Source organism: Danaus plexippus, chromosome 14 (assembly GCF_018135715.1).
Source record: "Danaus plexippus chromosome 14, MEX_DaPlex, whole genome shotgun sequence".
In the NCBI taxonomy this organism is placed as follows: Eukaryota; Metazoa; Arthropoda; class Insecta; order Lepidoptera; family Nymphalidae; genus Danaus; species Danaus plexippus.
The window spans coordinates 7,307,421-7,451,599 of record NC_083546.1 but is presented as its reverse complement, the minus strand read 5'-3'; the positions used below and the strand labels follow the sequence as shown (position 1 = coordinate 7,451,599).

Below are 144,179 nucleotides of genomic sequence, written 5' to 3'. Positions count from 1 at the left end.
GAATATAAATGGTGTAATGGTATGTAACAAATAATACAATTATTCGTATGAAGTGATTTTGAACTCAGGTACTTCAATGTCCGCTTCGCGTTCCATTCACTATGAATCAAGAAGAACAAACATCTAACACGTGACCTCACTACTAACTTCGACTCTAAGCTATTTTCATGTTGCGAAAGATATAGGTATGCTTTCTTATAACTAGTTTAAACTGTTATAAAGTGAAAAAAAATTTCTTATTATTTTTTTAATACAGCATAAACATACAGCCAAATTTATAACTAAGTGTAACTAAAATTATATATCAAATATAACATTTACGTGTAATATTTTATAATCTGTAATAATTATGCCTACAAAGTCATCGATACCACATAGCTTTTTCTTAAACTATGTCTTTATTCGCATTGGAAACGTCTAATACTTTGCCAATGTCAACGTTTTTATTTAATGGACGAATAATCTTGAGTTCTGAAGAAAACACGAAGAAGTTTTTAAATGGAATAATGGCCTTTATATAATAAAAATTATTATACCACTTAGTTTTTTTTTTTATAATACGGCCTTCATCCGTGCAAAGACGTGCACAGTATTCTGCCAGTGCCGTGTAGAATGGAGGAGACATCACTTAGTTTTATTAAGAGTCTATTGCGTGATATTGACATTGTATTAAATGTCATAAGTAATATATAGTTAGATTGACACTGGCAGAATAGACTGTGCACGTCTTTCCACGGACGAAGGTCGTATTTAAAAGAACCAAACTATTTTTTAGATTTTTGTCTCATTTTATTTTCTCATGTATAGTCATTATTTTTAAAGTAAGTTTGTTTGTTATTTCAAATAAAAAACGGAAAATGTTATTTACACATTTAAATAAAAAAGAGCTAAATCAATAAAAATAATCATTAAATTTTTTTTTATATGTCTGTCTGTAATATGTCTGTCGACGCGAAGTACAGCTGGTGTTCCTGAACGCATCAGACTAAGGACACTGACAGATCAGATACGAGCCGTCCTTAGTGTGGGTGTAGTAGAATACTCGGGCGTAGATCATTCATGGTGAGTCAGTGTGGCGTGTCAAAGAGGTGAATGGAGGGTTCCACACGGATGGCCAGCAATGACAAACCCTCGATTGAAATGTTTATTCAAACACATCAGCATGTGAGGATTATTTTTATACATAAAATGTTTACTCACAAAAGGTTTTCATTAATCTTTTATATTATTTACATACCTGGCGCGGTCTATATATCAATAAAAAAACTATTGATTTTTTTGCATCAATATAAAGATCAAAGATGTTTAAAGAAACCCTGTCGTATTAATTTATCAGAAACACACTGCTGTTGAAAAGTAAAAAGCAACAATGTTCTTAAAGTTTCCGCTCAGTAAGCGAACACTCCAGTCGGAAGACACTCGCTTGAATATCTCATTTCCTGAATTCTTACTTTCACTGCTAACTTTCAGATTGATAAAAGGTTGTAGAAATTATTTCTAAACTTGATTTATTTTAAGTTACTAACTTTTACAGGTTAATTTTTTTCTAAGCATAATTTTTATTACATCTGTATGTCCTGAGTATAATTCAAGGGTAAGACGCTGGCGATGAAGCCAGGGGGTGAATGGTTTACATCAAACGCTATTGTTTCTAACCCTGACGCCAAAACAGCGGTCTCGTTGCAGTATTATATCGGCGCCTCTGACCTCTGTGTATGTATCTGTCAGGTGCGTGCACAGAGATTTGAGGTAGGGTAAACAGAATACCTTTCTTTAAGTTCAGTCTCAACTGGTCACACACCTTCCCTTTGTGATTATTTTATTTGAATCATCAAACAACAAACGACAACGACAAATTCAAAATTGAAACGACAATTGAAATTGTACTCGTAATTAATTTCGTTAAACACTCATCACCAGTTATTATTTTCCATAATACACTATTTACTAATTAGCTACTTAAAACTTATTCACTTGCGCTTAGAAAGACAAATAACAATATTCAATAATAACAAAATGGCGAAAAAAATATATGAACAGTTTACCTACCAATTAGAGAGAGAGAGAAGCAGTGCTTCTCGAATACAACACATGCATAGATTTTGCACACACACATGCAAACATTTTCTGCATACAACACGAGATTTGTAGATCGTGCTTGAGATTCTTTATATGGAAAATAAGCACCGAGTAGTTGTGCCCACCGCCGCTCTGGCTGCATAGCGGCGCTAGCAGCTAGCATTGGCCGATCGAAAATGTTTCGTTTTCTGTTTATAGATGGCACTTTTAACAAATCGTGAATCAAATGTCATTTTAAATGTAAACATTTGTATTTCGTAATGTATGATTAAAAGTATTTAAATAAGAATTAAACAATATAGGTTTAGTTGTTATATGGGTAGGGTATGCAGTGCTTATTTGCATCTATGATGTGCACGCCACTGCTACGTGTCTGTGGCATGAAAGCTCTCAAACGGATCGACCGATTTCTATGCGTTTTTTTTCATTTGAAAACCAGATTAATTGCAGTGGTTCTTAGCTATGTTTGGTCAATATCGATCCGGCAGTGAGAGTATCAGCTCTTATTCATAATTATGAAATGCACTTTTGTCCTATGATCATTCAATTAAGTTATTATATAACGTAACACGGAAATAAATGAGTAGGGATTTTGTTTATTTTAATAAAGCGTGCTTTTAACATTTTTCTATAATTCGAATTAATGTATTTATTACGTATTCCGTACTACTTCAATACGTACATTGTAATTTACGTAGTCTCATACAAATTTAAATGTAAGTTTAAATGTAACAATATGTCGATTCACTATTATGGTTAATTAAGAATTAATAACTCTTTCTTTTCATAGCTTTAGCTATTTTCTCAAAATGCCTGTGATCCAAAAAAAATCACTTCAATCATTATTATTCTTCATTTGTAAAGTATGGAAAGTACTAACATACCTTGGTATATATATTTGCATATTGAATCATCTATAGTTCACAAATACTTTTCATGACGATTTTTTGATTAAAAATATAAAACTTTAAAAAGTAAATGGAAAAGTAATGCACTAGTTATAGCTCGGTTAAAAATAATAATTAGAAAAATTATAACGTTGTCTACTATGAACTAAAATATTTCTTTTGAGTGTTGTAGGCACTCGTTTAAAAATATATTCTTATTAAGTACGTCAGTGTGTTAGAATTTTTTAGTTTCATTTCTAAATAATGTATTTTTAACCCCCGACGCAAAAGCGACGGAGTGTTATAAATCTGACGGGTCTGTGTGTGTATGTGTCTGTCTGAGGCAACGTAGCTCCCAAACGGATGAACGTTTTTGTTTGTTTGAAAGGTATATCCGTCGAGAGTGTTCTTAGCTATGTTTGGTGGAAATCGGTTCAGGTCTTCAAGGTCATCAGGTCGTTTGTTAGGTGTGATAGGAATGTTACACGCACAGTTTGCTCGCAAGCATATGTGGGATCTGACATTTGAAACACTAACCTTTTGTCATAATAATTGCGTCCTTTTTTGGGTCGGGGGTTTTATAAAAAAAAAAAAATATTTAATTATAAATCACCGTTCCATAACAAATGGCAGATCAAAAATTTAAACTTTTTAGTAGGACGAAAGATATTTAATTCTTTAATTTATTTTACTATTCAGTTTAACAATGTAACCTACGGTTATTATATTAAAAAGCCATCTTGTAAATTATTGTTCCTATGTAAAATGTTATTTAAATGTTATTTATATGTTATTTAAATGTTATTTACACATTTTAATAAAAAACACAAGGAAACAGATTACTGTTAGGATATTTATAACGTTTGTAAAAACACAAGTAATAGCAACCTTAAATTAAAAAAATTATGGACTTTTAAAAACCACCCATAGATTATACTGACAAGCGTGAATCACTAATTAGACCAATGATAGGAGCAATCCAAAAAATGTCTTATATGATTTTGTGAACGAGCTGATACTCTTACATGACTACAAATATTAACATAACAAAGACAAGAACCACCGTAAGGAAACTGGTTCTCAAATGAAAAACCGTATTGAAATCGCTCGATTCTTTAAGAGCTACGATGCTACAGAGACAGACACACACACAGACAGCGACGTCAATTTTGTAACACTCCTCCTTTTGCGTTTCGATAAAATAAAAATCGAGACAATTTAGTTTACTTTTTGTTATAATCTACGTAAATTAACCGCAAACGTTTGCTCTCCACATTACGCACGGTTATATGAACGAAATAGACATTCAAAACAACTATAACTTCATCAGTTCAGAACGCAAATAGAGTTAAGGTAAACTAACCGCAAACATTATGACTTTTAATATTGTACGTACCAACAAACGCTATCACATGGAACTGCTCTCGGCCACAGTTTGGAATAGACTAAATAAAACGCAGATGGTGTTGATTATGCGTAAATGTTGATATTAAGGAGAAAGAGAAATAAAAATAGGGACATATAATGTTGAAATAAAGTGCTTCTTTACTACTATAACAAAATATTATTTTTTTTTAATTAAAAAAAAAACCCTAAAAAGTATGTACCTACCACAAAATATCGTTTGATCTAAGAGATGAATGATTTACGCTGTTTATGTATCCCTTTTTTATACTCCACATTTCTATGAAATAATGCGTATTTTATATAAAATCTGATATTTATGTAGGTATCTTATATCATATCTTGTCCTTATGGAAGTCAAATGAAAAGGACCTAAGTATTAAGAACACTATATAAGTGGCTGATAAGGAAACCGTTTGACTTTGTAAGATTATTAAGATTTGAAAACTCTCTATTAACTATATACGGAGTAACTACAAAAAATTTAAATTGACTAGATTGCCAAATTTTTTTACTACAATTACAATTAAGATATATATGTCTATGAGCATTGTAAGTGGGTAAATATCAAAACTATTATCCAACATTCGAGTTTTTCTAGAAAAAAATAAACAAATGTCTATTTTTAGTCAATATATTTTATGTAAAAACGTAGTATTCTTAAAATGTCGTTACATAAATGAATGCTCTCAATGGTAATTGTAACTATATTTATCAAGTATAGCTGTATTTGTGAAGTAGCACACAGACAACTTTTATTTCAAGGTGGTTTGTAACTAGTATGTGAATAATGTTTACGTTTTCATTTCAGTAACACATGGGAAGTAGACAAAGGAATTTATTACTAAGCCGTTGCCATTATAGACAGTACGGCCAATTCCCTAGAGTCTAGACCATTGAATGTTTTTTGCATGTTCTTGTACCAGCAAAATGGCACAGATATAATAAAATTTTTAGAAACACCAGATATTGAAGTAAAACACATACATAATATTTTTAATTTTTAATTGTTTAACTGTTATGATATTTCAAAATAGGTTACATGTAATGTCTTCATAATTAATAATCCTCATTTTCTGGTATATTTAGAAAACAGTGAGCCAACACCTTTAGTTTAATAAATAATTCCTGTTACACCAGGTAAATGCTGTTTATAGATGAGCTGTCATCGTTAACTGACAACTTCACTCTTCTTCATTTAGATGCAGTGCCTGGCTGGTAGGTGCGACAGATTGGGACGGAATATTCGTCTTTATGCCACTGTTATTACCTTGACCAAACCCAGCATAAGACAAAGTACCGTTCTGAGGAAGACCAAATGGGGATGTCCCATTCTGAGAAAGACCAAATATACTTGAACCCTTCTTATTCTGTCCTGATTGAGCTTGAGAGGAAGAACAGCCAAATAATGAGCCCTGACTTGAGCCAACCGACTGTGTACCACCAAAAGTTTGACTGTTAATATTTGATTGTAGATTATGAAAAGGTTGAAATCTATTTGTACAGAAGTATCTAAACTCTGGAATAGTATTTAGGCATTTCGATTGATTCATTGAATATCTCTTGAAAAATGAAATCTCTTCCGTAACAATGATGTGTGCTTGTTCCAATGTACTTGGTTGTTTCAATCTCACCATGTTAACTAAATATTCTGGAAGACTGTACAATAGTACCGTTATCGCCATCTTGTTATACTGGTCTACTTTCTTACATTTTTCTGCCTCATCAATATTGTTATCGACCTTCGAAATAAGGATTCTGTGTAAAGCTTGTAAGCGTTTGTAAAACGACGAAAAGTTCTCTGAAGGATTGATTTTAAGGGATTGAAACTCTAATTCAATACTTTCTTCGCTTCTGGTGTCACTATAGTTTTCTATCAATAGATCCTTTAGTTTGTTCCAGGAATTCACGTCACCTCTTTCGCTCAGCAGGCTCGCAGCCCTGTCTACAAGTCTGCTCGTAATCGTGTGAAGTAAATATAGGTTTTGTTCATCATTACCCTTATACATATCTATGACATATTCACATTTCCTTAGGAATAAATTCAGTTGAGTTTTGTCGCCATTATAAAGTGGAATTACTCTCAATACTTCGATGGGAACAAGCTCTAGGGCATCTTTAGGTTTAGTCATGTTTAGAAATTCTGTAATACGAAAAAAAATTACTTGATTATAAAAATATTATACTACCTCTTTTAGTATAAGCTGATCTTTAATGGCATCAATTGTTAGGCTTCTTAGTATTTAATTTACAATATTTTCCTAAGTTTTTATGCGTATTGCTCGAAGATAACTTACAGTGCTGTATAACTATAGCTTGTGACGAAATCTTGCGCAATAATAAAAATACATAAACAAGAGATGATTTTGACAACTTTGAAGTCATCAAAATGTGACATTGGTGGCAGACTTATGAGAGTAGATAATACAAAATAGTGTAGAAACATTATTTTGTATTAACATTTTTTTTTTCCTTACAAATTTCGACAGATTCTTTCAAATTTTTAAATATATTTAATGAAGGGGATGAGCAATAAAAATTTATCTAAGGGAAATTCTTTGAAGTACTATAGGTCATAAATAGTACTTAAAGGACTGAACTTCTTTAACTTTAAATGATAATATATATAAATAATAATAAATGTATATCTTAAAAATAAAACACTTTAATATGTTGCATACTTATACATAGATTGCAATATTTATGTATAAGATAACAAAGACGAAACTGATTCCTTTGTTCTCCTATTTTAAATCCTGAAGTTCTTGATATCCTAAATTCTTATATAATATTGTGTTAATTAAGCAGTGGCGTTATAAAATATTTAAATAACCATTGCAGTATTCGGAATTCTGTGCAATTGTATTTGTTTACGACTTTGCTGAAATATAAGAAAGATTCTTAAGTTCTTCAACAAAGAAAAACGGATTGCTTTGTTACATATTCTCAAATACACATTTTATGAGTGAAACTCATGAGTAGGTACTTTGTATATTCAAATTATAATCTTATCGGTACATGTTAATTATTATTTATTTGATAAAAAAGAACAATAAAACGATAATCGCATACTAAGACCGCATTATCAAAAAACAGTTTCGAGAAATACATAGGAAGTGAGACCAATAACTAAAACTAAAAGGTAAATGAATTTTAGAAATTTTTCATTGTTATTTTTCTTGGCGCAATTAGAAGTCACAAAGGTATTGTCTAATATGTTTTTAAAAGTTCTTTTGCTTGTCTTAAATGTTATACTACGTTTTGTACTGCGTTTTAACTTAATTTGAAAGTTTTAAAAGTATAAATATACAATTTCCTATAATATAGTTATGTGTGATCATCATCTCTTAAAAATATTTTGAAATCTGCACTATCAATTGTTTCTTCCAGGCATGCCTTCCAACGGTTCATGCGGCCCCTATTGCGGCAGCTACTGTACATCGCAATGCACCCAACGTAACTGTCCACGGCCTCCACAGATAAATCATCATCCTCCTCATCACCCACCAAACCATCCACCCCATTACCCACCCCATCAACCACCTCACTACCCGCCCCATTACCCGCCACATCACCCTCCGCATCACCCTCCGCATCACCCTCCGCATCACCCACCCCATCACCCGCCCCATCACCCGCCCCATCACCCACCACATCAACCGCCACAATACCCGCCACACTATCCCCCACCGCCTTACCCACCCGGTCCAGTACACCGACCACTGTAAATAAAGCTGAATATGACAACATTAACATCCTTCACAGCGTCAACACAGATGTCTTGAAATAAAATTGTGATGAAAACAATTATTCTATTCAATAACCAGAGTGACTGTTACTAGAGAAGGAAGTTCAAGAAGACTTAAACAAAGTGAATGGTGCTAATTTGAGTAAATATGCATTCCGATATATTTAAGTTTGCTATCTCCTTTGGAGCGTCTCATCGGCTTTCATCTATTGATGTAATTATTTTATTAAACATATGTTAAGAAATAATTGTTTATTTATTTTATGTATGATTAGGTAAAAAAATAAAAAAAAATTGTAAACACCGGTTAATTGTGTGAATGACAAACTCATCGTAGCTCTGACTCATGCGTCGGACCCACCAAATCACTGATGAATGAAAAAATGAAGAACACATTTAATCAGAAGCTTTTAACCAGTTAAAATCAATTTATTATAAGGAACTGATTATCTAATAGATTCTGATCACATACGGTTAACTATTAACCTTTCGTAAAAAACTTCTGGAACAAAATTCTGCACACTAGAAACATAGCTATGTCGCTTGGTGATCATTTGTGGATTACAATAAAAATGGTACTATTTTATTGTAAATATTTTTAAGAAACTAAATTTTTCGGTTTTTTGACAAAATATTTAAGGAAAAATTTATTTTGACCTCAACAAAAAAATATATAAATAAAAACATAAAAGGGTATTCAAGATAATTCAACCCTATTTCTTTCTGAAAACCCACTTACTTTCTACAATATAATCTACAAGTAATTTATGTCCTGATGTTAGACTACCTTTCCTTTTTATTTTTTACGCCAAAAAGATGGAATTCGAGCGGACGGTTGACCTGATTTGAAGCGTCAATAATCGCCCAAAGACATATGCAATATAAAGAATATTCTTATATTACGCATGGCCTCTTATCTAGTATTTCTACTAATCTCATCTCATAAACGGTACTCTTAAAAAAAACATATTTGAGTCCTCAACGGAACTGTTTAAGAGAGGTCATTCCACAACCTGTTCTCGTGAAAAAAGGCCCGCCATGCAATTTAATTTTACTAACAAAACTTTGGCTAATGTAGTTGGTCTTCTATACTAAGCCAAAATTTATAATTTATTGCACTATGCCGACTAATTATACGATAACCACCTCACTGTCTGTCCATAAATTATGTAATACATAAGTAAGTCACCAGCGCTTTGTACATGACGAAAAAAGCCTTCGATACTTAATAAGCTGGTATTCCACTAGGCAACCAGAACCATCGATATATTTGAGAGAAGGGAGGGAGGTGATCGCACAGTCCCTTAGTCAGAAGTGAGAGCGAGGTCATTCTTTCTGGGGATATTGTCGACATTTGCTACCCACCAATAGACCACAATTCTTTTATTTAAATAATGTACAGGATTATTTATATTTAGATAATAAAGTACTTAATTAATAAAGCGGTGCTATAAATTTAGGATAAAAAACGTATCAGTGGTAAAATCCTTAAGTAATGTTTCGTAAGTATCTTTGTAACGTGCAGAAGTTTAGATTAATTTGCAATGTGACCAATAAAAATAATATGTTCCATCAATAATGTCTGTAAAGTTTTGATTAATTTGTTGATACAAATACTCGCATTTAAAGGAAAAACATTTCTAAATTCTTTTAAAGCTACGTAAGACAAATTTGACATTTATAATTTAAACAAGACAATTACCTAAAAAAATAATTATTAATTTCAAAAAAATATATAAAGTTCAAAATATAATTAGTTAAACAAATTTTAATTTTCAAAATTACGGAAGGACTTATTGGGACGATCCCGCTTTATGTTCTAATTCCTTTGCCCTTTATGTGTCTATTAGGCGTTGTTTGAAGTCTGTTGTTGTCTGAAGTTCTCAGAACGATAAAATATAAAAAACTTAATGATCTCTGCTGTAAAATATGTCGAGGACATAAAAAACCGCCGTTGCTTGCAACATTTTATAACACAGTTAAACTTTGGCATTTTTTAATTTAAGAACTTTGAAAATGTATTTTAATTTGTAATATGTACTTTATTTGGCATAATATGAATTGCTTTAAAAAAAAATTGATGTTTATTTAAAAACATATAAGAAGAATTAAGTAAATATTAACTACAGTCTATAACAATTTTTAAAATGAAGATCAAAATTAGGAATATTTAAGTGTCGATTAACAGTGTTAAAATTACAATAAACCAATTAACTTCAAAGACATTCATTGTCATATGTTGTTGTGTGGAGGTAATTGTCATCACGGTATCTGTAAGTAAGGTAAGTTACAGAATTTAGTATAAAAATACTTTCTTATTATACAAGTAACATTTCAAATTAAACATCATTTTACAAAGTTGATAAAAACAAGGTTTTAAAACATTGTAGTCATAATAATTCTTCCTTGAATCGATTTGTAATTCTGTTTTCCTTTCAAACAAGGAAATTCCATTTTCCAAACACAAAACTGAGAAAAGTCGCTACGGAACCTAAATAGCAACCTTGTAAGGAAACGAAGCGAGATAAGTAAATAATGTCTTCTTTGAGAAATATTTAAAAACAAATCGTCGATGAAAATCTTTAACAATTACGTAAATGGGTTGAGGCTTTTAGAACGTTTGTGATAGCTTCTTTGAAATGGAACTTTTGCTAATATTTATCTATATTTTGAATTGAATTTTATAAAACATTGTTCAAGTAATATGAATCATTTTTATTTCTAGCGTTCACATAAAACCTTATCGGTTGTGCTACACGTCACTCAGTTCTTTGTATTTGATATGATAAGGTGATTTAGATTATTCAGTAATCAATAAAACATACCTCGAAATATTGCTTGTGACAGTGTTGCTTTTATATTCATTGATTCAGTTATTATTGTTTAAATCAAAGATCTGTCATTTTTTATATTACATTTATATCTTTGATTTCTATACACCAAAGAAAATTTTATATTTATTTGTCATTTGAGAAAACGTCCCAATAAAACCTTCTTTGATTACGGATTCACATTAGGTTATTCTGGTTAAGTATGTAGTACTAAGTATTATCGTTATAATTTAGTATTCCATTTGAAGAATATTGCATTACAGTTACAAAATCAGTTGTTAAAGTCTTAGTTATAAGTTTAAGTTTATTAAGGTGATAGAACGTAGATGTGGTCAAGTCACTGCAGCTCGTGCGTGAGCTGGCTCGACCGGGGAAGTACCACCCTCTCACAGTAGATTAGCGGAAAGTAGTCTCTAATAGCTGGGTTTCGTCTGATGAGTGAGAGAGCCGGTGGCCTTTCCCTTTTCCCGCCCTTTTCTCTTGCTCTTCTACAATCAAAGTCGGCAACGCATCTACATCCGTTATGTTGCAGATGTCCATGGGCAACGGTGACTACCTTCCATCAAGTAGCTGTCTGCTCGCTTACCCCTTTTACAAAAATGTCTTTTCTTAATTGTCTCTTGTGCGGCTTATATAACAAAATACCACGTATTCATAGTAGGCACAAAGGTTTGTAATGTCAGAATATTCTGTCGTTCGTTTGTGCGAGCGGTTTCCAAAATTGTTCCTAACTTTGGTCTCTCCTGTCGACTAATGGGAATATGTTATCACTAATCACCTTTGTTTATACGTTCCAGCAGGTTTATATTCTCCTGTATAAATTGTGAATAAATTGTCAAAGACTTACTTAAGACGTATTTGTAATTTAATAAATAAAAATTAGGTTTCATCTTCCAATATAATAGTAGCTGCCTCCTCGTAGATGACTTTGTACATTTTTTTTTATGGATCAAGAACCGTATTTATTAAAAAGGAAGAGGTTTAAAACATAGTCTCTGGAACAATAAACTGCAAATGCAATTTCATATTCAAACAAAATTATTTCATACAAGTAATCTAAAAAAATATTCTTCATCATAGATATATTTGGTAACGGCAACAACACTATTTCCTTTCCCTACTTGGTATATAAATCTGTACTTTTCCATTTTCAGTGATGTCACCCCCACAGACTCTTCCATGTGGTCCGTATTGTGGCAACGGATATTGTCTGCCACACTGCTACTACAGAAATATGCCCCCGGTACCGCCTCACCTACAGTATTGGAAGCCACCACCGTATAGCCAACCTGACCCATATCCACATCCTGAAGCACCTCAATATCCGCCACAATACCCACCACATTACCCACCACATTACCCACCACATTACCCACCACATTACCCACCACAATACCCACCGCATTACCCACCCAACTACCCACCACAATATCCACCAAATAACCAACCCTATTTACGATAAACATCATAATTAATAAGAAAGTTATTCAGATATGAAATCATTGTATTATACATTCGATGTTAAATATTTATAATATAATATAAAAAATAAAATATATTTTTAACACATTTTATTTTAATGAAATTCATGCACAATTCCATAAAATAGGAAAAGAAATGAATGAGATGTAAATCTAGCATAATTTGTTGTTATAACAGCTATCAAAAGTTAACGGTTAAATTAACCAATAGTGGTAATTGTATTCACGTTGACGGTGATATATTCGGAAAGCAAACAGCGTTCTTATTAACAAAGTTTTTCTCTATAACAAGATTACGTACGCCAGATGTGTTTGATGATATTTGGTACAAGAGTCATAAGGGAAGCGACCGCTTTTATCTAAAATATAAAGACGAACTTAAAACTATCTCTGTTGCGATATTAACCTTTTTATTTAAATTTCATCGATACACTATTTGTTTAATAATTTTGAATTAAATAAGCAAGTGACAATAAGCCGGTTTTATAGGTGTAGCCTTAAATGAAGTCTCGGTCGCTGGACAAAACATATAGACCAAATAATTAAACGTTCGAATCTATTAAAATAGCCATCAAGCTGAAAAACAGGACGATTGTTGAAGTGGGTAGAAAAAAAAAGAATTTTTCTCAAATTTCACCAAAAAAGTAATTTTATCATAAAAATACTTGAGACAAAAATTTTAGATCCATAAAATTATCTACTAAAAAGGTCTTCTCCTTGGTCCTATGTCCCCTAGATGGGGCAGAGGGTGTCCACAGTCCGCCGCCATCTCGTTCGGTCTTGAGCTTCGCCTTTCACGTCGCTTCAAGTCTTGCCAATGTTTTTGACCTCTACAATGATCGTCCGCAGCCAGGTCTGCTCAGGGCGACCACGTTTTCGCTTTCCTTCAGGGGTCCAGTAAAAAAAAGGTATCAGTACTTTTTTATACGAACCACCGTTTTTGAAATATAATGATTCAAAAAAAATTAAAATTTGCAATCATAGTGTGCACATTTTTTTAACTGTTATGATCCTGTTTAATGGAACACTATTGTATAATAATGTGTTTACAAGAAAAGAAATAGTTTTGCAAAGTATATATTTTAGTGTGAAACCATCAATCGAGCGCCAGGACATAAATAGTAAACAGATCAGATCGTGAGTTACGGTTATAGCCGGGTCCGGCTCGGCTCTGACCCGGGACTGATCTCCAATATCCGGGTTATCGGAACTCACGGTTTTTGGTCTGCGAGCTAAAAAAACTCAAAAATTATTAAACACAGTTTCATCTCACATTTATTGAAATAAAATACCTCAACACTTTTACTGACTCTATAACTATGAATATATTTAGTAAGTTACATGTTATTGTTCTATACAGAAATATATACATAAATTTTCCTTTGCTTGGCCGCGAATATTTTAATATAATTTTAAATTTTCACAGAATTAATTTCATGAACCCGTCTAGAATGTTTCATGGTTTTTGAGTAATACATACATCAAGTCTCTGCAATCTACTGACGATAACATGCATTACACTGTATAAACGTGGCCAAGGTCTACTCCGAGCAGTCATGTGCCGATACAACTGGAGCCACATATCACGCACAGCGGCTCGTAAATCGAGCAACCTTGACTGTTCACCGTCACGGAATACTTTCCTAAAAGCATACGAGGACTTCGCATTTATGAACGGATTTTATTTCAGCTGAGATTATTTATAACGACATCGCAGTGTCTCGCTTAAACAACTTCCAAGTCGTGAACTACAGGACCGTTCCCTTAGCATGGTAACCGTTCGCTTCACGATCCTCATAGATGGATCTCAGACACGCGGTGTCAGCCAGGAGACGTCTCCTCACACACTGATCCCAGTTAGAGATCACGCGAGTAACTCTCATACTAATGTCAATATATATTGGATAAGAAATATATAATACATTTAAAGAGCTAGAAGTGTCAGGGGTCGGCTTCAGTACACTTCTATGTATCGTGTGTTGGCTCGCGGCCAATGTTAGATGGTCTTAGAGGAATTGTGTCTCATTTATTATTTATTTATGTGAATAAAAGCGCATACTCTGAACAGAACATAAATCATATTCAGAACATTGATACAATTACCATTCTTTAGCTCAAAGAGAATGTATGTGAGGAATATTTATACGATATGTTCATTTCTTATTTAAGGACACAACGAGGTTGCTTTCAAGTTCATTGACCGTATTTGGGTTTAATAACAATGTACCCAATGAGAATACTGGACAGACTATGTATATTAAGAAGTATTATTCCACACTGGTTGTGGATGTGTCTTCGCCCGGGCTTAACGGTTTTTAATTTGCTACTAATTGTAAGTATTTATGTAATATACAGAGAACTAACATTCAGTCATCTTGAACACCGATCTTGATGGAATCTTTAACATGTCTAACAAAGAGTCTAACTAGTGTACATATTCAAGACGTCCAAAGTTGTATCATTAAAACGCAAGATGTCATCAAAGGTGTCCAAGGATCTCTGGCGAGCTCAACTGAGACACGTTTTAAACATTTAATAAGTACTCGCTGTTTTGGTTGCACTTAAAACATTCAAATATCACTTGCCTCGAGCGGAACTTAGCAATATAATAATATATTGAATATAGTTCAATATTAATATTATAAATCTTAAGATTTAGTTTAACAAATACATCTTAGGAGTCAAATAGATTGAAAAACATTTTGAGACCTTCCTTTGTGTTGGTAAACATTTAAAGTTTTGCATAAAACCAACATCCGAAATTTAATTGGATTTGACAAATATTAGTTATTCAATTTACAATATAAAATCAGACAGATATATTATATGCATATTAAAAACCATTTACCTATACTTTTATTCTAAGAAATAAAATTGAAGTATATGTTTGAAACATTTACTAAAAGCACATATCAGTATGTATGTATGTACGTACATCAAAATTGGATTTTTTTTTAATTTTTTCACTGTCTCTCCGTTTTGTTCGCGCTAATCTCTGTAACGGGTTGAACGATATAGATTTTACGCGGGTTTCTTCAAAATAAAATCAGATTTTTTTTTTAAATAAGATACAAGCAGGAAAACAAATGAATATATTAATATACATCTACCCAAGTAGAATATGAAAAGGCTTTTTTATATATTTATAATTTAAATTTGTAATCGATTTCATAAATTTTACAAATACTTACAATTTTTTTTATTAGGGTTGATTCTCACGATTTACCCCGACGGCAGCGGTTCCTACACACCAGATACTATTTTTTATACCTACCCCCGAGTATTTGTTTAAACTGAAGTATTAAATTCGTTCATATAGGTATTACCTAAAATTTTAAGTTGGATTTTGTTGTTTTTTTTTTATAAAAGTCCATAGAGGTTTAACCAGCTCTTTAAAAATGAGGTTATCCACTAACAAAACCAAACCAATAAAATATTAAAAATACAATATAAAATCTGTACAAATAAATAAAATTATTTTTTGTTTGTTGAGCCTATTTTGAATCAACTTTACTGTCAGATAGTTAATGAGAGGGATAAGGCGTAGCATAAGCTTCTTAATTTCGAAAATTTCATTATTATTCTCAATATAAATAACAGAAAACAGCTAGGTATCTCGCGCGGACGTAGTCGCAGACACAGTCGAGAACAAAAATAAATCATATTAAAATTAATTTAAAGAATTTGCCTTTTAATATAATTAATTTTCTTCAAAGGACTGAGCACTTACACCGAGATGAAATAATTTAAAAGATAGTAATGATTTAAAAGCTCAAAATTTTTTGAAGTCAGGGTAAGGAGTTCATAGAAATAGTTCGCTCTTAAATTACTCAAATTAAATCATGCATACGTATAAATCTCATCACTGAGTAATGTACATGACCACGTTTTCCATACCATCCACTTGTCTTTTTCCTCCCAAAGTGAATTATTTTATATACTTCCGCTAGAGCGATTAGTATACTCATTGGAAGGGCATTAAAGGGAAACTCACCACTGAACGGTCCAGATCAACTTTTGTAAGGAACAAAAACGATAGAATGTTCAAAAGACCAGAAAACTAAGGGAGAGTGTTTACGTCAGCTCACCCAGAAATACCATCTCTGTCAACAGATTGTCGTTGCGATCTTATTCAAGTTTTCAAGCCAATCGAAGGCCACTCCTGCAATATTACTACAGCCAAGATAATTTCCTAGTGGATCCTTATCCAATACTCTGACTGCTACCTAAAAAACCTCTGCCGGCAACTACTTTACCGCCTCTTAACTATCAATACTGCGCTTAAAAAGTGCTGATCCGTTTGGTTTATTTCTTCAAAAAATTGTGTAATGTCCTCTCATATCTGCAGAGTTTCGTCTCCATTATTCTACTAGTAATTTTTCATTGCTTTGGGCCTTTTTATTTCTATACATACTGCCATGACCTAAGATCTCAAGGGGTCGTAGATGAACCTAGATATGTATATCTATTGAAATCCTTCCTTCACATAAGTTGTATACAATTTACAAGTTATAATATAGTTTTAGGTAGAAACAATTTATCAAGGAACAACCTATAATATTAGGCTCTCAATATAGATGCTCCCGGAGCAAATACGATCAACAAAATAAAGAAAATTAACAGAGGTGTTATTTGTTTGAAAATATTTCACGAGTAGTTTAAAAAATGTCGTCAAAAACGAAGATAATAAAATACAAAGACGCGTGTAATTCCGATGCAAATATATTTGAAATATGAGAGGCCAAATGAAATAGTAAATTACAGTAAATACGTCCGAGGGATATTCGCTCCCGAGACCAGGCTCTCCAGTGGGTTGTATAAAATTTTTATATTATAGGTGAAGTAAATATTATATTCAATATTCAACAAAAGATTCGTTATCTATGGCAGTGAAAATCGTTCATTTATGTGACAGTGTTAATTTAGTTGTATGTGCATTATACAATAGAATATGCTATGTAGTTAAACAACAAAATTAAAAATTAAGACTAAAGAAATGAGGAAACGTAGATTTATCGTGAAAAAAAAATAATATACGTGTTACGTGACATAATATGAATTGCATAGGTATGGTCCCGAAGTATTTTGCCCTCGATCGCTTTGTAGGCAAACATAGTGTTAGCCTTGAGGGCGATTGAGGACAAAATGAATTTTTTTTTCAATGAATGCCGTGTTATTTTTTTTTTTTTTTGGAAAATTATACAAATACAATTAACCAAATAAACAATATTTTTTTTGCATGGATAAGCAAAAATTTTATACCAAAATAGTAACTTGCACAAGCAAGTAAAGAATTTACCATCAGCTCTCTTCTTGGTATTCGACAAACATCTCGTTGATTCGCAATATATATATATATATATATATATATATATATATATATATATATATATAAACATGTACATATATATGCGGTCAATTATATTTATTTGTCAAGACAAATCAAAGTAGCACCAGACTTATATATTTTTTTTATTGAAATAAAAAGTACCATGTACACCCACTTAAAAATAATTAAGTAATTTCTTACTAAGTCAACTAAAACTAAGGTTATCGGATGTTACGACTAGTTTTTTTATTATTTTAAACCACATTACGATATCAAAATCTTATATGTCATTATAATTTTTCATTAATTTATTTTAAAAACTTTCATTTATTTATTTATTTAATCGATACACCACAGTATTTGAAATATAGCACTTAAAGCAAGAATACGATAAAATGACAGATACAATTTCAAACATTAATAGGTATATACAGCATTAAAAATCATAATAACTTTCCTCCATCTTCTGTATATGATGCTATTATGAGTCCAATTATCCGTTCTTCATATTTAATACGGACACTACAAATATTTACAGTGCATAAAAGTGGTTTTATTAATATATAAGAAATTTAAATTATTTTATAAATTCATAAAAACAAAATCTCTTTGAAACTTAAAATCATCGACCGACTTCAAAAAAGGAGGAGGCTATCAAATCGTCTGTATTTTTCTTTATGTTCGTTACTTAATAATTTTTGAATTAAATTCTCCATGCTCTTCTTTATTCATAAATAACATTATCTTTTCAAAAGGAAAAAAAAAGATACATAAATTTCTTGACAAAAACATTTTATCAAAGATAGTCAATTGGCATGCTAACTCATTAGTGGCGAAGGAATTCATTGAGCCCACACACTCGTACAAGCAGACAATATTAATATTGTAAAACATAAAATGGACTGTATTTGGCTGGAAATACCGTTCATTTTCCTTCAACCGAACCTAATTAAGGATTGGATTGATTGAACTTTGATTTTGCATTAGACCCTCGTACCACGGTTTAGTACTTAATTAAACTGTCAAATGTTGAAGGGACGCTAACTTCAATAATATTTAAACTTAGTAGTTATTTTACAGAAATAGTGTTGAGTGCAAAAGGTTATCATATTTAGCCAGACTAATGTCCTTATGTTAATGAGTTATAATGAATATTTGATGTTTCCACTCGCGATGATATAGCTGTATAATTTGGACGTTTTAATCTACTCGTGATCATTAGCCCATCGGAGCCCACTGCTGAGCAAAGGCCTCTTCTCACATGATTAGAGCATTAATCACCACGCTCGCTCAAGGCGGATTGGGGGTTTCAGACTTAATTCGGACAGACTTATAGTTTGAAATTATAATACCAGGTTTCCTCACGATGTTTTCCTTCACCGTCCGTCAGTGGTGTCTAAATACTCTTGCCAGAATTCGAACCCGCGCCCTCATGCACGAGAGGCGGGCCTTGTACTCCAAACCACCACGACTTGTTAATAATCTTCCCAACGTATCAATAATGACAATATCTTAATGAAACTGAAATCCGCTTGTGAAGACATAGGAACAGCATATAAATGCAGATATGCCTTTGTATTTGAATTTAATAAGGATGGCAAATAAACATGAACAACATTCTCGATGAAACTTATCAAAGATCGAAATTAAATTTGATAACATTAGGTGCTTGCTTGAGAACACTCTTCGGACATTATCAGTACGCATGTTTCATATTATTTTAACCGTAAAATATATATTTATTTTATTGTTTGTTCTTGATTACAAAGAAAACATATTTTTCTAGCTTTATTTTTTTATATATATGAGGTTTTCTTAGATTAAATAAATGTGAGATAACTTATAATAACGCGAGGCTACGACATTGACAGTTGACAACATTGGTAAATAGATGTGTTGTGTTTTACTAGGGAGGTGCTATTTTAAGATTGATATTTGGATTTATATTTCTTTATTCATTTCAACGTTTTCTTTACGAAACGAAAGGTGACGCTGTTTGTAAACGTTAAGTCAGGTTCCTAGTGGTGGCTCACTCTATCAAGGGTGAACTGTTTCTTTGTGTTTTGGATTGTGTTGAGGTGTGTTTTTGGTTGTTTGAGGTGTGATAAGATGAGTGATAGGGAGGATGATGGTGGGGGGTTTGCCCGGGGGGGAAAGCCGGGCATTTTAATGGATGAGTGTTTTGGAGTTGAAGACCCGATGTCGTCGCGCCCAGAATCGGAGTTGGGTGCCAAGCGCCTCTTGTCGGAGGTGTCTGGCTCCGACACCGAAACGGGGGGTGGCGTAGTTCGAGGGTTGGATATGGTGGGAAAGCGGGGCCGCGGTGGCGGCCTTGCTAGAGCCCGGAAATACCTGCGCCAGCGGGAAGAGGAGGAGTCGGAGTCCGCCTTCGACTCCTGCCTTGAAAAGAGTTTGAGAAAGGAGAGGGTCGGGGGAAAGAAGGCAAAGGGGAAGGAAAAGGAGGTCCCTTTAGATTTGGGATCGATGGGGGCAGAGGCGATGATGATCGAGGCGGAGAAGAGCCTCGATCTTATCAAGGGTCTGGTAGGGAAGAGTACCAACCTGAAAGGGGGGTACTCTTCCAAAATCATGAAGGCCTCCGCCTTCGTAAGGGATGTCCTCGACGTGCTGGTGGCGCGCACTGAGGCAGAAGAGACCCGCCGTCTCAGAGCTGACATTGGTCGGCTCCAGAGGGAGAATGCGGGCCTCAAAGAAGAAGTGCGCGCACACCGGCAACAGTTCGAGGAGATGCGCCGGGAAAGGGTGGCGGCGGTACAGGCGGCTACTGACGGCCAAAGCAGCCGGGACAAGTTCCAGGAGATGGAGGCCAACATCGCCAGGTTGGTGGGCAACCTGGTGGATGGACGGCTGGCTGCATTGGAGTCCCGGCTCAAGCGGGAAGAGGTCATCCGTCCTCCCCTGGCGGGTGACAACTCGGCCGTCGCCGTGGCCGCCAGAGTGGCGATCCGCCGTGCGGCGGTGCAAAGGGAGGCCGGTAAGACGGCCTCGTCACTGGCGCCTTCGGCGCCGGTTATCTCAGAGGCGGATTTCCCTTCCCTCCCTGCGCCTTCCAAAGGGAAGGCCAATAGGGAAAAGGGAGGGAAGGAGGTTGTCTGGACCTCATTCGGTCCATCCACATCAAGTGGTAGGGCCGACCCGGTTGCTGAGGGAAATGGGGCCAAGGCGGGATGGACGGAGGTGGTTCGCCGCAAGGCCCCTAAGAAGAAGGAAGTGGTGCCGGTGCCAAAGACATCGGCGCCACAGCAAAAGAAGAAGGCGGGCCCTAAGGAGGGCCCTAAAAAAGTGACGCTCCCGCGCTCACAGGCCGTAATGCTAAAGTTACGGCCTGAAGCAGCGGCCAAGGGAGCGTCGTATCTTTCAGTCCTCCTGAGGGCCGAAAAGGAGGTAGACACCAAGGAGCTGGGCATAGGGCCCCTGAGGATCCGTTCAACGGCAACAGGGGCCCGCATCATTGAGGTGCCCGGCTCCACCAGTGCGGACAAAGCCGACGCTTTGGCCGCAAAGCTGAGGTCCGCACTGGCGGAGGAGGTGGTGGTGTCGAGGCCCGTGAAGTTCACGGACGTGAGGGTCACGGGCCTCAACGATGCGACGACGGTGGACCGGCTGATAGCCGCAGTCGCGCGAGATGGGGGCTGCACCGAGGCCCAGGTCAGGGTGCGCAGTGTGCGACCTGGGCTTCGCGGCACAGGCTCTGCCCTGCTGGAGGTGCCGGCTATGGCGGCCAAAAAGCTGCTGCAGCTGGGCGGTATCTCGGTAGGGTGGAGCCAGGTGCGGCTTTCCTACATGGAGGCACGACCCAAGCACTGCTTCAAGTGCTTGGGAATGGGGCACGTCGCAGCCGCGTGCCCCAGTCCTAAAGACCGCAGCGGTTTGTGCTACCGTTGCGGCGAGGAGGGCCACAAGTCCGCCCAGTGCTCCGCGTCACCGCGCTGCGCTGTGTGCGCGGACGCGAGCAAGCCGGCGGACCATGTGATGGGGGGTCATTCGTGCCGCCCCCCGTCCACCCGTGGGAAACTTCCGGCCCAGCCACAAAGGGCGGGGGTTTCGAGGCAGGCGTCGGGAGCTGAGATGTCCGAATAATGGCCGGACATCTCAGTTTCCTGCAGGCCAACGGGAACCACTGCGCCGGGGCTCAGGACCTCTTCCTGCAGTCCATGGTGGAGTGGGCCGTTGACGTGGCGGTCATAGCAGAGCCGTACTATGTCCCTGCCCAACCTCATTGGGCGGGAGACACGGGCGGCTCCGTGGCGATCGTCACGCGGCCGGGCGCCGTGCCCCCCCTCACAGTCAAGGCGAGGGGCCACGGGTATGTGGCGGCGGTTCGGGGGGAGATTGCCATAGTCGGGGTATATTTCTCTCCGAACCGCGACCTGCCGGCCTTTGAGAGATTTCTCGACTCTCTCGGGCCGGTGGTAGGGCAGTTAGCGCCTCTCCAGGTGGTTGTGATGGGGGACCTCAACGCCAAGTCCACGGCGTGGGGAAACCCCCTCACAACACCCAGAGGAAGGGAGCTAGAGGAATGGGCGCTAACTGCCGGACTGTCCCTACTGAACACGGGGACAGTTCAGACGTGCGTGCGACGGTCGGGAGGTTCAGTGGTGGACGTCTAGTTCGCCACTTCGACCATCGCACGCAGAGTGGAGGGGTGGAGGGTTGAGGCAGGAGTGGAGACGCTTTCGGACCACCGCTACATACGGTTCGAAGTGTCTGCCACTCCTGCCGGTCGCCGGAGTCCAGCGTCGAGTTCCTCGTCGTCCCGGGAGAGAAGTCGGTTTCCGCGTTGGGCCCTATCAAGGCTCAACCGGGAACTGGCTGAGGAAGCGGCCGTTGTCGGCCGCTGGAGTCTCCCGGGGAGTGCGGAGTTGGGGGTGGACGAGGGGGCTAGTCGCTTTGGGGACGTACTCCATAACGTCTGCAGAGCGGCGATGCCCCCCGTTAGACGTCCACCCCCACGGGGTGCGGTATACTGGTGGTCGGACCACATTTCCGACCTCCGGGTCGCCTGCAACGGAGCCAGGAGGGCATACACCCGCAGCAGGCGACGCCGACCCCAGGACGAGGAGCGTGATGGCCGGCTGTACAGGGTCTACGTGGCGAAAAAGTTGATCCTGCAGCAGGCCATCTGCCGAGCCAAGGAGACAGCCTGGCTGGAGCTGGTGGAGGGGCTCGATCGAGACCCCTGGGGCCGACCGTACAAGCGGGCGCGGAACAAAATCTGCGCCCAGTCGGCCCCCATCACGGAGGTGCTCCAGCCGGCTGTTCTGAGAGGGATCGTCGGGGAACTCTTCCCCGACGCCCCGGCGGGATTCACTCCTCCCAGAATGGCTCGGCAGACGCTGGAAGAGGGCGACCGCGTTCCGCCCACCGTCACGGAGTCTGAAATGGAGGCGATTTTGGCTCGCCTCCAGAGTAAGAAGAGCGCACCGGGTCCGGACGGGGTGCACGGGAGGGTTCTGGCTCTCTCCCTGGTGCACCTCGGAGGAGCCCTGAGGGAGCTGTTCGACCTCTGTCTGAGGTCCGAGCAGTTCCCGAGGGCCTGGAAGGAAGGCCGGCTATGCCTACTTCCGAAAGGCAGCCGGCCTCCGGACTCGGCTTCTGCGGTGCGACCGGTGGTTGTGCTGAACGAGGCGGGGAAGGCTTTTGAGAAGATTATAGCCACCCGTCTCGTTCGGCACCTGGAGGAAGGCTCGGGACCGGGACTTTCAGAGTCCCAGTTCGGGTTCCGAGCCCACCGGTCGACCGTTGATGCCCTCAAACGCCTGAGGGCAGTGACGGAAGAGGCGGAACGCAGAGGAGAGGTAGTGTTGGCGGTGTCGCTGGACATCGCCAACGCCTTCAACAGCCTCCCACACAGCGTGATACAGGCGGCACTCGTATACTTCGGAGTGCCCCTGTATCTGAGGAGGCTGTTAGGCAGCTACCTCTCCCAGAGGAGGGTGGCAGTCGAGAACCGGAGGGGGTCCATAGAGTGGTGGACAGTCGACAACGGCGTTCCACAGGGTTCGGTATTGGGACCTGTCCTATGGAACGTCGGGTATGACTGGGTCCTGCGGAGCCGCCTCCTCCCCGGGATGGGTGTCATATGCTACGCTGATGACACCCTCGTGTTATCCCGGGGACGGAGCTATAAGGAGGCGGCGCGGCTGGCCGAGGTCGGAACTGAGCTCGTGGTCAGCCGCATAGAGAGGTTGGGGCTTCGGGTCAGAATCGACAAGACCGAAGCCCTCCTCTTCCGCGGGACTGGGCGGAAAGGACCCCCGCCGGGTGCCACCCTCCTCATAGGAGGAGGGAGGGTCAGGGTGAGCCCTACCATGAAATATCTGGGGCTCACCCTTGACGGAGGGTGGACCTTCGTGCCCCATTTCAGAGAGTTGGGGCCGAAGGTCAGGAGGACGGCAGGTGCGCTGGGGAAATTCCTCCCGAACCTCGGAGGTCCCAGCGCAGCTTGCAGGCGGCTATACTCTGGGGTCTGTCGGAGTATAGCCACGTACGGTGCTCCCGTTTGGGCTGATCGCCCGATGAGCCGCGGGGTCAAGGCCCTTCTGCGCTCGGCGCAAAGGGCGCCCGCGGTGAGGGTGGTTAGGGGGTACCGTACGGTCTCCTGGGCCGCAGCGACGGCTCTTGCCGGTGATCCGCCTTGGGATCTTGTGGCGTCGGTTCTCGCCGAGGTGTTCTCCTACGTCTCGGGTAGGAGGGCTCTCGGAGAGAACCCTTCGACAGAGGAGATCCGGGCGGTTCGCCGGCAGGGGGAGTCGCGCCTTATGCGGGAGTGGGGGGAGGACCTGGCGGGCCAGCCGTACGGTAAACGTACAACGGCTGCGCTCCGGCCGGTCCTAGAGCGTTGGATGAGGCGGAAACGCAAGTCCCTCACTTTCCGTCTGACGCAGGTTTTCACCGGGCACGGCTGCTTCGGTGACTACTTGTGTCGGGTGGCCAGGAGAGAGCCGGAAGGAGGCTGCCATGAGTGCGGCGCTGCGGTGGACTCAGCCCAGCACACCCTCGAGGTGTGCCCGAGATGGGCTGCGCAGCGCCAAGACCTTGTGGCGGCACTCGGCGGAGTGGGCTTGTCGCTTTCGAGTGTCGCGGAGAAGATGCTCGAGAGTGACAGGTCCTGGATGGCGGTGTCCTCCTTCTGTGAGACGGTCATGTCCACGAAGGAGGCATCTGAGCGGGAACGGGAGGTTGCGGCTGATGCACCCTCCCTCCGCAGACGACGAGGGGGGGCGCGCCGGAGGCGATATTCGCAACGCCTCCAATAGCGCCCCTCCACTACGGGCTGGGGTCGGGCTGGTAACCCGGCTCCTGTGAAAGCCCGGCGTCGTCGGGGCGATCCTAATTGCCGGGATCGCCTCCTTTCTCCGAGGGAGTAAGTCCGGTCTTTGCCAGGACCGGCCAGTCGCTGGTGTGCCCTGTCGCTGACAGATCCGGGGTGCACCAACATAGCGGCCGATGGCTTTCGCAGTGGTTTTAGTGAGTAGGGACCTGCCCAGGTCGAGTCTCACACATCCTCTCCGGCCCCACCAAGGCCGGTGAGACGGCTCGTAAAAAGAGTTTCCCTGCGTCATCAAAAAAAAAAAAAAAAAAAAAGGTGCTATTTTAAGATTGACTGATGTCAGTAAACTCATAGCCTCTGAAGCTATTAATTTGTTGTATTCAATTGTTCTTTTTTAATCATATCTTTTGCCTTCTTCTTTACATGATGACCCCTCATGTCGTAGGATATAAGTAATCAAACATAAAATTACTCTAATATAAAAATAGTCACACTAATTTCTACGAGCATTTTGTAAACATCATGTTGTAGACTATTTTTGCTATAGAATAGTAACAATTAATACAATTCTGATCTCAAAGTTCGTGAACGGGTTGAGTTGTTAAGGGAATGTCGAATGAAGATACGAAGAGGTATTGATGGCTTGCGGCGGTTTCAATTGCGGGGGAATCCCCGATCATTAGGACTGAAACCGACGATTTTTAACACATTAAAGGAACTTTGAAGTTAATTTTGATGAATATATGGTATTTATATGACCAGGCCACAAATAGGTGAGATTTTTTCAAATAAATAGAGTCTTTTACTGCCTGGTTAGATTGGTCAGATTTAAGAATTTCAAATGGTCGGGTTTATAAAGTTACTAGTTGAGCGGTGACTCCTAATACTATACAATGTTGTAAAAAAACTTATCAAGTCATTTGATGACAAACCGATGTTGAACTGTTGGGAGTTTTAATTATTATTTCTTAGATTATTTCAATTTAGTGTTACATTTCCAATGATTCTCGTGATGTTTTATTCTGAACTAGAATCCTCCAGTATTTTAATATATTAAAGGAATACTTTTTTTTATAAAAATTACGAATATAATAATTTATAATTAATCATTAAGTTTTGTTTAAATTTTTCATAGTTGGAACAATTTATCAACTCAAATCTATTGACATGTCGTTATTGTACAGTGACAGAGGATCTTCCTCACAGCATCTTCACACGCTCGCTCACTCCCATCACGACAGACAATTGTAAATATACGAATATAACCGTTATTACGTTTGCTGAAGGATTACTATCGTGTCACATTATATAATACAAAACAAACACAATCATAGTTTATATTTTATGAGTCAAAGAATATGGTCTACAATCCTTTAACAGTTCCTTGTTAAGGATGGGTTTGTACGTCAGACCCTCGCACCAGATCCACTACATACTTAATTAAACTGTCAATTGTTCGAGCGACGTTAATTTCAATATTTCAATTGGGTTAATCATTTAAGGTAGGAACTATGATACGATAAACAAATTGAACATGTACTAAAGATTTATCGATGCTCAGTTAAGTAGACAGATAATGAGTATATCATTAAAATTACTTCTGATTTACAGACTACGGTACTTTACAAGCAGATATTACTAAACAAACAACGATATCCTGATCTTTCAATAACAATACTTGTCTCTTATAAGAAACACACTCATCTTAGTAGCAGCAACCCGTAGTCCCGTTAGAAACCTAATGTCACGTAGAAAGTCAAAAACCATTGGCAAACTAAATAAAAAAACTTACAATTTAGCCTTATTTAAAAAAATGTACTGCTGTTATCAGTTTACAGTAAATAACAAAAATGTCGTTAATATAAAAATGAATATTAATTTATAACACAGTACGGTTGTAATTACCGCGAATAAAAAGCTATTATTTCACGTCGTATCCTGATTATCGTATTTACGATGAAAGTTTTTTTTCAACTGACAAATAATTTTAACTTCACTTAATTTTAGAGTATTATATGAGCCATTGGGAGTATTATCTATTACAGAACCCCCAAAAACGTTAATGATTATACTGGCTATAACTACGTATATATGTTACGGTGCTTATATTTAAAGATAACATATTTTTTTATCGAATCAATATGATGTTTCTAGGAGGAATTTGCCAGAGGACGAATATGTATTCGAGTGTAAAATGAGGGTAACAAGTCACCCATAACCCGACCGATAGCCTGGTGAATACAACTAAGAAACAACTCATACGATCGGAAATTAGTTAATATATCAGGATTCATTCCTCGAAATAAATCTGACACAATACTTTTGGATAAAAATTAATATTCAAATAAATGTGTATTGAAAAATTATCTTCACATCCGTAGAATTCAAAGCTTTTCGTCGTCATTTTATTACAAAATTCTTTGAAAACTATTTATCAGATACCATATAAAATGTCTGAAGCAAAGCTCGTGTCTTTGGAATGTATGTACATTGGAATTCACTTTTATTTCTTTGATTTGATCTCAAACATATCGTCTATTGGTTATTTGCATCATAATAACTCTCGGTCTGATCTTCATTTGGACTGTCCTTAACTTTTTTATTTAACTATATTTTTCAAGGACTTCTTTACATTCATGCCACTCATTTTTCGTGACTAAAGACCCAAGATTCGTTTGGATCTGACATAGATCGCTCATTAAGTTTTTCATGTAATTATGTATGCTTAAAAAACTACAGTTATATTTAGGTATATCGAGTATTACGGAATCCGCTTACATGTTAAGAAATTCACTTACAAAATGAATATTAGTTATATATGCGTCTGTTTTGTCTGCCAGATTGTGAAATACAAATATTATATATAAAAAAGTAGTAGGTACTTTGTTCTAAATAAATCCTAATTATAACCAAAGTGTACGTTAATATTTTAAGGCTCTCATTCTTTTTTGTGTTCTCTGAATTTCCATTAAAATAATTTTTTACTTGTAGTCAGTTACAACTAACAGGTTAGAGCTCGATTCGCATCTATGTGGAAAAGTAATTTTAGAAAGAAAATAACATAGAAAACTTTATACGAGTATATAAGTTCAGCTTCAAAACTATTGCTGTATCATTAGTATAAAAAAACTTGCTGTTTTCAATATACGGATACCAGATATGACGATGTTGCTGATAGTAATGACAAGGCAGTTTGAATATAACTATGCATTTTCAGGTATACCACATTTTCATATAACTTACGAACCGTAGAGTTTAGACAAAAAATATTATGATTCTAACTCTGTCATTATGTTAAAATGAAACAGAATTAAATAAATAGATGTCTTTGTTGAACGTACCAGTGATAGCTAGCTATATAGATGGATAGCTTCAGCTCGTCGTGCTCGAAACCACCAAGGACATACATGGTCATTCGCACTGGTTATCCGTGAGGTGGATAAAGACCAACACATTTCAAGTCTCAAGACAGGGAGATGTTATATCTCTGAATCTGTTTAGTGTTTACGAATACAGACATCTTCAAGACGCTCGCTTGGAACGACATTAACAACAATTGCCTATACATTACACACTATCGAATGGCTGTGGACATTTCAGCTTTATAGAAACTTACCGCCAAGCTTTAAAGTCTTCCTGAACGGCCTGAGCTTTTCCTTAAGACATATCTCTGGATCAAACTTGATAACACCAAAGTTTTGGTTAGTAGTCGTATGTCCGAGGCCAGTGGTCGTTAAAAAAGCTCTTACAGGCAAACTTCTATAATAGCCAAAACACCTTGGAAAATATTCATCTTTGAAAAGGAAGCCATAAAAAGAATAAATTTAGGCTGGGGAGCTTTCGAAAAGCCATCGAGCTTTAAAACCCTATAATCTCTCAAGCCTACAACTTATAACCAACGTGTTCCACCAGTAGTACAACACATTAGACCCATTTTGATAAAAAATATACACATATAACAATTATCTTTCGGAAAACAGAATCTTAATAGTTCGTCATAAAAACACCGCATAAAAGATACCCGCATGACCGTCATTTACGAAAACTTTGTTGAATATTAAATAAAACATCTGCTGTGATATAAAAATTTAATTCAAACCACTGAAGAGTTTTCTCTGCGACGATAATATCCCCTGGAACGTATTTATTGAAATTTATTATTCCACATTTCGGTCTCTCATATTTCAACTATGGGATATTGTGCTTCGGAATTACTGGTAATGGTGTATGCTATTGTCATTGTTCTTTAAGATATTCATTGTTTTGTATGTAAAATACGTTCTAGTAAATGAATAAGTATCTACTTTATAATGTCCGATATTAATGTAAGTTTATTAAAATGTTCTTATGTATATAATTTTTGTTAGATTAAATTATAATTTGGCTACAATAAACATAATGCTACATATTGGAAGAGGCACTTGACATCCTTATTGATGTCGTTACTATAAGACCTCAATATAATTTGTCTAGGTTACGTCGTCACACTTACTTACTCGCAACAGTTTGACATTCAATAAAATTATCACATAACATCTGTAAACGAACTGGCCGGGTGAACCAGAAGCTCCTTGATACCACACAAGCTATGGAATGGCATTTCTATGCTAACATCGGGGCAATCATGTAACTTAGGTATAGGTTATAAGTTTTAATATGTAATTCTTATTATAACATATATATAAGTAAGTTTCTAAGTTTGCCCCAACCTCTAACGGCTGTCAAACGCTGTATATAACTATAACTATATAACTATAACTAGCTCTATATAACTTGTATTGAGTGAGTTAAATTCACATAGGAAGTGCAATGTTTTGATATCAATAATTTATAAGTTTTAATAGAAAACATCAAAATATTCCGATGAGAAAATATATTTTGTTCGAAACCGAATGCAGTCGTGTCAAATCCTATATAATTATTCATAGTTTTCGTGAGTACTTTGAATAAAGTTTGTAGTAAACATGCGTTAAAAGTAAGGAGGTTGTATATTATCTGATAAAATCAAACATTAAAACCAAATTTTGATGGCATTAAATTATATCTACGAAAAGGTTCTATAATTATTTTAAGTGTCTCTAAGCTTTCAAACCTTGCGTAATATATGAAAAGCACAGTAGTTAGGGATAAAAGGTTATTGTAGTGACAAATTAATGCAAAATCAAATATATCCTTAACTACTACTGCCACTTGTCCCTTGTGCGCGTTCAGTAAGTAGCTCTCCCCGTCTTTTTTATCTTATTACAAATCTTTATATAGATAAGTGCCTAAACGTTGAATTGTTTTAGCGTAATAGCGCTGTGGACAAAGTTTCTTGCTTTACTTATGTAAGACAGTAAATTTATTAAGAAATTGGGGTGAGATAAAACTGTTTTATTTTCAAAGACGCTACAATTATTTTTCATCGTTCGGAAAATAATACGAGTTTTAGGATCGTGCAAACACTATTAATTTGTATGGCAAAGAAATGTGTAGGATACAAATATGTACAGGATTTCTCTTATAATAGACATTATTTTCGGGAATCCACTAAGATATTTTTCTCTAGATTTTGTAAGAGTGTTTCTGGGAAGTGCATTGGGAGCCGCTTGAGTTAAGTGCTTAACCCGGACTTATGGCGCGATTCCAAAAGAATTAATTTGAAATATGTATTGAACAGCTCCTTGAGGATATTGAGAAAGACTCTATTAGTTATGAAAAGGAAAAGTAAAAGTTGAATTTGTTCCACTTAAATATTAAAAGTGTTCCAAAACGAGCTAGCAGTATGAAGTACAGCATAAATAGCAGTTTTATTTGTTTATCTCTTGTCTTCTTTTACTGAAAAATTTCCCAAAAAATTAAAGGTTTTTAATTTTCACAAAATCGATCTAAATATTTACAACCAAAAATGGCCTCTACCACTATTTGTCGTGGCGATAACTTGGAGTTCAAATAGCTCCAAAACGCAGGAACCCATCCCATACCTAAGAGATATAAATACATATGTGGGACCCGGACAGCCACAGTCTTTAGGAAAATTACGAAACTGGTTTTACATGTTTATTTTAAATACAATTTACAATTTTAATTCAACCTTAGACTACGTGATTGTTCCGACTTTCACATACAGAGCCATCACATTGCTTGTGTCCTATCAGAAATCTTCTGGTCCACACGACCAGATCGTCTATAAGGTCAATAACACTCGTCATCTGATATCTCATTAATACAACGATGTTTCCCTGATGTTGTCTTTAATATAAAAAAAAAGTCAAAGAAAAAAATACAATACAAATATAATTTGTTTATACTTTATAGTCGTTTGTTGAAATATTTTATGAACAAATAGTATAAAAAAAAATATTCAACAAAATTTCGTATTTTATCGTGCGACGTAACAGGTTTAGCAAATTTTTTATAACGTATCTAGTGTAGTTTAAAATTTAGCGTCTCTATTAAAATTTTTATCGAGTTATTAAATATAACTAACTATATTAGAGCAAATATATAAAATGAAAAACATATATAATTCTTCTATAAGTATATCAATTTCATCACAACAGACAACAAAACTGTTGATTAATGAGTGCCATTGATGATAAGCGACAGAAAGGGAAGCGTAAGAGGAACTGAATATAGAATTGTAAGGACGACGAATTACGCAGGCACACATATTATCTGTCGAACTATTCGAGGTCGCACGCTTAATGTAATTCTGATATAATATTATGCATCTGCATTAATTCACATCAGTAGTACTTACTATCAATATTCTTTTGCTTTCAAATAACGTGATTATTTCTCGTTCCTTACATAAACACCCAAAATAATTAACCTCATCTCTTTTGCAAGCTAAGAGCGTCTTAAATAATCTATGCCCTTCGTAAATATAAAGTATCCGTAAGTTAAATAAGATAAAACAATAAAGTTTTGTATTATATCAGACTGAGCGTGTCTTAATTAGTAAGTAATTTCACAGTGAAAGAAAATAGTAAGCAGGTCCAATGGTTTTATCTTAAGAGCACAAAAGCTATAGAAGTTTCTCGCGCGATCTCTGATGAGTTCTGCTAAAACTCATTTTAAATATTCAATAACTGCTAACCATCTTGATAACGGTTTAAACATTTAATCATCACTTCCCTCTCAGAGAACTTAGTTTAAGATGCAGTAATAAGTAATATTAACATAATATAATACATGCTTAGCGTTTCGTTATATTGTATCGTCGAGTTCTGTTTATAAATGAACTTTTAACGTTTGCAAGATAAAATAATGATCAACACGTCTTCTTTGTAAATAGCCATTTCCTTAAATCTTAAAAATATTCTCCCATTGTTTTGAGTCTTCACAAAAACTTGAATAGACTAATACTGAGATGGTGCATTCATCACTTCTTCCTTGACGACTTCCTTACCACCTTCCAACGGATGGATTGGAGTGATTCACTGTGTGGGTGCCGGGTCCATCGCGTTGCAGGGAGAGGAGCTTCAACAGTGCTTGGGACTTGCGACTCAGGTGTTAGTTTAAGGGGTCCCTATCTAACGCGCGTTAAACTCGCGCTCTCCTCCACCGTCCAAGTTCCTCACTCTACATAAACAAATTTGAAAAGAACCTACGAGGGCTGCCTTCAGAGTACTTTCTATGAATTAATTGAAATTATTTCTGGACAGGCCCAAGCCTTTTAGTAGGATGTAGAGAGATTTAGCTGTTATACCTTTCGCTCCCACTTCTACCTCGTACAAATTTACGACAAACTTATTATAATTGTTGACCTTGATGGCATGATCTTTGGGGATGTTGTTTTCCCAAGGAACCGTAAGCTCTGAAACCGTAACACAATGCGCTTTATAATTCGCTCATATATATACATAGAAATATGTCTGACCTGAACGCTAAAGCACAATAATCCTTTGGGATTGTATATTGTTTCTCGTACGTTTCCATCATTATAGTCCAACCCAGAACTCGATCGTGGCGACACGAGTATTGATCGCTATCCAGGAGTACCCTGCCTCCTACAAGCAAATGCTAAGCAGTTCCAACTGTCTTCCCGCAGACATAGCAAGTTTTTTCGGTAACCTTACAACCTCTTACTAAATTACTCTGATCTGGGAAAGTCATTTAGAACGCATTGAGATAAAATTTTAACAGCGCCGGCTACCAATCATGAATTAAGTCGGGCCATTTTAGTGTTAATGGGGTTCAAAAATCTCTTATGTCTAACCACTCGTTTCGCATCTCTAAACTCATATCGTACCTAATTAATAATAATTATAAATAATAAATGAATTATTTGAAAGTTTTTTGGATATTGATAATTTTGCAAATCTTGTACAATATCGTCGCGTAAAACCGTCTTTATAACCTGATGGTCCCAGATTTAAGTCGAAACATAAATAATAATTTAAACTACGAATAAGATTTGCTTGTCAAAAAAAAGTCTATTATGTAAAGAGTAAAAATGTTCTGGTTGTAAAAAATCTATTTTCTATTGCACAAATAAATTTTGCAGGAATTATAAGAATTACTACATCACAAAAGCATTAAAGAATATTTACGTTAGACCGTTTTGGTATAAAAATATGAAAAAAATATATATTAATCAAAATCAAAACACACAACGCCATAATGAGATCTAACACTTTCGCGAGTGTTCATTTAAATGAAACTAATATTTTAACCGAAAATCGAACGAAACGTCGGGAGTATGAAGTTTTATAATAATAAAATACAAATATTATAATCCTTAAAATATTAGTTTCATTCACACAATGCCACTTTAACCGCAGGACATATTTTCGATCCACTGAACTGTCACGAACAGAAAAATAACATAATAAAGCGTCTATACAACCTTATATAGGAAACTAGTTACATCGAAGGAGTTTTTAAACACGAAATTAAAACGCAACTGCCTGTTAACACAAATTAAATAACATTATACAAAATGCTTTCACAATAAACAGTCAAGAATAATTTGCTTTTCCAAATGACTATAAACAATTATATGCACTGTATATACCTATATACATTTAAATGAAACTAATATTTTTCGGATATACTACGCGGATTTTATTATTTTAAAAAACTACATAATCCCGACGTTTCGGTTACTTTTCAGCAACCGTGATCACGGGCGGACGAGATGTGAATAAAACTCGCGAAAATCTTAGATCTCATTATACCTATATATATGTATATATATATTAGAGCCTTTGAAAATCAGTCATGTAATTTTAATATTGAATTGCGATTTATAACAGACTTATAATATATTTGCCCAATATGCATTATTTAGCCGTTTTATAAAGTTTCTAACATTATACGGCCATTATTGTGTTTAACAACTTAACTTTCATAATAATATAAAAATAATAACTATAAAATTAAAACCATTATTAAAAATGTATCCTGAATAGAGCGCAGTGTGGCCTGTTTTATGATTCCTCGCTCCGGCCACGTAAATAAAAGGCGATATTGAACAATATCCGGGCGGGGAAGCTTCGAAACTGTCTGAAGCTCGTGATGTTGCATAAACTATTTAGTTTATTAAACAAACTTATTATATTTATAATGTGTTTTTGTGTTTTCATAAAAGTTTTAATTAAATGTCCACGAATACAATTCCTTCGTTTCAAACAATACGTCTGTACTACAGGGCCCGTTCATAACTTGTACTTTTCATTTGTTCTTTATACCGATTTGAGTAACGACACCTCTCTATAAAATTGTTTTCATATTAATTACGTACGATAATACAACAACGTCAACGAAATCGGTTAAGTATTTATTTATGAGATAAACAATTAAGATTTTTTTAAACAACACATACATTATATACGTAATTTATAATATTAAAAGATAGATAGACATAAGTTGGTAGTAAATAAGAAAATATACGTTAGTCAGTATAACAGCAGATGAGTGAGAGATCCGGTTGCCCTTTCCCTATTCCCACCTTTTCCTGTCACCCCTCTCTCTATTCCTAAAGTTCCAAGGTTGGCAACGCATCCGCAACGTCTCTGTTGCGAATGTCCATGGGCTACGGCGGCTACTGCCCACCAAGTAGGCCGTCCTTTGTTTCCCACCTTTCACATAAAAAAACATATATATTTCCTCTAAAATGTATGTACATATAAGTACACTCTATACCCAACAATATTAAGTGAGTGTAATCTAAAATTTATTATCATCACACCGGCTCCAGACCTTCCAATACAAAAGGTTATATTACACGAGTCACAAGGTTATAAAATAAAATATGAATATATCAGGAACTCATTAATGTTATTGAAGATATATTATCGCTGCAATACAAATAAAATATTGATATAAAAAAACAGGTTCGTTAAATGTCTATAGATGTCAGTATATTTCCATTTCCTTTTCATTATCTATTTGATAGTCACTAGTTATGTGATAGCTTTATTTCGTACAGCATTAAGTTAACGAAAGTTTTGTTTAATATTGAATATTTACTTCACCTATAATGTAAAAATTAAATACAAAATACTGAAGAGTCTGGTCTCGGGAGCGAATATCCCTCGAACCTACTTACTGTAATTTATTATATCATTTGGCCTCTCATATTTCAACTATGATATTTGCATCGGAATTACTCGCGTTTTTGTTAGAAATTACCGGTAATATTGTATCGTACGCCATTTGCAACTTATGCGATTTTTAATCTGTTTGAAATGATTCGACCAGTTCATCGTTAAGGGTACAGGAAACAAACAAAATACTCATATATTTATCAAAATTTATTATTATCTTTAAATTATGAGAAGCAGGCTGTTAGATTTCTCTGCTTTATTAAGGAAAAGAAATATAATGAGATCTAAGATTTTCGCGAGTTTTATTCATTTAAATGAAACTAATATTTTTCGGATAAACTACGCGGATTTTTATTATTTTAAAAACTACATAATCCTGACGTTTCGGTTACTTTTCAGCAACCGTGATCACGGGCAGACATCTCGTAGTTTATCCGAAAAATATTAGTTATATTTAAAAAGAAATATATTTTAAAATGTCTTGTATTAAATGTTCTATGTTGCAATAAATGTTCTATGTTGCAATAAACAAAAAATGAAAAATTAAACAAGGAAACAAGATATAACAATTTGCCTTAGTCTTTAACTTATTTCGAAATACAAAAAAAAACTGTGAAAATTTTAGTCAGTTCTAAAATTTTCCGACATTACCTTATTTATTGAGACCTAATTAATAATTAAGGATGGTTAAAATTATCATGTGTCACTTGCATGGCCATTAGCCACTTGCGTAGCCACCTGTGCCAGTGCTATCACAACAATGAATGTTGGCTGGCATAAATAGAGGCAAAGGTGCAGATTAAAAACATCCCCACTCGAACCATCTTAACGATCGGACGTCTTCGAAATAAAGGATTCCTGAAAAATCTCACAAGGTTTCCATAAAAAGCCTGCGTAACTGACATCATCAAGAACAATTCGTTTGTGACGTCAGTAATGCTGACGTCATCGTTTTTAAAAACCGCTGCGTGGGGACACTGCTCCGTCATAAATTACGCCCACATAGTATAAATTATTAATCTAATGCCATTGTTTTTAATTAAATTGTTGTGTTTCCAAAAGTTCAATTACAATAATCCCACATAATTCATAATTTCATTTCTGTTCCCGCTGTCAGATCTGTTACATTTACGCGGTTAAAATATTATTATAATTTACATGCCTCCATTATTTGACAGTTTAATTAAGTAGTAAGGTGTGGTTTGAGGGTCTAGTGCAAAATCAAAATTCAATCAGTCCAAACCTTAATTAGGCTCCGTCGAAGGAAAGTGAACGTTATTGTCTGAGTTATACATCTTAAATTTAGTTCGATATGAAAATAGGCCATAATAAGTGTGTGTAGGCTTAGTCTGATCGAGTCATTCATCAAATAAAAAGTAATATGAGTTTCCGTGGTAAAGTCATAATTTTATGAACACATCGGCCAAAAAAATTTAATTATAAGAAATCTAAATCTTGCGAGCAATAAGTAATTTTTTTAAAAATTCAAGAGCCTTATAAGTAATTTAAGAACTGCGATTCTACAAGTATCTAATTAAATCCTTAAAGGTATTAGATGTAAAAATATATAGTCTTTTATTCTTCATACTTCAACCTATCTAATACAGCATGTTTTGGTCACGTACAGCAGCAAGTTTCAAATTTATATAAATATTTTATGACAATATAGTAATAGCTCTAGGCTTTCACTTATCTTAAATTATGTACATTTTCTCTACTTCTTCTTAATATCTATCTTATAATACAAACTAACACACATAAGTTAAATAAAAATAAATAGTATTCGAGAGATGAGCACAAACGCCGTGGTTGCTATTTAATGCTAGGACAGCGCTCTGGAACGCGAACCCGCTTTCATCCGATACTCAGTGTGTGAGCTCTATATTAAAATAAACGTTGCTTTGATAACGTAGGAAATATGCTGTTTTAAAAATACAACGTTACATTAGAGGCCGCTTACAGACGTGTTTTCTTTTATCTGATAATCCATCTTTATCTTTATCTTTATCTTTATCTTTATCTTTAGTATGATTTCAATATAAAGTGACATTTTTTATTCGATGTTCCACTACACGGAACCTTTGGAGATTATTTATAATTTTCAAAGTTTTATTCGCACTAAGTGCATGCGGAGTACTTTGAAATATTAAATATTTACCCGAACGAAGTAACTTTTACTATACAATATTAACAGAGTATTCGAAGAATAATTTAGAATTCGCCTTGCAGTGCATATACTATAAAGATGTTTCACTTAGATATTTTATAAATGTCAGCCATTTTCAATAAAATGTACAACAGAGATACATACATTGATATTAGTATATTATAAGAAAGACCGCTGAAACAGTTTGAGTTGGGAAAGATAAAGAATGATTATGAACTAACAATAATATAATTACTCACATCGTAACATTATTTCCCTAAACTTATATTATTTACTTTTAATATTATACATTTAATTTATAGAATAATATATAATAATTAAAATTATTGTATTTAATCGTATTACAAAATAGATTGTAGTGAGCTCTGAGCTTCAGAGATTCAAACTTGAATGTTCCGAATTGTTTAAGAACTCATCAGCTCAAGGCGTCAAGACGTCTTGAGCACAGCTCTTTTAGTACAGCTTTTTAATTTAAAATTGTGTTAAGAAACGCTGCACCTTATCTGAGACGGAATTAATTCTGTATATGGAATGTTAGGAACGAATCAAGTTAAACTATATTTTGTTGTGTTATATTCAGTGTTTGTGAATATGAAAGTCATGGGGTACTTCTAAAATGTCAAATAAACTTTGAAGTTGTTGTAATGACATTTTGTTTTTGAGGTGGTAGAGCGCAGCTTGATCTAGTTACTACAGCTCGAAGATGAGCTGACTCGACCGAGGAAGCACCACCCTCTCACAGAAGATCGGCGTGAAGTAGTTTTTAATGGCTGCGTTTCGTCCGATGAATGAGAGCTGGTTGCCCTTTCCCTTTTCCCGCCCTTGCCTTTCCCTTTCTCACAATCAAGGTAGGCATCGCATCTGCAACATCCCTTATGTTAGAGATGTCCATGGGCGACAGTGACCATCTTCCATGATATAGGCCGTCTACCCGTTTGCCTCCTTTGAAATAATGGAATGAAGATATATCAAGGCCAAATGACCTGAGGTTTCAGTTAAACTTACTAAGTTATATTTTAATGAATTACTACTTAGAAATGCTTTTTAGACATAATTTTCTATCAGTAAGGCATTGATAATGCATCAGTATAAATGATTATCTACTATTATAATGAATATTTTTATTATTATTATTTTTAAATTATTTAACATTATTTGAATCTGTTTTTCATAAAATAAATGCTTTTTACTAATATTATTTATTTGAATAACAAAAAATATAATGAGTTCATTGTGTCCAAAATAGGTTTTCGCGTGTTCGACTCATTTAACTTTAATGAAAAACAGTTATAATTTTATTTATCCATTGCTTTATGTTGATAAAATAAAACATGAGAAATAAGTTGCGCGATCACGATCGGTGTTTTGATGGAAATTTTAGTTAAGATATTAGGTACTTATTACTGAAAAGTATACTTTCATATATACTCGCTTTAGTCCTACATACTAATCAGTTTGCTACAAATTTTTGGAGCTTAATTCATTAAAAGTGTTTCCTACCTTCGTATGCGACTTTTCATATATATATATATATATATATATATATATAGTATTTACTTATATCAGAGACGAAACCTCTCAGCATTCCATGGATTCACCGTGCGGGTGCCGGGTCCATCGCGTTGCAAAGAGAGGAGCTTCAACAGTGCCTGGGACTAGCGACCCAGGTGTAGGTTTAAGGGGCCCCTATCTAACGCGTTAAACGCTCACCTCCACCGTCCAAGCTCCAAGCCACTAAAATGTAAACTTTATCGTAAAGCGATAACTTCTTAGTTTCTTACATTACGCTTTATTATTAATAACTTCAGAGATTTAAAGTGTAAAGTTTACTTAAATAGTGAAGGCGTCATAAGGATATTAGCGATGTGATTCGGTTTCTTCAAAATTATCTGGTTTTCTTGCGTTTCTAATCTTTATTATATAATTTTATTCGTCACGATTTTTCTATAAAAAAATGGAAAAATGAGCAAAAGGCATAACTGTTTTTGAAGTTAAGATTCAAGAATAATTAAATCTAAGAGATATAAAGTTTAGAGGTTAATATAATTAATTTTATACCTCCATTGTACTAATTATTTTATTCCTAAAGCATTTCTTATCAATATATATATATATATATTGATAAGAAATATTAAGGCTTTTATAATTGTGGATTACCCTATCAATCCTTATTTCACAAGCACATAGTATGTTAAGAGAACTACTACCAGAATGAAACAATTTGTTAATGGATAGATTTTCCTCATTGATAGTAAGAATTTTAAATAATATAACTTATTTATATGTTTAGTATGAGATGCCAGGCACGTTACGTACGCGCAACTGGAAATTAAACATCGCCGGGGCCATAGCGTAGTATGGATAAAATATAATATGGCTTTATCCGTGGAAGAAAACCCTGGCCGGGCGAACCGGAAGATTCCTGATACAACACAAGCAAAGGAATGGTATAGCTATCCTAACATCAGGGCAATCGTGTAGTCTTACATGCAATTTGATATGTAATTCTTATTATAATACACATATACGTAAGTTTCGTGCCTTTCCTGGAACCTCTAGCGGCTGTGAAACGCACTTCATATAACTGGAGTGTTGATATAGTGTAACTCACTCAGACAACAAACGTTACTCACTGACAAAGATTTATATAAAATGTAATTATTATGACTGCGTCAGTGACGTAGCCAGCAGTTTGATTCCAACACATAAAATACAGTTATATAATGCTCTGTAAATGTAAATTCAGTTTATGGATCGATACATTAAAAAATATGACAGTCTCATTTAATTATAGATCCAGCTTTCAAACAAATCTATTTGAAAATTGAAGTGAATGATAAATTTAACTTTGAACCGTCTACTAGCCATGGCTATTTAAACAAACTTAAGCAGTCAAAGGAGTTAAGATAAATAATTCAACGGATCGAAATTATTTTTTTTTAACAGAAAAAGTAGTTTTTTTACTTAAAAAAAATGATAAAGTGTAATTAATTACGTATGATAATATCTAAGACGTTTTAAAACACACTACAATATAAATCCCGACTCATTAGTGTTGCCACTTTTTATAAATGATTCGAAGGAGATTTCACGAAGTTGTTGAAAAAAATAATTTACAATTTTCCTGGTAAATATAAATCATTTTGAATTGTATACATATCCTTTTTATCCTTCATGTTTTATATATTAATATGAGGATAATACAAAAAAATAAATGAAATGCATTAGAAAGTATGTGGAAGAGACTTCCGCGAGTATTAATTTAAATAAAACTAACATTTTATAATAGATAATTTTCATCTCGTCTGTCCGTAATCACGACTACTTCAAAGTAACCGAAACGTCGGGAGTATGTAGGTTAAAATCGGGAGTGTGTACGTCCGATAATATCAGTTTTATTTGAAAAAGTATGTTTAAAAGTGTTTTTCAGTTAATATAACATATTCTGATATATATATATATATATATATATATATATATATTTAATATATGTTTCAGCCACTAAGTGGTCATGTAAAATACTATAGTCTTGCAGTAATAAACTCTCTTTGAAATTTAAGCATCTGAAAAATAAATTTTAATAACTTTGTTTACTAATCAATATTTATACTAACAATATCATTCAATAAACAAAATCCTTGATTTAATTATAATGAGTATTTCCTTCAAAATTCCCGCACAATAGATGTCTCCATACCTCCGCTTGTTTGTTGTCAACCAAATAAATTGAGGGATTTTAAAGGCTTTGCGCGTTACTTTGATCAATGAGGGCTTCGAAGGTTGTAATGTGGGATTTACGGTGTCTGCTCCCACTTTACCTAACCATATAAATTATTCTTACGAAAAAATATATATTTTTTAAATATATCGATATTTCCGCTGGCCGATAATTGTAAAGGCTCATATGCACATTGATTACAATATATGTCTCGGTCTTAATCAGCTGTGATATAACGTACGGTAATTAAGTTTATCTTACTATTTAAACATTATAATATGACACATCCTGTTACATTGACATAAACAGTATCAGGTGAAGCAACATTGAAATTAACGTCGCTGAAACAATTGACAGTTTAATTAAGTATGTAGTGGATCTGGTGCGAGGGTCTGATGTACAAACCCATCCTTAACAAGGAACTGTTAAAGGATTGTAGACCATATTCTTTGACTCATAATATATATATTATGATTGTGTTTGTTTTGTATTATATGAGGTGATACGATAATGATCTTACAGTGAATGTAATAACGGTTATATTCGTATATTTACAATTGTCTGTCGTGATGGGAGTGAGCGAGTGTGAAGATGCTGTGAGGAAGATCCTCTGTCACTGTACAATAACGACATGTCAATAGATTTGAGTTGATAAATTGTTTGAACTACGAAAAAATTAAAATAAAATTTTAACTAAAATATTTCTAGTTTTATTTATAATAATTAATAAATTTTTAATGTTCTCCTTCATTTATTTTTCTAATAAAAATAATAAATTCAATTTATTTATTTACAATTTGTAATAAAATCTAAAAATCATCAGTTCAGTAACCAATCAGATGACGAGTTAATGTAAATATTATTGTGAAATATAAATATTGAGGAAAAACGTATTAAATACGTACACAGCAGCAAGATTGAGCTACGCACAGCTTAGGAGTTATCGGAAACGTATATAAAGAATATTTATTTATTGAAAATAAAAATCACCTTTAGATTACAAAACTGTCTAAAAAAAAGTTTGCATATTTTTTTATTAATATCTTTAGAGGTCAAGATAAAAATATAGCGTCCTATAGAACGAGCAATCGAAAAAAGCAGAAACGAACGATTCGTTAATTGGTTAGTCAGCGATAAATATTTACCAACAGATCACTTGCTATCGAGAATTGGCCAGGAAGTTCAGTTTCCAGATGTGTTGCATCAGTGAAATTGATCACAAAGTCAATTCACTCAGTACTAGGAACTGCAGCGTGGTAGCACTACAAAGCGTGATTTTATCTAAAACAAAAGGTTCTCTGAAATTAAACGAAGGCTTTAATACATTTATTACGACATTTGCTCCAAGAAAACTAAAAATACAGAGCATCTGATGTCCGGCTGTTAAACACTATTTGAGAATAATATGAACGGTCGTTTCTTACTAATTCTATTCATGTAACAAAAATATACAAGATATAGCTATAGATTATATAGAATACGTATTGTTTTAGATAAATGCGAAAATATTGATGAAATAAGAACATTATTATATATATGTATAATAAAAATAAAAGCGAAGTTTTTTCATTCGAAACGGGAACCCTAATAAAGTCGGTGTTTTAATTACTTAGTATCCAGGTCCGTAGTGATAAAAAAAATACAAAACTGCCGCGAACAACGAACAGTTTGCTTTAAAACAAAATATATATTAGTGTCTGGAGGTTCAGGTGAAAGAAAAGGCTAATAATATATGCAGAGTACCTATTGACAGTTATATACAGCCGATATCAAATTTCATTATCTGTAATCGATATAACGAGTACTTCACTCACTTATACACATTGTTGGAAATAGCAATTAATATTTAAAACGAGCTAAAAATCGATTTAGAAAATGCATTTGCATCGAGAGATATTTCGCTCGCAGGTAATTAGTCTAATTGGTTAGATAATCCAAGCTGTGCTTCCCGATAGCGAGTCGAGATTTGAGAAAGCTAATTAGGCACTTCGCGCCGAAATAACTAGATCTATTAAAAATTCAGTTCGCAAAGTGCAGAGCTCTGTCGCTGCAGTCTCGTCTGAATTTAGCCTGTCTGGCCGAGGCGCCGGCCGCCACGATGCACTGTCATTTCTCAAATAGAACGCTCACAGATAGTATAAGAGATGTAACTTTTAATTTATTATTAATAACAAAATAGTGCTTTTATTTAAAAAAACAAAATAAATTTTAAATTACACTTTCTATAGAATTTTTTACTATCAATTGATTTTACTCGCATATATTTAATGTTCTCGTTAATTAATTTATGGCTGTATCCACGATACTTGTAGTACATTTTTTTTAAATGAAATTAAACATGTTCTTATTAGATACACATTTGTAATATTGACCGTAATCAACAAATATACTTATACAATCATTATATAACAGAAAATGATTCGACTTACATTAATGTTCAGTGACTGTATAGCTCTTAGTCTTCATCGGTTGTTCTGTAAATAGCGATCTGTAAATGTGTAAATTGATTTTGACATATCATGTTTTATCCGGCTCGTGCCGGAGAGGAAGGCTTTGTTTAATGCAAACTCCATTTCCGGATTTAACCTATCAGACTTCTGAAAATAAGGTGACATTTGAAAAATGTATTTATATCGTTGGACGATACAACTTCTGAACTCGGCTCTGAATTGGATGGAGCTCGTCTGAAGTTTTTTGGAGCGCTGTCTGCTCCGACTTCAATTAACAGCTGAAAACTTTTCACATTTCATATGCATTAATATTTACTTCGATGACATTCGATATATTTCTTATATAATAATACTATAATGTTATTAAATTTAAACAAACGAACAGGTTTAACTAAGCTTTACAAGTGGAAAGTTATTTTAATGAGTAACTATCAACTAAACCTTAAAATAAACCGTAACTTTGTAGTTTTAGTACAAAGTTCCGTAACAGACTTGCGGGCATGTTGAGACGTAATAACTGTGATAACATCACATGAAACAAAAACAATATCTAAACTACGTACTGACTTAAATTAAATATAGTGAGTGCAGAGTTCTGTGAGTGAGTTAACCTAATGGATATTTTTAAATTAAATGGATTTGAGTTACGCCTTAATGAATGATGCCATGAGAAGGACGCCAAAACTTTTCTTCCACGTCTTTATTAAGGGAAACTTCTGGAAAGTCAGATTGGGAAGCTTACTTAATGGTCTTACTTTTTATTTATTTGTATTGGCAACATCTGCATTTTTCATTATCCATCTCGTATATTTGAAGTATTTAAAGATGTCGTTTACAAAACAAAAAACAGATATGCCGTAATTGAACTTGAGATTTTCTTAGTTTAAATAATGTTACCAACAGAAGACTTAAATCAACACGAGAATGTCTTCTTAAATATAAATGACCTTAAATGTATCAAAAGGATAGGAAAACGAAAGAAAACTACACTCCATAGATACATTGTATGAATGTGGTCGACAAAGCAAAAAAAGACGCTGGGGCTAGAAAAGACATTTTATTGAACAGACAACATCATGAAACTCTAGCCTTTAGTATATTATCTAATGCGTTTGCTATAGAAATTGAAGTCGAACCAAAGAACGCTTTATTTTTGCTGCTCTTTAATAGATTATCTCATAGTTTCAACAAAGAGTTTCTAATTGAAACCCTCTCAGATAAAGACAAAGGCTTACGACATTATATATCACCTTATCCGGTCTGCCATATTATAAATTCAGTTGGATATTATATTATCTTTTCAATACTGAAATTCACTAATAAATAAATTTATATTATTTAATATTATAGTTTAAACTTGAAAGGGTTTTAAGTAATCTTTGCTGCATTCACAGGAATTTTAAATTAAATTATAAAGGGTAAATACGTAATGGATAATTGTTTGGTAAAATGAGGGGGCTGTTAGTAATTCGTTGTGAGTATTTATGTCTTTATAGTGCCCCTGAGCATCGTTTTTGGACGCTACACGATACTGGATTTAGGTTAATTTTTATACAAGTTGTAAATCTATTATCAAAATTCGACGAATCATAATTAGAAAGTTATAAAATAGGACTTTAATTGGTTTACTTATAAGGATTCAATCACACCAATATCTTTTTGTTGAAAAATTCATCTATATTTTTGCACGAAGTAAATAATCTGTTAATAACACACATACATAACGACCGTACAAACATAAGTAAAAGTAAAAGAAAAAAATTATGAAAATTATAATTTAAAATAATTTCCGCTTAAATTTTTATTTATATGACATATAATGTAATAAGTTTTTTTGTGATAAAATTAACTTTATTTATACAAGTAAAAGAAGTTCATTATAGAACCTTTTTTTGAACTGAAGCAAAATCTTCATTCAAAATAATATAGAGATGAATGAAAACGGTATGTTTGAGACGTCTCTCTAAATAAATTTTCGATGTATTTCAGCGTTAGTAAAATTAAAGTCAAATCGATCAATCAGTGTGAAATCTGGCGAGGGGTGATTGAGATACAGCTTCCATAACTTAACGAAAAAAACTGCTATGTATGCCCCAAGTACAGATGCAAACAAAATACCTTAATGAATTTTTTTTTTTATCACTTCCAAACCGAACACATATTTAAAATAGGTTAGTTTCTTATGACATCACTTTGGCAGAATACCTACGTGTATGCCGGATTAATTAAAAAAAAAATGTTTTATCCAATTAATAAACAAACTTACCTTACTCGTGAAATAAATCTATGCTTGTGATATTATTTTAAAATGTATTTATTATTATTAAACAGAACGTATTGTTGACCGCGAATGTAGTCATTAATCAACAGCAATTTATCAACGACCGTCAAACACGATCAGAAATTGATATTTATAATAAAAATAAAACGCTCGAATTGTTTCACGGTTAGTGCGTTAGAAAAAAATAAAATAAGTACAGTTTTATTAAAACGGAATACATATCAGAATATAGTCCGGGGTTTTTACAGTAAAAATACAAAAGTGGCGAAAGTGAAACCGCCTCAGGGAAATGACAGCGTGTCCTATCTACATCGTTACAAAATTAACCGGCAGCCAACCTCTGTTATCCTGATACGTACTTAGCTTTTTAAGTACTTGCGGAACCTTTTATTTATACAAATATACAAAGTAATTTCGCCATTTGTGTATAATTATATTTCTTGAGCAAATTTTGCTTTGATTATAAATTCTTATTCAAATAAAGAAAATGAGCATTTATTTAGTTTTAATTTGTACGGTATCCATTTTGTTTCACGACATTTTGATTACGTCTTTTTTAAATATTTAACATGTTGTGGTTGTATTCCAGTCTGCCAGTTTAATCAATGAGGTTATATATGCAATACACGAATTTGGAAACACTCCATGTACTTTCATGGTCTACAGCGTATTGTGGCGCAAAAACGGTCACAATGACCTTCTCTTGGTACTTTTTCATTTACATGAACGTTGATATAAAAATATCGCATTTTTTTCGTATAGTATTCGCTTTTTAATAATTATTACACGTTATGTTATTCGGCAGACGCAAATAAACACCAGCTTCCATTACAACTGCCAGTTACATCAAGATGGCGACGTAGTGTAATTATTATACATACATATTTAATCAATTTAAGTGCACGCTGATGTTTCGGTTCGCAATTTGTTGCCTTCAGGGAAATTAACATGCTTAGTGTGAACATTTCACTAAAACTAAAAACGTAAAACAGTACCATAGAGTTTTTAATTCTGAAAATATTTTGTTCTTAATTTGAATAATTAATAACACAAGCAAAGTACAACGACCTCTTTTCTTTGATCACTTTTAATGTTTTATTACAAAACTAAATAAAAATTTCCGCCAGATGACTTTATTATATTTTTTTTCTTATTGAATTTGTTTTTTGAGTGTCTTGTAACAATTGATTTTACACATGATTTTATTCGGATATCTTTCAAATATTATTTTATCTAAAATGATTAAAAAGTTAACTGTAAATCTCCGTTAAATATATCAATTACTCAGTTCAACACAATGCTTGTCAACAACGTATTCTTTAGAGTATTGTTGGGTGATAAATGACCCAACTTTTGTCGAACCGGTCCCAAACGCAGTTAAAGATATAAAGAAATTCACATAAACACGATAAATAATGGTTTTGGGACGTAACTATTTCAAAGCTATTATAAGTTTTACGTATATAAAAAATAACTTTTTAATTTTTATTTTCGATCTATTAACTAAAACAAAGAAAATAAAAAACATTAACAATATGCGAGCTTGTCAGTAATAGGAGTTATATAAAAGGTGTTTAAGGACATGTGGTGTAAATTTGTAATTGAAGTAAATAAAATACACTTAAATATTTATGTCGAATAATGTATTCGTTTTTGAAATCCTTAAATTACGTGTTTTTCTTTTATTAATTAAAGCCACACCTGGGTCGCAAGTCCCAGGCAAAGTCGCAGCTCCTCTCCCTCCAACGCGATGGACCCGGCACCCGCATGGTGAATCCATGGAATGCTAAGAGGTTTCCTCTTGACATGTCTCCGAAAGCATGAGACCAGCATAAAGATTAATAATACCCATAAAATTTAAATTTATATGAGAATAGAAATACCGAACGACCTTAAAACATTATAATTTTTTATTTTCACGCCACTAAAATTGTCAGTATCAAAATAAGAATGATGACAACGGATTGCATAAAAATATCATTTAATTTGTTTACGGAAAAACAAATACAATTTTGTTAAGAAACCGATGTCTAAATTCAAATCCAACTTATATCTAAAGATGGGCATCGAAATACACCTGCAACTATAATTATAACTTCTGCTCTAACAACTACAGCTTCTGGAGATAGCACTTCTTCTGGAAGAGGTTCGTTCCTGATGAATAACACGTTAATAAGCTATAATGAAGCCTTCAAATAATCGTCACTAATCACGCTTCAGTCATATTTTGTGCGAAAGATAAAATTATATCTTCATTTAGAACATAAGGTCATATTCACTATCATAAATTGATCAAAAATTAAGAAAATATTTAAGGTTTATATTGCTAGGAAAAATTTAAACAGTTTTCATAAGTGAATTAAAATTCAAACAGAAAGTATAGGCTGAAAGTTTCATCGAAGAAGGATTCGAACTTAGGACTTCAGAAATTCATTTTAAGGTTTAATATAAATGCAACCAATGATATCACTTGTGAACACTAGCCATAATTATATACAAATTAGAAAATGATTTAAATAAACCATATTTTCATAGCAACAAAGAAATAAACGTAACAATAACAAGAAAACAGGTTTTTAAAATATTATCCGACACCGACATTTTTATTAAAAACAATTGTCTCAAAAGAAAAGTAAGGACGCCGTCCCCGCCATTTTTCTTCCGTATTTTCAATTAGTCTCATTTCATTACTCAAATCGGATTTTCATTCACGCCGTGGATCTAACAAGCGACTAATTTTCGTCCACAAAAATAAATTAACGTTTTCTTTAATGTTTTAAAGTCACTTTTATTCTTTGTTAATTGAATTTCTCGAGATGAAGTTGATCGTTTTATTTGATATAAGTATGAGTGCTCTAAGATTATTTTTTTTTTTTATAGATAAATAGGTTTTTGCTCGCGACTTCGCCTGCGTCGTTAGAAGTAGAGATTTATAACTAATCGTGCAAACTCTGTTCCTCCTGAGAGACCGTAAAATTTGGAGATTGTGTTTTTTTTTTCATCGAACGAAACAAAAAGTATCCTATGTCCGTCTCCTGATTCTAAGCTTCCTACTGTTTAAGAGTTATAAACAGTGTACCTAACACGATTTTCTTTTATAAATATATAAATGAATAAATATCTATAAGTGTTGGAATTTAAATTGTTCATAACAATATTAAAGATAAGAATCACAGGCAATACTGAGATTTGATTTATGGCAACATTCGTGTTTTTTTTTTACAAAACTAATCTATTGTCAGTTCTGACACCTACGTGTCAATATATGACAATATCCAAAATCTGAGGCATATTTTTTTTATCTTATAGAAATTAAAGGTTAATAACGAAACTAATAAATTATATCACTATTAAACAGGCGTCCTATATTAAATAAATATTCGAAATTGTTTTTAACAGAAGCGATGCATAAATAATAACTTCGTGGTCATTGAATTATATAATAATAAATAAAACTAATTGCGTTTTAACCATTTTCTATTAATATGCAACACATTAACGGACTATGGACATACCTCCAATTATCTTAAGCCGCGTGATTACTGTCCGTCAGGGCCAACTATTTAACAATGTCAATATTGCTCAACATGTGCAAATAACTGTTCGTAATTATAACTGAATTGACAATTAAATCAGGAGCCGTATAATCCGGGTCAGACGGATACTATTATTCATCAGGGAGACAAATCCCTTTAACACAGTATTGACGTGTCTGGTTATAATATATACTTATTTTATATATATATTAATGTCATTAAAAACAACAATTCAATTAGCACAAAAATATGTATTTATAATATATGTCTGAAAAATGTTTACAGCAAAGAATTATAAAATGAAAATGAAATCAATGAATGTTCAATAAAAATGTATAAAATGTAAAATATAAGAATCTTCCTTTAAAACTCCTTGTTTCACTGAGCTCCTCGAAGGCTATTCAATGTTTAAAGCTATATTTTATATCTAGAATTGTTTTGAATCTGAAGTGAAGTGAACACTCCGAGTGATGTATAGTGTACATTTGTTAAGTCTGAAAGTATACAGTGAGGAATACGCGATTATTAAAATAGAAAAATGGCAACAATAAAATTTTCTATACATAAATTAATTCTAGTATCATCCAGAAATCATTCTGTTGACTTTTTCATTATTTTTAAATGCTTTTATTAAATAAAATGTTAGCTGAGACTTGAGAATGACATTTTATTTGACACAAGTTTGATTTATCGAATTATTACTTACGTTACCAGATTTATTGTGTTTTAAATCTTAGTGACTTAGTAACGATAATTTGTTAATTAAGGAATAAAATCATTATTATTGAACTAAATATAAACTGTCTGTTTATATGTCAACGAAATAAACACGTAACAAACCAATGGAATATTAAGAATCGTTATACATTTAAAGTATACTTAGAAACTTTAAGTAAACAAAACTGTTTAAATACAAACTCAACAATGATTTAAAAATAAAGAAATACTTGTATTTCTTTGCAAGAAAACGGAAAATAACAATGAAATAAGAAATCGCATTTGTTTTTATTACCAATGACAACTAACTTCGTCTATTTATAGGTACGTTGGAGGTTTTAACTTTCATATAAATCGTTATTATTAAACAGCCGGATATTAAAATGAATAGGGCGGATATAATTCAGTGAAGCTGTCAGTGGTGACCCTGATAACAGAATAGGAAAAGGTTTGAGAGGATATGAGAACACGTCTGGTGTCATGCTCCGAGAGACGACAGGTGATACTTGTATATAAGTGCCCGGCTACATCACATTTTAATGCTGCCATTTATTGCGTCTGAATTCATGATTATTATTAAGGTATCGATTTGTATCGATTTAGATGGAAATAGAACAACAACAAACTTTTAAAGTTTGTTCATAATTTAGATTGAACAAGGTCTGCTTCAATATTCCTTTTTTATTTTCCCGTACAAAAATCCGTTGCCTACACAGAAACGAATAGAAGGAATTTATTTTTTATCTCCTGTTTTTTGATACGTATTGATTACGTAACAAAAATATATCATTCTAAATAAACAATATTTATTTACTGTCTGACAGTCGATAGTGTTTGTCTTTACAATCAATACAGATTCAAAATGAGCCCTTTTGGTTAATCTATTTATAAAACGTTACGTTTTCAATAAAATATAATATATATTTTCAACTTTTACTATATACAAGTAGGAAAGAATAATTAATTCGTGATAAGATCAACAACTCTAATTCCCACCACGTTACAACACTAGTCATTTAGATTTTTAAATTCATTTCCATTACGTGATTAAAATGACATAAAAATGTTATGACAGTTTAACAAACACGCCTTGAAATCTTAAAACGAATGTTGTTGACAATATATTTCAACTGAATATTTGTTTTTTCTTATAATTCCACACATAATGTCTGAACTATGAATTCGTTATTAACATAAGCTAATGGATTTGATTCTGAATCATCATCTATATCTCACAAACTGTCGAGTGGCCAGTTTGTGTGAACTTCGCTTTAACTAATGAAATTCTGAATTGCAGCCACAGAATTATTATCGATCTCATCTACTGGATAGATATACTTTATCAAGTAAAATAATGAAGTTATTCTTATGTTATGCATACTTTATATTTAATGATTAAAGTTCTTAATGTATTTTCGTAATAGATTATAGTTTTATAGTAAATTAATGTGACTCAAACGCTTATACATTTTGTGGAGGGTAAATGGCATTCACAGAAGGACGCGGTGAAAGTCAGATTTAGATAATAAAATGAGAACAACGACGCTGAAAACAATAACTTGTGGCTATTTTAAAATTATGTTTCGTTTCTTGTGAAAACTAAGTGTATTAAAATGTAAGGAACAACGTATTTACTGTTCTTTTAATATATATACCTATATATATATATATTTATATATATGTATGTGTGTGTGAGATAATTACTTAGACTGCAAACAACAAAACAGACTGTTTATTATTTCATATAGAAATATTTTTATTATATTAAAACAGATATTAAATTAAATATAGACTCGTTATGAGCTGCGTGAATATCTTTTTATAAAATGCATTGAAAATGGATGCCATTTGTCTCTAATGTTTAACAATTTTGTGAAAAGATGAAATATAAAAGTAAGTGCTTTATACTTCGCCATTTTAGATCTTATTAAAGTTGTTACGGAATTAATATAATTCGATATAGTTGTAGCCTGCCGTACCTGAGTGTTTTATAAGGATTGAACGTGAGGAAACTTGTTGAACTTTTATAACTTATAAGAACAATTTAGTCTGTCAAATATGTAATAGATTTTGTGAAACGCTATCTAATCTGTGCTCTCTACACCTACCAGTTTTGGAGTCCGTGGAGAGTCATGCAAAATACTTCTCAGTGACCAAAGTCTGGTTAAAGCCAGTCTATTGATTACATAGAACAGGCTGCAAATAGCCAGCCTTCCGCTACTTTATAGGATACATTTTGGGAAGTATGTGCATGACTTGCACCAGAAATATTTGACAGTACCAAGGGCTACCAATATCGTTGTAGAACATCATCCAGACAAAGCCATATGTTTATCCTAGTAAGATATACATATATCCTCAATGTTAAGCCGAACGAGTGAAACAGTTTATATAGAAAATTACTTCAACCAGAATATTATGTCTTTTCTGATTTTGTATAAACATATGTCAGATACTTTTCAATTTTCATTAATGGCTCCTCAGTCTCCCTCTTTATGTGGCAGAACCCAGACGCCTTGTACTTCATATTAAACGAAAAATATATATATAATTTAAAACATTATTATCACAGATAATTTATATGAACAATACAATATTTTTAAAGTAGTCAGAATCCTTTAATAAAAGACGTAATACGAAATATCGTATCATTTTACAATGCTCTCAGGACAGTCGTCTTGAGACGATGCTTTATTCTCACGGCGGACAGAACGACTTTATTATTTACATGTTAAAATATCACGCGGACTTTCAAAACAGAGTATCAGGAATATATCTTCAGGGCGAATAAATAAAACTAAGAAGAAACTACTTCTAAGCTGAATTTCTAATAGTCTTTGACGTTGCTTGTCAAAGACATTTTCTTCTAATTTTTCTATAAACATATAATGATCTACCTGTCTTCTTAACTTCCTTGAACCGTTTGATACAACCAGTCTTCATATTTGTATTATAGCTCTGCACATTAACACTACAAGTATACTTATTAGCGACAATTTCATAATAGCTCTTATTTGAATGTTGTATATAGTTTTTTTACAATTCCACAACTATTACATTTCAAAACTAAAAGGAACAACAGTTGCGGGAACGGTTTCTCGCCAGGAATAGGTAAATATTTAATTTTGTAACCGATCAAGCACAGTTCACGTCGCGTGACAAAATAAAGAAAATCATGCTGTTTAATAAAATACAAGTAATTTGTTATTTTTATAACTGGACTTATTTTGTTTTACCTTTCTCATAACTACTTCATCAATCAAACATTATTACAGAGGTGAGCTAGTTAATGTTTAATGAAAGTAGCCACTACAGTCACTATTAATAAGAACTGTTTTAGTTTGATGGCTGTATGTGGAAATATAATACAATAAATAATTATGACTTTCACATCGCTTCAAATTAAAATATTAATATTTTTCATATATTTGATTCATTTTAAAGGCTCCAACGTAGTTAGGACTTATATATATGTATGTATATAGTAACATAATTTAATTTATTTAACATCTACATTTTAAATATATTAAATTCTTTCGTTTTCTATTGATAGCTATTATAAATTTGTTTTAATGCAGCCTTATCTTTTGAACAGCCTCTTTTTATTTATACATCATTTGTAATACTACCCTTATATATTTTTTAATATCTAAATTTCGGGATGAAACGAATCTGAAATTCAAACTCCGATAAATGTTGGTTTATGAAGATTGGAACTTTGGGTAACGAAAAAAATATTCACACATTTCTAATCACATAATCAATTGTACATTTTATCTGTGACGCACCCATCAATGATAACGATCTCTCCTAATGAGCTGCTTACGGTTACCTTCTGGATGACTCAAAAATCACCTCCATCATTTTTTAGAGAAGGATTATTTACTCTTATTAAATAAATTTATTAATTGTGTGTTAAAACGTTAAAGTCACATTGAGTGATGAGTGTGATTGCATCGGAGTGTTCATTAAGAGTGCGGTCGGACCTCGAATGACAGCGGTCTGGGTTCCGTACGTTAATTACCTACGGAACTCGTCCAACGACGCACGACTCCATCTGTGTCATATGAGGGATTAAAAGGCTTGAATTATATTTAACGCAAGCTATTTATTAAAAAATTATGGACAAGTTCAAAAAATTAAACTCTCAAATATTATCCTTTCACTGACATTCTGTTATGATAATATGTATTTGTCCTATAGAATAGAAAAAAAGCCACCCTCGCCATTTTCCTTATACTTTTTCAGTTCGTCTCATTTCATTAGTTTCGCCCAAAAAAATAAATTAATGTTTAATTTCATATTTTAAAGTCGGTTTAATTCAAGTGTTCGTCCAGAGGTCAAGTTACTTTAAGGTACGTATGTATATTGTATGACTGAAATAATATTTGGCTCTAATTGAAACAAATTCTAGACTATTATCTTGAAACATATATCTTTTATTTATTATCTGTATATGCTGTAAAAATTAAAAGGAGTTTAAAATATGTTTCATATACAGAACGAGCTATTATAAGTTTTCAAAATAAGGCCCTAGACGTCACCTTGTCAAAGGAGTACAAACATATATTTTTATTATATTTTATTTACTAATACGAGGAAAAATCACGTCACTGTTTCCCAAACTGTTACTACGTAATATTGTTGTTACATAAACAATAATTAAACAAGCAAACGGAATCGTCAAATTGTACCAGCTCTTGCAGCAGAGCGGCCGCGGCAGCGTGTAAGACCCTCACATAATACCCACTATTATTTATGATAACATGGAGCTAATTGGAGTCTTGCATGTTTCAGGAAATGTTCAAATTTGTTCAAACATACGTATTATGCACGAAGGAGAACTCGATTGCGAGGAGGTAAATAGAACCGTCTTTGGGAAGACAAATTACGATGCATTCATCGTGTGAACTTTATGAAGACGGAAAAAATACAATATGTTAATGGACATACCTCCAATTATCTTAAGCCGCGTGATTACTGTCCGTCAGGGCCAACTATTTAACAATGTCAATATTGCTCAACATGTGCAAATAACTGTTCGTAATTATAACTGAATTGACAATTAAATCAGCAGCCGTATAATCCGGGTCAGACGGATACTATTATTCATAAAGGAGACAAATCTCTTTAACACAGTATTGACGTGTCTGGTTATAATATTAACTGGCCTGAAGTTATTATTATTATTAATTATTATTAAAGACACCAGCCCAGTTACAATGACCAGAAGATTTATATTTACTAACATACATATCAATCTTCTTATGACAAATAAATCATCTTATTGTTTGTTTTAAGGAAACGCTTCATGAAAACTACCAAATATTTACAAGTATTTAATGTCTAGAATTAATTTTGCTCTAAAGCAAATTAACAGGTCAATTTGTAAAGACTGTAGGCAAAATAAAAAAGTGCGGGATTTTTAAAATTACAAAATAACAATAATAAAACGTCTTGCTTATACTAAACTGATGCTGGCATCTGCTGATGACCGAGAGCGTTCTATTGACTTCATGAGTGTTGGCTCATACTTAATATTTACCATTAATGTGGAGGTTGTACAAAAATAGACAGCTTTTTAAGGAGGGATATTTAGTGCCTAAGCAGAAGTTTAGCTTCGGGCACCACAACCCAACAGTGTCTACGTGATGCATTTATCAAACCTTTTCCATTATCGAGGTGACGATATTCAGTTGTGTATCTTATCTAGTACTAAGGGTTCGGACAAGGTCTCCTACATGTCAGAATGACATGGTCCCAACATTAACCTGTACCACGAGGCGCTCTGGTTCCAGAGGGTGTTGAAGTCATACCAGCAGGATGGAGAAGTCCTGAGTGATAGCATAAGTATGATTTCATACATTTGAATTTCCTTATTCAAACCAGCTTCATTGAATCTCGCCTACGACTAGCTGCTCCTAGTCAGATGACTGACTAGGAGCTGAGGAGATCCTCCGAAGCATAAAGTGCTTGTCACCCAGTTGTCACTGTCATTACAGGGAACGAACCAATCCTTAGGTCGCAATAATATATGAATACAAAGAAACTGCTAATAAATAATACTGACTCCGAACACAGGCTCGTTATTCTTGTAACATCATTGGTTCATATTCATCTCATGTAACCACACACTTTGATTCAATTTACATTGTTTTTGTTTTCATTTAAAGGAAAAGGAAGATGACAATTCCCTATCTAATTCAATTTGTTATTTATTTACATGTATGTACGATGCATTATTAAATTTCATATAAATCTTTATTATGAAACAGCCGCGTATTAAAATTAATATGGCTGATATAAAACAGTGAAGCTGTCAGTGGTGACACTGATAACAAAATAGGAAAAGGTTTGAGAGGATATGAGAACACGTCTGATGTCATGCAGCGAGAGACGACAGGCGATACTTGTATATAAAGACTCGGTTACACTACAGTTTAACACTGTGATTAATGATTGCATTGATTTAAAGGAAAACGAATCTATCGAGGAATTGTCGAATGAAACAAAAAACTTTATACGTTTGTTCATAATTCAGATTGAACAAGGTCTTCTTAATGAAGCCATGGACTAGAAAAAGAAAGGTCAGCTTTTGAGTTGTCTTTTTTATAGTTTCCTAAATAAAACTGTTGACAACACAGAAACGAATATACTGAGTTTATTTTTTATCTGTTTGTCACGTATTGATTCTGTGACGCAAATAAATCGACTAACTGTATTTATTCGCTATATAATACTCGATAATGTTTGTATTTATCGTGGATATTGAGTTGTAGTAAATCCATTTCGTCAAAGCTATTTGTTTCATGCAACATAAAATATAGAAAAATTAATGTTTTTAATTTAGCATGAATAAGTAAAATAAAACAACAAGAGTATAAACAGACATATTCTTCAATTGTTAATACATAATAAAAGAAACAACCCAAATCTTTAATTAACTGTAATATTCCTGTAATTGTGATTGGCGACTTTATTAAAGTAAAATGACAATTTACAAACAATCTTCACCTCGGATGTCAAACACACAATGAAAGAATTGTTTTTTTAATTGCATATTCCTCTCATTAAGGAATATCATCATCATCACCGTCAGCCTATCGGAGCCCTCTGCTGAGCAAAGGCCTCTTCTCACATGGAGAAGGTTAGAGCATTAATCACCACGCTTGCTGAAGACGGGTTGGCGATTAAACTCTTATAATTTGACATTATAAGACCAGGTTTCCTCACGATGTTTTCCTTCACCGTCTGTTAATGGTCTCTAAATACTCTTAGAAAATACATATGACTATGTAATTATATTACCAAAAAAAATATAAGACTTCCACAATTATATTAAATAATCTAAAGTTTCTACCATAATGGACAATCATTTTGGTCCACTGTTGTAAGAACAGCTTCCTCATAACAACTTGTGTATGTACATATTATATATCTTTAGTTTACAAAGCTCAATAAATTCTACAGCATTTTTGGGTTTATTTTGCATCCTTACTAAAAAATTAATTCTCAATTTTTCCAAGTGTTTAGCTTCTTTGTAATATTTCGTACGTTTGTTATCCGTATCATCAACAGTGCGACTGTAATCTTCAAATGTTTGAGAGAAAATCTACAAATTGTGGTCCGCTTGAAGTATTAATAGTTTTCCGTAAAGAGCACATCGCGTGTGCTTTCATGAATTTTAAGTGTATGCCTACTGAAGATAACTAAGACTTTTGCCAATAATCCTTTTGCCAATAGTCCTCGCTGTTTATGAAAGCAGTGGCATGCTTACAACCTCCTTAAGTAAACAGCATCGTTACCCTACATACATCCAACAATCTCTTGCATGCAACCTTCTTTAGCAAGTTTCTTGCAGGAAATACATCCAGTCTCCGTCACAATATGATTATTATTGACGGTGACGTCACATTTCGATCCGCCAATAGTGTAGCGTTTTAGAAACTTGCTATTGAATTTGAAAATTACTACTTTTAACTAATGAAAATTAATAATAAAAACATGATTGTTTGTAAAAGTGTTATGCGAGGATATTTCTTTAGAAATAAAGATTACGCATATTTTGGTTAGTTTTTAATTCAAGTGCATATTTGCTTTTAATTGATTCGAAATAAAATTCTCTATAACACCGATTATATCTAAATGTAATTTATTAACATAAATCCAAAAATTTTGATACCTCATCAATATCGCTCCCTAACCAATGAGTGTTCCTAACTAGTGTAGACTTGAATTAAACCGAGGAAGCTCTGAATTGGGGAAATATAACTATAATTAAATTTATTCACTTAATAGACAAACTTTTGCTCCGTTATAAATTATATTTACAGAGTTAAAAGTTTATTAAAGCTTATTTAAATCAATTTAAAAGAGTTAAAAACTCAAAACTATCACGAATTACACCTATGACATGCTTTTTAAAAAAGCCGAATTTCAAAACGAAGTATAATTTTGTTTAATATTTTATAGTAATGAAAAAGACCTATTCAAACGCGTAACAATAATCAAATATATACAATAATATATATGAATGTAGTTATACACTTCAAACATAAATCTTGGCTTTATTTGAATAAAGACAAGTGTTTGAAATTTTCATTACAATGTCTTGTCCGGCTCTATTCTCTCCTTGTACGAACTGAATAAATTTTTCAATACAATTAATTTGATTTAATTTAGTTAGTATGACGAGACTATTAACAAATAGGACTTGGTTAAATATATACTAAACATTAATAATATTTTTATTTACTTGATTGTTACGTACGCGCTACATATTATAAAATAAATGAACATCACCGGGGCAATATCGTTGTATGGATAAAATATCATATAACGAGTGACGCCGCTGACTCCGCGGAACGAGCACCAAGCCGTGTGGACCAGAAGATTCCTGATACCACACAAGCTATGGAATGGTATTGCTATCCTAACATCGGGGCTATGATGTAGTCTTAGGTATAGGTTATAAGTTTTAATATGTAATTCTTATTATCATATACATATAAGTATGTTTCGTAGTTTTCCTGGATCCTCTGGTTGCCACCTTATATAATTTGATAAGATAGATGAATTTCTGTTTTGTTATCATTGTTATAATAGAAATTTTAATTCTTATTTTTATCTTTATTTACTAATTTTAAATTATATATTGCTTTCTTTTATCTGCTTAGGTTAAATTGTTATATTAATATGATACTTTCAACAAAATGTCACGTGAACCGTGACTAGTGTGGTTGCCGGCACGTAACTTGGCAAGGTTTTGGCGTAGTGGGGATATGTCTGCGCACGTGCACTGAATGCAACAAAAAATGGTTACTTTTAATGCCTATGAATAACCAAAACTTATAGCAGTAGGTAACATAACCAATGGGGCCAATTTAAGTGCTCGCAAGTGTACTCTGCAGCAAACATCCAATGATGTGCATGGAGTTGTGCCGGCTCGTACAATTTCTATGACACCCAAAAATCGTACATTGCCCATCTAGCTAGACTACTATGAACCGTTCTACACTAAAACTGTGTTCATAAATTATCAAAAGAAACAATATTTGTTTTAAATTGAACGCGACCTACAATTCCGGGAAAGATGTAGCTGTTTGTCTATGATTAAGTTTGTATACAGACCGAGTTTAAACAAGATAAAACCCAATTACCATAACAATAAGGTCTATTATTGAATGAAACACGTTGTATTACAATTGTAGGAGTTTTTATAATAGTTTGTGTCAAATCCGTCAAATCTGTAATGTAATTTGTACGTCAATGTCAAAGTAAACCAGAAAATGTTATTTTATGTCATAACATATACATTATAAATCATCATACCGTTGTAAATAAAGAATTATGAATGAAAATTCTTACTACAAACGATACGTAAACAGTCGATGTGACTAAAACTTAATTTTATTAATAAATGTTATATTTGCATTAAAATGTTATATTTGCTCTTGAAAGATTTTAATCATTCCTAAAAAAATATAAAGTGTAATGTTTTAGAGAGTTTTAGTGTCTTATATACATATTGGATGAGATATTTTAACATATCAAAATTAACCGAATATTATTATTAGATGCACATAGAAATGGCGATTATTGTTTAAGTATAATGAGATCTAAGATTTTCGCGAGTTTTATTCATTTAAATGAAACTAGTATTATTCGGATATACTACGCGGATTATGTAGTTTTTAAATAATAAAATCCGCGTAGTATATCCGAATAATACTAGTTTCATTTAAATATTGTTTAAGTATATATACGTACGTGAGAAAACTTGCATAAATAAATAATTATAAAAAGTTTTTAGAATATTTTGTTTAAATACATGTACGAAACTTTCATTGGTAGTCAAATAAGTCTTTGGAATACTATTAATTTTAAAAAGCGTAGACGACATACACTTCCTACATGTTAAACATTATTTAAAATAAAACATTATTATCACAGATAATTTATATGAACAATACAATATTTTTAAAGTAGTCAGAATCCTTTAATAAAAGACGTAGTACGGAATATCGTATCATTTTACAATGCTCTCAGGGCATTCGTCTTGAGACGATGCTTTATTCTCACGGCGGACAGAACGACTTTATTATTTACATGTTAAAATATCACGCGGACTTTCAAAACAGAATATCAGGAATATATCTTCAGGGCGAATAAATAAAACTATGAAGAAAACATTAAAATACTTCTAAGATGAATTGATATTAAAGTGGTAGTTGAAAGAGCCTCGAGCTATAGTCAAGACAAAACAAAAGTCAGAAAAGCCACACATAAATAACTTAGATTTTACTAATAATTCTACAACAGTAGTTTGTCTTATGTCGTTAATATCAACGATATCCTAATAGTAGTCTACATAGAACCCGGACGAGACATAGAATTTACATTCTAACGAATTAAATACAATAAGCTTACTCCGAGCTTGTCCCGTCACACTAACCACAGTGAGTTAACAGTATTTCATTCATAAATGTACGCACATTTCAATATTAATGAAAGATATTGAAGGAGAAACAAGCAACGTTTCGTTCGACCACAGATAATAAACATTGAACCAACACATATGTCATAAAAGTAGAGAAACAGACTATAATATAAAAAACATGTATGTGTAGTAACGTAAATGTCGCATCAAAATTAAATATTATAACATGTTTAACACATATTTTTCAATAAAATAAATATTAAATTATATGATAATTTATTTTTATTAAGAAGGTTACCACTGCTTTTATTTTTTTACCGTTCATAATTTTCTTTATACTTTATTAGCCGTAGCATAGCAGTCTAAGATTTAAAAACTTTGACTGAAAGCATTGTAGTAGTAATATTATTATAATCTCAGCTGGGATTGTTACAATATGTATAATAAAAAGTCCAGCATCACTCACTATAATCAAAGACACTCATCTTGATGCAAGTCTCTTACCGTTTTTAACTCCGGACGGTTAATAAATGTACGCTCTAGTCCCATCGCGGAGTACATCACTTCAACTGTCACTTCAAGGAATACAGACTCAAAACAATTCAAGAAATGAAATATTTTTAAAAGCATTTGCTGGAAAGACTCCGCCAGACTTAAGTTATCTATTATTGTTCAAACAAGCTCGGCGCATTAGTTTTGATATAACAGAGTTTATCACAAACATGTACTGTAAGGATTCCTTTTTTTATTGTAACGTGTCTAAAGTTTGAAAAATAAACTGTCTTTAGTTTTATAGAAATTTCTCGATGAATTAAATTATTTTTAAATACAGATTAAAGTTACTTTGAACTACTTATGCGATGACTGCCTCGTTTATATTTTTATTCTGTATGTATATTTGCTTTTTGCTATCGGGACACAGGTTTACAGCTACCAGCATTAGTAATTTATATATTTTAATATTCTGCACAAAACTGTTTAATATCGTGTGTATTTTTGTATTAAAAATATATGTTACATAACTGGCAGGAATTTTTTTTTGTTACATTTTTATCGAATTATTTTATATCTCAATCAAAGCAACGAAGCAATCATTATAGTAATTTCCAAATCATCTAAAACTAATGACATACAGACTTACAAATAGGAAAAAGTTGAGGAAATTAAGTAATTAAATATATATTTACATATAAATATTGTTGGTTGTATTATATTGATAGTATTAATATCTTTGTAAATGATATAGCGTTGAAGAAATGTCTCACAACGTGAACCTCAAAATCCTAACTGGCATAATGTAAACTTTCAAATATACTAACTATAATGCGTAAAAATAACTAATTACTAAATTACTACGATTAAATAAATTAATTAATTGTGTGTTAAAACGTTAAAGTCACATTGAGTGATGAGTGTAATTGCATCGGAGTGTTCATTAAGAGTGCGGTCGGACCTCGAATGACAGCGGTCTGGGTTCCGTACGTTAATTACCTACGGAACTTGTTCCGCGACACACGACTCCATCTGTGTCATATGAGGGATTACAAAGCTAAAATTATATTTAACGCAAGATATTTATTAAAAATTATGGAAAGGTTCCAGGCTTATTAAAACGGTATCAGGGAAAACTTTCAAAATATTATCCGTCCCTGCCATTTTATTATGATAATATGTAATTGTCTGAAAGAATAAAAAAAGGTATCCTCGCCATTTTCCTTTTACTTTTTCAGTTCGTCTCATTTCATTAGATATTTTCGTCCACAAAAATAAATTAAAATTGAGATAGGCGCTCTATAATTTTTGCCATGTTTGTACGACGAGAAACAACTAGAAACTAATGTTAATATAAAGTAAATTTATCATAATTCAAGTAAAGTTTTGTTATTTAATGATTCTGTTGATAGTTTTCTGTAAAAGTGATTGAGTTGTACCGTTGGAACTACAAACGCCTTACTATCAAACCCAGAAAGTAGGCCACCGTTAACATTCAGCTAAAGCCCAACACAGATATTTAGTTAACCCAGAACCAAGTTTGGACTAATCAAAACAAGGGACTGAGACAAGATATGCCTCCACAAGATTCCTCAGGAATCTATGTAACTACAAAATATGCTCCTAAAATGGATTATTCATATAACAAATCCAACGAGTTGTGTAGATTAATTAGGTAGATGTTTTCGACGTAGGATTGCAAGCTCTAAAATTTGGTGACTGTGGCATTACGAGTGATAATTCCAGGTTTTAGAGCCGAGAACCAGGACATGACAAAAGGCTTACGTGAATATTTAATGGATGTAATTCAAAACAGTGTAATTTATCATAGATTTCAATTAAAGGTAGTCTTTTTAATCATTTTAAATTTACCAAAACAAACAAAATACTACTACAGTTTATTCCAAATTGTTTTAATAATAAGTAAGAATGTTTTATATATAAATTAAAACAAAATTATCTCATAATATACTTCGTTATGAATACGAAATCTTCTTAAAATATTCAACCCAATAAAATTTTATTAGTTTTTCAACTAAAGTTTTAAAAATACTGAAAACATTTAAGTAATAAGTGAGTGTGTCGCGCACTACCCAAAATTAGAAACTTCATCAATGACTACAGATAAAGATGTCGTCGCCCACCTTGTACATTTTCCGGGTGCCGTTAAGACTTGGACAAGTCAGGGGACACCCATTATAATGGCGAGCCTGTCTAGACCTCGTCTTTGAACTAACAGGAATTAGTTTAATTAATATTACGTACTTGTGTATTTGAATGATATACTATATTTGAGACTACCAAAGCATTCCTTTCACAATGTTCTCTGTGTCTTCCCCGTGCACGTTTCAGCATGTATGAAAGCCACAAATTAAGAACTTAGCTACAAAATGCTTTTAGCAGCAATGCTCTTACTGCGAAATAAATCCCCTGTATCTCTTTATTGACACAAAAACGCACACATACGTACTTACACTCATAGACTCACACATAAACGAGATACATAAATACTCGCATTCGCAAAAATATCCTGACGTCACAAACCTACCCAAACAAATGTGACGTATAGTTTAGTTATAACTTTACATTTTACATATTGCACTTTTTCTACGTCACGTTTTTCATAGAAATACGTATCATTTGACTTAAAAGTTTCGAGTAAAGAAATACAAAGAGTGATTACTTGACGCGCTTTCAATAGCAGTAACTACCTAACTACCTACCCTTCTTGTCAAATATACTGCATGATAATCTATACTCCCACGTACCCAGCAACAAAGTGAAACAAAAGATCACTTCAATCATATAATTGATACAGATATTTGTTTAAGACGCCCGCGCAAGTTCCTATTTTTTTAAAGCAAGCTGGAACTATATTATTTTAGGTATGAACTATCTGTTAATCACGACTCCATTTGCGTAAAAAAAAAAACAAAACATAATGAAAAAAAGCGCGTGATAACGCTCAATTTAGGGATCGGGATAAAATAGTCTAAGTTATTCTTTATTACATCAGCTACCTGACAATTAAAGTCCCGTCTAAATCAGTTCAGTCATTTCAGAAATTAAACGGAACAAACGGACAGACAGACGAAAATAAAAGTTGTTTTGGTGTATGTACCATATAATCAGTGGCGTGCACACAATAGATGCAAATAAGCACTGCTGACCCTACCCATACAACACCTAAACCTACATTGTTTAATTCCTACTTACATACGTTTAAACGTACATTACGGAATACAAATGTTTACAGACATTTATTGTCATTAGATTCAAGATTTGGAAAAATTTTTAAAAGTGCCATCTATAAACATAAAATGAAATATTTTCGATCGGCTGCTGCTAGCTGCTAGCGCCGCTATGCAGCCAGAGCGGCGGTAGGCGCAACTACTCGGTGCATATTTTCCATATAAATAATCTCAGGGACGATCTACAAATCTCGTGTTGTATGCAGGAAATATTTGCATGTGTTCTGCAAAAACTATGCATTTTCGAGAGTCACGGCTTCCTTAACAAGGTCCTGCTTCATACACGTCGCTCCGAAGTTCTGCCACTCCAACGACGTCCTAAAACTCGGTCCGGCCTCTTAGAGGCACCCTTGGGACGGGCACAACACTCGTCGGGCCCTTTGGGCCGAATTAAAATGGATTGACCCCATCGGGCCACCCACCCCTCCCGGTGACGCTGTAACAGCCATTAGGGCTAACAGCAATAGATAATACGAAACTAAAAAAAGCCTTCCTTAACCCTATTCTTTTAAAATGTCATAGAAACTGTTAATTGTCAAATGAAACGGGACTCTTTGATTGGTCGGTAAACTGTTCATATATTTTTTTCGCCATTTTCTTATTAATGAATATTGTCATTTGTCTTTTTAAGCGCAAGTGAATAAATTTTAATTCCTGATTTTGATAACGAATTATGGAAAAATATAGTTGTGAGCTCTGTCCTGGTGATGTGTGTTTAACGAAATTAATTAAGAGTACATTTTCAATTGTCGTTTCAATTTTGAATTTGTCGTTGTCGTTTGTTGTTGTTTGATGATACAATTAAAATAATTACGAAGAGAAGGTGTGTGACCAGTTGAGAGTGAATTAAAAAAAAAGAGAATGTTACTCGTTTTAATAAAAAGTATTATGATAGTTTTAATTAGCTCAGCAGGTTGTGTACACACAACCTTTGTTTTTTGTTTTCCTTGTTTGTTGTTTTCAAATAATAATAATAATGTTTGGATCTCCACTGGATATTCTGATTTAAATAACTTTTATAAAGCGGTGATGAACACATCGTAATCGTTTTAAGGTACTGTGGCTCAGAGGGAGTTGAGAGATTCATAAAATATATAGATGTTAATTCTCATCGGACTGCAGTAACTTTATGCGCGAATATTATCAATGTTTAAATGAAACTAATATTTTCCGATTACTACGCGGACTTAATAATTTTTAAAAACTCCCGACGTTTCGGTTACTTTGCAGCAATCGTGATGACGGCACACATCTCTTCTGCCCGTTAACAATATTAGTTTCATTTTAATGAATACTAGCGCAAGTATTAGATCTCATTATTATCAATGTTTAAGAGGACATTATAATGAAAATTTGTATTTTTTTTTTCACATATTCTACTTACCCTACCCCAAATATCTGTGCACGCCCCTGTGATATCTCACAACTGCAACATAATATGCCAAACTTCAAACACCCTCACTCACACCATCTTATATAGTAAAAAAAATTTGTCGTATTAACTCGAGCAATCATATCAAAAAGTCGATTTATAAGATAATCGGAAGCCTTAAGTTTAGAAATATAGACCAAGATCCGTCTCTTAATATTCATCCTCGAAGATTTCTCTGAAACAAGGATTAAATGTACGATATATTTTATCCGATAATATTGATGGCTTATTATTAAAAAAAAAAAACTATTTTACATCTAGACAACCGTTGAAGCGAGCTATCATGTTGATAGTAGGACTCAATAGAGAAAGGTTTTATGGTCTGTAAAAACCAATTTTTTTATTTGTCTGAAGAATTTTTACATTTGGGAGAGAAGTAAAAGATATCTATAAATTAATTTAGAACATTTACAATGAGATTGAAATTCAATAAATTATGAGGAAACACGAAAAATATACACTATCTCACTAGCAAGTAGTAGTAACTTCGTTTTCCATAATAAAAATAGGGCCAGAATAAAAGACTTTTGTGACAAGAACTATTCGTGTTTAAAATCGTTTATTAGTAATACATATTTTAAATTCGTGATTCAGAATATAAAGCCGTCTAACATTGGTCACTTAATGTAAATCTGCTCTCGATAACTACACCACGGATTGAAATAGCATCTATTTTAATTTCGACCGAAGTGGACAAGTAATTTTATATTATAGTAAATCTAGTATTAAATCCGTTCGTAAACAAATCATTCGTCCCATCCCTGTTTCTCAATTATATAATTTCAAATCCAATATAATCTCACCGGTGACATGACACAGAAACCAGTAGCGTCAAACACATCCACAATCTTCAATCTCGTCCAACATTAAATTTAAATCATCATTTCCTTCCGAAACACCATTCTTTGCTAGTAAATTTCTTAAAATTCATAAAAAAATAATGAATTCCGAGTGAAACCTAATCCAACTTACCACTAACATGACATGGCATGACAAGTCTAAAGAAAACCAGAAGTGCAAAAACAAATATTAAATCGCATGAGTGATGATCTTACAAATAATGGAATATTTATTGTAGAATAATCTTAAATAAGAATTAATAAAAACGTAATTATACATATATTTTTTCATACATTAATGTCAGTTGTTAATGTATCTGTTGTTGCACTTATGTTCACATCACAGATATAAAAAGATTATTTTTTTTTTTCAATGTTAAAATTCCAAAGATATATTTTATCTACAGTTGAATGTCATCATATACAATAACACAGAACATTGCGTTAGTCTCGTCCCCATGTTAATACATAATTAATATAAATAAATCACAAGGACATTGTCAGATATCCGCATTTAAATGTTATGCGGAGATAATATGAACCAGAGTGTCATATTTTTGTTTCACATGGACGTCGGAGACCAGAAATTCATTTCTCGGAGCTCTGATGGCTTGGGGCGGTAACTGTTGGCTGGTTTGGATGTTTTGGAAGGTGTAGCTTCATTTATCAACTTGGGCTCTTGTTTAGAAGGGCCCAAGTTCTCAACAGATTCTGCCAGACTGCCGCCTGAAAAAGATACATTAACATTAAATATTTTATTAAAACTAATAAATTTATATTTGTAGTTGATAACAAGTCTCGGTTTCAGTGTGATTGATATTATTATGGTATTTGTATGACAAAAATAAAAAAGTTTTAAGAAGGTCAAGAACATTCTTATAAGTAATTATTTACAAAATGTATTCCTACATTGTAACCGATGTTCGGCCTCTTCTTCAGCGAGGGTTGATGTGGAGGTGGTCAAATCTTTCTTGAAGCCGAGCAGGGCCATTGTCAGCCAGGAGCTTCGACTGGCATCTTCAGACGGTTCAAATGGTGATGTAAAGTAACTGGAAAAATTTATACTCTATTCAAAAACTATTTTACTTACATCATGTATGTATTGTGCTAAGTAGCAAGACTGAATGACCGAACCAAATATAATATAATTATCTACATATGTTATACTTGACATCATATTAGTTAAAAATTTTAACCAAGTATACAAAACCAGAAGCCAAACAGTTGTATGTACATGCTGAAAATGAAAAATAGTTTGTGTTAGGTCAACTAATATTTGCAATTTAAGTATTTGTCAGAATAATAAAAAATATTATAGAAATTTAAGAAAAACACGAAACAAATTTTATGACATAAGGTTATTATAAAAACTTTTTTTTTTAAGCTATGATGTAAACTGACATTGCTGAATATTTGACGAATGTTGCCATAGTAGTTTATAGATAATAATTATTAATTACTAATTATAATATAATTTTGAATAGACTGTGTGAAAACACTAAGGAGATTGACTCATGAAGTATTGATGTTTATTTGTGCATTAAAAAACAATGTCTGAATTAATTGTTTGTATAATAAATCAAAAAGATAATAATTACAGGAATTCTATTGTTTAAACTTAAAAACATATTTCAGCGTTGATTTATTTACTATTTCCAAATACTGATTTAAGGAATCATTAATTTTATTATATTTTAAGCCGTCTTCATATTAGGTAACAACCTATTGTAAAATTTTCCACTTCATTCAAGTGTTTCTTTAATCATATGTGATGTGACACAAATCATAATCCGTAATACATTAAGTAGCATTAAATCTGTCTCACTCATTGAATGATAGTCTTTACTTTTGTATGACATACGTCAGCAGATTACACACAACCCTATGTTGTTACAGGTGACACACTATGTGTAGAATTATCTGCACATCCATTATAAGAATAGATTTATGTAACTGTAGATATTTCTTTGATAAAAATATTGGAATAGTCACACTTGAGTTTTATTATATACATCCAATTGATAATCAATACAATGAAATCAATGTTTAACATTAATTATCATGTAGAAATATTACAATTGGATGTTGAATAACAATGACGATTTAGGTAACTTTGGAAGACTGCTTTGTAACCGTTGGTAGATCTGTAAGATAACTTACCGATTGCCAACCATTCTTCGTCTGCTTGTAGGGCTTCCGTGTGGAGAGGTTGCGGGTGTGGCGGGAAGACTGCGACTACCACGACGACTCAGACGCGGTACCGGTTCAGGGGCTGAGTCGGCCGGAGTAGCGACTGTGAAGCCTCGGGACGAGATCATCTGGTGCGCTACCTGGATGTTAAATGAATAGAAACCGAATGTAGCACCAGTAGACGATAATACAGAACTATTAATCTAAAACAGGTAATAAAAATGGCGGCACACCTATAATTACAGATGCTTTAAGAAATTTAAAGCAACTTATGAATGGTTGAATTAACAATAGTTACGAATATAATATGCAAAAGAACTCGAAACACAAAAGAAATAAAACGAAATACTCGTACAGACACAATGATTTCTGCTTTTAAACTTAAGATAATCTTTCACCGTTTAGAATTCCAGGAATTGAAATTTGCATACATTTATTGCTGTGTGTATACTATGGCTTTAATGAGTATACTTTGATATTATTATCATAAATTATGTATGAAACGAGGAACAAACAAATAGACGGTATCAACAACATATAAAAATGGTAAACATACTTAATACTGCCATTTTGTCACTCGTAATAACTTCGATTCCTCAGTAACCGACACATTGAGTTATAATATTAATGTACTATAAAACCAATTTGCAAAATATTAATATTTTAATGACGTTAATTTTTAGCCGTTCAGTCTAACGCGACACAAATGTGACTGTCATCGTAACTGACCTACAATTTATGTCAATCGTTATTTTTTACTTGTGATCGAGGCGTGATTGTGGTAACCTAATAACCTTTTTTAATGTTCAAAATATTGTAAAAAAATATATAATTTTCAAATAGATACAAATTTTTAAATTTTGAATCTATTATCGTAGTTCGTAGCAGAAACGCTTTGTTTCAATGCTATCCTTGCAACATAACGTAATAAATACTGTTTGCTGAGTCATAACGTCATTACCATTTTGAACCAAATAGAATGTTGATTCCTTGTGGCTGTTTTTAAAAATTATACAGCTAAGATAATTAAATACTTTTATCATTACAACTCTATATCTTACACAAATAAACATTTTAATTAGTGTATTCGTTATCTGTAATGGAGTAGGGTATTAAATTTCGCTTGCAATATTCAAAATTATTGCGTCATGAAGACGTACCAAGTCATTCTGGTAAATAACATTCCACTAATGAGCAAATAAAATTAATTTTAACAATATATTTTATCTAAAATTTATTTACAGAAACATAAAATTCGATAAAGTTAAATTGCTTTAATTAACGCCATTGGTTTATTGCTTTGACTTAAATTAACATGACAATTCAAAAAAGGGCCAAAACAAAATGTCAGTGTATGAGAATGACATTGTGAGAAAAAAAAATACAATGAAATACAATAGCCGTTCGGATACCAACATTAAATATATATTTATATTCTTATACTAATAATAATATTGTTTTATCAACTGACCTTGACGACTGAACTGCCGCAGGCCGCCCCCTCCCCTTTGAAACCATCGTCCGTTCCCGCCGGCTTCGGCTTGACGTTCACAGACTTCACTGCAAGCGAAAATGGATTTAAGCAAATCGATTTAATATTTCTCGATCGTGACGTCACACTGCTCGTCAGACACGCCCCCATTACGTACAATTTAACATCGAAGTGTCGACATGGAATTTGCTTAAACAATTCATTAGACGCGGGAAAATACGTGTGACGTAGCTTATAAACTAATATTTATACTTAATAAATATTTGTATTTACTAATATTATTTTTCTATTTATTTAATGCAACGATGTTTAAAAAAAGAATTCGTGGAATCGTGTTCGAGAACGTCACTGCGACTTCTTGTGAAAATACAGACAAAACTAAAAAGAGTAACTTGGCAGGTTCGACGACACTGATATATGCTGTTTATGATAATTGCACAGATCTTTAATGTCGATCATGCTTCAATTCTTTACTTAACGTTTTAGGTTAAACTACTTGAATGCTTGTGTAGTATTCAACGTTTATACATACAGTATATTGTTTATTGTACAAACAATGTACGTCACTCTTATACAATAACAGTCGTTACAGGAACATTTCATTTAAAATTTACTCTGAAAGTCGATTACCGTACTGAAACTGTATGATAATTGATTGTTTGTGAGTAATATACACGAAGAAATCTTTTTGTTTTCAATGAATTGACAATTCATTTATTTTCATTTATATTGGAATCATATTAAAGGAATAAGTTTAAATAAGGGTTTAATGGACATAGTAGTTTGTTTCGTTTGCCTTACCCGCGGTGTTAATGGGTGCGATGCCGTTAAGCACCTCTTGGCATGGTTTGGTGTGTTTGGACCAATCCTGGTCCTTGATCACGTACTGCGCGAAGTCCTTGGGCTCGTTCAGAGCCTTAGGTATATCTGTGTTGAACTTGGGCTTCCCCAAAAGCACGTCAGATTTCGGATAGCGGATATAGAAGAATGTGTCCTCTGGAGCTGGTGGTGATGAGGCAAACGGTTCAAACTCTCTGTTGACACAAAAAATATGATGGTTTTCTAAAAAAAACTATATCTCTCGGAAGTTTTGGTTTACTTCTCACTGTGAATGTGAAGCAAAGGCCAGTTATATTATCAAAAATAGTCTAAAAATTCTTAGAAATTGTTGTTTTTTTTTCTGTTGGAGCTATTCCAACTACTAGAGTTCACGAAGATTTATTTTTGTCACGTTAAAATTAGGGAAACGATTTAAATGATGTCAAATTTTTGACCAAACATGGAAAAACCTTAGAAAATAATTTTAAGAATTATCTAGTACTCACGAGAAGAGATTATTCAACGTGTTAAATTGAGCGACAACGTTCCTTCTCTTCATCATTTTAAATAAGTATTTAAAAAACTCTTGGATGCGACTAATACAAATAGTACCGTAAACTAAAACTGAAATACACGAGCCGTAAGTTTTTATATCACCAGCGTGTTGGCAGAGTTAATCTTATCGCGATAATTATTATTGTACGCTGAACGAAAATAACGTCCTACGTCACAACTAGTCAGCCAATGACCAAGGAGTTTCTACGCACTCCCCCAGAAAAAGAATGTATGTATAACAGAGGTCAAAGACAGGAATCCTGTTTAATTAAAAAAAAAATAAGGAAATATTCGTCACGGATATAATGGTGTTCTCACGTGCCAAGCTGCGTTGACATAACCTCGGAGGGAGAGTATGTATATAAATAAAACAATTGGCTCGCTCACAATTCGAAATTAAACTTTAAATATATATATATATATATATGTATATTGAATCATCTACGAGCTTTAAACTGAGAGAATATTGAGGGAACGGAAGGACAAATAGCAGAAAATTCTTATAGACATTTAGAACAATGGAATTACGGTCGCGTTGTCGACCTTCAGTAACTTGTATAGACTCGTATTCACTATAGACATCGTGTCACCGGTGTATAGACAATGTTTAATAAATTTTTTCTTCTTTTCCTTTTCATAAATCTAGACCTTAAATGCCAATGTGTACGCAATTTCATAAAAAGAATATTTTTAATTTAAAATGTATATATATTAATTATATTAAAGTTCTAGTATTATTAGGAATGAATCCACATTTACATCAAACAAATTTGCCTGCCGGACTACACGCGCACCATGCATGGCATTGTAATACTGTTATATAGTATTTATCTATGTTTTAAAATATTCTTGGACTAATTTCATCTAATTATAGAGTGCATTCACTTATATTATCATAACGAATGAATTTAGATAACACAATTGGATTATTTACAAACTTCTTATTAGATAAACAATTTCGGAATGGCATTTTTTAAATTCGTAGAGACTGACTGCGATCTGAAATATTGTGACTGCGGATAATAAAAAGTTTGTTATAATCCTTAAAGATATTTTTTTCTTTGAGATTATACCAAATCATAAAACTGGCGGTATATTGTTACTGTTTACATAATTCTTCAGTCACTAGGACGGCTTCGTTTAACTCATAATATAAATAAAACATGCACAAGTAAACTGATTTGTTATTGTTAGCATAGCATGTTTTAATACGTCACTGAATAATATTTACGATTTAATTATCACTAAAACAACATGGAATTCACGACTCGAAATAAAATTCTAATGATTAGATAAATACATACTTACACCAAAAATACATATTGTGTACTATTCTTAAATTTTTCCATAGTCATGCCCTTCCACCACTTCCTGTTTTGTATAGTTATCTTGTATTTAGTAATGTATTCAGACTTTTTCAAACAATTGTCAAAAATAAATCTTGAATGACCGTTACATATTAATTATTAGTGAAAGTTATTTCAATACAACAGAAAAATACTAATTCACTTCTTAATTATTGGCATTCATATTGCATGAGTTCAGAAACGTACACAATATATTCTGCCAAAGTCAAATATTAATTAGTTGATTACAGCCAATCTTGTCAATAGAACGATAATTTTGCTTAAGACTAGTGTTTTCATTACTCGCTTATAATATATTGTAATTGTAGTGTATGTATTTTTTCCCTATCATTTTAAATAAATATAAAATTTTATACAGGCCCATAATCGTAAGTAAATTTGTTGTTTAAGTTATTTCAAGTGTTATCGACTTTCTTCCATATCGATATCAAAATATAATTATCAAATGGATATCTTGCCTCAATTTCTAATCATCGCGTCATCGAGTGAAAGTCCCATATAGCAAGACTAATAAAAAAAATTTATTGCAAACAACATAATTGTTTGTAAATCACATACATAAATATTAAAAAGATATATGAACTTATATACATATTAATGCTAGTACATAAAACCAACAAAGAATTCCATCAATATAAATCATGTCAAAAGAAAAATGCAATGAATTGACAAATATATTATCCACTAAATAAAATGATAAAAAATATTCTAAAAAAAAAAATTTTCACGTGAAAATTATCATTGACGTCAGTGATAACATTTAATATTGCATTTATAAATTGGAATATTTTTAAAGTTTCAACAACTAAAAGAAAACTCCATCTTGAGATGCAAACATACAGTTAAAAAACACTAACCTCCTATAAATAAAAATTATATGATTAGACCAAGGATACAAAAAATAATAGTAAAAGTAGTTTTAAAATATTCAAATTAGTATATGAAAGGTCAAGGATATTATAAACGTCCTTTGCTTAGTAACTATTATTGTATTTATCGACTGATAAATACTGTGACGTCACACGGTATGACAAAAGTATTAGCATATATCTTATTCAAAACCTCTTTTTAAAAAAATACATTTTAGTATAAAACTAGACATTTCATAGGAAAGCTGTAACATTTTTAATTTTACTTCAATTTTAACAATAACCATTGCATTTCCTTTAACTTCAATTAAAATGCAATTGTGTTAGAACAGAACAAACCTTTTTTTAAATCATTTTTTTTTTCAACGCAGTCATTACGTCATTTCAGATTGAATAACTGTTATAACAGTAGAATGTTTTTAAATTTACTTATGACTAATGACTAATAACTGTTTAGTTACAGAACTGTAATTAAAAACAAAATCTATTTGACAATTGACATTACGCTTTTGAAGTTTGGTGTCTTGGCGCCGTTTTTACACAGTAAAATTATTGGTACAAAAATAACTGTTATAATTTATAAATAGTAAGAAGCGAAACGAGTGAATTCAATTAGAAAAAACACAAGATTGTTGTAAAGGTATATATTTTAAGGTCATTTTATTGTGAGATAGTTCGATATTTGAAAGATCACGCCCTTTCAAGTCAACCTCGTAAAGGTATTTATTGCTACATCTAACTAACCGGTCGAAATAGAACTGATGACCTTCACGTAGCCGCCGCCTTTTAAATAAAGATAATATTTGGTGGCTAAAGTGAATTTATATTTCAAACGTTATCTTCGGATTGTTTTGTTTTATGGTTGAATTCGTTGTAATGGCTATATCTAAATCAAAATAAATAATATTCGATGTACATTGATACTTAAAAATCTTGTGCGACCCTACTCTCGGGGGTATAGTTTATCTGCATTGTATAGTTTTTGCAATCAATACATTTTAAATAAGTTTATGATTAAGAATTAAAATATTTTGAGTTCAAATTTTTGAACAATGTTTTATATTATTTCTATTATGGTTCAATTATAACACTGCATCTGTCAAACATCTAATGGTATTTACACACATTTTGTGTTACACATTATAAAGGTGCCTACAAAAATATAATTACTATGGTATTAAATAAGAAGAAACAAAAATTACACCTACCTGGATGGTTTTGTCTTCATCCAAACCGGCAGACTAAATCCATCTTTTATTTCTGGGTCACTTGAAGCCATATTTGAGTTTATTGGGAAATTTACAAATTACGAGCACTTAAAATTTATAAATCTACAGAGTAACTTTACAAGTGTTATAAAGAAACTGATTTGGCGAGTGGTGTATTATCTTGAGCAGAGATAAGACAGTTATTGCCAACATAAAAGATAGATAAATAAAAAATATATCGAAAATAATATTAAATACGAAGATTTATCTAATTAGGAGAATATAACTAAAAAAAAAATATTCAAGAAACCCTTTGAGAGGCACTTGATGAGAGGCTGAGGGTGGAGAAATGCATCTGAAAAGGAAATATTTTACTATAATTATCCAAAGTTGGGAAAACTAAAATAATGTGCCTAGAGGTACTATAACTTCGTTTGAATAAGGGTGTTTATGTAGGTACTCTGTCTTAATAACATATATATACATACACATATATATATATATATACATACATATATATATGTATGTATATATACACACATAAGTGTGTATGCAATACCATATCCACCCCAGCCAAAAAATTAATGAATAAACATCAAAATACCATTCATTTAATCCCCCTAAGATATACACTAATTTCGTAACATTTGTTTTAAAATTCATTGATTTCTTTGTTCACAGCAAAATGTCATTAAGACAAGTTTTAAAATACTAAAATCTGTCGTTTAAGCACTGATGTTTCATAATTACCGTTGTAGTTACTGAATGTTGATAATGGAAGCTACAGTTTGATATTTGTAAATTATTTTACACATTTCCGTACATTGAATCCTTAATAATCGATGACTCGCACGACATATTGTAAAAATCCCATGACTGCATACAGCCAACAATTGTGGTATGCATTTAAAACAGTTTAATTATAGTAAATGCGCAATAGAAAATCGCGAATACGATTGTTAGCTATACCGCTAAGGCGTGGAATACATCGATTAACTGTACATTTTTTAACACAATAGCCATAAATGCCCTCCATTTATGCCAATCGAAACCCGAGATTGCATATGTAGTTAAGTATAATATAAGGTAATAAATTATACTCTATTACATAATAAAATGGATAGTAATATTGAGGTAGATGAAACAATATGTAGGTATTATAAACAAAGTCACGTGTATTTTATCCATATTACATTATAGGTAAATAGAATACGTGATCTGCTGTTTTTATGCATTTTTATAGGTAAAATATGAAGCAATAAAATATTAAACCTAAACTTACTGTTTTGGAAACAATTAAAGCACTCGAAATAAACATTTTAAGAAATAAACAGGACACCTCACAAGCTAAATTTTCTGAATAATTTATAAATTAGGATTTAGGGATACCATATATCGAAGCAATCCAAAAATCGCTATCAAGTATCGAATATCAAGTGTTGCCAGTTAAGATTTTTTTCACATTATTTCTGGAATGATTGGCATATCTAACTAGGAACTGGACTAACATAAGAGCAACAAATGAATGATCTTTACAAGGCTAAAATTTAATATGATAAAATAAACTCTACAATTACGACAACGATAAGAATTTCACTGCAAATTTGAATTTTAGTAACATGTTAACTTTTCAATTGTAATGTTCCGAATTATCACTTATAATTTTAACAAACAATTTTATTCATTATAAGAACTAAAATAAAAATAAAATAACATTAATTGAGATGCGAATATTTATCAGTCATTGACACTTTCAAATTTTTTTAATGACTATTGTGTTAACGAGAAAAAAAATAATATTCGTTTTTTGATTAAAATCGAACGAATAATCAATTTCAGTCCTGCCATTATAAAAATAATAATCAAACTTCAAACATCAGGTGACAGGTACATCGTTATAATGACAAAAATAAGAAATTACAGCTAAATCAACGCATGTTTAATTTAATTTGAGAAAACAACAGGAATCCAAAAAAAAAATCATGACGAACGAAGAACCCACAGATTTAGATTGGATACAATTACGAAAAGATTTGGGTCCTGTCAACCAGGTTGAAACTACGAAAGAAAAATTCATACGAAAGTTTGGCGAAAATCCCTTCGTACCGCTAGGTATTTATTAATAATAGTTTAAAGCACAAACATCGGTATTAATAATTAATAATAGTTTAAAATAAAAAGGTCTGCATTTAATATTATTCACATAAGTAATAATCATGAGAAAATAATACGTCGGGTATAAAGTCCTTTATCAGCTATTATAATATCAGTTTATTTTTAATTTCTTTTTTTTGTCATGCTTCATACAATTATATCTGTATCGTGATTGAGTTTGGTTTACTATTATCTGTTTTAAAAGTTATGCAATATTGCTTGCTCAATAAAATGAGGTATGTATTTCAGGGTGTTTAGCGACAGCGGGTGCTTTAACATATGGATTATGGTGTTTCCGTACTGGGAGACCTAAATTATCACAGAGAATGATGCGTCTCAGGATTGCCGCACAAGGCTTCACTATCACAGCTCTGGTTGTTGGTGTTGCCATGACCGCAGGGAAATCTTTGAAATAGCCATTTTAAATAAAAATAGCTCTACATCTAGACATAGAGACATATATTTAGTAATAATATCATTTATTTAAATCCCTTCATGCTCCTGTTTTTATCTCAAATGATCATTGAGATGATTAGTTTAATTAACAAATTCAGAAGTATTTTTTTACTAAAATAAAATACAATTAAAATTGATTCAAATAATGTTTTTTTTTTTCAATAGTGTTGAATCTAGGACACACATTTGTATGATTTGTGTGCATTTCTATTTCTTCCATATAATATTACTTTGTTTGTTTTTGTATTTCTTTGTTTATCTTTTATAAGACAAAGACCCTCTTGTACATCCAGAATCCATGTGCATATCAATTAACCGTGATCTCTTTGATTTTCCCACTTCCTGCCTCAACCATCACTACTATACTAGTTACTCCCACCCGTCACATGCCTAAGCTATAGTTAATATTACATTATTCTTCTATCAACTCTGTATACATATAACTTCTTGCTAGGTAGTCCAAACAGTTATTCTGATAACTCTCTGATCTCTGATGGAACCTTTGATATAGCAGATTTAATTTCAATAATGTTACTTTCATCTGGCATAGATTTAAATTTAATAAAATTAGCAATATCAATATTGATTTTATAAAAATGTTGAACAGAGAGGATTAAAACAACTTATATATAGCGAATATCTGCACAGTAAAGAGGTCCTACGCGAAAGAATGGTTAAGTCAGATAAATATAAAATTGTAAAGCCAATCAATCTATATTATTGATCTTTAAGGATTTTTCAAATTTCAAACTTGTCCTTAACATCGTTAGAGAGGAACTTCTTAAAATATTTTTTTGCTAACAGATGAATTCTTAAGGCTACAGCTTTCAACATAAGCAAAATAGTTAGGATGTAATTTTACCTGGATCCCAACCCAGACTAATACCCACATTTAAATGAAACTAGTATTATTCGGATACTTTGCAGCAACCGAAACGTCGGGATTATGTAGTTTTTAAATAATAAAATCCGCGTAGTAAATCCGAATAATACTAGTTTCATTTAAATGAATACTCGCGAAAATCTTAGATCTCATTAATACCCACATTGCTTTTTATATAAGTCTGGAGATTAAAAAGCAATGCGGTTAGAACCTAAAGTCTAAGAGATCTTATCCGGAAGGAAAGAAACAATTTTCCTAATCAAATCCTGGTTGCAAGGCATTCGTCTTGAGCGAAAGCAATCTAAGACGAATATGATCCATGACAGAAATGTTGCTTAATTATCGTGTTTGTATAGTACCTGTATCCAAGTTATTTGTGTAATTCTGAGTGAACCAATGACCCCACCGGTAAAAAGCAAAACCAAAATTTACTTTTCTCAAAGGGCCTACTAGAAATCATTTGAAATCAATGCCTCTAGAAAATATACTATTCGTATGAAAATTAGAAAATAAACTGATGAAGGTATGCGTTGTATAGTCACAACCGAATCAAGCCATTAATTATCAATTTTCGGAATTTTATGTATATTTTTAATTATCATGTACCTATAAATAACTGTTTTTCGGATTTACTACACGAGTTTACTATTTTTTGACTGTATGTTACTAGTCGTGTTTTTGTGTCGCTTTAGATTATTTTTCAATCTCATACTTAATAAAACATACTTCTTAAAATAGTTTGAGTTTAAATTGTTTGTCTTTTTTATATGAACCTCATATTCTGTATCCACAGCTGTCAAGATTTCTGCATCGTTAACATCCCTAGTCTTTATCCTACTACCTTACATTGGGCCACAACAATACAATTTGGCTTACAAATAAAAGGTATATTTTAAAAAACATGAATTGATTTAATTTTGAACTCCCAAAAGGAAGCAGAACTTTTATAAAAGTTAGATTAATTATGGATTATGATATAAATATCACAAACAAATAATTAATTCATACAAAACAATTGCAAATTATATACCTTTCATGTTCTATAATTAATGTATGTTTCTTTTACTATTTTCTTAATTAATTAGTTTAAGAAACACGACGTGCATTTTCTTAAGATTGTCTATAGTTTATCATTAAATAGTTAACTAACCCTGGGGTATTTATTTTTGATATAAGAAAATATCACCGATAATTTTTTTATTATCCATAAGAACGATTAACGAAATGCTGAGACTGAGTAAGTATGTAGTAAGTAAACTAACGAAACTGAATTGACAAACTTCATCCATCAAATTGACAGCTGAAACTGTTTTGTTTAATTGCGGGAGATAATATAGATGAGAAGTAATTTTATAACTGGATATATTAAAATGAAAATCGACTTAACTTGGTTATAACAATGAATGGATTTATAGCTGTACATTGCGGTGAGTATTAAAAATAACTCTCGTTAGATGGGGTAAAGTAATCTTATGTATAATGCTAATTATAGGGGCTGGCTACCACAGCGATTCTCTTAGGAAAGAATATCAAAGAACGTGTTATGCTGCATGTAGAAAAGCGGCTGAATCACTATCGCAAGGCGGAAATGCTGTAGATGCAGTAGAAAAAGCGATCATAGGTATCACCGATAAAACCATTAAAAATATTAACATTACAAATTATGCATTCGTAAACTAAATAACTTTACTTCTTTCAGAGCTTGAGAATAGTCCATTAACTAACGCTGGCTATGGTTCAAATTTGAGTTGGGATGGTTTAGTAGAGTGTGATGCCTCAATAATGAATGGTCAAACCCTGCATTTTGGTGCATGTGGTGCTGTTTCTAATGTTTGGAACCCAATTACCCTGGCCAAACAGCTGTGTATCAAGCAATGTGAAAACCTTTCACTGGGGAGAGTTCCACCTTGTATTCTAACAGGACCAGGTGCAAAGATCTGGGCTGAGAGGATGGGATTACAAATAGTTGAAGAACAAAAAATGATTTCTAGTCGAGCTTTTCGTAATTTCAAACACTGTAAGAGAAAGCTAAAAAGATATTCTGTACAGAATGATTTGAAGTTCAGCCCTTTAGATACTGTGGGGGCAATATGTGTTGATTCTAATGGAGTGGTAGCATCTGGCGCTAGCTCAGGAGGGGTGTCATTGAAGCATGAAGGGAGAGTTGGACAAGCAGCTTCTTTTGGTAGTGGTGTCTGGGCGGTGATGAGCAGGGACGAATCAAAGCCGTCCATAGCTTCTTGCACATCAGGATGCGGCGAACATCTCATCCGGACACAATTAGCTAAGAATTCTGCTGAAAGTCTGTTAGAATCTTCACCCGTTCTGGGGCTTGATAAGTGTTTGAAGGACAAATTTCTAAACTCGCCATTTCTTTGGGATATACCTGAAAGACTGGGCGGTACACTCGCTCTCAAATATAACTCTTTGGCTGCCGAAGGTGAACTTCTTTGGGGCCACACAACAAAAACTATGTGCATCGGATACATGTCTACTGAAGTGGCGAAACCAAAGGTAAAATATTTACTTTTCTTATTCCATTCCAGTGTATTTTATATAATTTAAATGAAATTTTCAACTGAAATTTAACGAGAGATATATGACATGTTTTTTTATTTATATAAATTTAAAAAACTAAGCTTTGTTTTCCGTATTCACTTCACATATTTATTATTCTACATATTAATCAATGTCTCACTGATATGCAGAACCATAATCAAAAGAAAACGAGTTGAAAGTATCTCAGTTTCATTTAAATGTGTACCACAAAACTGAAGTACATAGTATAAGTATATTATATTCTTATATTTTCAGTGTGTTATATCATATCTGCCGCCCAAAGCTGAGTGCGGCCACAAGGCGGTTGTATCTGGAGTGCCGTTTAAATTAACAACACAGTGTCCAGTGTTACAATGGGAAATTAAGACTGAACCTACAATTAATGGATCTCTCTGACATCAAATATTATATATATTAGTTAACTCAAACAGTCTAGACCCTAGTCTAGACGGTTATAGTTCCAAATTTCACGTATAAGTAATGAGATACACAATGTTACCATAATAACTCAGTAGAAATTAATGAACCGTATTGTATGTAAATGTTTATTTGACAATCAATATAACAAGTGTTCCTATAATGAGATTTTTATTTACACATTTAAATGTCTGAAACTGCAGAAGGCAATGTTAATGAATTCTACTATTGGAAAGTTTCAGCGGTGGATGTATATAAAACAATATTATTGAATATCTATTTCATTTGTAATGGTTTCCATTAAACTGCTTTGTGCACAACGCCTCAAAAGAATATAAGCACTTATAGCTTAAAAAGTACAAAGGGCAGCCTCATAACTAAATAGTAATTTCTGTCAGACGGCTCTAACATGGTAAGACTAATTCAAAAGAATAAGATCTAAGATTTTCGCGAGTTTCATTTAAATAATTCAAAAGAATTTTAGAAACCTTGAAAACCTGACTAATTATTATTAAAAGATGACGTTAATTATCACGTCAATTAAGCCAAATATAAATTCAATTATTGTTAATAAACATACCTTATCCCTACTATAATAATATAAATGCGAATGTAACTGTCTGAATTTTGGTACAGAGACACATGGACCCCGAAAAATTACATAAGTTACTTTTATCCCGATTCCTAAATTACGCCGATCAATTTGAACACCACATTTTTTTATCGTGATTTCTACCTATAATTCAAATAATCAGCTTATAAAATATTTTCTTCCCAATCACAATCCCGATGACAATGCCGACCTCGATCTCGAAGTGCAGTTCGGGTTGTGGCCGTAGTGGCAGCGAAAAAATCTGATGTCCACACGGACGGAGTCGCGGACAAAGCTATACATAAGTGTGTAATAAAAAAAACACATTTGAGAAATAATATTTAGGTATAACGAAATTTCAAACTAACATCTCCATTATAAAATAAAGATAAAAAATTTATTTTTTAATAGTGTTTTTCAATAAAAGTCCAGAATAGTTTTAATAGTTTATTGGGAAGAACTGTGCTATAATACGTAATTCGGTGAGAGGCTTTAGCTACGTAAAGACATTACATTAGATAATGAGACATCTTAATTTGTTCATGATGTAGCGTTATATCTATAAGTTAAACGAAGCACCATCATTTAGAACCCATCCTATACCCTAGTTGGAAAACCTGAGAGGCGGTGCTGTGGAAAATAACCATGTAGGATTTATGAAAATAATGGACACATTGGTACTTCAACTGATCAGTCTATTAATCATAACATTAATGTAAAAAAAAAATTAAAATGTCATTGTGTTTATGTCATCGATAAAAAAAAAAAAAACATATCAAACATCCTGCAGTCTTAAATAAAATATAGGAATTATATTTAGTTGTCTATAATACATTGTAAATTATTAATGAGCTATCTATTTGTACTAGAAAAATTAAAAAAAATCTATGCCGTTCTCATAACACACCCATCGAGTACATGTTACATTGAATTAAATCCACTCGTTTGTTTGTAATAATGGAGTGATGGTTACAAATTTCATTAATCACAAGGTACACTGGGGGTTAATTTTGTTATAAAACATGTAAAATTTAAATTTATAATACTATATAATATAATATAATAAAAAAAAAATAAAAAAAATTAATTGTACTATAAAAGTTATTAAGATATTCACCATAAATCACTAGTTCCATCAATATTATGAATGTCACCAACTCATATAACAGCTATACATGGTTCACAGAAAACTGGCAAGGCATCCTTCCTACAAATATTCAATACTCCAATGTTCCCATATCAATTACACTAGGTTTATTTTATTTACAAGCAAAATGTTTAGCCTCAAATCGAGTTAATCTCATATAATTACCAATAGTAATATCACTTCATTGATAATTCAAATGTGAAATAAATGCAAATTAATACTGGATACACTATAAGTGTACGTACAACTAATACATAAATATAAGGCAACCTTTAGTCGATTACTTTTCAAACGCACCCATATTCGTACCAAATGGCAGTTTCTTTAGAAGATTCATTGACATCCTTGCGGTTGACGGACTTATCTCTAGAAGCTTCTCGCTCTACTGGATTTTCTTCTGTGTTCCTGGATTGTTCCGGCACGGATCTGTCATTTAATCTATCACTGTTACTCTGAGAGGCACCGTCTCCTATGACTGTTGATATTCTATTGTATACCAAGTAAGTGGGATTCTCTTTGATCGGAGTGCTCTGGGGTTTGCTATTCAGGTTAACTTCTGGGTTATCCTCGGCCAAGTAAACCGTTCTGCGGGTTCCTGCTGTTCCAAAGACCGGGGAAGGATTTGAAGCTGAAATGGAAACGGGATTGAAACCAAAGTAACAATGTATAACATGTATAAAATAAAATGAATTATTTAAGGTGTAAGCAAATTTTTTTGGGGTCATACATTTTTAAATAAATATAGGTGTTTCAATCTATATTCCTTAAACTGATACGAAAAAAATCCAAGATGGACTATTAATTAGTCAAGTTATGTGAGCAAAAAATAAAGGAACTCTTTATTTTGTTATTAATAATTTCGAATATATCGAGGGTAGTTGATAAAAGATCGGTGTTTTATATTTGTTTACCTGCAGGCAGGCTAGGATCAGCTTCCAGTCCTTGAAAACTATTTCTATGTGTAGGCGGAACGGCTTTATGCGGTCGTCGTCTTAGAGAAGCCCTAATGAGCGCATCGTCACCACCCCCGCTGTGGATGGATGCCGCTGACAGTCTCCTTACAAAATTACCTTCATTCAACCTGATGGGGTCAAGACTATGAATAGATCCACTCATATCGATGTTGTCGGACTTCTTGAATGTATCCTCAAGGCGTCTGTTGAAGCTTGAATCTACGCTATGTCTCGGTGACTCCATATTCAGGTTCGAAGATCCCTGATCGTAATCTGAATGTTTGGACAACTTTTCTACATCCTGTCCGGGATCTGATTCGCCGGATTCTGATCCAGCAAGTGTTAGTTGTGACTTGGATCTGTTGGCGTCTTCTATCCTCTTGTTTCTGGACGGAACTTTGTTGATCAAATCAGTGCCGGCTTTTCGCACTCGTTTCACGAACGAGGCGCCGAAGCCGCGTCTCTTTGTTGTGCAGTTGTCTAACTTTTTGTAATGTTCCATGATCTTCTCCTCCAGTTTTTCCTTTTGTCGACATAAGGCATTCACTCTGTCGGCGAACATCTTCTCTTCTTCGTGATAATGCTGCTTGTCCTTCAACGAGTGCGCCAACAGTTCGTGATACTGGGTCAGGAGTTGTGACACGTGGTCCATCAAGGACCGTCTGTCGGCGTCCAAGTTTTTGTTCATCAGTATGAGCATCTCGCAGTGTTGATTTGTTTTGCTTATTTCTAATTCCATACTAGTTATGACTTCCACTTTCGTGTTAATTTCTCCGGACATTTCCGTGTTCCTCAGTTTGAGTTGTGAGACTTCGCTTCTAAGATTCCTGTATTCGTCTTGCATGTTCCTGTATTCGTTTTTAAGCCTATCGCTCGCTGTGAACAAATTTCTAAAGTCCTCCTTCAACTTGGAGTGTTCAGCTCTAAGGTTTGTCAGATTTCTCGACTCTATCTTAAGATTTTCTCTCTCTAATTCGAAATCGGCTATTTTTTTCTCATAGCCGGTCAGTTTTTCCTTCAGCTCCCTGTTCTCGATCTTCAAATCTCTTATAGCGGCCTTAACGGGTTCCTTCTCGCTGAGTAACATTTCGTATTCCATGTTCAACTGTTCGTGTAACGTTTGCAGCGCCACTTGGTCTCGGAGTAGATCATCTTGTTTGTCTTTTAAAACTTCCAATTGTTTCATGATTTCGTCTTTCTCCGCCGCCAACTGACTGTTGGCCAGTTGTAACGTCATTTGTTGGGAGATGAGGGAGCCGTTTTGTGAATTTAACGTAGCTATGTTAACTTGTAACTTAGCGTTTTCAGCTTGACAATTCTCAAGCGACACTTGTAGGGCCGCCAAGTCCGCATTCAATTGTTCGATCTGCGGGTTAATAACGTTTTCGTCGATTTCCGGTTTTTCCGTATTATGACAGTTACACGGTACCGATTTTGAGCAAATAGTCTTTGAGGTTATTTCAGATATTAAAGCCTCGTGGTCTACGTTGGTTATTATTCTGTCCAACAAGTCCTCCACGCTGACATCTTTGGATATGACATCGGATGTATTGATGCCGATCTTCTCCATGCAATTTCTTAATTTATCAAAATTAACCTTCTCTGATATAAGATCTTTCTGCAGCATCTGTATCGTTTCCGTGTCCACTTTCTTATGTGACTTCAACTCCTGAGTCTTCTGTTCCAAGTCCTGCAGTCTACTACTCAAATTCTGATTGATCTCTATCTGTCTAGCCAATCTTTCTATTTCTTTATTCTTTATTTCTATCTCAGTGCTTATCCTATCTATGATAACGTCTTTCTCCTCGACCGCTTCACGTAATTTGTTAACTTCTCTCTGTAAGCTGTGGCTTTCCTTCTCGCTGTACGTCAGCTTAGTTTTCAATTCCTCTGTTTGTATTATCAGTAAGGTGGCCTTTTCTGCTTCAGGTTTGATATTGTTGAGTTCCTTGGTCCTAGCGTCCAAAGTCCTCTCGAGATCGTCGGCTCTCCTCTGTATTGACTCGCATAGCATTTGCATCCTCTGCTTGTCTTTGGTCAATGACTCCAAATGATTTTCGAAGTCCTGTAATTTGTTTTTCTCTGAATCTCTATCTATAGATTGTCTGTCTATGAAAGCTTTCTGACTGTCGATAGAGTCTTGCAGTTTTCTGTTCTCTTCCAGCGCGTTCTTGAACACTTCTTCTAGTTCAGAGTTCTGTTGCTTGAATCTGTTGCAATTTTCTTGTAATTGTTCGCATTTAAGAGCTAGTCTTTTCTTTTCTTTCTCTAGATCCAGTACTTTGTCGCTGCCTTCTAGCAGCGATTGTTCCCTCAGACTGTCTATAGTCGACAGCAGCCGTTTATTTTCCAGTTCGAGTTTCAGCGCTCTGGCCTGGGCGTTGCTTGTCAATTGTTCCGATAGACTATTTTCTCCAGACTCCAGGGTGTTCTCGCACTCGTTGTCCGTGTCCAGGTTACTGTTGTTGCTTTCGCTCAAAACCGATCTCGTTATGTACTGCAAATGATTGTTCTCTTCAATTAATTCTTGAATCTTCTGTTGATCAGCATCCCTTTCCTGGAAAATAATTTGCTTTCATGTATTCTACTGCTAATTTTATATCATGAGTAAAGCTGAGGGAAGTGGTAAGTATTGAAGGTGTCATTAAATATCTCACCAGAGCGATGTCGTTGGCTTCTCTCTTGAGTTTTATCATGGCCGCTTCCAATGACAGACACTGCTCTGCCCTCTTACGCGCCCTTTGCAGCTGTTCCTCCAAAGCGTCCCTGGTGTCCATCAAAGCCTTGTTATCTTCTCGCAGCTCTGTAACCCGCGTCTTATAATACTCCGCATCGGCCAACCGGTCCCGGTATCTCTGGATTTCCTGTTCTAACCTGTTAAAAAAAATAAATGATTTTCAAATTGAATGAAACTAATATTTTCGATTACTTTCCTCAGACGAGATGTTATCCACATCTCTATTGACCGTAACGTCAGTAGTATGTAGTTTTTAAAAATAATAAAATAACTAACCGTTAGTTACCCGAAAAATATTAGTTTCATTTAAATGAATACTCGCGAAAGTCTTAGATCTCGTTTTATCTTAAAATTAATCTGTGGAGTTCGTAATTGTTTTGTAATGTTGGTTACCGATCACATCTCTCAGCCTTCTCCCTCAGGGCGTCCACTTCGTCTCTATATCCGGTAGCTTTTCTCGCTTCGTTGAACCATTCTTGGCTCTCCGTACGCAACTTCGCGAGGACTAATTTTGTATGTTCCAATTCTTCTCTACATTCAGACAACTGCTCCGATTTTTCCTCCCTGAATATAAAAAGGTTAGGTTTTGAATAGAAAATATAGGAAAAAATTCGTCTACACGAGATAAGATTTGAGCCTAACAATTCTGTAATATAACGTGTGTGTTATACAGAGCTGTAGCTGTGTGTAGTGTTTTAATTTTTAATTGCCTGATATCTAAAAAAATGTATTTGTAGTATTTTTTCCACGTTTCTTTAAAGTTAAAAATATAATTAAAATAAATATATATTTTTAATGGACATAACTCACAATTCCTGCCTTTGTTTCCTCAACCTTGCCTTCCAATCAGCCAGTTCTACGGCCAAATGTTGACTTTCACCGTTGTTCTGACTGATGTTCTGCGTGGATCGATTGACATTCTTATTCTCATTTTCAGTTTCACATAGGTCCTCGTTAAGCACAAGAGTCGCCCAGTTCTGCAGATAATGATCTCTCTCCTTGGCCAATCTCCGCATATGATTAAACATTGTCGGAGATTGGAAGAGATCTATCGCATCCGGTGTCAGAACTACTGTTTGCATGTCCGTTACCTAATAAAAAAATATATATTAATATTTTTTTATATCCAAACATAATAACATTATTTGTTGATACATAAAATTACGAGAAATCTCAAACAAATGAATGTCACAGAGTAGTGCTAATGGATGAAGCAATGTTTTAAGCCAAGGTTCATTTCACAACAACCAAAATACTCGGCTATGGGGATTGCTTTAAAAGGTAATAAGTAATATTTATTTGGTACATTTACTTTGTGACAATTAAAAATATAAGAGATGAAAGCTCTTAGCATTCAATGGATTCACCATGTGGGTGCCGAGTCCATCGTTGCAGGGAGAGGAGCTTCAACAGTGCCTGGGACTGGCGACCCAGGTGTAGGTTTAAGGGGCCCCTAACTAACGTGCGTTAAACGCTCACCTCCACTGTCCAAGCTCCTCTCCCTTTAGTATATTCTATGTAGCGTAATCAAAAATGACTTGAGTATCAATGAGGAATAAATTATTATATAATAGATTTGATAAATGATGCAAGCACATTAATTACTATACCATGTACGGTTGTAAGTAAGCATTTATGGCATTGTCACATAGTTAGCCAAGGTTACTTTACTAATATATTTGTAAGGCACCATTTACATATATATATATATTGTTCATTGAGAATTCAAAAGTACAAAGTGTTTCTACAGTCCTTTGTGTTTATAGCTTTATAATAGATTTTTAAATTTGAGGGCCTTATCAATGTACCACAATGGACACATGTTTAAATTTTCTTTTTTTACATGCAATACTATATAGATACCTGTTTTATGCATTGCACAATGTTATGTTGTAGGTCTACATCCAGCTCCTTGATTCTGGTGATGAATATCTCTTTATTCGGACACTGAACAGCTGCACCTAGCAGCAATAGAACTAATAGCTTCATATTTTCAAGACCCTGCTTTGTTTCCGGTGCCTTCCCTAGGCATATACATTCTGGTACAACTAAAAGTGTCATCCCTAACTCCTCGTCATATAAATTTTTCAAATTTTTTATGATGGCATCAAAATTTTTCACCCTTCCAAGTATAAGAGCTTGGTCTTCAAGACCTGTCAGCTTTGTTATATGGAAGGAGGGCTCCGGGTCTATTTGGAGATAAATGTGATATAAAATATCTCCATTGAATAAGGAGGAATATTCCTGTATTGTGTCTGGGTTGGGGATACATGATTTGAGCTGAAATTTATAATATATTAATCACTTACTAATATTTGTAAAAAAAAAATTTGAATATTTTTCATCTAAATATTAGGTGTAACCTAGATAAATTTTTTATTTTATAAACAAGTTTAGAAATTAGGTTAATAGATTCCATTGTTTCTAATGATTCTTGTTCATAAATATTAGCTGGCAGATACTGATAGAACTGTTATAATTTGATGGGAAAAATATTATCACAGGCATTCAAGACAAAAACATGTATATTTTCATTGTATGGAGATATCAGATGTTGTTAATAAGTTCTTAGTTTCTCGGGACAAGAACTGACAAAGAAGAAATGTAGCAAAGTAGTATATTTATTTTTAGCGCAAGTGTTTATGATAATCTTAGAGTAAGTTTATATCAATTGAAAGTTAAATATTGTATGTATAAAAGAGTTGTGTTTGATAACTCTTTTCAACTTTTTTTTTGCAAAAAATCACCACGATTTAGTTTCAACCCAGTTAATAACGGATGACTGTTCACTCACCCACGAAACAAGAGGTCCGCTTAAGAAATCGTCAATCTCTGTAGCAGATGCGGCCATTCTAATCGAATGTTAAGACGAAGACACTGTAAATCTTTGTCTCCGGCTACATAACATGGCATCAGAGTGGCAGGGATGATAAAAACAATTTACAAATTTAAGCATCGGCAATTAAATACAAAGAAACCCCGTGTTATGTGCAAACACCGTAACACGATTTGACATTTTGGCAAAAATAATTATAACAAACCATAGACTACACATATACTTCAAGGTATAGATACTCGTTTATGTTAATGGTAAAACAGGTATGTTATACCAATAGTATAAATTTGAATTTCCGTTTTCCTATGTTTTCGTGAATCAAATTACAATTATATTTTATATACACAAATAAATATTTACTATTAATTTGATGACATCTTTGTTTATAAAACTGCCAACATTATGAAGCTGATAACGATCAACGGATAAAAAGTCAAAACGATTTATTATCGATTTGCTGAATATTTATAATTATATACACTTTACAATTTTGTATTAACCATAAAATGAAAGCTTGAACGATAATAGTTTTACTTATAATATTGCAAAAAATAGGAAGCGTACAATAAAGTAATGTTACTCAATTATTGATTGTAAGTTGTAATTTATTATCAGCAACTTTAAAATTATGGATACTGAAAACGTTTGAGGAATATCTTGAGACCTTAATATTTTCGAATGAAAATTTTGTACAGCAACATAATGTTTAGCAAATCAAATAAAGTTAAATTTCAAGACCAACAATTGGACGACTATGTATTAGAGGTGTGTATGGATTTTTTTAAAAATTAATGGTTTATCAAGAAACGCTATTAATATAAATTTTTGAGTAAAAAATATATTTAATCAAACTGAATAGAAAATAATCAAGTTCATTATAAAATATAATTTATGAGTAAAATGAGATATAAAATATGTTTCAGAATTCGGTGCTTAAGAGTAAACTGCAAAGTAAAATAGATGCACTCTCCATAATGAGCAATGAACTTGATAAATGTTGTATGGAGAGGGATAGATACAAAATGCTAGTAGAACAATTAAAATGTAAGAAACACATGCAACATAACAATAATCTCGATAGATTTGCACCGACCAACACAATCAGTGGCAGCGAAATATTAGCTAGGACAAAAGAAAGCAATAATATGCTTAAATTAGAGGTATGTAATATTCACAGCATATCAATTCATTCTTGGATCGTACTTGAAAGGCAGCCCTAGTAGGTTCTTTTCACATTTGGGTAGGTAGAGAGAGGAGCTTGGACGGTGGAAGTGAGCATTTAATGATTTAGAAAAGGGCCTTTAAACCTACACCTGGGTCGCAGGTCCCAGGCACTGTTGAAGCTCCTCTCCCTGCAATGTGAAGGACCCAGCACCCGCACAGTGAATCCACTGAAAGCTAAGAAGTTTCATGTTTTATAGTTCCCATGAAATTTTTACATGTATTAGTGTTGTAAAATTTTCCTTCTAGATAAAACTTATTTATTAAATAGTATAGTTTATTGCCAAATTAAAATTATTTATGTATATCCTTAATTATTAACATTTTTTATTTTATTTTATGTACAAATGATTTTAAAAGTAGAAAATTTTTATTATGAGATAAGCTTCAAATAGTTTTTGTTTATTCCTAAATGTTTTTTTGCTGTTGTGATTACTAGAATTCATAGTAACATTCAAATTATTAATAACGTTCACTTTCATGTTTTTTTTTTTTTTTATTAGTGAAAAAAATATTTGGTTAGTGTATTGGATGTATTGTTCCTCATTAAATTTTATTCAGGTAGAGAGTTTGAAGAGTAAGCTGGAAGAAGCTAACGGTGATATATTAGCGTTAAGGAAGGAACTACAGAAGATTGGTTTTGACGAAAACAACGGGAACAAGAAAACATGCACCGCCTTTGCGAAGACGGATTATGAAATACTCGTTCAGGATTTGGAAAGAGTTCAGAAAAAGGTGAAAATAATGAGATCTAAGATTTTCGCGAGTATTCATTTAAATGAAACTAGTGTTATTCGGATTTACTACGCGGATTTTTATTATTTAAAAACTACATAATCCCGAAGTTTCGGTTACTTTGCAGCAACCGTGATCACGGGCAGACGAGGTGTGAATGTCTGTCAGTTGGTCCTTGTTATTTATCATCTACCGCCATCGACACGTCGGGATTATGTAGTTTTTAAATAATAAAATCCGCGTAGTAAAACCGAATAACACTAGTTTCATTTAAATGGTGAATAACTAGAGAAATTATTAAAAAAAAAAAATTATAACTCCGGTTTATATAAATGTATAAAGCTTTGTCTGTATGTTTGTTTAATTGGAAATGTATTTGAATATTTCCAAAGCACTTTATATGAAAACATTAAATAAAATATTATACGCGGTAGAAGTGGGAGCGAGAGGTATAACGGCTAAATCTCTCTACAACCTACTAAAAGACTTGGGCCTGTCCAGAACTCACATCAATTCGTTCATGGAACGTACTTCGAAAGCAGCCCTAGTAGGTTCTTTTCAAATATGGTTAGGTAGGGAGAGGAGCTTGGACATTGGAGGTGAGCGTTTAACGCGCGTTAGTTAGGGGCCCCTTAAACCTACACCTGGGTTGCGAGTCCCAGGCACTGTTGAAGCTCCTCTCCCTGCAACGCGATGGACCCGGCACCCGCACGGTGAATCCATGGAATGCTGAGAGGTTTCGTCTCATTTATTAATTATCTATATTAGTGTTACTTATTTGTACATTTCAATTTATGTTTACAGTATCGGCAGATCCAGTTGGACTACAGGACGACGTTGGATGAGAAGGAGGAATTAGTATCAGACCGTGACTATTACAAAAATAAGGTTCAAAGATTAATAAGTCAGATCTTTAACAACAGTGCGAAGACGAACAGTGAGAATTCAACCCCGTTTGTTGATGTTGACACTCTGCTAACAGAGAACAAATATCTCCACGAGAGAATAACACAGCTTCAGGTTGAGAAGGAGATTGTTAAAAGAACTCTCACCAAGTACAAGGTGAGGTTATTAAAGGTTCAATATAGTTTTCCACCCAGTATGTATATTAACTAAGACTACGTAACTATATGATTTTTTTATCTGTGGTCAGTAGTTTTTTATATAACAAAGGGGGCAAACGAACAGACGGCCTACCTGATGCAGGTAGTCACCGTCGCTTGTGGACATCTGCAACATAAGGGATGTTGCGGATGCCGACTTTGGTTGTGGGAGAGGAAGAGGAAAAGGGAAAAGGCAACCGTTTTTCTCACTCATCGGGAGAAAGGCTTCTTAGTTGCAGATTATAAATAACCAATGTGGTAAAAGTTTTTTAGCCTTCGCGATATACTTTTTAACATTTTTTTTTCAGACCTTACTCGATAATAGGAACAAGAGTGAGCCGTACATCAAAAAAGGTTTCGCTGATGTCATGACACAGAAACAAGGTACGAAAATAAAAGATGTATAAGTTTTAAGCAGCAACCTTAACACGAGTTTGTATCGAAACAAGACACTTCGCGTTTGCAGTATTACACTCATGAATCGCACGTGATGGTGTGCTAAAATATAAGCTGTACTGCAGCTCACAGTATTTGTTAATCTTGCATTATTTGAAGGTCTCAATATATTTTATTTTTTTTATTTCAGTCAGAGAGTATCTGGACATAAATTCTAAAACTGGTTTGAAAAGAGGCTCAGCTCAGGAGTTGAAGCGAATTTGTTTGGGATTGTTTGAAGCACTGAATGACAAGTCCATAGCCTTACAGCATCAAAGGAAGACCAACCAGTAGGTATTAGTCAAGATATATGTGCATTTATACTTTTTCTATCACATATGTAGGTATAGACTATATGAGGAAGTTTGTTGTTGATAAAGTTTTGGTGACGTTGCAGAATTCTGGCAAACAGAATAACGGAGCTGGAGAAAACTTTGGAGAGTTTGTGCAACGGACAGAAATTCGTACCGATATTTCCATCGCAGATGCTGTTGGATGAACTAAACGATACCAGCTCTACCAAATCCGACGAGTCCAGGGGAAGGTCGGGGAAACGTACGGAAAATACCAGGAACGAAATAAAATATACAAACAGCGAGGACGAAACCGCCGAGAGCAAGGAAAATTTGCAGGAAGTGACGTACTATGACGGCGATAACAGGAAGTTAACTCAGAAAACTGTGCTGCCAAAGGAATTGCAGGACTTGGTGATAGAAGCCGCCGCTGAAATGAGGATGCAACAGAAGTGAATCGCCTGATTGTGAGGAAACTACCGAATACGAGTGTCGAGCTATCCGTATAAGACCCGTTCCATATAAACTATCAAATCAAAGTTCTACCAAAAATATATCTAGTCTTTTATTAAAGTACTTAATTTTGTACCCTCTTATGTTATATTAAAATAAAATTGACGTTTTGTTATCAGTCTTTTATTAATTAACAAAAAAAAAATAATTCACAAAACAGGATATATATATTATGTATCTCTGTGATGGCGTCAGAGCTTTTCTGTTACGATCTATGTAAATAATTTTAAATATAATGACCAAATAACTCGGGGGGTAACTTTAAATCGTTTTGGTTAATCGTTAAATTATAATTTCATTAAATATAAGTAAAGTAACATACAAGCGGATCACAACATTTTTAAATACATTTAGAATTTATAATTTCTTCTTACGACACACGATTCTTAAGCCGTCGTCCTCGTGTGCACTCGCCTAATGTAAGTACTATTTACACATTATATTAAACTAGTCTCCGCCCGCGGCATCGCTGCGTCTCATTTAATACAAACTTATATAATGACTCGGTCTTGTAGTTCTAGATACATACACTGATAAGTATTAATCAAGCGACAACGGAAACATACAAATTGTTATACATTTTAAATCGTCCAGGTTCTCTAGCTTACCATACGTACTAATAATATAAAAAAACATTGATTTCAAGCTTTGCTGGGAGTGTGATCAAAGCTGTATTGAAAAAATTATATAACATGATATGATAATGATCATAGCCATTTCAAGAAGATCTTAGCTATATGAACCGGATCATAGCCATATGAACCGGATCATAGCCATATGAACCGGATCATAGCCATATGAACCGGATCATAGCCATTTGAACTCGATCATAGCTACATAAACTTTATTGTAATCCTAAGAATTCTTTATTCCTTCTATAATAATCCTTTGGATATGTATATTTTATCAGGCGAGCGCTGTATAGTGGTCTAGTAGCGCGGCCGAGTGCTGGGTGAGCGTAGCGGCGTCGCTACGAGCCCGCGCGTAGCTCGCTGCTACGCGGACCAGTTTGCTTAGCAGAGCCTTGTGGGTCTTCTCGTTGTATCGCTCGTAGCCCTCCAGACCCTCTTGTAACTTTAGTATCAGACTGTCGTAGTTCTTACGAACCACTTCCAGGATCTGTAACGTATTCGGTTGAACGTCTCAATAAGTTTATTTTAAAATATTAATTAATATTTAATGAATTAATATTCAACACGTGAGCTGTGAGCTTATACATTTAGAGAGGTTTCACGAAACGTTAATAGGTAGATAAGAACGCGATTATTTACGAGTAGACTTCTAACTGCTTTATAATGTTATTTAAAGTTCTGTGTGTGTGTGTGTGTGTGTGTACTGGCGATGCGTGTGTGAGTGTATACAACATCCTGTATATGTATACCTGGTCCTCTGTGGGTGTGGAGAGGTGCTGCGAGGCCAGCCAGGCGTCTATCTTGGGTGAGAAGTGTTGGACGATCGCTCTAACGTTGACCAAACAGTTGGCCAGGCGGAGGGCTTCCGCCTTGAACTCACCGTCACCGGTGGAGTAGCGGAGAGCTGATAAGTGATACATACATGTAGGGGTCACTCGGATTCAATTCTTTTGGATAATTCAAAATAGTACCAGCACGCTGAGGGAGACATATAACACTCAGAAGCTTTATTCATTTCTTTTTAGATTCCTACAGAATTCTTTATCTGTATGAAAATTTGATTTGATATGTCTGTCATTGAATAATAATTGAACTATCAGTAATATGAGGATCTCACCCATGAAGAACAGGTTGTCAAATACTAGGTACATCCTGATGAGTTCATAGTACAGTTGGTCATAGGAGGCCGGGGTGGGCAGGAAAGTGTCTCCGAATGTTATGAACAGATTGAAAATATTCACCACCTGGGATATAAATAGTACAGCTCATTGAAATAAATAATAGCAGTTCTTAGTAATTAAAAAGAAATAATTTGCTTTGTTTCATTACTCTTAGTTATTAATGAATTTTTAACAATGTCAATTTATCACATTAAATGTTAGAACGACATATTTACAAAACATTTTAGTTTTATATATATATATGTGTGTGTGTATATATATTATCTATGTTTTTCTCTGTATACAAAATATTACCTGTTGTGCCATAATGAATATATTATGTTTTCTGAGCAGTACACTCTCGTTGGTGACTAGGAACTTCAGCAGGGCTATGAGCGCCGCCCACAGTGGGCGCCAATCCCGGGATAATCTGACACGACATCGCTTCTGATAACTCAGGAGGCGGAGTAGGACACCCACACAGAGAGAATATAAGTCACCGGGGAACTTCTTGAGGAGGTGACACATGATGAACTCGATGAGGAGATCTGGAAAGTATATGTAAGTATAAGCAATGCATTTAAAAACTTCTTATGTTAAAATGATGACTGGAGTAATGTCTGCAGTGTACTTGTCTTTGAGTCACTCCGCGTATTAGCTCACAGCTTTCCTTATATAGATAATATTATGTATAGTATATAACCTATGAGTGTGGAGGCCAGAGGTTGTGATGGCGGTTCTTCTGGAACTATTTTTCGATGACGCATCGGTAGACGATACAGTTGGACCTGGAAGACGAAAATTTATATATATATATATATATATATATGTTTGTACTTGTGAGGGTCTATCTTGATAACGGTTAAAATTATCCAGTTCGGTTTAATGTTATATATTAATATTTTTTTTGTAATACTATATCTAGAAAGTGTAGGAGCTAGTATAAATAAAGTACATACACATTAATTATTAAGTAATATATATAAATATGTATAACTGTGATACCTTAAAAGTCAGATTCTGATCATGCATTATTGAGTTGGCGAACTGTTCCTCCACAATACAAGTGAGGGTGATGAAACAGAGACTGCACTTGTTGATGCTCGTCTCCGTGCGGGTATCCGCCATCACTATAGAACTGGAATGTGTCCAGACATAATCATTAGCACACAGCACATATATGATGTGGCAGACCCTGGCTGAAGCTGGGATAATTGCCAGGAAGAAGAAGACATACTATTGTGATGTACAATTAAGAGAATTAAATAAATCACAATAATATAAATTGTCCAATTTTATGAGCAAGCTACAATGTCCCGTTTATAACAGCCTTTCTCAAAGTCGGCGATAACGCCCCCTGGTGGGCGCTTTCGGCCTAAAGGGGCGGTAAGAGACTTAGAACAAAAAATGGGTCGCTGTGAGCTGGCTAAATGCAAACAATAATCAATTCATTTAATTCGAAGTTACAGTGGCCTTTCAGTAGGTGAAAGAATGGGGGCCCTAAAAATATTTTTTTTTCTCAAACTGGGCAGAGACAACATAAGTTTGGGAATCTCTGATTTAAAATAACCAAAGAAAGTTTTCCGTAGACAATTTTAATTCTACACATCTCAAAAACATAGTTGGATTAATTCAAATTATTTAAACAATTATATTAACTCAACATATGGTGGGTAAATATTCATATTACTTACATAAAGATGTTTCTATTTCTTTATTTAAATAATAGCTATAAATATTTAAAAACTATTGCCATTTAAATTCAAAAACATCAAATGTTCTAAATATGATCAGAGACAATACTTTTTTGTCGTTTATGTATAATATGTCAAATGTCATGACTCACCAGTACTGAAAGAAAGTCACTAGTAAATTTGTTGGTTGGTCGTTATTGAGAGCTTGGATCTGAGCGAGATTGGGTGGACTCTGCAATAGAGAAGAAAATATTGTAACACGATAATGAGACGAAACCTCTCAGCATTCCATGGATTCACCGTGCGGGTGCCGGGTCCATGATGCAGGGAGAGGAGCTTCAACAGTGCCAAGGACTTGCGACCCAGGTGTAGGTTTAAGGGGCCCATCTAATGCGCGTTAAACGCTCACCTCCACCGTCCAAGCTCCTCTCTCCTAACCAAATTTGAAAAGAACCTACTAGGGCTGCCTTCGAAGAACATTATAAAAATAAAATTATGTTCTAGACAGGCCCAAGCCTTTTAGTAGGCTGTAGACAAATTTTGCTGTTATGCCTCTATAAATAATAATGTTTTTCAGTATTGAAAAACTTATATTATATTATATTTTAATAGAAATTTTATTATATTTCAAGTTTCCCCATCACTGTAAGGAAGATATGAAAGTGTAATTCAGAAAAGGGACTTATCAAACTAAATATTTTTATATTGGCTTGCTGTGACGTCAGATGGGAACAGTGTTCAATACCTCCCCTCGCGGGTGCTTGTAACACTATATCTATCTGATTTACTTGGCATATTTTGTGTAATTGATTTTTTGTTTCCATTAACATAAGGAGTACTTGCATTTAGTATAGAGACGTGTTATATGAAAAATGTAGTTAGTTTATTATTTTTTATATATATATATATATATATACCTGTCTGGGAGGCAGCGTGGCTGGAGGGGAGGGAGGTGCGGAGGCTGCCGAGGAGTGCGCCAACGTCGTCATGAAGTTCCGGTTGAGATGAGCAGCAGCGAACAGACCTAGCAGCATACCTTCCTCTGTGCCACTGAAACATTATATACAGGGTGATGACGCGACGACGATAAACATACACACATACAATTATACACATGATCATAATATGAACAGCCCTATACAGAAAAATATTCTAATTGTAAGTACATATTTAAATAGAACTTATATTTTCGTATGTACTACGCGTATTTTATTATTTTGAAAGTACCCACTCCCGACGCAGCAGACTCGCAGCGACCGTGAGCACAAAGACGAGGTAGCACGCGTAGTAAGCCGTAATATTACTTTCATTAAACGATAACTCGCGAAAGTCTTAGATCATTACATTCTAAGTGTTGCTTAATTAAATAAACAATTTTTTTCATCTTCTGTCACTATGTATTTCTTATTAATATTCCTAGTCACTGATTATTTTAATTTCAAACAACTTAAGACTGTCACTAGGTTTTAGTTCGATAGCCCCGTAATCTGGGATAGTTTTTATCAAAAAAATTTATTTTAGGGTTGACCCATCCAAAAATAAAAGTCCGGTACCAGAACGCTAGGGTAGCTTAACTTAACCTTTAAACAATGGTAAGGCGCATCTCGTCGTATATAATGTAGTATATAAGATAATTTAAGCAAACTTATTCTTGATTAGATAAAATAAAAATCCTATTTTTATAATATATTCACAAGTTAGTATGTATAGATGGAGCTGTGTAAGGACGTTTGTATCTCTTCCAAATTCGCACAAAACATAGCCTATAACCTATATCAAAATTTCTTTTAATCACATCACATCACGGTATAAGTTGTATTGTGTCTAAATTCAAACACAGACGATAGATGTCGCTGTCAGGTGGTAACACTAGTAGGAAATATCTGAACCTCTGTCTCTGTCCTCTAACGACTGGCTGTGTGTCATCGGTGGTGAGGAATATCCCGCCGACCATGCTGGTGAGCGAGGACAGCCACCCGCCACCACTCGCTTGCATCCCACCAAACGTGGTCATCACGAAGTCGTTCAACGCCGCCGTTATAACTTGGCCGTAACTGAAATTATTTTTTAAAAGTATTCAATACAAATATTCCTGATTAAAAAAAACACTATATGAATACATAATTATATAAAAATAATTAATGTTATAAATGTATATTATTTTGCTTCCATTCCTTAAATACATACTAGTTTTTGCCCGCGACTTCGTCCGCGTAAATTTCAGGATTAGTAATATATAGCTTTTATCCGTGACTTCGTCCGCATTGGATAGTTTTTTTGTATAGCAGTATGAAAAAACCTGTGTTGTACTTTTTTGTACGTATGTTTGAATTGTGCCGAGATGGGATGAGGCCATACTAAGTGTGACTGTCATAGGTCAGGTTAGGTTAATACATTTTAAGAAGAAAATAGGTTACTGCAATACATTTTTATATACGATGTTTTTTGTTTTTCCTTCCTTGGCCAGAAAAGTAATTTTTCCCATAGGATTGCGTTGTTTTCCCGCGGTCAAAAGTAACTCATGTCCTTTTTTAAGTCTCAAACTATCTCCTTACCAAATTTCATTTAAATCTGTTCAGTAGTTTAGGCGTAAAAGCGATCGGCCCGCCTGAATGTTCCCATGGGAATGCGTCATTTTGCAGGAGTAAAAAGTAGCCTATGTCCTTTCTCGGGTATCAAAATATCTCCATAGAACCAAATCGGTTCAGTAGTTTAGGCGTGATTGAGTAACAGACAGACAAACAGAGTTACTTTCGTATTTATAATATTAGTATGGATAGATATACCTAACTTTTTTTGCATCATTTAGAGATATATGGAACTAATTTTTAGATTAAAAATTTGAGGACCCCAAGACGATGCAAAAAAAAATTGGCAAATGTGTTAGGTATAAAATATATACTGTTGTTAAGTAGTAATTAAAATATTGACAAATGTATTTGGAATGTTTGGTTTTTCAGGAAAATACTACTGCTGTGTATGTTATACTTCCTCTTTGTTGTTTTCACCGTACATATATTACGAATAGCACTTAGTTTTATCAGATAGGGCTTGAAAATATTATTTATAATTTTTTTTAAATTTTTTCCACAGATACACAATGGATGCAACATCACAGACAAACAAAGTAGTTATAACAAAAAAAATGCATAATAAAAAATCTCACCCGTTCAATGCACATTCATCATCCAATATGGACAGCTTAACAACATAAGGGTTAGCCGACTCCTGCTTCTTATAATTCACCAGAAACATCACCAGCAGCACCACATCGTAACCTTAAAGATACCATATATGTCATGTTCAATAAATATACAGATTAAAAAAAAATTATGGCGTCTGTATGTGTCATTAGAATAAAAAAATTTCATTAAATACTGGACCTAAATACGTGTATGTATACCTGTAAGACAATTTAGTTCGGCCCTTACTTATTTATTCTAACGAGGGGGCGGGAGGGAGTCTTGATAAGATCATAAATGAGCAATGTTAAATTATACTTTTAAAAGGTGCAGGCAACTGAGAATTTTATATTGCTTTGAAGGTAAAGATTTTAAGATGAATTATCAAAACCAAATAAAAAAATTTAGCACTTTCCTAAGTACAAATAAACATGCCCAAACATTGTTATTTAGAAAAATTTATAATTTTCTTTTAGATTATTGAGTAATAAATATTTAAAAGGGGAAGGGGGTCAGCCTATTCTTATTTTTTCTTAAAAAAGGGGGACGGGGTGTAAACTAGCGAAAGTAGTCTGAAAAAATATATGTACTGGTCGACAAATGGAGTAACAGCACAGATAATATCCAATACAATTTAATTTCATTGCGACAGATAAAAAAATACATTGTCCGAGTGTCAGTAAGGACAGCCTCCAGTTAGTTTATTCAGCTTTACTTATATTTTAACTACAACATGAAAATTATTGGAGGTCCATTCGAGATTTTAATCATTATCATTATAATGAGATCTAAGATTTTCGCGAGTTTTATTCATTTAAATGAAACTAGTATTTTTCGGATGAACTACGCGTGATTTTATTTTTGTAAAAAACTACATACTGCCGATGTTTTGGTTACTTTTCAGCAACCGTGATCACGGGCAGATGAGATGTGATTATAGATTATAATAATGCAATTTTTACATTAAAATTGTATCTGTGTATCCAAAGTTAGTTAATTTACTAGTTAATAACTGATTATTGAGATGATACACACCATGGTGTTGTCTTTCCGACGATGTGCACAGAAGTTGTATGAGGGGATCAAACAATGAATGTGACATCAGGTATTCCACGAGGGGGTTGTCATCGATATTATCAAAACCCGTCGCTATAATCAGCAGTAACTTTAAAACCATCGATTTCAAACTATCAGGAACGTCACCTAGGAACAAAATAGTTTTTATATCAAATAAGTTGTCTCCTTTAAACAAAAACTATTTATATTTATAATTTAATTTAAGTTAAATGAATGAATATTCAGAAATAATCTTACTTAGTGATATATACTTAGAATTGTTGTTAGACTATGTCGAGTGGTCATTAATTAATTACATCAATAAATAGATACCTGATAACACTGAACCACAATGTTCTAGAAGTTTCTGCATTTTAATATTTGGATTTTCACCCAGAAGCACATGTTTTAAGTTTATACTGGGATCTTGACTAGCTCTTTGGTACATTGTTGTTAATATGACACTGAAAGTCTGAAGAGCATACACTAATCTGGAAAGTTATTGATATTCCTTAAGGACCTTTAATATAATAGTTACGAAATTTATTCACTTTTTCTTGTTACCTTATATGATGTTCTTGTCCCTGCATCTCTATACATTGGGAAACTAAAAGGTTAATATTATCTTTCAAGTTATTAAGTTGATCCACAGTTAGTTTCTGGATCTCTGCTTCTAACTGTGGAATTTTGGGCTTAAGGAGGAAGAACTCATCCCAAAATGTTGGATTGTCACTGGTTAAATCATCTCCTTTGAAAAATGATTCATATATTTGTACAACCTTTTCTTTTAGATGTCTCTTTGAGCCAGATCCACTCCTTTTCCGCATAGACATCGTGAAGTAGCTATCTCGAAAAGGCTACTACAACTATAAGACTGCTTAGTGCTTATCTTATTAAAAAGCTATAGATGTTTGATAATTTAACTTTCACACCGGTCTGTTTCATAGAATTATAAACTTTACTAGAGTTAGAAGTTTTAGAATCATCAAAAATATTTATTTTATTAAACCATCAAATGATTTCTTAATATTTTAAAGTATTGTTTCTTTTATAGTACAGCTGACAGGAATAGTGTTAAGTGTACACATTTAATAGACATAACAGATTTATATGGCACTTTCAAGTTTTGACAGTTGTATATGGATAATATAATTTTAAGAAAAACTTTTCGCCAATAAATGATTGTTAGAATTTGAACTATAATTAAACAATAATTTTCAGATTTATCAAAATAATAAAATTATGCTGATTTTGAAAGTAAAAGTTTCCAAATGTACCATTTAGTATAGTAACACTAGTAAAAATTATATTTGACATAAGTCGTGTTAATTTTCAGTCTTCACCATAGATAATACGTATATAATTCTCAGTTTCGCGTGTTTTGTTAAAAATACTAACATATAAAATTTTGTTTTCCTGTTTGTGATAATAATTTACTCAACATGAAATCCAAAAAGCGTCACCACAATTCATCTGACGAGTCCGAAGAGTCTGATGGAAGTGTACAATCGAGTAGTTCATCAGATAGTGATAGTGATGATTCTTCGGTGTCGGAAACCCGCTATAAGAAAAAACGAAAACGTGCCAACAACTCTTCCGAATCCGAAAGTAATTCTGATGACCAAAAGCGATCCAAAAAACGTAAGCATAAGAAGAAGAAGAAGAAACATAGCAAGAAGAAGAGGCGGTCGGATTCGTTAGAAGATGTTACCGACGATAATATTTCTATAAGCGAGGGTGAAATATCTGTGAAGAAAAAGCGGAAGCATAAACATAAGCACTCGAAACGGTCACAGACTTCTGGAAGCGAAGGTAAATTGTTGTTTTATTTGCATTCTTATGTTATTCTTATTCTAATGTTACTCTTTAGTCGTTATTCAATTCATAACTTATACATTCAGATGAGTTGGAACGGCATAATGAACGCCGGCTAATGAGTGTTGTCAAAGAAAGACGCGGATCTTCAGACGAGGGCAGCCAGCCTTCCCGCACTTACTATCAGTGAGTCCCTCATTTAATTTAATAATATTCTTAAAGTCTCGTCGAGATAGCAGAATATATGGGAAAGTTACGAATGTCTCCACCTATATACAAATACAACCAGAAAAAATTAAATGCTATATCATTTGATGATGAAATTGAGAGCATACCTGTCTAGGGTCAACTTAAGGTTTAAATAAAACTAATAATTTCGGATCTACTCTACCATGTCCAATTTTATCTTGTCTGCCCGTGATCACGGTTGCTGCAAAGTAACTGAAATGGCAGGAGTATGTAGTAAAAATAATATAAAAATATAAAGAAAATCTAAAAATATTAGTTTTTTAAATGAATGCATGCAAAAGTCTTAAATCTCATCAACTTTTGTTTAGTCATAAGGAAGATACAATCAAAAACTATGTTAACAAAATGTGTGTTATATTTTTTTCTACATGTTTAATACTAATTCTCTCTGTCATTTTTATAGTTACAGTTTGTTGTGTGTTTACACAGCGAAATTTATTTTAACTAAAGCCACAAAGTATACCTATCTTTTGTATATAGATATTTTTAACTTTCATATAACTTAAATAAAAGACCTAATTAAGGTAATAATTATGTATAACCACTGACATATAATTTGATAATGGTGACAGTAACTGGCAAAGATTCTGTCATAAAATGTTATTATATATCAGGCTTACTCACAGTTGACACCAACAATTACAAAGGTCGACATGAATTTTGACTTGGAGTTTTAAATATCTATAGATTTATCAATAATTTAAATGAAAAAATATATAAGGTATGAAAAAAATAGCTTTTGTAACCATGGTTAGTTTAACTGTTTTTTTATAAACATTTAAACATAATTTCTGTAGGTGTGTAACGGTGTTTAAAGTCCATGACGTCTTGATGAAAGAATTCTTCTTGTTTCTCAGAAAAAGTTCCATTTTTTTTTAATTACAAAGTAATAGAGTAGGGTTAGGATCAAGTAGGAAGGCCAAAGATATGGATATATTAAAGGCCTTTATTCGGCAAGACGAGAATGATAAATATAAGATCCATGCAGTGAGCTTAGAAATGCAGAATGAGTGGCTACACATAGGAGATTTTTGCATCCCATTAGCACCAAAATGACGCACTTTAATTCATGATTGGTCGCCAGCACTGCTAAAATTTTATCTCAATGCGTTCCAGATGATGATAACATACTTTTAAAGATATACTGCAGACAATAGATTTAAAATCTTCTAAAATGTTCAATATGCTATGCTCAAATTTTTTTTAACCTCTAAAAATCCATAATTCACTTTAATACTTTTTTAAAATCTTTATTAGCAAAAAGTTATTTTAATTATGGGCCAACAAAACTTTCAGCATTAGCCTTTGCTTCTGACAACTTTGAATTTTTTTTTTAAAGTGTAAAAGCTTCAGGTATTTTATCGAGCTTTATTATATGGCATGGCATGGCATGGCATTAATACATTTTCAGGTTCACCAATAGGTTTACATTTAACGTTTTGTTTCCCAATACACAATTTATTTCCTAGTGCCTGTAATCATTGAATACAGATAATCATCCGATGTTCTATCCCACAAACGGAGATAACACAGATATTTTGTTTATGCACCCTGTACTCATAGTCCCTTGAAGTACCCTGCCATCAAAAAATCTATAATGAACTGTTAATTAAAATCATTATATATCATACTATGTTTACACTCTCGCCTCGAACCTCGTCCTGTGCTTCGTCTCGTATCACAGTTGGCACCTCGCTCGCTGGCACCTCCGGACGCGCGCGCTAAGAGCATGAGACAAGACTATTTACACTCTCACCTTGCGCTTCGGCTCGTGCCGCGTCTCGCGACTCGTACGCGAGTGTTAATCTACTATCAAAGCTTCTAGTAAATTTTTTCTACTCTAAAAGATAAAAATGATTTATTGTCATATTTGCGACAAAAGCAAATTCTTTCAAAAATATTTGTGTTTTTTCTTTATTTTTAAAGCATAGTGATTGGAAAAATCGCAAAATGAATTTTAGGACAAGGACATTATTTTTTATGTAGAGTTTCGTTATCAATCCGTCACTCTGGTGGAATGCTATCTAATTTTATATTATTGAAGTTTTAAAAAAGTACACTTAAATTTTAGATAAAATAAATTTTAAAATTTTATAATAGTTTTAAGTTCATTTTTTTAAATGTATCAAAATATAATGAGATCTAAGATTTTCGCGAGTATTCATTTAAATGAAACTAGTATTATTCGGATTTACTACGCGGATTTTATTATTTAAAAACTACCAAATCCGAATAATACTAGTTTCATTTGTATCAAAATATAAATTAATTTCTTTAGAAACATTTTTATAAATATTGACTTGTGTTAACATGTTGCAATTTCACTTCTATGACCCATTTTTGTATGTTGCATTAAAAAATTGTTGAAGCCAGCATGACTGTCCTCATATCAAGTTTAATGACAAAAATATCAATTTTCACAGACTTTTAGTAGACAACAAAATAGTTTATCACAGACTTGAGATCGATCATTCATTTTCAGATGTTATTCATTATGTTTATTCAATTTTTTGTTCCTATTTTAATAGAACTTACTTCTCGTCTACCCGTGGTCATGGTTGCTGAAAAGTTATCGAAACGTCGGGAACATGTAGGAATAATACAAAAAAAAAACTGTGTGCTATATGAAAAACTTAGTTTAATTTAAATATATATTATAAAAGATCAATCAAATTTCCGTAAGTGTATGTCTTGTAATTAATACGCTTCAAGTGTATGACAGGAATGTTCTCAATACGAAATATAACATGTTTTTCTATATAACTTGGAAATGAAAAACGACAATTGTTTCTTTCAATAATTTTAAAATCTAAGTCAGTATAAAAGCTGAATATCTTACGTATTTTTGAAACAGAATCAATTTGTTATAGGAAAGAATATCACGGTTCAATGCATCCCAGAGATTATGATATTGAACAAAATTCTCAAAAGTATTACAAGGAACCAATGAGGGAACACGGCTATCAGGATTACCAGGACTATAGGGAAAGGGATGACAGGTAGATATAAAAATTGACATGTGTCAAGTTATGTCAATGTGACAGATGTCTAAATGACACAAGAAACAAAGAATTTAATTTAGTAAATTCTACATGGTAAAGGTATAAAACATTCATCTCTTTCCGTTTTTTAATTTACGGAGTGCAATTAAGGAATGGAAAAATATAAAATACTATTTAAATATTAATGTCTTTTTCTAAACATCACCAATTTATTGTCTTTATGTGAAAATTTTATATATATATCATTAATTTTTGTGTAACATTCTTTTATACCAACAGATATCAAGATGAGAATCGTCAAAGGGAGAAATATGGTCACAGTTCACACAACGCTGATTACGGTGGTCAGAGAGAATACAATGTCTATAAAAGGTCTTATATCTATGACGTATTTAATAGATGTGATGTCAAACAGTATGAATCAAATTAAAATGATTGTGTTTATTCACTTAGATCATCGAAATATGAGTCTAGACCGGATGAAGTCTACAGAAAAGAAAGGGACGATCCCTATGGTCCCAGAGAAGATATGAGAGGTAAAAAATGTTAATAATGCATACTATTGATAATATTATTATGGACCTCTAGCTATATATACTGGTGTAAAATTAACTACAATAAAAAATATATCTCAAGTATAGAACAGCTCCAACTATATGTTTATATAAACCAAGGTTTTTAATTTTTTTTTTGTCCATTTCTTAGCAATAAGACATATATTTATATGTTTTCAGGCCATCCGAAATATCCTCAGAGGTTTGATGAGAGACCTCCAAAGAGGTTTGATGACAACCGTGATTACCGTGACAGGTAGAATATATAGCAATAGATATTTATAACATTATATAAATAATAAGTTATACATGTAAATTAATATATGGTCTTTTATTATTTCAATACAGACGTGTACAGGAAGCTGAACGCTACAGAGAGAAGGCCTATGAAAAGAGAGAAAAATATGGAGGAGATGGAAATTCAGTGGAAAGGTATATTGTTATAAGGCTTGCAATATATAAACAGTAATATGTTAGGGTGTTATATTGCTGCATGCGCCCTGAAGCCGCAACGCTCCGTTAAATGGCCGTATTTGTTTTTACAGTGACATCACATCAGATTGTAATGAGTTTGAGAGAATAATGCAGTTGCAAAGAGATTTTAATTATTTGAAATTAAACGATAATAGCTCTAGGCGTGTGTGAAATGTCGCCGTCTGTGCGTTTGACACGTGTGCTTTGTATAATTTATTATTTTTTTGAGAACGGAAATGATGATGTCGAAAGAATTATTGTTTAAATGTTACATTCGACGTGTATAGAGAATAGAAGCTCCTTGGGGTGGCTGGATGTAAGTATCGCTGACGCTGACTCCAAAGTCATGGACAATAGAGAGAAAGAGAGAGAAACAAACATGTTCTGGTGGAAAATAAGCTGTATGGCTTGTGCATTAAAGTGTATTTTTAGTGGCAGAATAGAAACTAAAGTTTACTATGGAAATTAATCAAACTTCATATAAAGGATAGACAAGTGAATGATTTGTATTTAATGAAGAAAAAAAATACACCATATGACAATAAAACACATTGTATGGAACGCAGCAAAAGAACTTAGAAGTATGAAAACACTCAGATTGTGCCAAGTTTGTTAAGAAGCAGTGTACAGAAGGAGGTGTAAAGAGATACACGTCTCATACATATAGGAATTTTTGTTGGTAATTATTGAAAAATAGATTAAGAAATTGCGCACAAAAGATACAGCCGAAAAAAACTTAAATTATATCATGTATAAGGAAATATACTGTTTTATGATCGCTTTATGGAATCGCTTCTCAAAAAAAAAGAAAGCAAAAAAAAAATTCTATTGGCTGTGTAGTGTATAGAAATGGCTAATCAGATATAAACAAAGACAATAAGAGAAACAATAGAACTATATAATAATAAACTGATTGAATGGAAAACTATTTGAGAAATAAGAAATATAATAAGAAACAAAAATAGTTATGTATATGACATAACATAACTATGTCATGATATATAGGAGAGCTAGATATAAAACATATTAAATATAAATAAAGATATGTCAAGATAAATAAAGATATGCAAAGATAAATAAACTTATGTAAAGATAAATAAAGATATGTAAAGATAAACAAAGATATGTCTGTCAGTTTATATACCATGTTAAAAAGATATGAATAAACGGATCTAGTAGGTATTCCTGACACCCTTAACTGATGTAACGGTAAGTGTGGAGTGTGTAAATGATTGATCAAACATCTGGTTGGAATATTTTGTTATATATATATAGATAAATTACTTGAACATTACAAACATAAATAACACACGGTGATAGATGTGTGTGTACAATGTGTTTCACCTTTGAACTATTATTATTATTTGTTGTCAATATGCGAGATCAGCTGTTTGTCCAATACACTATGAGATTATTGGTATTAAAAAATTGTGACTATAAAATTAAAATCGATAAAACATCAACATATCGGATAGATATCGTAATGTAATGACTTTGCTTCACGGTATGCTTTCTATTGATGGTGGATGTGATTGTATCTAGTATGTTAATGTTTGTAACTTATCGATTCCAGGGGACGGGAAATGCAACGCGATAGACCCGCCAGGGTCGGGAAACCGCTACACCAAAGGTAATGTGTTGGTTGTATACTAAGGGCGCCTTCGCACTTTTTTTTTTTTGGTCATAGATTCCGTGATAGGTTATAAGGTTAGCTTGAGATAAGTTGTAGATAGGAGTTATAGACAAATGTTTGTCCATTTTGAGTTGACCTTTATGGTAGTACTATCTTTTAGAAGAATTCTTCAAACATTGCTTTGTTCTGTTTAGAAGATCAGAAGTATTATACTAACAATATAAGATGCTTTCAGAGAGGAATCAAGATCAAGAAGTCCGGATGAGCACTACAGGGAAAAGAACAGAGATAGAAATGATCGTTACAGGGGGGAGGACACAAGGAGGGGAGAGGAGAGAGGGGAGGGCAGGAGAGTTGAGGAGAGGGGAGAGGGGCGGCGGGTTGAAGAAAGGGGCGAGGGAAGGAGGGGCAGGAACCAGCAACCGAGGGAAAGGAGAACCAGGTACACAGGACACCGGAAATAATATTTAATATTTTTATTATCTGCGCCGTTGACTTAATAATACTTAATACTTTATTAGGGACAGTAACTTTATGATTCTTTCCAATGGATATAATTTTTTCATCCTTGTTCAATGTAGCCTAGTAAATGAGCATAAAGGCATTTAAGTTAATATGCAAAAACTATTATACAATCTGTCATACTTGAGACAATTCGATCGTCTCACAATCTATAGTTACCTGAGATATCCTATCAATGTTGAGGTGATTTCATCTCCACACAATACTTCTGTGAATAATTTGTTCTCATTTCATAAGTTTATTATAATCTGTGTTGTAACGTTTATTTTACATATATATTTATATATAAATATATAATAATTAATAGTTAATAATGAATGAAACAGATTCGACAACGCTAATGATAATAAAGAATACACCTGGGGGAAGACGGAGGTGAAGAAGGAAGGGGCCAAGAATCCAGCTGATAAAGAGAAGCCTAACTTTGGATTATCAGGGAAGTTGACAGCAGACGCTAACACAGTGAATGGAGTGGTCATCAAATACACCGAGCCCGATGATGCAAAGCAACCCAAGAGACGCTGGAGGTGATACGCTTCACTATAATGATATACATACTGAGACAAACATAAAGCTGGGATGAGATAGAAGTCCTATTCTGATGTCTAAGCCACATCACACTTAAGTTTCATCAAAACCTGTCAAGTAGTTTTAGCGGGAAAGGGTCACAAACATCTACACATCAATATATCTAGCTAGCTAGAAACGTTTACATAGTAATATCGGTAGGGTCATTAATAATGAGATGTTTCCAGGTTCTATCCGTTTAAAGGCGACAAGGCTCTCCCGATCCTGTACATCCATCGCCAATCCTGCTTCCTCATCGGCAGAGATAAAAAGGTCGTCGACATAGCCCTCGAACACCCATCCATAAGCAAGCAACACGCGGCGTTGCAGTACAGAGCGACTGCCTTCACCAGGGACGATGGCACTCAGGGGAGACGTGTCAGGCCTTATATTATAGATTTAGGTCATTAAATTATATATATCAGCCTCAGGAACGTTTGTTACGAGTATTTCGTGTATTTTAAAGTGTTAAGAACATATACGTCAATCATTATATTTTCAATACACAGTAAGAAAATAAGTAAGTATCCATCACTTTAACCGATACCAATATATCCGCTATACAGAATCGGCGAACGGCACGTTCGTGAACAACAAGAAGATAGAGGCCCGCCGCTACGTGGAACTGCTCGAGCGAGACGTCGTCAAGTTCGGCTTCTCGGCGCGGGAGTACGTGTTGCTGCACGAGAACAGCAAGGACGAGGGCCAGGACGACGACCAGGAACCCGCCCCCGCCCTCACCACCGTCGACCAGCTGAAGAGGGAGAAGCACGCCAAGGAGGCGGCGGCCGCGGACGGGGAGTAAGGCCAAGTGTGTTCACTCGTCGGTCGCAACCCTGATGACGCGATGGGGCCTGGGGTTGTGACGTCAGCATCATAGAATAAGCCTCTGATGGCATTAAAGGGTTGGCTGAATTAGTTGCCATCTCAAATTACGTGTTATATATATATGTGTTTATATATACACATATATATATAACACGTAGTACAACCATAGCAGCGGTTTAATTAGGGTTAGAATGATATTTTAATGTTCCATTTATATTATAGTGTCGAATAAAGAATTTAATCTCTCACTTTCCTAATAAAATTTCCGTGTTATAAGTTTTGTTTCCTATGTTAAATCTATGATTCACCAGAAAGATTATAACTTTGAGATACAGATTATATTTATTGTAGACGAATATAAAGCGAAATCAAATTAGCAACTGGTAACATCGAATTTTATTCATATTTTTCATACTTTGGTAAAGGCTATTAATGAAGTGGAGGTCAGAGTTCTAGACTTCATAGTTATAGTTATTGCACTTGTAATATTTAGATTTTTTCTTTCCGACCAAATTAAACAATTTTATAGTAGTAAGACTACCGACTGTAGTAAGTTAATGGTTAAATAAAACACCGTACTATTGATATGTAAGGTTTTTTTTTATTATAGAATATTCTAGAACTCTACACATTGTGTTCTAGCGTTCAATAAATGCATAACTATTAAGCGAAATAGTTTTTATTTTGTACCCAATTTCTCTACAACCGTCCATCTACAAACATCTACACTCTTATTCTATTATGTACAACGATAGATCCACGTATTTACATTTAATATTAACATAAATAAATATTATATAACGATTCGTCGGTGGAATTACAAAAGGCTAATATCACAGTTTAAAATGGAGTCTTGAAGACGTGTTTGTCGAAATCTATCGGCGGCCTTGAGGGGCCAGGGTAAGGGTCGCTGAAGTTTCCATCGCATATAGAAGCCCGCTTCATGATACCGTTCCGAAGAGGTATAATTGTGGCGTTCGGAGGTCGGCTGTTTGTACGCAGCGAGTGCGTCCGATACAATGGCGGCTTTATGAGTCTGTTTGGCGCCACGCCCACTATACTGTGTCGAGAAAATGGCGCGTACGTAAACGGCGTCCGCGGTTTTTCATAGCCGTCGCACAGTGTGTTCGAAGGGGACTCCGTGTCGTACATCAGTTCTAAATATTTAGTTCGCGGCAACAGATTCGATGGTTCCATTTCTTGCTCCGGAGATTCTTCGTCTGGAAGAATTTTTAAACGTCAACAATTAGGTTATGTCAACACAATACATAATTTATATTAATTTATTTAGTACTTGATTTATTAGTGCATTTATATTGATTTGCAAGTTATTTCTTGTGATACGTCATGCTTATGGTGTGATAAATTATGTCTAAACGAACCTAAAGCGTTGTCATTCTCGTCCAGCAGGTACGTACGGTTGTCGACGGCATCTGTCATGCGGCATGCAACAACTTATTAGTACCAGTTATAGCATTTAAAATTTATTTGTAGCGGACATGCTTATTTTTTATTCGAGCTCTCATCATGCTCATTAAAAAGAAATTCAAAGCTCAATAAACGGAATCCGTCAATGAAAATTAGTAACCACATACAATTAAAGGATAGTTTTTAAAAGTATCTCGAAAATGGTGCGTCACATAAATGTATGACATTAAATATTCGATCAATTCTGTGTGAAAATAGTTATGACTTCCTTCGTATACTTAATCAATTTATCTATTGCCTATTCACCGTGAAGTGAGAGAACAAAGTTAAAAAATTCTCACATCCCAAATTCTCCAACAATAGTAATTTCCAAAACAAAGTAATCTTCATCAAATTCTCGACATTAATACCACCAAAAAAATTTAAAACACTGCCCTGTATATAGCTATAATGTGCCTAGTTTTATGGCAGCAGAGTTTGACTTTGATTAGGTCTGGTAACCGTTCTCACCGTCAGCTAACAAGGTGAGGTAATGTGGTTGTGGCGGTGGATGTGGGGTGGCGGCGAGAGGTTCCCGCGGTGGAGTGCGGTCTCTGAGGGCCACCACCACCTGGAGGCATTCGCGGAACGACGGCCTGGACTCTGAAGAATAACTCCAGCACTTTTGCAGGAGCTCGTAGCTGTGGAATAGAATTATATTCGATAGGTATCCCGTGCTTAAGATGACTTGTAGAGGAAGAGAAGTCCTTATATTATAATATAGTTATAAGGGTAAGTATTTTAGTCCGGATAAAGATTATTAATTATTTTAATATCGAAATTATATAATCTCATATGAGATACTCCTGTAATACTAGGTACCTATTATTATTATTATTTTTATCCAATTATTTCGTAGATAAGTGAAACTAATGTGTATCTATTAGAAAAAATCTATTTATTAGAGAGACCAAAATTTATAATTTGTAATAACAAACACCTCTAATATATTCTTAATATTATAAACAAGCCTAATATTTTAATAATAACAAAGTTCTATAAGAAATTTAGGATTCAAAAAGAAAAGTAATCACACATCCAGGCTAGGGATTTTCTGTAAATGTGAATAAATAATTGGATGTAAGTTTGTTTATTTATACAAATCCTAGAGATTAATGTCGAAAGCACTTACAACACCGTGGGACAATTAGGCGGTCGGTCCGGTGTGCCTCCAGCTCGCACGAAGCTCAGCACCTGTCGGTTGGTGCGAGCTGGGTACGGCTGTCTGCCCAGAGACAGCACCTCCCAGCACAGCACTCCCCACGCCCACACGTCCGACTGACAGGAGAACACGCCGTCTACCAAACACTCCACCGCCATCCAACGAACCGGAAGAAGACCTGGAAATGAAACATTAGTACGAGTCGGGTTAATGAAGATCTATGTATAACTAGCAACGCAATATAGCTATATACATTAACGATTCTCCATACCGGGGCTTGCCAAACTTATTTTGTCTCTGCTCACTTTGAGATTAAATTATGTTTAAGCGCCCTCATTTTCTCACCTACTGAAAAACCACTGTAACTTATCCTAGCTGACTGAAATCAAAAATCACCTCCCCGATCTCTATACGTTGCCCCTTTTTCATTCTAGGTCTCTTACCGCCCCCCATTAGGATTGCAGCGTCCACTAGGGGGATTTATCGCACTTCGGCATAGGCTAATCTAAGGCATTGCCGGGTAATTATGTAGCAAGAGTCATATACGGACTATGTCCATCTAAAGCCAGACATCTTTCTTCTTCCTGGCAATTATCCCAGCTTTGGCCAGGGTCTGCCTAAAGCCAGACATCTTTGTTGGACGTGATTCACGACTTCAAAAAATAAATACATGCCTATTGATGTAACAAAATCCTAAGTATAGTGTATACCACAGGTTGCAGCTTGGACTTAGCAGTTATTATGAATATAAGTTCATCGATAAAGTTTTAAAAGCTGACCTTCCCCTTCCTTTCTATAGTAATCATTCTTGTATATGTCCCTGGCGAGTCCAAAGTCTCCTATCTTGACGATGCGTGTATTGCCCCTCATAGCCACCAGACAGTTCCGACACGCGAGGTCCCGGTGGACGAAGTGCATCTCCTCCAGGTAACGACACCCTCGCGTCACATCCACGCACATGTTCAGGAGATCCAGTAGCGTCAGGGATTCCGGGGTGTACTGTGGAATTAATAGACGCTAATACATATTGCTGACAGTTGGCTAATAATAAGACTATAAGTGTTTCCTCGAATCGATTCGAGCCTAGTACCATAGAGGCTTCGGACAAGACACAGTAATAGACCTACTAAAAATCATACTGAGATTCCTGACCAAGAATTGAATTACTTCAAAAGGTGAAGTACTTTAAGAACATCGCCAATTTTGAATACAGAAATTTTATCATTATATAGATGTTTTACCAGCGAGGAACGTTTCGCCCGAAGGTAACTGAGCAGATCCCCTCCCTCCATCAGCTCCATGACTATGTAGTGCGGGTCGTTGTCCAGACACACGCCGAGCAGGCGCAGGATGTGCTCGTGTTTGAAGTTCGACATCAGAGCCGCTTCCTTTAAGAATTCAGTCTTTTCTTGTTCCGTCGCTCCTTTGCGCAGGGTCTGACATTAATTAGTACAGAATAAACAATAAAAAAATATTTTTATTTCATATGGTGATACTAAATGTAAGGAATTAATATTGATTATCTTCAAGTTCTCTTTATGCGATATCCTAGGGTATAATATTATTGTAGAGCTTATTTTTACGTCGCTGTACACACATTGATATGTTATCTACCAGATATATTAGTATTTTATATATCAATGGCTTTCGAGTGTCAGCTTGTGGGAAATATATGTCGTGATTAATTTAATAGGTGATAGTTTCAACGACCAAATCGATGGTGTTCCGGAAATAAATAACTATTCAAATTTTTTTCAAGTTTCTATCTTCATGCATCATAAATATTAAAAAAAACGTTAAATAAAACTGACTGACTGAAAAAACGTTTTCGGTTTTGCATTGTTCAATAAGATTACTCTGTGTTTCAATTTATCGTAAATGATTACGTAATTGTAAGTTAAATTTTTCTTTACCTTAACGGCTACTTTGGTGTCAGTGTTGCCGTTATTTATATTTCGCGCGACTCCTTCAAAAACTTCCCCAAAAGCTCCCGATCCCAAGAATTTAGAGAGTGTGATCTGTTCACGTCGGATGTGAGGGAGGCTGGTGAGCTCGGCGTCAGATGGACAGAGGACACCCTGGAACATTCACCATGAATTTCGTTTCAAAAATTCCGTTTTATTTGCTATAGTGAATATTTAAACGAAAACACAAATCTTATAACGAAGGACAAATATTTTAGTAAACATAAAGATGGCATGTAAGGAGTGATTAAAGTAACGAAGTAGAGACTATTTATCCCGGATTTGAAATCCTTTTCAATATTTTTTTTTATATTAATATTTTCGAAACGAAGAAAAATAACTTATATACATAAGAAATATACAAATACAGTATAGGTGATAAAAACCTGGTTGTATAATATGTTGTTTGAATGTCTTATGGGCAGCTGTCGTAACGTAGCGAGCTCGACGTCTGGACCTCTCCGCACAATGTTTGCAGTTAGTTGATTACCGAGCGCCGTTTTCTTTTTACTGCGATGATTGTATGCTGTTGATAATGAAATTAAAAACTCAATAACATTATATATAATAAAGAAGATTTAAATTAATGTTAGGTTATCGTTGTATTTGTATTGTAGAAGTAACAAACATACTCATAACTTTCCCCATTCATATTAGTTTGATATATTTTATTACCTACAAAGAAAGTTATCTCGACGCGTCTAGTACTGTGTTTGGAACCTTATTGAGATGAGCGGTTTCTTTTTATTCCAAAGTAAGATATTTATGTTCGACTCGCTCAAAGACATTATAGAAGACAAACATAAAACGCAGAGTATAAAACTTCTAGAACATAGTTTGCTGGAATTCAGATGTTGTAATTATTGTAAAACATTTTCTCGTAGTATATCTACTTATACTAATGTCACCTTGATTCATTAAATGGCCTGAATCCATGTACCTAATGGTCTTAATTGTATAAACCAGTCTGTACTCACTATACAATACTATAGCTGCGACGACTATTATTATGGCGGCGAGCGCTCCCAGCACAAGCGCTAGTATAGTACGCGGGGGGCGAAGCGCCGGCGTGGCCCAGGAAACCCTCGCGGCGGTCGAAAGGGCTCCCCAACCGTACGAGTTGCGGGCCTGCACGCGGGCCAACCACCCGCCCTCCGCTATACGCTCGGGGCCCACCAACCAGTACGTCTCTGCGAACGTGTTTCAAAATAACTCTACTTCTACCACAAGTTGCTACCACAAGTAGATTTTTTTTATATTTATGTATAATTTGTTCGATTAAGATGCTATTGTTCGATTAAGATGTAATATAAATCATATTTTAAAAGAGGTTTAGTAGTCATAAATATATATAGAGATATTTATAAAGTATCTTCTGTCAATTCATATATGATATTATCAATTGAAGTACAGATATAGCAGGATATTTCTTTTGAAGGTAGATCACGAAGCAGAATACAAAATTTGAAACATTTTTTTTTGGTTCTACCGTCGTTGTATACATGTCTTTAACAATTTATTTAATAACGCCAAAGCGAATTAATAAATAATAATATATGTACATAGATTGTATAACTTATAAGACATGACATCTTACGTGATCCGTTGTGAAGTAGTTCGAGACCTTCTCTGAGGACGGCCAACTTCGTTTCGTTGTCCAGATTGTGATGAAAGTTTTTCATGAGCATTTCACTAATGTTTCTCGTGTCACTTTCCTCGCCGTCGTTTATTCTGAAAGATAAGATTATTATAAGACCATTGACATTAATTTAAAATATGACATCTAAACATGACTATAAGGCGTATAACTGTGTGGTCACTGTAGCCATATATACAGTTAAGGCATACTTTCTTTTAAACTAGTAAAACCGTGTAAATGTTTGAAATTAGCTTATCACACGGTACGATCAGGTTTGGCAATTGATTAGTGTTTCACCTAAGCTGTGGTCGTCCCCACACTCGGTATTCCATGACGGGGGCTCCGCGGGGCTCCGGCTCCGTCCACCAGACACGGAGCACCCGCTCACCGACCGCCTCCACATGAACCGCGCCCGGGGCTCCTGGCACGTCCCCTGTACATACCATAAGAAGCTATAACAACGTTACAAAACCGATAATAATAACATAAGAAATGATTTTATGAAATCTTTTTTGGCATCGTAGCATTGTATCTGAAAAAATAACTTCAATTTGACGCAGTTAAAGAACCGACCAAATGTTTTCCTAATCGCTGACTAACACACAAGAAAAAAGCTAAGCGCTGGCACTACTTTTATTGGCTACTCTAAAGTCTAATGCGACATGCGATAGGTATATGAAAAAATTAAAACTATTCAACCAGAGTTTAAAAACTTGAATAAATGTTTAGAAACTTGATAACATAGTATATTAATAAAATTGGTATATAATTAAAAGATTTGGAATTCCGTGGAGCATAAACCCCACCCTAAATAGCTCTATCAATAAAGACAAATTTAAAAACATTTAAATTTTATTTCACATAATGTGTAAAGCACGAAGGTTATATTAAAAGTAATGACACTCCTGACTCAGTCGTATCGTATGGCAGATGAATCAAAATTAATTTACTTAATGAAAATTACCAATAGTCTCATATGTAAATCTGTCGTCCTCCGGCCAGAAGTAGGGAGGCGCGTTACTTAAATACTGCAGGTGCAATCGGAAGCGGTATCTCGTAGCCGGTTGCAGGTCAGGCGCGGACCACTCCACATCACTGTTCCTCTCACATGGCTTCCATTCCTCCTGACTCGATGGAGACACCTCGGTGTATTCAACAGCGTACCTTGAATGTTCAAATTTCACTTCATAGTAATGTATGCTAATTTAAAATTCAGCTAAAGTGACTTAAAATCACACCTAAATATTCAGAAGATTCTGATTCTATGTGGGTTTGGACAGTGCGTATGCTTAGTAAAAGTTGGCATGGCCATACTACATACGAGGCGTTTCGAGTTTCTCACACAATAATATTCTCTAATAATATAACGTACAAAGATTTCTGAATGAAAAGCTGTTAACTCTCCGTATGTGGTATTATGATACACAGAAGGAGCAAGCATACATCTGTCATCTAAATCAACACTTAATGTAATTTAATGAACGCTTCGTTATGAATATCATATTTCTATATGAAGATACTTTAATTTAATTTTAATAGATTAAATGAAAAAAGATTTTGCGTTGCTACATCCCAGAGCTGCATGGCGGAAAAATAAAAATTTGAATTTAATATTTTATGTCGCACATTAAAATAAATATCAAATCAAATGATATTATTATGATATCGGAATAACACGCTTGGTACTGGAAGTTTGAACTGAAGTCATATATTAACGTAGCATTGAATTTAGTAAAACTCACGAGTGCAAGGGATACGATGTGGGTGGGGGCCAGGATACTGCTAGCCGGTACGCTTCAGCCTTGCGCAGAGTAAGTGGAGCTGGTTCAGGTCGTGTGCGCAGGCGCAGCGGTGTCGAGTCCGCTGTGACTGCACTATGTCGGGAGTGGGCACGAACCCATACTGTGTAAGACGTGGATGGAGAGAGACCAGTCATGTTGGCACTCCGACCGCGGGACATCTCGAATATATGCTCTGCAGACCAAATACAATGAGTCTTATTAGTAGTTTTCGAAAGCTAGGATATTTTTTGCATTTTTATACGGAAGAGATGTTGTTTTCGTGGCATAGTCCTAAAATGTTAATAAGTTCACAGTGTATATTTTGGACTAATTCGAATTTAAACTGTTCCAATAGCAAATTTTTACTGCTCCAAAAAGAATTTGACGAGGACACTTAATAGGTTTTCTAAAATAATTTTCATAGTCTCTAGTCCTTTTCTTGGGTTGCGAATAGTTAAGTACCTTTCGACCGGCGCGGTAATGATGTGGAGTCATCCGTTTTCCAATGGAGCTCGTACCACAGGCCAGGGTCAGGAGTCCATTCAACTCGAGCCAGAACAGGGCTTAAAACTATTCCCGTTACGTTCTTTGGAGCGGTCGGAGCTGAAATTAACAATGTTAAAACTTTAGTTCGTTTCCCATCGTATTTCAGTAAAATTACAATTGCACATTGAACTCAAGTACATTACGCAAATGTTAATATTTTTTTTAATTAAATAATTAATATCTAAATGTTAAAAACTTTGTGGGAGCTGCTGATATCACATTTACTTATCGTATAATATAAATTATTTGCAATCAATTTACCTTCTGCAGCAGTTTGTACGATTAATGGCATCCCGTAAACAGGCGGTACATTGTGAAGTTTAGAATAATAGTTAGTGGCTTCGATCATCACCGAATAGTTAGCGAAGGGTTTCAATTCGTTGAGTACAACTTCCGTACTGGTAGTTGTCAAATAAGGACATGAATCTCTGTCGCAGACAATACTAATGTTTTTTATTTGAGCTCGGTAAAAAATTGTATACTCGGTAGCTGGTAACTCATATTGTAAGTTTTTACAATCCTCGTGGTGGGGTTTCCTTATATGAGGTAAATGTAAGGTTATGCTATTCGCTGAATGTCCTATAAATTTTGGTAAGAGTTTCTGTGAGCTTGGAAGCAAGCAATGTGTCGGCGGATAAGGTTGTTTCCCTGGATCCAACGCCATAATCTTGTATCCCAAAGAAACCTTGGCCTGTTCTATTTTACTTATTTTAAATTTATTCGTATAAAATATGAATTTTTCCGTCGAGTTATACCAATACACATATTTGCTATCTACAGTTATAGATGTAGGCAAAAAGCCATATTTCCTTTTTTCAGAAGCGTCAACGACCAAGCTGCAGTTACAGCCAAGGATATCTGATTCGTATATTCTATTTTTCCAAGGGTCCACCCAAAGTAAACTAGTTTTGTTATTCGTCATATCAAGGACAAAGCTTCTCGCCACTTGTGGCCTGTCGGGACAACTGCAACCTTTACGCTTGTTGAAAAAATGAGTCACGTTAGATCCACCCAGTTTTGTGGTGAACAGATTGCCTAAACCCGTGTGATTGCTGTCTTCGTACCAATACAGTGATCTGAAAGATGTAAGTGATAAATTTATCAAAAGTTATTTGAAGATCTATGACAAGACATTAAAATAATTCTTATCTTACCGCAACATTGGAGCTATCTGTAAACTATACATTGGCTGCCTCCTAGTCAGTATTCGTGTGATGAGCGGACGATTGTTCGGCATTCCTAGGTCGGCTCGGTACATTACGTAAGACGAATCTGTAGACGTTATCTCTTGTTGGGTCCAATACACTGACCGACTGACCCAATCTACGCAGATACTACTTGCACTCCCGTTAATCGATGTCAACTGGAATAATATGATCATAAAATTATGTCCCAATCTTTGTTGACGAATTGAATTATTTATAAACGGATTGTTATTTACCTTGTAGTTCCCGCTACTATTGATTTTGGATGAGAAGATTTCTTCCAAGTTGTTCACCCAATATGCAACATTTTCTTCGATGATGATTGCAAAATCTATTGGAATGCCTGTACTCTTTGGTACTCTTCTACTCTCTCCTGAATCTAAGTCTACAATTTGTATAGATTCTTGTGACGATATCATCACTCGGGGAATGGGATTTATTTCATCGGACGGTGCGTAAACTGTGTCAGTATATGGGCCAAATCCAGCATCAGTGAAGGCGCGAACCTATATATTAGTTATTGTACTTATACATAACATACATTTTTAGTACTAATCTTCAAACTCTTGAACTTATTTTAAGCTCTAAGATAAAAGTAAATTATATTTTTTCAACAAACACTTAATTCATTGCGCGTTACGATGAAGATATACTCACTCTGAAGAAATATTTAGAAGCAGGTTCCAAGTCTCGTAACATCAGCTGGGTGTGAACGGGTGACAGGCGGGCGTCAGCACAGGCTGAGCGTACACCCCCTGTCCCCTGAGTCCAGCACTGGGCTTCATAACCTCGCAATACTCCATTAGTGGGACTGGGTGCTCCCCACCTAAACGTGCCCGTCAATGGACCGTCGCTGTGGAACGCGTTGTAATAATTACCAAACGGCTATAGGTTACGAAATAGCTTTGTATTGGATTTAGAAATGGCGATACTTCTAGACTATAGAGTGTTGATTTTAGTGTTTCAAAGGCTTAGTAGAAAACTCTAAAGTTTTATGAATAAGCCGAATTAATTTGCGATTCAATTATTTAATGTTCAGCTTTCATTTAAATTTTTTACGTATTCCTAAACAGATGCTACAACGATTTACACATATTGGGATTTGTACCAACTATAACTATAAAATTATACGTATGGTTTATGTCATTTTGACTGAATTTAAAATGGTTTTTCTACATCAAAGTTGCTGATAAACCCTCTCATATTAAGCTCCATCTACAATCTACCAAGTTCATTATCTCACCTTGTAGTTCGTTGCACATACAGCCGAGGTCTCAGTGGCGCGGTCGGTGGTGCCTGTGGAGACCGCAGGACGCTCCTAGCGGCCGCGCCTCCGCCCCACTGAGTGTGCGCGCGGACCGTCACCTCCGCCACCGTATACGGCAGCACCGACCGTGACCGTACTTCCAGCCACGGCACTTCAACAGTTCTCTGATCACAGATATACACATCTAAATAAGTAAATCAAACGCAATTTCGAAATATGGATACCACTTGTAGTATTTTTTATTACATTTTTCTCATAATAATTAATATGATTTATATACAAATGAAATATATGTAATATACGGCTGCCATGTGGAATCAATTTACAAAACTTACTTTACCAAAGATATGGACGTAAAAAATACCGAAGGAATAATCATTCAAACCCATAAAATCTTATAAAATAAATCTTATACAAGTTGTAAGTTAACTTATCAAATAAATTGAAATTAAATACCTAATAATTTTAAATCAAAATTTCGTCTGTTATTGGGAACTGTTATTTGTAAAATTATAAGTACATACAAACTAAAACATAGATATTTATGTACAGGCCTATCTTGATTACTATGTGGAGAAAATATGAAGTTTGTCTAATGTAATAAAGTCGTTTATTTAATTATTATTGTCACCTCAATTTTGTTGTGTCCGTGAAAATGCAGACTGACGTCGTAATAGACTCGGCCATTGTTGACGTTGACGCGGTCGTCCGGCCTCCACGTCACATTGAACTTATCCCAGACACCTTTTACATCGATGGTGGAAGCGTTTATGGTATCCGGTATCGCGATGATGGACTCTGGAATATAAGTTTACTATTACAGAGTTCAATGTAACAAATTTTGGAATATCTTTACGTTAGCATTGTCATTGGAAATATTAAACTGGAGGTATGTCTTTTTTTGGATAAGTTCAGACATTATAAAGAAAAGTGACTAATAGTACAAATGTTCAAATTACTTAGCTGGACATATAAAACAGCATCTCAATACATGTGTGATGATTGTTTTTCGTGACCATTTGTCGTGGCCAATTAGAGATATAAGAGGAATAAAACCATCGTCACAAATATTACGTGATACAAAACATTCAGTAACTCATACCGCTATTTTTATGTAGGTTGGGGTCTCTAACTGCGATCACATGGACCCTAGGAATGAGCTCGGCCGTATATTTTCCAGCGAGGTCAGAAACTACGGCTCTGGAGGCGTCCTGAACCCAAACTAATCGTCCGCTAAAGTAACACAGAGGACCGAGGGTGGCTGTTCCAGACAGACGAGTGACCAAAGATCCCGAGACCTAAAAAATACGTATTGTTCAAATTCGCACCTTATTCACTATCTCCTAGAATTCGAAACACAACACTCACCTCACTGATTCCGAGAGATATTTGATCAGCTGTTGGCGCACGATGCAATTCAGAGCCGTCGTAGCTTCTGACCAGCCAATACAACCACTTCTTTTTCAGGTCTGCTGTGAGACCCATGACTAAAAAAAATACATTCGTCTTATTTTCAAGTTCAAAATGTCATCGTATATAAGAAAACAGATGAGCCTATCACCTTGTTTTCCACTGAACAGCTGAGCTGGGTAATATATGATTTTATTTTCTCCATTGAGCCTCGCGGCCTCCACAGCGTGCCCGGTATTCCAATAAATGTAAGCGCCCAGCGAATCTATTGTAAGCTCTTTCGCTACCGTCACGATAGGAACGGGCTCACGGTTGCCTCCGTCGAAATTTCCTCTTGTTATCTAAGAATGAAATAAGATATTATTTTATAATGGAATTTGTTGTATTTGATATATTTTATCCTATATGACAGATGCAAACCAATTGTTGTTTTGGGTTGGACCAGTAGATCTTTTTGCCAACCCAGTCGACAGCCAGACTTCCCACGTTGTCCATGTTCGGCATCATGCCATGTTCATTGGTCGTCGTATTATACCACATCACAGTCGAAGCGTTTGTGACCAAGTAAAGCTTGTCTCTATACCATGATATGTCAGTTATGTGGAGGTTTTCCAGGTGATCTCTGTGAATAGAAATTACTCAGTAAATTCCAGGTGTTGATACTCCTTGTTCCTTAAAATGTGTTATGTGTAATAACAGAATAGAACCATAACAAGACTAATTGTAAGTATTTCATTAATGTAGAGTGTTTCTCCTGTAACTATCTTCGACGTAATGTGTGGTCGTGTTTATAAAATCTAAATGCTTACCTGTGTATGAGCGTCTGTAAGTTATCTCCTGTCAGATCTGTTTGCAGAAGCCCATCCGGGCCCGACAAAAGCAAGGTGCTTTGCAAAGTAGCGGGGGTCGATGTTAATGTTTTGCCAACAAACTCCGAAGACCACGGACCTGACCCTGATTCTGTTACAGCCGCAACTTGAATGCTATATTCAGTGTCTTGCTTTAAATTTTCAACGATAAACATTGACTCGTTGATATTTTCTCTGAAATATTAAAGCGATGAAGCGAAATTTTGCGATAATTACGTAAAATTATATCCTATTCTTAGCATAAATAGATTATGAACACGTACATCCTTGTTATTTTTCCTGTCTTGGTTTCTGTGAGTTGCATATGAAACGTCCATTGTTGCCATGCTCCGATCCCCTGATGACCCAGGAGATGTGGAGGAGACCATGACACTTTGGCACGATTTATTCCCATAACACTCTGGACACCTAAAGGTGGGTTCACTGGAACGGGTATCGGCTGACAGCTTCTCAAAGCGACCAATACTTGCCTCACCGAAATTGTTTTTGTGTTATATGCTAAAGGATATTCGTTGTGAAAATAACTGTCACTTCGGGAATGATATTCTTCTGATACCATTTCTTCGCCATTTGTCCAATAAAACAGTCCATTAGCGTAAGCTATGGATCGCGCAGAAGAAAACATTGGAGTCTGCGTGTTACTTCTAAAGTCTGTCACTTCTCGCCTGTTGAGAAAACAAATATATGTGTGTGAAGTACTTTCATAAAGTTTTTGTAATCAACAAAAAGATCTATTTACCCATCCAACGAAACAGCTAGTACTGTATTACGTCTGAGATGCGCAACAAGTAGTCTAAAATCAGCGTGGTCTACTGTAAAGGCGCCAAGATGAGCATCTCGCACTATGAGCTCCGGCTTCGCGTTATGTCTTACTCCATTAGAAATATTCGCCAGATCCAATCGATACAGACCACCTCGTTCCACGCCACGTAACGCCCAAAAGAGGTATCTACAAAATATTATATTTACGGTAATTTTTTTGATCTTCCAATGTCATGGGAGTTATCGAAATTTGCACTAACCCATTATAAGAATCTACTTCGAAATGTATTGGACGAGAGTTAAACCCAGATAAAGCAACAAGTTGATTTCTCCCGTCGAAGTCACACCTCAATATCTTCCAACTCGCATATAGACTTGCGTTAGACCAGTTTGAGGCTTCTTTATTGTAGTTCACTTCGGCGAGGACATATAGATGTTTATTGAGCCAGTCCACGGACAGATCGAGAGGCTTGTCTAATATATTTTCAGATCTTAAAATAGCTTCCGAGTGACTCTTTCGCAATAATGAGCTTCGGTAGACGAAACCATTTGATACTGACACGAACAAGGAGTCACTCGACAGATCCAATCCGACACCTATTATATATGGAAAGAACAGTTTATTAATTATTATACTTCGAGATATACGAAGTGTTAGAAAGGAATATACCTTTTATTTTATGCTCTGTGCTATAAAGTTCTATTGGATCCGATAACATATCATTGGCAGGCGCCGCAAGAATGTTTTGTTCTCCTCCCAAAATGAGAACCGGTTGTTGACTTGGAACAGCTGCAATAGAAATTAGCATATACATACATAATCTGTTTATTTTCATGGATTTTTTTTTAATTTTGAATTCTTACAAATTGGTAATGGTGGCGTTTTAATCCTGACGGTGGCCCTCGGACCCTCCCCGACAGCGTTTCTCATCGCTACGGACACTTCATATTCTCTAGCAGGAGCAAGGTTTTGAAACATATAGAACAGCGTGTTGTTTGATGCTGGCATGTCCTGTGTTAAGAATATTGTTTAATTTGTAATATTTACTTTATTTTTACTTTACCAATGGATGATGATATGCCTAAATATACATCTTAAACTAAAAAAGAGAAAATCCAATATAAAACTTACTTCTAACGCATCGTTCGTATTGGGCTGCGTGTCGCCAAGCCTTAAAACATATGATATGAGTGGTCCGTTGGGGAATGGGCCTGGCTCCCAAGAAATGGCCACTCGGCTCGGATCCGGAGCTGCGGCTCTTAGGCTCGATGGTGCTGAACTTGGTTTTCCACTCTCAAGTGTTGATATGACCACGGAAGGTGTTGAATACACCGGCTCTCCGGAACCGCTGTGACTAGATAGAAAAATCGCTACTCGGAACTGGAATGGACACATGTATTTTGTTAAAAGTACAATTCTTAAACCATAAACAATGTTTTTATATTTCGACTCACCCTGTATTTGGTATAGGGGCGCAGATTTTCAACGTGTATTATGGATTTATCAGTGCGACTGGAGTTAGAATAGTATTGCCAGCTGCCTGGCAGTTCCTCATACCGCCACTGAACCAGATAACTAAGATTTCCAAGATTAGGAGCGTCCCACACGAGAGATAAAGACGTAGCAGTCAGGCTATCAGCTACAAGGGCTGGCGCCGGCGGAGTGCCTAACAGATCTGTTAAAAAGCGTTTGTATTAATATTTTTGTAATTATGTAATTATAGGAACTATTTACTTTTTTCTCTATTATAATTATAACCGTTTAATACAACTTACCCCTAACTTTTTGCACGTAAGTATTAAGTGCTTCATTGCACCCCATAACGCAGTATAGTTCCCTCGAGAATACTGCTTCTGACGTCACATTCTGTAACGTAATGATGACGTCAAAAACGTCATTTTTAGATCACTGTCCTTACCCTAAGTTCGATACGTTACAGTACATTCGGAGCTTTATAACTTTTTCATTAAAAAATTAATAAAACGTTAGTATTATCGTATGTTTTTGAATGAGAAGCGGTAAAAGCTTCTTATGTAGAGTTACAATCAAACTCGGACTAAGGATAAATATAATATACATTCTGTATATACTTACGCATACTATCTGACAGGAATTTTCCAAGCCTTCCAACCAAAGATTGCATCCGAGTCTGCACTGTGGAATAATGAAAACAATTACTTTTATATCAAGATAATGACAATAGCATAAATATAGAAATTAGTTGATGTCACAGAAAACAGAATAACATACACCAGCTATAACGTAACGCTTACAATTAGTACCTATCTTTACGTGTACTTAAAAAAATAATCCTATTAAACTGATATTTGATTATCACGTTAAATTAACATAATTACAAACTCATACAATAGGGGAGAGCGTGTTCATAGATAAAGCCCTATAACAATTTATCTGTTAATATTACTCAAGTAATTTATTCAGTGAGGTACTAATCATTTTATTCACATCAATATCCAGAATTTAGTACCCTTATGACGAGTTTTAATCGCACTCAACATAGACTGTACCAAGTTTTTATGTGTGTGTGATTTTCGTCATTTTTTACTTTACGTCATTAAGTCAGATACAAAACGGCATATTATTCTTAAGAAAAAGTATTTTAAAACATTAATGTAAGTATGTTATTCTATAGTTGATGCCAACGAATTAGTTTTAAGCAGTCCGTACAATAATTTATGATCAATATCATTATACAGATTTCTCATATTTTTAAATTTCATTTCGCAGATTTTCTTAAGCAATGATATAAAGATTTATTATTATATTGAATCTGTTTGTATTTACAATCCTATTAAAATAAAGGTAACATCACTATAATGTTACAAAAAATAAGAACAGTACATTACTGTTTACGGTTATCCGTAAACAGTCAGAGTTCCTTTTGGCTGTGTTTAGAACATGTGCATTTGAACTTCGCATAAACAAACATTGAACAACAAAATTTGAACACTTGAAGCTCAAGTGTTTAGGAATCCGTTGACTGAAGCTTATCTCTAGACTATCACTAACCATAACAGTAGCTAATGTTAAGGTATTTTTTTTGCGAATATTTACAAATTATGTAACTGTTAATTATTTATTATGTATAAACCTTTTTGACATATATTGTAACTTACAAGTGTATACATAGAGTTATCAGCGATGATAATACGTATGTTGAATTAAACTATCCGAATTATTGGTCATAATTTAAATACTTAGTTATAAAAACGAAAATGAATCCTTCATTAACGTGTTTAAAGATTTTTTCCGTATTCCAGGTAATGTAATGTTGACGAGCGTGTTAAGGCTACACCGGTTAAACGGGCCTAGTAACGGATTTTCACGGTCGGTTTCCGACCTTCACGGTAAGTTAACCGTGACTTCGGATGCCACAGGTGACCATCTCAACCCTCGTCTTTGATTACCTCCCCAGCCCCCAAGTAAACAACTGCAGGTCCGTCTCGATCGGATAGGTAAAGACAAAAAAAAATATAGTCCCAACAATTACTTACTTTTACGTTACTTGTAAATGTCTTTTTGGTATTATATTTTGACATGGGTATAACTATATCACACTGTCATATAAATGTGTTTATTTGATTATCGTTTACTTTTACGGAGAAAGGCATAGGTAAAGGCAAAGCAACCGCCTTCGTTGATATAAACTTCTATTAAATTAACAATTAAAATATTTCAATAAAGTCAAATTACGTCACACGTATTCATCTTTACTATTAGTATAAATCTATATCAAAATCAAACTCAAAGTTTCACGTATTATATTTGTTTAAATCCCATGTCAAACTTGTACAGACTGGCTCTCAGAACAATTAAACGTCGACAGTTAATTTCAGTTGCGTAAGTCAGTCCTGCTACCAACACTCGCTCTCATTTGCGGTACGGGACGGGATTGGATTTGAATTACCAGTTGTTTTATACAACTGATCACATAGTATATGTTTCGGTAAGTACAAGTTTGCATGGTCACACTACACACGAAGCGTTTCCCGTTTGTCATTCAATAAATTTTAATACTATAATGTGTGAAGATTCGTGAATGCAAATTTGTAAACGCTACGTCATGTCTGAACGCACATTTGGTAAGCGTAAAGACCGGGTTATTATATAAAAATTATTTTAGAAAAACAAAGATGTTTTATAATATTAATAACCAGTTGAAATCCACATCTTTCTTTATTATTCCTTATTCTTAAATGTCTATGAAAAGTATTAAATTTTCCTGTCTTGTTTCCCTTAAGAGCGAAATAAAGTAATCATCGTTTTTAGATAAAAAATATTTTATTCGAGAATTTTATTCTTTTAATAATCGTTATTATGAATTAAGTAACTATAAGGCTTAATGTTTCGACAATAATATTGAGAGCGGGGCTTCTAGACGTGTTAAATAAATTCTTATGTGATAAATATCACGTACCGATGGGAACTCGTTTGTCTAATACACAGATAAATAGCTCCCTTTCTGTTAACTTGAGTCCTCCGCACTGTCAAAACACCCCGCCCGCTCGACCCTTCGTTAAACTGACGCGTTATTAGTGTTTAACTAGATGTCACTATACATTACAGGCACTTCCTATAGATGTAAAATATTAAGTGATGTGACATTTCTCTACAAAAAAAATATATCTATAAATAGGTCTTATAATAAAAGTATAAAGTTAGAGGAATTACGTTTAATGAAATGTGGAATTAATGAAAGAAAATCTTTCCCGAATGTTTGAAGGAATGAATGAATGGAAATCCTAAATAACAAAACATGTCTATGATAACGTAAGACCTTCTGTCCTAAATTATACTTTATACTATTGACAGTTAAGATAGCGTTTGTTAAATTTAAATGTGTCGCTATTATTATAATTAAAATAAAGTTAACGAGAACAGACGTCCATTAAAATGTTGTAGCACTTAAAGTCATAAACAAGCTAAGTAAATTACAGTAGTAATTATGCAGCATCCTGTCTCGTGCCTCAATAATAACAAAACAATAGTTGCTCCCTTTGGATTCATTAAAATTGTCGCTCCACTTAATTGCTGGAGCGATTTCGGAAATGCTCTCGGAAGTCCAATTGGGGCCAGGATGTAGGGCTCCAACCACCAGCCCGTGGCTTGATCGCTAATTGTAGTTATATCTGTTTCCGTGACAACATAAGAAAGTTATAGAAAATAGATATGAAAATAGGTTTTATAGGGAAAAATTAAAAATATTTATCATCTATGCAATAATCTTGGCTTTATTATTATTACGTAAATCATTCTAAATTTAAAATGCGATTGTTGTGTCTAAGATCTTTGTTTTTGATTTCATTCAATTCAATACGTATAACTATATTGTATGATTAAATAAAAATAAAAAAAGACAATAGTAATATTATATTTAAACTATTATTTGATGAGTGTCTACCGCGTGTTGGCATTTTAAAACTTAGCACCACCAGTTGCCGGTTTTTCGTTTATAAATTGTCGCACCTGATTGTGTCAACATATAAAATTATTAAAGATAAATAGTACAGACAAGGAAAGTCTAAGGTTTGTTAATATCTTTGTCGAATCATTATATATTTAGCATTTTTTACGAATTTATATAATCGATTATTAGAATATCTACAATCGATTACTGGAAATTGATGTATCTGTTGTTTGTTTACGCTGCGCCGATTGTTTATATTGGATAAATTAAACGTACTTTCCATATATGTATATTATTGCATATTTTCTATAAGATAACTATTAATAAGAAGTTAAAGTCAACTCGAGGTCTTTGTTCTTCAAATTAACTCTGAGATGGTATTTTCTGAATCCTAAACAACAAAGATGGAGTTACGTTTTACGTAATAACTTTGGCAGAAAACTTATTTGAGTTACACATAATTAGAAATCACTCACTTAAGTAACGTTTAATCATGTTATTACTTAACAGATTATCATTGCTGATTTACGATGAGGCGCCAGCGGTTTTTGTTTTTCTAAGTCCGTTACTGACCTGAGATAAACTTTAAGATACAACAACCCACATATATTTTATTGCACGAGGCGATCATCTCCCACACTCTCATGGAACACGTGTATACTAATAAATAAGTTATTAGTATAGTAGATTGTACCGTGATTATGCAAAAGGATATTTTTTTAACTGTATGATAATATACAATAAATTAATTTCAGCCGAAAACTATGAATTAAAACAACGACCTGATAAGGAACAATTACGTCAGAAAATTTGTTAAAAAAAAAATTATTGGCATTTTATTTCTTATAGGAATTTGTACAAAACTTATCTTTCATATAAAGACGTACCTAACATAGATAATAAGATTAAATCGTTATTACCACAGATTAAATTTATCATAATTTTATTGCCAATACAATAGTAAAAATATTAAAAATGTAAACTTATATTCCGCAATCAGGTTGTTTGATTGTAACGAGATGAATTAATAGTTTTAATGTGACACATAGCGTTCTGAAATATGTATTTAAGAGTGATCTCAAATACGTGTCGGGGTCACGCGCGGGCCCACGCTGAACGTTTGTCTGTAACAATTGGATAATGTCGCATTAAATTGGGACCCACCGGCGCTTTCCGTTGAAGAGTGGGGCTTCACGAGCTCTCCGCTCTAGTATACTTGCTGGCCTCTATCAGCAATACCGTTCGCCTTTTGCTTACCAAAATATACACAACAAGGGAATAACTACTCAAATTTAGACTAACAAAAACATAGTTCTGATATTAATGAAACATAATATTTACTATACATAATTTATATATCAGTATTGTTATTGATACAACTATATCCAAATCTATTTATACCGATGCAGTAACCGAGTCCAATAAATGGACAATAAATCAAAACGCTTGCAGTTACGAGGATGTTTGCGGGGGGGTAGAGACTCGGGGTATAGGGAGACAGGGGCAGGGACATTGAATGGAAGCAACTTATATGGCGACTGAGATCGAGCTCCCTAATGAGGAAATAGGAATTAGCGGACGATGAAACAGAATGTTGTACTTGACAAAACCATATACGTTCACATTAACATGACCGCTTGTTATCTATTTAACATAATTTATAAAAATAAAACTATTGTTTTAGTTAAAAATTATTGTATATATATCATTCGTAATGTATGTCGTACTTAGTAACGGTGTACACAATTAACACTATAATGCATTATTTAAATGACAATCTCGGAATATTGGGTCTTGAAGCGTATAACAGGTTAAACTCAGAGTAACACTCCAAGCTTAACTTACTTAAAAAACTGAACTGATTAAACGACTTTAAAAATAGTCACAATTAAAATTCCCGAGCATGTCTTTGTCCTAATGTGACCTATGTTATATATACACTAGGTTGGGAAACACGTCTAGCAATCAAGATGTCTGGCGATTTGTTAACGACGCTCGTTATTTAATAAGGATAATATAACATCTAAAGAATATATGTTAAGAATAGTCAAAATAATCCCAAGTATATATTTTTTCTTCCTGATCGTTAAACTGTGTTGATGTTTTTATATTCCTGATAATGTATTTTATCGGGAGCTTTTAAAAATAAAATACTTAACCTTTAATCTTGTGTAATAAAATAAGAAAAATGTTTTTCTGAAACAATAAATTACGGTAACATTGTGCTTATGTATAAACAGATATCTTATGTATAAAATACTATTTATTGCCTGCGTCTTCACACGATTTATATCCAGGTTTGAGCTCAGAGAAAAATGTATAAACTATGAAGTGTGCTAAAACAGTAGATATAATTAATTATAATATCAACAGCGACATAAAAGTCCGTTTCGTAACACTTCATACACAATACAATAGTTAGTCTTTCACTCACTACTACTCCTACTGCTAACTAGTACTACAACGGAATTTCTGTATAATTTGCATCCTATATCTTATATTGATATCTAAGCTACATTACTTAAAAGTTTAATCAACATTAGCTTAGTACTTTTTGATTAAAAGAGCAACAAACATACATACATCCTCATGAACATTCGCATTCATAATATATCTCACATAGTCCAAATAGTCTTAATTTAAATTTAGAATTATATCTAATATATGTATATACAAAAAAAATACTTTTCAGGTCTCAATTATTGTTGGAATTTGACAACAGACGGAGAAGCTAGATGGTTGATACAAATAAAAAATATGTATATTTAATGTCAAGAATATTATTTAAATAATTTTATTCATATCAAACAAACATGACGAAATCTTTAAAACAAAATAAACAATGGTGATTAGTGTTGATTAACCAATAAAAGAGCCAAGATGACAACGTTTTATCGCGCGTATTTCAATTAGTTACTCAATTGCTCACGATAAAGAGCACTTCAGAAGAAAGTTCTCGTGTGAAGTATTTGAGTTTTGACGATGAAAAATTATGTTAATGTTGCCAATGATGAAAAATGATGTAAATGTTGCCATATAAAAATAACATGGCACTTAAAAATATCAAGCACTTTCAAGCTATTTTAATATATTTTATATTAACTTTACTTATTTATTAAACATAAAAACAAAACCAAATATTACTGCCATGACGATAATAAGAGCAGTTTTAACTGACACTTTACAACACGTTATACGAAGCGTTGGCCGTTACTTATCGAATAGCCTTCGTTAATACTATATGTGACAAGATTTACGAATGAAAACTATTAAAGCTCTGTTTGTAGTGTAACTATGCAAAACTTGAAGTAAGCGTACAGTTTGATGTGCTTTTCTATAGGTAAAAAATTAATATTCGAATTTAATAATGAAAGTCAAACTGAAGATATTAATAATCACATCGCTCTGTTTGTGGTATATTTAGGAATGCGTTTTTTGTCATTAAAATTTGAATATTCATGTGTTAAGTCAACGACTTAGTTTAGTTCCGCCACAATGTTTTGATGGTTTTGCTCTACTGGTCGTTTGAATATGTTATAGTAATTTTTTTCACATCGGCCTTTCATTCTTTTTCCCACGTTACAGTTATTTATTAAAATGATATGAATATCATTTGAATATATAATTGAAATTCGTTGCACTGCGTTTTTTTTAATTAGTGTAGGACGTAGGTATAGATTTGTTGTGGCTGTTAGAAGCCGATTGAGTACTTTAAAAAAAAAGTTGATAGATATTTTTTTTATTTTTTTTTTTTATATCAAAATTAGTACAAGATTATTGTTGTGTTCAATATGTTAGTATAATTCAATATGATATACACTAATATATATTTTTTTCTTTTAACGTCAATACACAGTTTTTTTATGTTATGGCTTTATTCGCACTGGAATCGTGGCATATTTTGTCAATGTCAACGTTTTTATTTGTTGGACGAATTATATTCACGGTAATATCAATGTTCATATCAAACGTCAAACCGAAATGTATCAACCTGCTCACTTCCGGAATCACCCGTTTCCACACATAATGAGCGGAGATAAGGTTTCTTCACCCATCACGGTTCACGCGTCATTTAACACATTTATTTTACTATTAATAAAAAACACAACACAGTTATACAAGCCAGGTTAAAAAATAAACTTAATAAAACTAGAAGAATTATAAAATGAAATCATAATCCCAACATCAGGAATTATTTCTAGGATAACTGCTTTTGCCATTTTGTTTATCCCCGATAAAAATAAAAAAAAATAATATAAAATATGTATGACTAAAAAATAACAAATCCTTTTTGCATGTTATCGTCTGTTTAGATTTAAATCGTTGACAAATTCATGTCTGACATAACCTAAGACAGTTCAACAAGTCATTAGAGTAAAACCTTTTTAGAGCCAATTCAATTCTCATAAAGGGGATTAGTCGTCATATTTTTATTTGATTCGGATAAATGACATTAATTTTCATCATATAAAAGGTTCCAACAAAACGCTCGTGCTTTAAAATAGATCGGAGGGGAGTAACTAGCAGCATCCTCCCCTCATCCGGCGTGTTCTCTCACGCGACCCCCACATCATGGACACCATGGACCCCACAGCATGAGATTTAGCACATACAGCTTCCCTAGCACATTCATACGTAACAAATTCACGGATCATACTCTTCACATTCGTTAATCAAATTCATAATACATAATTATAAAACGAATGTCATAGACAATAAACAAGACAAAAGATGCCGTTCTTGTATAGTAAAGGGTCATACAAGGGTCTCAATTGAGCTTAGTACAAAGATACAGAGTTGTCACAATCGGTTGAGAATTTAACTATAAGGGAGCTGACTAAACGATTTTCATTTTTCTCGAACCGAAATATAATGAGTTAAATTTACTAAAGCAGTCGAATTAACAAGCACTTTCATTTTAATCAGTAAAAATGTGTGCTCTCTCTTTGCTTAACTCGCGTTTATAATCTGATACAATTTGAACTTAAACCCTAAGATTGTTACCGGTAACTGGCTGTTAAGAAGATTAACAGGAACTAACGTGAAAGTAAATAAAACACAGCATCCGTAAACTAAAATGCAATCTGTAGCATTTCCTTTACACCTCAGTAATGCGTTGAGTGTTACAACACATAACAACAAGACTAACTTGCAGGGCTATTCAATACTATCCAAGGATATTAAAGTAACAATTAAAATAATATTTTTACATAATTGTAATCTGTTAATAGTTCACTGTTTATTATTTATAACAGATATCAAAATAAGTCTTAATATTCGTATAAAAATTATATAATCTATACTTTCTAGACCGTCACCGGGAATTGCGTTTAACAACAGTAATAATATAAAATATTTTATGATTTCCGCTGATAGAAAACAGTTTATGTATTTGACATAAAATACAATATGGATAATCAAAATTCGTGTTAACTGAACAGTAGAAAATAATATTATTATTATAATATTAGTTTTTATAAAGCAAAACGTCAAATATGTTATGCCCTACAAATTGTAAACGTCCAAAAGTAAATTGAGACGTCAATTGACTATTTTGGAGGGTGCATGCTTGCCACTTAAGTTTTTGCGTTGCGGCATAAATTGAACCCAAATGATAATTTTGACGTTAAACAGTAGTAACTGTCAGAAATTCGGGGGCCCGTTTTATGTCAACTCAAACACTGATGGATGACGCGATAAAGTTAAACGAAAGTATTGTTTTCAATAATAACGCTATAAAACGTATTTGTTTACATAATAATACTATCACATTATATTTATTGAATTATTTATAACGTTTTAATGTAAATATTCGCCAATCTTGAATGTTTGTAGACCTGTCTGCAATAACATAAATAACAATAATTAAAACGCTTTATAGTGTACCAACAATGAGTTACGGTCTAGTTAAAATGTAAAGCCCAGGTTTGAAACAAGAATCCCTATAAACCATAGCCTTCTGTCAGATAATGTTTCTTAAAATGACATCTCTTGTCAACGCAATGTCCACTTAAATTATAATGAAATTCATTAAATGTGAAACTTATATACCTATATCATTAAACACGTTATAATTATCAAGTTAAACATTTAAGAAATCTTTTTTTAGCAATGTTGCCATAATATTTCATATATAATAAATAAACTTCATAATCTTAATGGGAATTATAATGTTTATCGTATGTTTTTGAACCAATATATTTATTAAAGGCCGTATATTGTCAGGTTATAAGTTCAAACAACGCTATCGACGCTATTCAGTTATCAACAAGTAATTAGGGACGCAGAAGGTAATTATTTTCGTGTAGTAACCAATATTTTTTACGTTCTTATAAATTTTTGTCTGATAATTAAATACATCACTCCAACACTAAATGTTCGAGGTGAATTTTAATTCTTATTATTTTAACCTCAGTCTGTCATTAAACGAATAAATAGTTCATATATAGTAAAAATTCTTTTCGATCGTAAATATATTTCAATTCAAATATATATATAGCAAAAATTTGAGTGTGTGATAACAGTCGCAATAAAATAAATCAGATAAAATACAGACTATATAAAGTAGCCAACATAGAGATTACATCAACGTACAGAAAATATACTTTATAATTTTTATTTTTTTTATTAGTGAATCAAAATAAGTTCTTTTGGCTTCGCTCGGGAAATAGGTCATAAGTATTTTTAATTTATCTTTAAATTTTATTAAAAATAATGAAAAAAAATAAAACGTACGTTTTATAAGTTACCAGTCACAATTCAATTTTAAAATAAAAATAAAAATGAGATTGTATGAATATTTTTTTTATAATCAATAAAGTTTATTACTGTAAATATATATATATTTCTTTACTTACTTGTTGAACACTGCAATCTGAACCACAACTAACGTCGAAATGTCCTTCGCCTGTACGATTCTGGAAATTAAAAAAAAAAGTGTCATAAATAAAGTTATGAATTACGAAAATATTTGAATCTCTGTCATATAATAATTATGCCTGAATTATCGTTACTTTAAAGATAACCTGGTTTATATAATCCTATTTTTAACTGTTTTTCATACATATCGTGTTTATTATTCATATGATTTTTTTTCTTTGCACAGCGTATGTCGATATTGTAATAAAAAGTACGTTCCAAAGTTACCTATAGTGATTTTCAATCAATCCTTATAAAATATACACCATTATTTTCCGTACAAACCTGTTCTGTTACAATAGTTTTTGTTAATAATCGCGGCCGGACATTGTCTGATAGCTTCCGTTGTGCGCACGCGCATCAGAGCGTGCCTTGCGACGGACGACCGTCCCTGATCAGATTATTATATACATAAACTCTTCTACAATATGCATTTATGTTAGGATAAAGTCTTTACTTCATGATTCTATAAAGCCAATTAATCTATGGTTTACATTTATACAGCCGTTATAAAACCTCAAAAATCTGGATGATTTATAACATATTTTGCACAAGTCGTAAGCGAATATTATTACTACTGAACAATTGATTTGAAGTAGAACATATATATTTTCAGTTTTACTGTTCACTAATTACAAATTCTGTTTTTTTTTATGTTCCACAGATTATAACACAGCCTCTGTTAACGATACATGTGTGTTGTATTATTATAAAAACCTTTATTCCTCAAACCTTAACCACGAACTGATGTATAATGTTACATTTGGAAGACCTATGAGTTCTTTTCCGGTCACACGGTCGCAAAAAAATATGGAACAGGTTCCGCAGATTAAAACAAAACACTATTGTTATATTATATATGAGATCCTGACGTATGTTAACGAATAAATATATTTACATTAAAATTCTAATTAAATAATACGTAAAATTATTTATTTCGTTGCTTGAATCATTGTAGAATGAAGTGAATTAGTAAAAATCAAGAAATTCAAATACGTATAAGAAGATTTTGGATTCGAATATGAAGAAGGCATTAAAAGCTAATCCTATTTTTTTTTATTTCTTCCAGTAAGAGTTTTGCATCGTCATCCACAAAGCTGACCACCTGACAACTCTATTACAAAATATATAACCTTTTTTTAATCTTTTTTACGTTGGAATTACAATCAGTCCTCAATAGTAAATATTTAAAAAAAATTATTATGAAATAAAATTGTATTGTCATATTTGAGAAAATATTTGATTATGAACTTCTTTCATTATTTAAAAACAGTATAATATAATTTTTTTATTATAATTTTATTTTTATTTTATAACATTATTTTTTACCGTGATCACGGTTGCTGAAAAGTAACCGAAACGTCGGGATTATGCGGTTTTTAACAAAAATAAAGTATATCCGAATAATATTAGTTTCATTTAAATGAATAAAACTCGCGAAAGTCTTAGACCTCATTATTATTTTTAAGTTAAAATAAAGAGTCGTTAAAATGATAAAAGTTTTTCTTTTTAATTGTCGTTTAACACTACTCATTTGTATTTATTACATATTGACAATTGTATGTTTACAATTAATTTATTATATTGCAAGTTAATATGACGTATTGAAAATCTTATATATTCTCATTATTTATTTAAAACTGTAGCCTATAGTAAAGAAAAAACAAAAAAAAAACCGAGAAAGAAATGCTACAGTCACGATGTTTCGTACAAACCTCTCCTTCAAACAATATATAATAATACTCATAGTCTCTCAAATTGATAAGGTCTCCATCAAAAATACAATTGTATTTGCTTCTATTAATCTATACTTTTTTGTACAAAGATTACTATTGATATGAACCTTGTACAATAACGTTATAAGCCACTATAATATACAACATACATTTATACATCACACTCGAAGACTGACAGCAAAGAATTAAATATTAAAACTCCGTCCGCATATAACCGGTAAAAATAAGGATAATCTATCTTCTAACTCTTCTGATAACTATACTATACTATTCTATTCTAATCGGTAACTATTTAACAAGAAAAAATTACGCTAAATTCAATGAGATTAATCATTAGTACCAAATCTTATTCAACGGTTTGTTTCGTTTGATTATTTAGTTATGTGTGTTATATTTTATGTCCTAATTCTCCCCAAGGCCGGACTGGACGAACCTATTTATAGCGTTCCTTCGTTTATTATCCGCAAGCTAATTGTCAACAGTTAATTGTTCGTTGAACCTTAAGCGCCGCTCGTTGCAAACAAACCAAATTGTTAGCGATTTTTGTATAATCTGCACCATCTCGGTTACAAGCCGTAAACCACTCGTAATACATAGGATAATTTAATTTACATTTTGATTACATAACTCCTCTTTCTTCCTCCCCAAGCAAGAGAGTATGCATTAAGCATTTCCCCACGAGAGAAAAAAAAAAAAAAAGGATAATTTAATTTACATTTTGATTTTGAAAACTTGTTCCTTATTTAAATATATTAATAAACCTTTTTTTTAACAGATTTTATTTTATCCATGATATTTAACGCTTAGATAAAATATAAAATTAGCTGTGAGTGTTTCGTTATTATTTTTCATATATTAACGAAAAATAGTGCTGTCAGTGTTTTAAATTTCGTAGTTGTTTACGAAACCTGTGACCCTCTCGACAGATATTAAGAACTATTCGAACGGTTTGCGTAATCGGAGCCATATATTTTATTAGTGATAAATAACATTATATTATTGAATACAGATAACGTATAGTAAACAATCAAACATTTTAAACAGAAACAAACACACAGTCTGTGATCGGTTCTAGCGTTTTTAACAATGAAGTAAACAGACCTGGAATGGACATTTTTCATTGCACCGAGCAACGGCTTCCGCTCCAAATTTCTCGGTGACGGAGCTGTAATCGCAACCAATTGTGCGAGCGGACAAAGCCAATCCCAACAGCGACAGATACAACCATTTGTGCCAATTCCACCGACTCATTGTTAGGACACTTTACAACACAAACATTTCATATATCATATACAACTCATTATAGAAGTTCATTCATTATAACACCGAAATTGGAAATTGTCGTTCTGGGTATACTTTCTTGGACCAGCGTGATAGATGCGCGTGCGCAGTGAAAGCTACTCGCGTACTGACGGGAATCGGCGCGCCGCCCGAGTAAGACGCGCTACGAGGCTACAGGGCGCTACGGACAGTCGACTAATTAACATTACCTGTTGTGGCATACGAACTTAGACATGTTTACCTGTTGTGGCATTCGGATATTTATGTGATTACCTTTTGTAGCATTCAAACAGCTAAATATGTGTTTAACCGATGGAAAAAGAGTGGAAACTGTTTGCAGTTGAACTGTGTTTGTATAAATTATAATTTTAATAAAGAATCACTATAATCAGGGACTTATCATGAGATAAATCTGAAATCTATTTTATAACGCGGATATTAGTCACAGAGCGTTTTAACTAACTCGCAATTGCTCCCATTGAAATAAATTATTAAATTAAGTACCTAAACATTAATTGAAATACCTTAAGGAAAAATATATTTCAATATAAATCAACATTTATCATATTTTTTTACTTGTCTTTATGTTGTTGTTATATGTTTCAATAAACTTAATGAATAACCAATTGAATTTGAACTAATTTTTTCGCATACCATGCGCTTATTACTGTTTTATATCTAATTTTTATGTGAACATCAATACTCTAGAAGATTAAGTCGTTGGCGGTAGATGACAAATAACAAGACTAACTGACAGACACTTTCATCTCGTCTGCTCGTGATCACGGTTGCCATAAAATATAAATGAAATGAAGCGCCGGGATCATGTACATATAAAATAATGAAAAATGCTTAGCATCCGAAGTACTCAGTTTCATTTAAATGTGTAAAAAACTTATATATCAATAACAATTTCAAAAAAGTAGAGTTTTTGTATTACTGGTGTATAAAATATATAGTGTTTTTACAAGTCATTATCTTCTTCTTCATAGTTTGAGTGTTAGCGAATGTTTTGAAACGTTGAAGTAACATTGAATATTGTCATTTGAATGTCTAATATCGCAGACGTTCTTAAGAACTCTTTCAAAATGTCCGTTCAAAAATCTTTAATAAGGTAATTACGAATCGGGACAACAAAACTATTTCGCTAACCTTTAGTTTTATACAATAAAGTTAACGATTGGAAATTTAAAATAAAATCCTATCAAGAAGCTGTCAGTTAAATGAATTTATACAGATAGTTAACCCAGCGACGTTAATACAAAAGATCACGAGTTACCAAGCGAGGTTCCTCAGTCGCTGTTCGAACAGCACTCAATTAGTCGAAGTCTTCCCACGCGTAAGCAACATTCCACAAGACGAGAGATTACGTCTTCGTTTCGTGTCGTTTAGAAGCATTGATTTGATTTTGGTTTAAACAATATTGGTGTAAATATAAAACATATTTTAGTAGCAATAAATGGAAGCAAGACCACAATAATGGATTTTAAATATATTTAAAATTTTTAATTGGATACAGTTTAAAATTTACGTCGATTAAAATGATGTTCCTACTTAAAACATTTAATATTATCTTTGAAATCGACATGGTTGTATAAATAATTCTTTCGAAAAGTCTGAATCAAGTTTTAAATAAATTTTGTGTAACTAGACATTAGACAAAACTATATCTCGTTTGTTTATCATAAATAAACGAAATTATGAATTGAACAGCATGTCTTCACTGTATAATGTTGTAATATTTGATATATAATTTTTTATAATATTTTAAATCTGATTTTCACTTCGTACCATAAATTAGTAGATAAATGGGATGGAAAAATTGTATATTTTAACATAAAATATAACAGTTTTGGATCGTTGTTCATAAACAAAACGATTTCAACTCATAAATATTATGGGCATTATCATAATTTTTATAGGTTTATTCGAGCAGCGCCATCTATGATCATTGTTGTATATTAAGTTGCTCTTCAGCTCTCTAGATGGGCTTAGAGTAGCTTTTAAAGTTTTATAATAGATGGCTCTAATTTTCATGTAGAAATTTGTAAATTCAGATTTTTGCTATTAGTACAGGAACTGATAAGTAATATCAGTTCCTGTACTTAGATTACCTTTTTCCTAGTAAATTATTTGAAAACTCAGAATTTGTGTTATTTAAAAATATGACGTAACATTAATTTAATATTTTAATATTTAAAAATACATTTAACTTTTATCTTCATATGTTGCGTAAAATATGTGTTTTATTGATATGTAAACAGACTCGAGGAAACTACGATAAGTACAAACACTTTATCTTTTATTAACATTTATTTTATCTGTAATAAAACTTAACAAAATTATCACTCCAAATTAAACAAATACAAGGTGCTTAGGGAAAACCAAAAACATATTTTTCTTAGATTTATGTCGAGCACCCTCTATTTCT

At 33.8% G+C, this 144,179-nt stretch overlaps 9 protein-coding genes across 13 annotated transcripts; 4 read left to right on the top strand and 5 right to left on the bottom strand.

Moving 5' to 3' along the window:
- Nucleotides 1-5,358: 5,358 nt before the first annotated feature.
- On the bottom strand, nt 5,359-6,787 carry LOC133319167 (uncharacterized). Of its 2 annotated transcripts, none has more exons than XM_061522598.1 (2): nt 6,668-6,787; nt 5,359-6,513 (listed from the first exon to the last, which is right to left on the bottom strand). In XM_061522598.1, exon 2 carries the CDS (start codon nt 6,500-6,502, stop codon nt 5,555-5,557), a length of 948 nt encoding a protein of 315 aa, XP_061378582.1. In that variant the 5' UTR covers nt 6,503-6,513; nt 6,668-6,787; the 3' UTR covers nt 5,359-5,554. The 2 variants fall into 2 exon arrangements, with proteins under 2 accessions (XP_061378582.1, XP_061378583.1); XM_061522599.1 differs by having other exon boundaries at nt 6,623-6,679.
- A 60,309-nt stretch (nt 6,788-67,096) lies between these two features.
- Nucleotides 67,097-77,349, bottom strand: LOC116769419 (uncharacterized). 3 transcript variants are annotated; one of them, XM_032660500.2, is made up of 7 exons: nt 77,193-77,349; nt 75,911-76,265; nt 71,894-72,126; nt 71,072-71,160; nt 69,571-69,740; nt 68,320-68,459; nt 67,097-68,136 (listed from the first exon to the last, which is right to left on the bottom strand). In XM_032660500.2, exons 2-7 carry the CDS (start codon nt 75,979-75,981, stop codon nt 67,973-67,975), a joined length of 867 nt encoding a protein of 288 aa, XP_032516391.2. In that variant the 5' UTR covers nt 75,982-76,265; nt 77,193-77,349; the 3' UTR covers nt 67,097-67,972. The 3 variants fall into 3 exon arrangements, with proteins under 3 accessions (XP_032516391.2, XP_032516392.2, XP_032516393.2); XM_032660501.2 differs by lacking the exon at nt 77,193-77,349 and adding an exon at nt 76,661-76,809; XM_032660502.2 differs by lacking the exons at nt 75,911-76,265; nt 77,193-77,349 and adding an exon at nt 72,418-72,578.
- Nucleotides 77,350-77,770: 421 nt separating this feature from the next.
- LOC116769420 (HIG1 domain family member 2A, mitochondrial) lies at nt 77,771-78,537 on the top strand. The gene is made up of 2 exons (XM_032660503.2): nt 77,771-78,022; nt 78,314-78,537. The coding sequence occupies exons 1-2, from the start codon at nt 77,893-77,895 to the stop codon at nt 78,478-78,480; spliced, it is 297 nt and encodes a 98-aa protein (XP_032516394.1). The 5' UTR covers nt 77,771-77,892; the 3' UTR covers nt 78,481-78,537.
- A 2,145-nt stretch (nt 78,538-80,682) lies between these two features.
- LOC116769706 (threonine aspartase 1) lies at nt 80,683-82,542 on the top strand. The gene is made up of 4 exons (XM_032660885.2): nt 80,683-80,830; nt 80,896-81,024; nt 81,103-81,917; nt 82,218-82,542. Exons 1-4 carry the CDS (start codon nt 80,803-80,805, stop codon nt 82,356-82,358), a joined length of 1,113 nt encoding a protein of 370 aa, XP_032516776.2. The 5' UTR covers nt 80,683-80,802; the 3' UTR covers nt 82,359-82,542.
- Nucleotides 82,543-83,405: 863 nt separating this feature from the next.
- Nucleotides 83,406-90,836, bottom strand: LOC116769794 (protein Daple). The gene is made up of 7 exons (XM_061522442.1): nt 90,603-90,836; nt 89,672-90,088; nt 88,619-88,899; nt 88,202-88,372; nt 87,729-87,945; nt 85,030-87,628; nt 83,406-84,746 (listed from the first exon to the last, which is right to left on the bottom strand). Exons 1-7 carry the CDS (start codon nt 90,657-90,659, stop codon nt 84,406-84,408), a joined length of 4,083 nt encoding a protein of 1,360 aa, XP_061378426.1. The 5' UTR covers nt 90,660-90,836; the 3' UTR covers nt 83,406-84,405.
- A 214-nt stretch (nt 90,837-91,050) lies between these two features.
- LOC116769761 (coiled-coil domain-containing protein 149) lies at nt 91,051-95,059 on the top strand. Its single transcript, XM_061522443.1, has 7 exons — nt 91,051-91,409; nt 91,568-91,804; nt 92,427-92,600; nt 93,405-93,662; nt 94,012-94,087; nt 94,290-94,428; nt 94,536-95,059. The coding sequence occupies exons 1-7, from the start codon at nt 91,323-91,325 to the stop codon at nt 94,885-94,887; spliced, it is 1,323 nt and encodes a 440-aa protein (XP_061378427.1). The 5' UTR covers nt 91,051-91,322; the 3' UTR covers nt 94,888-95,059.
- Nucleotides 94,979-103,757, bottom strand: LOC116769795 (armadillo-like helical domain-containing protein 3). The gene is made up of 13 exons (XM_032660986.2): nt 103,233-103,757; nt 103,002-103,159; nt 102,648-102,815; nt 101,597-101,708; nt 100,320-100,484; nt 99,348-99,480; nt 98,583-98,662; nt 97,742-97,874; nt 97,440-97,524; nt 97,052-97,284; nt 96,694-96,820; nt 96,326-96,480; nt 94,979-96,063 (listed from the first exon to the last, which is right to left on the bottom strand). The coding sequence occupies exons 1-13, from the start codon at nt 103,499-103,501 to the stop codon at nt 95,851-95,853; spliced, it is 2,031 nt and encodes a 676-aa protein (XP_032516877.1). The 5' UTR covers nt 103,502-103,757; the 3' UTR covers nt 94,979-95,850.
- Nucleotides 103,758-103,999: 242 nt separating this feature from the next.
- On the top strand, nt 104,000-112,985 carry LOC116769762 (smad nuclear-interacting protein 1). The gene is made up of 12 exons (XM_061522673.1): nt 104,000-104,480; nt 104,570-104,669; nt 107,603-107,731; nt 108,014-108,106; nt 108,188-108,270; nt 108,469-108,544; nt 108,637-108,720; nt 110,336-110,392; nt 110,631-110,837; nt 111,244-111,444; nt 111,673-111,887; nt 112,051-112,985. The coding sequence occupies exons 1-12, from the start codon at nt 104,111-104,113 to the stop codon at nt 112,287-112,289; spliced, it is 1,854 nt and encodes a 617-aa protein (XP_061378657.1). The 5' UTR covers nt 104,000-104,110; the 3' UTR covers nt 112,290-112,985.
- LOC116769763 (proto-oncogene tyrosine-protein kinase ROS) lies at nt 112,892-141,879 on the bottom strand. 2 transcript variants are annotated; one of them, XM_032660955.2, is made up of 36 exons: nt 141,569-141,879; nt 138,671-138,730; nt 128,480-128,539; nt 128,161-128,251; nt 127,840-128,060; nt 127,517-127,765; nt 127,249-127,396; nt 127,055-127,174; nt 126,645-126,981; nt 126,362-126,571; nt 125,886-126,287; nt 125,563-125,796; nt 125,174-125,375; nt 124,905-125,094; nt 124,712-124,830; nt 124,446-124,641; nt 123,975-124,141; nt 123,320-123,507; nt 122,734-122,929; nt 122,313-122,582; nt 122,026-122,234; nt 121,133-121,947; nt 120,788-120,928; nt 120,287-120,518; nt 119,509-119,708; nt 118,842-118,977; nt 118,503-118,636; nt 117,883-118,095; nt 117,292-117,431; nt 116,855-117,019; nt 116,183-116,377; nt 115,721-115,940; nt 114,912-115,119; nt 114,251-114,420; nt 113,695-113,745; nt 112,892-113,532 (listed from the first exon to the last, which is right to left on the bottom strand). In XM_032660955.2, the coding sequence occupies exons 1-36, from the start codon at nt 141,716-141,718 to the stop codon at nt 113,153-113,155; spliced, it is 7,419 nt and encodes a 2,472-aa protein (XP_032516846.2). In that variant the 5' UTR covers nt 141,719-141,879; the 3' UTR covers nt 112,892-113,152. The 2 variants fall into 2 exon arrangements, with proteins under 2 accessions (XP_032516846.2, XP_061378656.1); XM_061522672.1 differs by lacking the exon at nt 113,695-113,745.
- Between the last annotated feature and the right edge of the window lie 2,300 nt (nt 141,880-144,179).

Excerpts from the sequence above, each read along its gene's own strand:
- LOC133319167 (XM_061522598.1), bottom strand. The coding sequence starts at position 6,502 with ATGACTAAACCTAAAGATGCCCTAGAGCTTGTTCCCATCGAAGTATTG.
- LOC116769419 (XM_032660500.2), bottom strand. The coding sequence starts at position 75,981 with ATGGCTTCAAGTGACCCAGAAATAAAAGATGGATTTAGTCTGCCGGTT. Across the intron at positions 69,741-71,071 it reads GCGGCAGTTCAGTCGTCAAG|GTAGCGCACCAGATGATCTC; the intron begins GTCAGTTGATAA and ends TTTAACATCCAG. Across the intron at positions 68,137-68,319 it reads GGCCGAACATCGGTTACAAT|GCGGCAGTCTGGCAGAATCT; the intron begins GTAGGAATACAT and ends TATCTTTTTCAG.
- LOC116769420 (XM_032660503.2), top strand. The coding sequence starts at position 77,893 with ATGACGAACGAAGAACCCACAGATTTAGATTGGATACAATTACGAAAA. Across the intron at positions 78,023-78,313 it reads AAATCCCTTCGTACCGCTAG|GGTGTTTAGCGACAGCGGGT; the intron begins GTATTTATTAAT and ends TATGTATTTCAG.
- LOC116769706 (XM_032660885.2), top strand. The coding sequence starts at position 80,803 with ATGAATGGATTTATAGCTGTACATTGCG. Across the intron at positions 80,831-80,895 it reads ATTTATAGCTGTACATTGCG|GGGCTGGCTACCACAGCGAT; the intron begins GTGAGTATTAAA and ends TGCTAATTATAG. Across the intron at positions 81,918-82,217 it reads CTGAAGTGGCGAAACCAAAG|TGTGTTATATCATATCTGCC; the intron begins GTAAAATATTTA and ends TTATATTTTCAG.
- LOC116769794 (XM_061522442.1), bottom strand. The coding sequence starts at position 90,659 with ATGGCCGCATCTGCTACAGAGATTGACGATTTCTTAAGCGGACCTCTT. Across the intron at positions 88,900-89,671 it reads TTGTGCAATGCATAAAACAG|GTAACGGACATGCAAACAGT; the intron begins GTATCTATATAG and ends TTTTTTTATTAG. Across the intron at positions 88,373-88,618 it reads AGGAAACAAAGGCAGGAATT|GGAGGAAAAATCGGAGCAGT; the intron begins GTGAGTTATGTC and ends TTTTATATTCAG.
- LOC116769761 (XM_061522443.1), top strand. The coding sequence starts at position 91,323 with ATGAAAATTTTGTACAGCAACATAATGTTTAGCAAATCAAATAAAGTT. Across the intron at positions 91,805-92,426 it reads ATAATATGCTTAAATTAGAG|GTAGAGAGTTTGAAGAGTAA; the intron begins GTATGTAATATT and ends AATTTTATTCAG. Across the intron at positions 92,601-93,404 it reads TGGAAAGAGTTCAGAAAAAG|TATCGGCAGATCCAGTTGGA; the intron begins GTGAAAATAATG and ends TTATGTTTACAG.
- LOC116769795 (XM_032660986.2), bottom strand. The coding sequence starts at position 103,501 with ATGTCTATGCGGAAAAGGAGTGGATCTGGCTCAAAGAGACATCTAAAA. Across the intron at positions 101,709-102,647 it reads GTCGGAAAGACAACACCATG|GTTACGATGTGGTGCTGCTG; the intron begins GTGTGTATCATC and ends GGTATCTTTAAG. Across the intron at positions 97,285-97,439 it reads TCTGGCCTCCACACTCATAG|ATCTCCTCATCGAGTTCATC; the intron begins GTTATATACTAT and ends TATACTTTCCAG.
- LOC116769762 (XM_061522673.1), top strand. The coding sequence starts at position 104,111 with ATGAAATCCAAAAAGCGTCACCACAATTCATCTGACGAGTCCGAAGAG. Across the intron at positions 104,670-107,602 it reads CCTTCCCGCACTTACTATCA|GAAAGAATATCACGGTTCAA; the intron begins GTGAGTCCCTCA and ends AATTTGTTATAG. Across the intron at positions 108,721-110,335 it reads GATGGAAATTCAGTGGAAAG|GGGACGGGAAATGCAACGCG; the intron begins GTATATTGTTAT and ends TATCGATTCCAG.
- LOC116769763 (XM_032660955.2), bottom strand. The coding sequence starts at position 141,718 with ATGAGTCGGTGGAATTGGCACAAATGGTTGTATCTGTCGCTGTTGGGA. Across the intron at positions 116,378-116,854 it reads ACACCAAAGTAGCCGTTAAG|ACCCTGCGCAAAGGAGCGAC; the intron begins GTAAAGAAAAAT and ends AATTAATGTCAG. Across the intron at positions 115,941-116,182 it reads GGGCGAAACGTTCCTCGCTG|TACACCCCGGAATCCCTGAC; the intron begins GTAAAACATCTA and ends TTAATTCCACAG.